General features: G+C 56.9%; 2 protein-coding genes, 2 long non-coding RNA genes and 1 pseudogene across 5 annotated transcripts in view; 3 read left to right on the top strand and 2 right to left on the bottom strand.

Annotated features, from left to right (window-relative positions):
- Positions 1–20,291: 20,291 nt before the first annotated feature.
- TGM2 (transglutaminase 2) lies at positions 20,292–49,482 on the bottom strand. The gene is made up of 13 exons (XM_008256006.4): positions 49,265–49,482; positions 46,543–46,722; positions 42,228–42,470; positions 39,043–39,161; positions 36,453–36,581; positions 35,460–35,637; positions 32,275–32,410; positions 31,591–31,694; positions 29,552–29,794; positions 28,039–28,311; positions 23,534–23,694; positions 22,504–22,640; positions 20,292–21,482 (listed from the first exon to the last, which is right to left on the bottom strand). The coding sequence occupies exons 1-13, from the start codon at positions 49,434–49,436 to the stop codon at positions 21,332–21,334; spliced, it is 2,226 nt and encodes a 741-aa protein (XP_008254228.3). The 5' UTR covers positions 49,437–49,482; the 3' UTR covers positions 20,292–21,331.
- LOC138844305 (uncharacterized) lies at positions 42,465–49,282 on the top strand. The gene is made up of 3 exons (XR_011379915.1): positions 42,465–44,429; positions 45,967–46,068; positions 47,174–49,282. It is a non-coding gene; the product is annotated as an uncharacterized lncRNA (long non-coding RNA).
- A 7,452-nt stretch (positions 49,483–56,934) lies between the features above and the next one.
- Positions 56,935–57,876, top strand: LOC100351902 (U2 small nuclear ribonucleoprotein A' pseudogene; annotated as a pseudogene).
- A 30,646-nt stretch (positions 57,877–88,522) lies between these two features.
- Positions 88,523–125,392, bottom strand: KIAA1755 (KIAA1755 ortholog). Its single transcript, XM_008256004.4, has 14 exons — positions 125,157–125,392; positions 116,874–117,071; positions 113,433–114,738; positions 112,746–112,946; positions 106,187–106,310; positions 104,172–104,265; positions 103,401–103,487; positions 102,187–102,303; positions 99,929–100,027; positions 98,960–99,108; positions 96,151–96,289; positions 95,811–95,933; positions 95,008–95,229; positions 88,523–92,538 (listed from the first exon to the last, which is right to left on the bottom strand). Exons 1-14 carry the CDS (start codon positions 125,157–125,159, stop codon positions 91,906–91,908), a joined length of 3,495 nt encoding a protein of 1,164 aa, XP_008254226.3. The 5' UTR covers positions 125,160–125,392; the 3' UTR covers positions 88,523–91,905.
- A 13,262-nt stretch (positions 125,393–138,654) lies between these two features.
- The window catches only part of LOC138844304 (uncharacterized), a 5,557-nt gene continuing 4,836 nt past the window's right edge, over positions 138,655–139,375 (top strand). For both annotated transcript variants that reach the window (XR_011379910.1, XR_011379911.1), the window contains exon 1: positions 138,655–139,207. This is a non-coding gene — a long non-coding RNA (uncharacterized lncRNA). The remainder of the gene's footprint in view (positions 139,208–139,375) is intronic.

The raw sequence follows: 139,375 nt of genomic DNA, 5'->3' as shown, positions 1-139,375 counted from the left end.
CACAACTATGCCATGTGATGTCAGATAGATAATAAGTGCTGTGCCCAGAATTAGATTAGGATGGTGTGACACAGAGTGACTTCCCTTGGTAAGCTGGACAGGGAAGGGCTCTCTGAGCCATCCAAGTGCAGGCACAAATGACGAGAGGAAAGGAGCCACAGCAGATCGTATTTCCCAAGATGGCTGCAGCAATGACCCCCATCCCATGTGCTCTTCTGCAGCACAGGGTGTGCTGTCTCATCAAGAGGTGGAATCTGTTTTTCTGTCCTTCGTTTCTGCATAGGAGCTAGGATGGCTTTGACCAACGGAATATGGCAGAAGTGATGTGTGTCATTTCCAGTCATAAACTAACCACTGTGGTCACTTTTGTTTCTGGTTTCTTAGAACTCTGTCTTTTAGGTCACTCCCTCTTGGAACCCAACTACCATGCGGTAAATGAGAAGGCCAAGCCAATAGAGAGGCCATGTGTGGGCCTTCCAGTCACAGCTCCTGCTGGGCTCCCAGCTGACAGCAAGCATCAGCTTCCAGCCCTTCAAATGCCTGCAGCCTCAGGAAGAACCACCCAGGTGAACCCGGTCAGCCCACAGCAAATTACTGTGCTAACTCGCTGACGTTTAGGATGGTTTGTTATGCAGTTAGAAATAAACGGAACGCCAGTATCCTAGACAAAGCAGCTTTGTACATGGGATCTCAGGAGGCAAAGAACTTGGGATATATGAAAAAATAGTAATAATAAAATTTGGCAAGAGTACTTGGAGGCCGGCGCCACAGCTCACTAGGCTAATCCTCCGCCTGCGGCAGCGACACTCTAGGTTCTAGTCCCAGTTGGGGCGCAGGATTCTGTCCTGGTTGCTCCTCTTCCAGGCCAGCTCTCTCCTGTGGCCTGGAAGTGCAGAGGAGGATGGCCCAAGTGCTTGGGCCCTGCACCCGCATGGGAGACCAGGAGGAAGCACCTGGCTCCTGGCTTCCGATTGGCGCAGCATGCCAGCCGTGGTGGCCATTTGGGGGGTGAACCAACGGAAGGAAGACCTTTCTCTCTGTCTCTCTCTCTCACTGTCTAACTCTGCCTGTCCAAAAAATAAGAGTACATTGGGCAGCTGGGAAAGTGACAGAGAGATAAGCACGTGCAGATCATGGTGAGGACAAGTGGGGACACTGCATGATGCAGACAGGGTGTACGTGATTGTAGTTCTGTCTATAAAAGGCCCCGTCACTGCTGAGAGGGCAGTGTACGTGGGAAGGCACAGCAGGAAACCTTGAGGAGGTCGCTGTGCTGTTTCAGGTGAGAGAGCCTGGGGAGCTGCAGTAGGTTGGTCAGTGTGGTGGTGATGGAGAAGTTCACAGGTTCAGGATATGCTTGGGAGACAAAACCAATAGGGATGGGGGCCGGCTCCGTGCTCACTTGGTTAATCCTCCGCCTGCGGTGCCAGCATCCCATATGGGCACTGGGTTCTAGTCCCGGTTGCTCCTCTTCCAGTCCAGCTCTCTGCTGTGGCCCAGGAGGGCAGTGGAGGATGGCCCAGGTGCTTGAGCCCCTGCACCCACATGGGAGCCCAGGAAGAAGCACCTGGCTCCTGGTTTCGATGGTAATGGCCATTTGGGGAGTGAACCAATGGAAGGAAGACCTTTCTCTCTGTCTCTCTCTCACACTGTCTCTAACTCTACCTGTCAAATAAATAAATAAATAAATAAAAACAGAGATGCATGGATTGGACAGAGGCAACAGAAAGACAGTTGAGGACCATCTGTAGGTTTTTGTCTAGAGCAACTGAGTGAGCAGTGGTGCCGTTTACCAAGACTGGCTAGAGCTAGGAAGGAGGAAGTTGGAAAGGGAAAGGATTCCCGTTCAGCCGTGCTAAGCCCGAGGTCTCAGGAAAGTCTGGTAAGCTGTGAGTAGGCGGTGGGTAGTAAATCTGGTGTTTTGTAAAGGGATCTGGAGTGAATCATTGCTATGTGGAGAGAGGATATTCAAAGTCCTAAAGCCACGTGAGCTCACCTAGAGTGTGCTTGCGAGAAGCAGTCTGAGGAGTGGCCCCTCAGACACTGTCATTTAAAGGTCAGGAAGGGGATGAGGAGCCAGTAAAGAGACTGCAAAGAAGTGGCCAGTGAAGTCTGAAGAGAACCAGAATAGTGCAGCGCCCTGGTGTCCAGGCAGCCAAGTGCAGGGACTATCTCAAGGAAAAACAGTCGATCATGTCTGATGTTCAGCAAGATGAAGATAGTGATCATTGGATTGGGGAACATGGAGGCCACTAGTGAAAAATATTGCTACTCTCTCTGTTAAGTCCATGTTTTCCAGGCCCGTCCCTGCTAGGAACAGACTTCTTGCCCTGTTGATGAGAGGTCAGGCCATATGCCTTGCTTTAGTCAATAGAATACAAGAAAGTTGTACGTCACTCTACCACTGCTTATCCCTCCTGCCCAGGACATGCATGCCACTGGTATGTCCCTCCCAGGGTGCCATTTTTCAGCCTGCATCCCAGAATGAAGAGTGCAGAAGAGGGGCAAGTGACCAAGGTAGCCTTTGTTATTTTAAGCCACCAAGAGTTAGAGGTTGACTGTTACTGCAGCATTAGTTAAGCTGACTGATGCATTACTTACGTGTGTATCCCTAATCAATATATTATCCAGTTTGCCTGTTCAGTAACTATTTAAAATGGAATCATACCCTGTGTGTGTGTGTTCCTTCTTCTTCTTCTTTTTTGATTAATTTGAAAAGCAGATTTACAGAGAGACAGACACAGAAAGAGAGAGATCTTCCATCTGCTGATTCACTCCCTAAATGGCCACAACAGCCAAGGCTGGGCCAAGCTGAAGCCAGCAGCCTGGAAATTCATCTGGGGCTCCCCATATGCATGCAGGGGCCCAAGCACTTGGGCCATCTTCTGCCTTCCCAGGCATATTAGCAGGGAGCCAGATCAAAGTGGAGCAGCCAGGATTCAAACCAGTACTCATGTGGGATGCCATTGTCACAGGTGGTGGCTTACCCTCTCTGCACCACAAAATTGGCCCCTCTTATTGCTTTTATTCTATGTTGTTTTTAGTAATCATTCATGTTGCATATGGCTAGGATTCATCCATTTTCATTGCTTTGTGGCATTCCATTGAAGAAATGCATTTCAATCACTATTCCATTCTGTTGTTAAAGGGAACGTGAATATTACATGCTGCTATGAAGAATACTACTATGACTATTCATTTTTTTTTTTTTGACAGGCAGAGTGGACAGTGAGAGAGACAGAGAGAGAGAGAGAGAGAGAGAGAGAGAAAGGTCTTCCTTTGCTGTTGGTTCACCCTCCAATGGCCGCCATGGCTGGCGCGCTGCAGCCGGCGCACCGCGCTGATCCGAAGGCAGGAGCCAGGTGCTTCTCCTGGTCTCCCATGGGGTGCAGGGCCCAAGCACTTGGGCCATCCTCCACTGCACTCCCTGGCCATAGCAGAGAGCTGGCTTAGAAGAGGGGCAACCAGGACAGAATCCGGTGCCCCGACCGGGACTAGAACCCGGTGTGCTGGCGCCGCAAGGCGGAGGATTAGCCTATTGAGCCGCGGCGCCAGCCTGACTATTCGTTTTTAAAAGGTTCTATTTTTTTGAAAGATTTATTTTATTTATTTGAAAAACAGTTACAGAGAGAGATAGAGAGATAGAGAGATATATATATAGAGAGATCTTCCATCCGCTTGTTCACTCCCCAAGTGGCTGGATCTGAGCTAATCTGAAGCCAGGAACCAGGAGCTTCTTCTGAGTCTCCCATGTGGGTGTAGTGGCCCAAAGACTTGGGCCATCTTCCACTGATTTCCCAGGCACATTAGCAGGAAGTGGATCAGAAGTGGAGCAACCAGGACTTGAACTGGCACCTCGGTGAGATGCAGGCACTGCAGGCCGGGGTTTTAACCCACTGTGCCACAGTGCCAGCCTCTATAAGGTTCTTTTAAAATTATAAAAATTTATTTGAAAGGCAGAGAGAGAGAGATTCCATTTACTGACTTACTCCACAAGGCCCACAACAACCAGAACTGGATCAGGCCAAAGCCAAGAGCAGAAACACCATTCAGGTATCCCATGTAGGTGGTCGGGACCCGCATCACCTGCTATCTCCTAGGTGCACAATAGCTGGAAGCTGCAAGCAGAGCTGAAGTCAGATCCAGGCACTCTGAGAGGGGCTACATCTTAACTGCTTCGCCAGAAGCCCACCTCTGCTCTGAAGGTTCCTGGACATGTATCATGGTGCACACGTCCATGAGTCTCTTCAGGGCACAAGAGTGGGATTCCTCGGCAGAGGTGTGTGTAGCCTAAATTGTACCAAATAGTTTCCCTAAACTGCTGCTCCACAGCCTAAATAATATTTGGCAGTCAGTCTTAAATTTTAGCTAGTTGTTTAGCTAGAATATGTAATATTTTTCTATTGGTATTTGTTGTTATAGCTCATTAAGCTTTAAATTACATTTGTAATATTGAACATCTTTTTGCAAAGTCATTGGACATTTGTATTTCCTCATTTGTGAAGTGCTTGTACCAGAGTTTTTTCCCATCTCATTTTTCTATTCAAGGAATTCTTTATATAATCTGGAAAATTCCTATATCAGTTATTCCTGCTGCCAGTGTCCTCAGCTACTCTCTGACTAGTTTTGTCCTCTGTAAGATCTTTTAATAAATAAAAGTTCTTAGTTATAAAGAAAGCAATATGTAAATATTTATTATAAGCATTCTCTGTGTCTTATTTAAAAAATCTTTCTCTACCCTTAGGTTATGAATATATTCACCTATAAATCACATTATAAAAATTCTCATTTTGATCTCTTGTCTACCTAGACTTGATGTCTAGAATTGATGTGAGGTGGAGCTCAGTTGCATATTTTTGCCTATTTTTCTGGATGCTAAGTTGTCAAACACTGTGTTTCTGAGACTGTTCTTTTCCCATTGATGTGCACTGCTGCATTGGCTGTAGTGTTTGTTCCTGGCCTCTGCTAAGTCTTGATATCAGAGCAAGTCTTACTATCTCATTGCTCTCCAAGCGATTTACGCTCCAAGTAGCTTTTAAAATCAGCTTGTGAAATTCCATGAAATTTGGGATAGGGATTTAGTGCAATCTGGAGACCAATTTGGAAAGAATTTTTCCGTATTAAATCTAATAATCACTGAAGTAGGCATATTACCTTTTTCATTTAGGTTTTCTTTCTTTTTTTTAAATTTTTTTATTTTTTTGGACATGCAGAGTGGACAGTGAGAGAGAGAGACAGAGAGAAAGGTTTTCCTTTTGCCGTTGGTTCACCCTCCAATGGCCGCCGCAGCCGGCACACTGTGGCCAGCGCACCACGCTGATCTGATGGCAGGAGCCAGGTACTTATCCTGGTCTCCCATGGGGTGCAGGGCCCAAGCACTTGGGCCATCCTCCACTGCACTCCCTGGCCACAGCAGAGAGCTGGCCTGGAAGAGGAGCAACCGGGACAGAATCCGGCGCCCCGACCGGGACTAGAGCCCAGTGTGCCAGCGCCGAAAGGCGGAGGATTAGCCTAGTGAGCTGCGGCACCAGCCTTGATTTAGGTTTTCTTTGATACATCTTGGTAAAGTGTTATAATTTTCCCGCTAGAGATATTGCATGGCTTTTTTAAAAAATTTATTTTGGCATTTGATCTCTGTTCATATAATTTTAAATGATATGTTTGTTTCTTAATTTTTTTAATATTTATTTATTTATTTGAAAGGCAGAGTTAGAGAGGAGAGACGGAGAAAGAGAGAGATTTTCCATCTGCTGGTTTACTCCCCAAACTGCCAAAATGGCCAGGAGCGGCCGGCGCCACTGCTCACTAGGCTAATCCTCTGCCTGCGGAATCAGCACCCTGTGTTCTAGTCCTGGTCGGGGCGCCGGATTCTGTCTGGGTTGCCCCTCTTCCAGGCCAGCTCTCTGCTGTGGCCCGGGAGTGCAGTGGAGGATAGCCCAAGTGCTTGGGCCCTGTACCTGCATGGGAGACCAGGAGGAAGCACCTGGCTCCTGGCTTTGGATCGGCGCAGTGCGCCGGCCGTGGTGGCCATTTGGGGGGTGAACCAGTGGAAGGAAGGCCTTTCTGTCTGTCTGTCTCTCTCTAACTCTGCCTGTCAAAAAAAAAAAAAAAAAATGGCCAGGAGCTTTTTCTGGGTCTCCCACGTGGGTGCAGAGGCCCAAGCACGCCCACAGCTTCCCCAGGTGCAGTAGCAGGGAGCTGGATTGGGAGTGGAGGAGCTGGGACTCAAATCTAGGATGCCAGCATTGTAGTCGGCAGCTTAACCTGTTATGCCACCACACCAGCCCCTTAATTTTCTTAATAGTTTGTATTATTTAGAAACACCTTTTTAATATATTTAAGTGGTGCCCAATAAGAATGCTAATGTTCTTATTCATTCTATTGCTATACCAATTGATAAGCTTGACTTTTCTGTGTGTATCAGCTTATCACCTTTGCAAGATGACTATTTTGTTTTTTCACCAAATCTCACATCTTTCATTGCTTTTCCTTGCCTTGCTGTGCTGTGTAATACTCGTGGGTGTCCAATATGAGATTTATTTCTGGTATCAAAAGGAAAAGTTTTCAATATTTTTTCATGAATTATGTTAGCTGCAAACATAATCAAATCAGTGAAATTCCTTTCTGTTCATAATTTCCTAGATTATTTTTAATTTTTAAATTATTAATTTATATTAAATTTTTATCAAATGGTTTTCTGCATCCACTAACGTGACCATAAGGTTTTTGCCTTTTTATCAATTTATATGTTGAATTATATTAATTAATTTTCCAATGTTAAATTAACCTTGTATTCCTGAAACTGATCCACTTTAGTTGGATACTCTTTTATACTCATGTATTGATGGGCTTTTTTGGCTAATATTTGGTTAAGGATTTTGAATTTTTATTTATGAGTAATATGACACACAGTTTTCCTTTTCGCAGCATCCTTGTCCTGTTTTGGTATAAAGGTCCTGTTATCCTCATAAAATGAGTTGAGGATTTTTCACTCTCTGTTCTCTGGAAGAGGTTGTGAAAGACCAGCAGAGTTTCTTCTTTGCATGTTAGAACTTACACTGAAGCTATCTGGGAGTTTCTTTGTGGGGAGAGTTCTAACAAGTGATTCGGTTTCTTTAATTGTTACAAGATTATCTAGGTTTTCTATTTTGTCTTGAATCAAAATTGGCATATGGGGGTGGGCTTAGGTGTTAAGACACTGATTAGGTTGCCTGTATCCCAAATTGGAGTGCCTGTGTTCAAGTTCTATCTCTGCTTCCAATTCCAGCTTCCTGCTAATGTGCACCCTCGGAGGACCTGGTGATGGCTCAAGTCCTTGGGTCATTGCCACAGAGCTGTGGCCATTGCAGATATTTGGGAAGTGACCCAGCAGAGGGGAGTGTGTGCTCATTCTCTCTCTCGCCCTCTCTCTGTCTCTCTCAGTCTGTCTCTATCTGCCTCTCAAACAAATGGAAATAAATACATTTTTTAAAATTATATTGTGTTTATGTCAATGAATTGTTTTAATTTGTTACATGAGAGGTGTTCAAAACACCCAGTTTTCAGTGTGCAGTTCATTGATATTAAACACATTCATCATGCCATGCAGCCATCACTGTTTAGTTCTCCTCGTCTTGAGCACTTTATGTGGTTTTCTCTCCCTGCGGACATCGGCAAGGTCACACTGGTCCTTCCTGCCTTTCTGCACCTGGATGCTGGTCCTCTTACCCCTCCCCATTCCACAAGGAAGTCCCACTGCCTTTCAGAGTCCTTGGGTAGTTGCAGTGACACTGTTACAGGAAACTGGTGAGGTGAGTCTGAGTTCTCGTCCTGTGTCGATGACGATTTACAAAACCGGACCCAAGGGTGGGAGTTAAAGAAGTGAAGTCTTACTGAAGTGAGAAGAGTAGCTCCGAGCAGTGAGATCGGGGCTGGTAGGGAAGGAGAGCCCGAGCCGCTGAGATCTCGCAGTCTCGGGGTATCTGTGCGTCTTTAGCAGGTGATCTCCGGAGAGCGAAGGCAGTGGCTGTCCCCTGGCTGCTGTGAAGGCAGGGCGGTCTTCATGGGGTCTTTTCTAACTAGTTTCAGCTGAACCTAAATCTTGGCGTCTCCTGGTAAATGCTTGTTCAGATGGGCCTCCGTCACGTCTCGTTTAGTGTGTGTGTGCTGGGAAGGGGCTGCAAGACGGAGCCAGTCCAGCCTGCTTCCAACCCGGGCTCCCTCAACACTAACGCCACCTGCATTGCTTAGTCTTTTTGTGTTTACTGAAACGAAGACAAAACCCTGCTAAGTGCCAGGCTGTTCCTACAGGGTCTGCAGTGCTGCTGAATCAGGCCTGGAACCTTCCAGTGAGAACTTGTTTCTCTGGGGGAAGGCTAACAGGAGAAAGAGGACGCTTGGAATGAATCCCTCAAACCTTCTTTGAATCCTTACTGTCTGTGCACCTCAGTGCTGGGTTCTTAGAAGGAAAGGTGACGCAATCTTCTCTCTCCAGAATTTACAGCATGGAGGAAGACGAGGAGGGCGCTTAGAGAATCGCACAAACGCACTAACTGCCAGGCACATGAAGGGTGCCTTTAAGTGACCCTGGAGAGAGTGATGTGAGTTGTCACAGGAATTCAGAGAGATAAATTGCTTCTGATTGCAATGTACTGAGGAATCTTTGTCACGGTGTTTGAGTCAGCCTTAGAAGTCAGCTATTTTTGGCTATTCAGAGAAATAGAAAAGATCGAGACAACCCAGGAAAGGGAACGGCGTGAACGAAGGTGCGGGGATCTTTTCATTTTACGCTGCTTCAGGGAGGTGTAGTGGACGTACCTTAAGGAGCTTGCACTGTGCACAGTTCAGTTGTGTTAAGCATATTTAAAAATTGTGCACCCATTGCCAAAATCTAATATTAGAACATTTTCATCATTCCCCAGTGAAAGTACTCCTTGGCAGTCACTCCCTTTCCTCTTCCCTCCCCCCCATCCTTCCTATCTGTCCATTTATATTTCATATAGATGGAACCGTGTGCTACGTGACTGTTCCTGGCTCCTTTCCCTTAGAAGAGTGTCTTCAGGTTTCAGCCAGGCTGTAGCGTGCATCAATCCTTTATTCCTTTTTGTTGCTGAGTAATATTCCGCTGTGTGGATAGAGTGTTTCATTTACTCAGTCAGCAGTCGATAGACGTGTGTGGCCTCCATGTTCTGGCTGCTATAACTAATGCTGCGACTTTTAGGTGGACATACGTTTTTATTGTTTAATTCCTCTAGGAGAGGAGTCACTGGATCAAATTGCGGTTCCATGTTTTAAAAAGCTGCCAGACTGTTTCCAGAGCAGCTGTACCGCGTGGTGTTTCCAGCAGCAGGGTGTGAAGGTTCCCATCCTCCCACATCCTCGCCCCCACTTGCAATGCTCTGTCTGTCGATCACGGCCACCTGGTGCGCACGAAGTGGCATCTCTGTGCTTCTGCTTTCATCTCCCGGAGGCCAGTGACGCTGAGCGCCTTTTCTCAGGCTCAGTCAGCATTTGTGTATCTTTTCCTGGAGAAATGTCTACGCAGATCCCTGACCCATTTTTTCATTGAGGTTTTTACCTTCTTATTGTGAAATTATAAGAGTTATTTATATGTTTCTAGGTGCTAGATCCATCCGATACATGGTTTGCAAGTGTCCCATTGCATTGTGTTCATTTTCTTCATGGCATCCTTTGAAACACAGAAGTTTAAACTTTTTTCAAGTCCAACGTATTCATCTTCTCTTTGGTTGCCTATACTGCTGGTATTGTATCTTATGTTCTATTTCCTAGCCTGAACGTGGTCCCGTAGCTGGGTTCAGTTTACGGAAAAACTGGGCTGTTTTGATTTACTCAGGCTTTTGCACATGTAAGACTCCAATAAACTATTTTTTTTTTTTTTTTTTGGACAGGCAGAGTGGACAGTGAGAGAGAGAGACAGAGAGAAAGGTCTTCCTTTGCCGTTGGTTTACCCTCCAATGGCCGCCCCGGCCAGCGCACTGCGGTCGGCGCACCTCGCTGATCCGATGGCAGGAGCCAGGAGCCAGGTGCTTTTCCTGGTCTCCCATGGGGTGCAGGGCCCAAGCACCTGGGCCATCCTCCACTGCACTCCCTGGCCACAGCAGAGAGCTGGCCTGGAAGAGGGGCAACCGGGACAGAATCCGGCACCCCAACCAGGACTAGAACCCGGTGTGCCGGCGCCGTTAGGCGGAGGATTAGCCTAGTGAGCCGCGGCGCCAGCCTCCAATAAACTATTTTTAAAGGAGCTGATGCTAATGGCAGGCTCCTCTATAGCAGGGGCGGGGAACTTTTTCTGCCAAGGGCCATTTGGAGATTGATAACATTGTTCATAGGCCATACAAAAGTATCAGCTCAAAAACTAGCTTGCCTTAGATTTACTGAGTCTCGAGTCCCGCCTGCGGTTGCTTGGCAGGGCCAGAGCAAATGATTTCACAGGCCTGGTGCAGCCCGTGGGCTGGACGTTCCCTACCCCTGTGCTGCTGGGCTGTGGTGAGGGCTGAACAGGCAGATGCACCCACTTGGTGCTCACACGTGGTGGCTCTGATCGTGGTGATTGTTAAACCTAGCTCTGCTCCTTGCTGGCTGGGGTGCCAGTCAGCTTTTTGTTACTACTGTGAAATAGCTGGGAAACTAAACTTATACAGGAAAGTGTTCTTGTGGCTCAAAGTCTCGAAGGTTCACAGTCCAAGCCCGGCAGGCCCCTTTGGTTTGGCATCTGGGGATGCTCAGAGTCCCAAGGCGGTGCCAAGTGTCAAAAGGCAAAAGAGAGCATGTGTGTAGAGAGGATGGCACGGTGAGCCGGGAAGCGGAGAGAAGGGCTGGGCCCAACTCTCGGGCTTCTAAGATTAACCCGGTTAGGGGCCGGCATTGTGGTGCAGTGGGTTGAGCCGCCAGCTACAACACCAGCATTTCATATGGAAGTATAGGCTCAAGTCCCAGGTGCTCCACTTTTGATCCAGCTCCCTGCTAATGTGCCTGGGGAGGAAGCAGAAGATGGCCCAAGTGCTTGGGGCCCTGCACCCACATGGGAGACTAAGACTGAGTTCCTGGCTCCTGGCTTCAGACTGGCCCAGCCCTAGCTGTTGCAGTCATTTGGGGAGTGAACCAGCAGAGAGAAGATATTTCTCTCTCTCTCTCTCAGTGTCACTCTGCTTTTCAAATAAATTTAAAAAATAAAGCATAACAAGAACTGCTTTCCAAGGACACACCCTCAGTGACCCGAGGACCAGGCCCACCTCCTAAACAAAATAAGTGCATTCTGCTTCCACAGAAGCAGATTCTGCTTCCTGCTCCCTTTTCCTGTTGCCCAAGCCCTGAAGGTAGCTCCTGTCCTGCCTTCTGACCTCATAGATTAGTTTCAGCTGGTTGTGAACTTCCTGTGAATCAAGTCACCCAGTGCATGAGCCCTGGTGTCTGGCATCTTTTGCGCACTGTGTTTGGAGATTGCAGGTGGCTGGCGTTTGTTCTTTCACAAGCTCGTAGCGTGACTGAATGACCCTACCACTGCTTAGCACCGTCAGCTTATGACTTTGGGGTTTAAATTTTAAATATCTGCATGAATTTGGGAGCCATATTCTACTCAAACCATAGTAGGTGGCATTCTTGGCCCCAAGCCCCTTTACTTTGTTGGGCTTCATTTTTCTCATCTGTAAAATGGGTTAGCACCACCCACTTCACCAGGGCCACCAGAGACCTCAGCAAGACGAAATATAAAACATCCTCTTTCTTTCTCTGTCCCCCCTTCTCTCTCTCTCTCTGTAACTCTGAGTTTCAAATAAATAAATCTTTTTAAAAAATAATATCCTCAAGTTTCAAGTCTGCCTCAGGAGGGCCCTCTCTAAAGCACAAGTTACTGACACAGGAACGTGGAAAAAGAAAAACCCGGGCCACGATTGCAGGGAGGTAAATTGTCAGAGCCAGGAAGGTTTGGGTGGCTGCCAAGACGTGGGTGTGGGGCAACCCCTTGGAGTTTCCATGAGTGGGGCTGGCCAGGCCTGGGGTGGGATGGAGAGGGAGTTGGCTGAGAAGGAGTTGCCTTCCCGAGGGCGCAGGGCCTGGTGGTGCCAGGTGCTAGGCTTGGGCAGGGCCGATAGATCTGGCTGTGCTGGCGTTGACTGAAGCTCATTGTTGAAGAATTGGCAGCCGTATCTCTGTCTACCCTGCACCCCCTTTTTGGCTGCCCCTGCCCCAATCCAGTCCTCCCATCCTTAGCAAGCAATCCTCTCTCCCCCCCACCTCCTCGATGCCTTTCTGGAAGTTGAAGTCCCACTGAGAAAGACTTCTCTGCCCTTCCCCAACACTGAGTGGCACCTAAGTCCCCACTTCACCTGATCTCTATTGCTCCCTCTCCAAGGCAACTGGAGGGAGGTGCCCAGAGCACCACAGGGGATGCATCACCTACTGCTCTCAACTCTCCAGTGGGAGCGAAACCCCTCTCTGGTCTAAAGAGCAGGTCGAGGCTTAAAGAGCCCTGAAACTTATACCACTGGAGGAGGGAAGTTTTCTTTCTTATTTAAAGATTTGTTTATTTGGAAGGCAAAGTTATAGAGAGAAGGAGACACAGAGAGAGAGAGAGAGAGAGAAAGAGAGAGAGAGAGAGAGAGAGATCTTCCGTCTCCTGGCTTACTCCCTAAATAACTGCAACAGGCCAAAGCCAGGAGCCTGGAAGTCCATCGGAGTCTCCCATGTAAGGGGCAGGAGTCAGGCAGTTGGGCCGTCTTCTGCTCCTTTCTGAGATGCATTAGCGGGGAGGTGGATCAGAAGTAGAGCAGCCAGGACTCGAACCAGCACACATGTGGGATGCTGGTGTCATGGGTAGCAGCTTAAGCCACTGTGCCACAATGCCTGCCCCAGGAGACTTTCTTTGAAGTGGGTTGTGTGCGCAGAAACAGCACAACTCAGTAGACTGCAGCCCGTGGATGTCCCAGACTGAACACAGCCGCGCAAACCAGCATCCGCCTCGGGAATCGGACCATGACTGGCGCCCCAGAAGCCTTCCTGCTCCCTTTTCCTGTTGCCCAAGCCCTGAAGGTAGCTCCTGTTCTGCCTTCTGACCTCATAGATTAGTTTCAGCTGGTTGTGAACTTCCTGTGAATCAAGTCTCCAGTGCATGAGCCCTGGTGTCTGGCATCTTTTGCGCACTGTGTTTGGAGATTGCAGGTGGCTGGCGTTTGTTCTTTCACAAGCTTGTAGCGTGACTGAATGACCCTACCACTGCTTATGTATCTCTCTGATGAGTGTCGGCTTTTGGGCTATTTTTGGCTCTGGAGTATCTGAGGGCAGATACTGTGAGTGTTCCTGCACGTGTCTGTTGCCTGGCACATGGGCTCACATCTGGTGGGTGAGGGGAGGGATGGAAAAGTGTTCTGCTTTCTACAAGTTGTTTTCAGTGTGGTTGTGCTAATTTACACTCTGCCCAGTGTTCTTGTTCCAGGAATACACAAGGGTGCCTCCAAAGGTTTGTGGAAGATGTGTACTATGAAAAAACTCTGCATGCATTTCAAACTCTTTGTGCCAAAATAAACTCACCTTTTATTTCCATTTACCATGAACTTTTATATGAATGTGTTTTTAAATGTTCTATTTATTTTCATTTTATTTGAAAAGAAGAGAGAGAGAGAACGAACACGTATGGCTGAGGCCAGGAGAGCCTGGAACTCAATCTAGGCCTTTTTTTGTGGGTAACAGGGACCCAAGTACTTGAACCATCACCTGCTGCCTCCCCAGGTGTGAACCGGCAGAGCTGGGAATCGAACCCAGGCACTCCAGTTTGGGATGCGGGAGTTCCAAACAGCATTTTTTTTTTTTTTTTTTTGACAGGCAGAATGGACAGTGAGAGAGAGAGAGAGAAAGGTCTTCCTTTTCCCCCCAATGGCCGTTGTGGCCAGTGCACCGCACTGATCCTAAGCCAGGAGCCAGGTGCTTCTCCTGGACTCCCATGCAGGTGCAGGGCCCAAGAATTTGGGCCATCCTCCTTTGCACTCCCAGGACACAGCAGAGGGCTGGACTGGAAGAGGAGCAACCGGGACAGAATCCGGCGCCCCGACCGGGACTAGAACCCGGGGTGCCAGCGCCACAGGCGGAGGATTAGCCTATTGAGCTGCGGCGCCGGCCCGAAACAGCATCTTAACCACTGTGCCAAACTCTTGCCACTCTATGAAATTTTTAAGTACCCTTGTGTGTGACATATACATGTGTATGAATAAATTGTAATTTGCAAAATATATAATTTTTCATCTTAATTATTCTGGTGAGGAGGCTGTGTTATCACCTTGTGGTTTTAATTTTAATCATAAGAAAGAGAATATAAAAGGAAATGGTTGCTATAAAAGTAGGTCCGAGAGTAAGTATTTGGACTGGCACGACAGTGCAGGGATTAAGCAGCCAGCTGGATGCCGGTGTCCTCTGTCACAGTGCTGGTTCATGTCCTGGCCCCCCCGTTTCCAATCCAGCTCCCTATTAGTGCACCTAGGGAGGCAGTGGGTGAGGGCCTAAGTGCTTGGGCTCCTGCCACTCACATGGGAGACTTGGATTCTGTTCCTGTCTCCTGGCTTCAGCCGTGCACACACGCATCCCAGAAGCTTGGACATGGCCTCTGCCTGGCCCTCATCTCCAGCCCTCCCTAGGCTGACTCCTCCTCTTGAGCCTCTCAGCTTCCACAGTAGCTTCCCAGAGAGGCCTCACCGACCTCCTTGTCCAAGACCTGTCATGCTCAAAATCCTCGTCGAGTGACAGGTGACAACACAGCAGGAGGTCAAGAGCAGTCGCTGTGGCCCCAGTCTCCCTGGTGGAGTCCTGGCGCCACCATTTTCTGGCTGTGTGACTTTGAGCCTGTCACATAGCCTCTCTGGGCCTTAGTTACCTCATCTGTGGAGTGGGGTGAGAACACTAGCTCAGCCTCCTAGGGTGTCATGTGGAGCCAGGGCATTCATGCATGCCGGGAATCGAAAGAATGTGTGCTTAGGACGATTGTTGTGATGGCCCCATAGCTGTCAGCTCAGGTGCTTCCTTCCTGGCACATCTGCTTCCTCCCAGAAACCTGTGGGAATGCCCTGTGTGGGAGACAAGCCTGCGTGGTGACCTCTGTACCCCCAAGAGCCTAAATCAGCACCTGTCCAGGTGTCTCCAAGCCACCGTCCCACACTGCTGCAGGCCACCCTACCTCTCACCTGGAGTCAGCAGCTGCCTCCTCCCAGGTCACTTGGTAATAGGCGCTCATGAAGCAAAGGAGCCTGACCTCACCTTCCTCTGACCTGGGCCCTTCGTGGTTTCCAAGACCTGTTCTCTTCTGTAATCATATCCCCGGGTTGGGTAACAGGACAGCAGCAGGTGCTCCAGTGTGGCAGAGGCCTGGAGACTTTGACTTCCTCAAAGTCACACAGTGAGAGACAGGTGAGATGGGGCCCCTGTCCCTTGGTCCAGGGTTTCTCCTCCCTTCCAAGGAGCCCTACAGGGGGCCATGGAGTGGGCACTCAGTTCTGCATGAGATGAGTGGGAAGAAGACGGGCCTGGGCTCAGTCCTTGGCTGGGACTGTGGTGTGCCCCGACTGTTTCCCCATCTGAATGGGATCAGCTCAGCAATTTTCAGTGGTCTGGTTGGCATTTCTGCTTGCGCTCTGTGTCTGTCTCCTCCCTGATGTGCAGCGGGAACCTGGGGTCTGCATGTGTGCCTGTTTCCTCCTTGGCTTGGAGCAGCAGCCGAGGGCAGTGTCTGCAGACCCTTTTAAAGGACCTTGAGGAGGGTGGTCTGCAGTCACCGAGCTCAGGTGACCACAAGGATGCCCGTGGGTGACTGTGGACTTACCAGGGCCCCAGAGGAGCCCCTGGCTTCCCAGGGTGGGCAAGGAGCAGACTCGATCATAGGCAGCTGGCATGAAATCTGGGGTACAAGCCCACGTCAGTGACACTTCCCACTCTTTCCGACGCCATTCAGCTTAGGCAAGGTCGCCAGCCCGTCCAGGAGCCTTCCCGATCCAGAATCCAGCCTGAGATTCCGTGCTCTCCTGGCTTTCTTTCCCCTGCTCCTTACTATTAAAAAACAAACAAACAAACAAACCAGCTTTTCTGAGATATAATTCACATGTTTTTGCAAAGTGTGTGATTCGGTAACTCTCGGGTCTGAGTTGTACGTCTAAAACCATAGTCAATTTTAGATAATTTTCATAACCCCAAAAAGAAATCCTTTAGTTGTCGCCACCCTACCCCACTTCCATCCCTCCACTCCCCAAATCCTAGCCAACATTAAATGACTTCCTGTCCGTACATCTGCCCTATTCCAGACACCTCCTGTAAGTGGAAACATGTACCATGCGGTCTCGTGTGCCTGCTGTTTCCAAGGTATGCCTGTGCGATGGCCATGGCAGGACGTCACTCCTTTTTTTTTTTTTTTAAGATTTTATTTATTTATTTGAGAGTTAGAGTTACAGACAGTGAGAGGGAGAGACAGAGAGAAAGGTCTTCCTTCTGTTGGTTCACTCCCCAAATGGCTGCAATGGCTGGCACTGCACCGATATGAAGCCAGGAGCCAGGAGCTTCTTCCTGGTCTCCCATGTGGGTACAGGGGCCCAAAACACTTGAGCCATCCTCTACTGCTTTCCCAGGCCATAGCAGAGAGCTGGATTGGAAGAGGGGCAGCTGGGATTAGAACCAGCGCCATATGGGATGCCGGCGCTGCAGGTGCTGGCCCCAGGAGTTCACTCCTGCTTATTGCCGAGTGGTAGCCCACTGATCCGGGACACACCGCACAGGACTATGGCACTGCACGGGTTCACCACGTTTTAGTGATCTTTGATTAAGATATAGTCGTTTAGGTGGCTCCGTGTTTTGGCTCCTGTAAATGATGCTGCTGTGACATTCATGTGAAAGTTGTATGAGGACATATGTGTTCCCGTTTCTCATGGGTACAAGCCTAGGAGTGGAACTGCTGGGTCACGTGGCCACTCAGCCTTCATGAGCTTGGCCGTGTAACTCTGACTTTCTCAGGCCCTGGAGGAGCAGCTGGGAGCTGCAGACAGCTGAGAGACTCACTGCTTCCAGGACCCAGGATCTAGGGAAGCGGTGCCGCCCGCCCCACACCTGCCAGCCCCTTCAGGTTGCCATGGGGCGCCAGCCCGAGTCCCCTCCAAATCCTGCTCTGCCACCAGCTGACTGGGGTCTGCAGGTGGGTGCTGTAACCTCCAAGCCTTCTTTTCACACAACCCTGACTCCTAATGGCACCGATCAGCACTGCCTGTGCGTGGACTTGACATGAACAGAATTACAGAGCGCTCCATCCTTTGCACCAGCCCCTTGCTCCATGTCCGGTCTGGGAAATGTGTTGTGCAGCTGTGTGTTGTTAAGAGTCCGTGTCCTCAAGGCCGGGTGTGCTGTCACGTCTCCATCTGCTTCTGCTCAGTCCCTTGAGCTTTCCCTCTTGAAACAACACAGGGCTTTCTGACTCCTGGGGCGTGCACCTACCCAGGCCTGCAGGAGAGGGAGTCCCGGCCCCAAGGTACATGTGCTTCCATGACGCCCCAGCTCCACCCTCCACCCTCAGCCCCTCCTTGGACCTCATCAGCGTTATTATTTTGAATTTGGCTTGACACGGAGGGGTGAGCTGGCGGACATCCTAAGTAAACAAGAGCAGCCGGAGAGGAGAGAGAGCCCATTGGGAGTGGGAGGATGGACCTGATTGGACCCCCAACCCCTCCATGAGGGCTGCTCCGAGAGCCTTGGGATGCGGGGTGGGGGTGGGGGTGGGGAAGTAGGGTGCAGGTGAAGGTTGTGCTGCTCTGGCCTACACCCTCTGCTGGGGAGGGACGGCTGCCTGGGTCAAGTCCCAGCTCTGCAGCTGTGTGACTTTTTGGGCAGATTACTTAAGCTCTCTGTGTCCCAGGTTCCTATCTATAAAACTGGGGATACAACTCAGCTTACAGGAACCCCCAAATGCCAGAAGAGCTTGGAGAAAATCATGTTGAGACACTGGGAACTTTCTGTTCTGCACAGATAAGAAGCCCGAAGGGCACCGGCGTGTGCGCTCTGCGTAAATGCAGCCCTGTTTCTCTGTGCGTCTATGAAAGCGTTGGCGTCCCAAGAGGCAGTAACTGTGCTTTTGAGCCACAAGGAACAAACACAGAAATAAAAGTGTTTGTTTTTCACATTCAAACAAGGAAGGTTTGGAACTACTCAGAAGACGTCTTTATATCTGCCCAGCCTTGGCAGATCTGGCTGGGGCGACCCCGACCGCTTGGACTGGGAGGCAGTCAGGCCCAGGGGCCAGAGTGGGCAGTCTTGAGTCTGGTTGGTGGCCCCCTTGCTAGGGGTGTGCCCTGCCCCCAGGGTGCTCCAGAACATGGGGTAGGCACACATGCGGCTATTCCTAACCTGAACGTCTTCCTGCGGTACACTGAAGGGATCCAGAGGTCGGAGCACAGGGCTGCATGCCAGGAAGGCTTTACAGAGGAGGCCTCCTCAGAGCAGGGTTTTGAGGGCTGAATAGGAATTCCATAGGTGGAGATAGTGGTGAGAGCGTCCTAGCAGAAGGAATGGCAATAGGTGCCACCCACACCAGCCCTGTCCTGCCCTGCCGTCTCTGGTTTTCAGGGGGCTCACAGCTGGAAAATGACTGGATTCTGGGAGGGAGCTGCCGGTCGGTAGAAGGCAGGAGGCTGGGAGATGCCTCTGGCTGTGGCCAGGCTGACTTCTGTAGGCTCCACTGGTTCCCAGGCTCAACACCGCGGAAGGTGGTGAGACTTGGGGTTCGTGGACTTTGAGTTAATTCCCCATTCCTGGGTCCCTTCTCCCACCTGCTCTTCCCACCCTCTGGATACCTTCAGAATCAAATTCCTTTATGAACTTCTTGGCCTGAAATAGCAGGTGCTTTCCAGCTTTTTCCAGCTGGTCACTAATGGGTACAGTGCTCCAGCCACCAAGGCCATCCCCAAAGTGTAGGACTCAGGGGAAAGAGGGATTCAGCACCCAGAAAATGTGATACTGTGTTTTGATTTCTAGTTAAATTTTATTTATTTTCACTTGAGAGGCACAGGGTCATGGGGAGAGGGAGAGAGAGAGAGAGAGAGAAAGAGAGAGAGAAACAATATCTTCTATCCACTGACTCACTTCCCAAATGCCCATAACAGCCAGGGCGGAGTCAGCCAAAGCCAAGAGCCAGGAACTCCATCTGGTCTCCCACATGGGTGGCAGAGACCCAAGTACTTGAGCCATCATCACCTGCTGCCTCCCACAGTGCTCATTAGCAGGAAGCTGGGACTGGAAGCAGAGCTGGGGGACTTGAAGCAAGCACTCTGCTGTGAGAGGAGGCAAGCCGAGCCCCATCTTGAGCGCTGAGCAAAACGCTTGCCCTTATCTTGGTTTATTTTTATGGAAGTACCCTGAGGGCAGAGGCCATGCCCCCTCATCTCCTGATTCAGCAGATATTCATTAGTGCCTCATTGGTGGGGGTGAGAGGAATGCCAAGCCCCTGTACTCATAGACTCATAGGGTCCCAGTGACATCCTATACAGTGGCCCTGGCACGTGGGGATCCTGAGCTGTTGAGACACAGCTGAGAGGAGCTGTCAGTGTAAGATCCACACCGTGTTCCAAAGACTTAGCAGGAAGAGAAGAATGCAAAATGTCTCACTAATATTGTTTATGTTGATTACAAGTTGAAATAATATTTTGGACATCATGGGTTAAATATAGCACATCATTAAGACTGATTTCTTCTGTTCCTTTTTATGCTTTAATGCGGCTGCTAGAAAATTGTTATGCACGAGCATGTGACTTATAGTTGTGGCTCACATTACACTTGGGTTAGAAGTGCTGGTCTGAAACACATTGTTCAAGTCAGCATTTACTCGTGTGTATTTAAGAGACAGTTGGTCCTGCCCTTGAAGACTTCAGATAGGACAGGGAAGGGAGGCAGATATGCCAATGTGTACCTAAAATTCCCTGGAATAAATGTTGGGGTGGATCCATATTTTAGCACTCTGGGGGCTTGAGAAGAAGTCAGGGAGACCTTCATGGAAGAGGTGCTTTTGGTGTTAAGCATTATAGAATGAGTAGAAGTTCGCAAAACAGGCAAGGACAAGGAAGGGCGCTTGTGGCTTGGGGAGCTTCACATTTGGAAGCTAAGAGGTAGACACCTGCACAGGGTGCTCCCGGAATACAGGAAGCTCACTGTTGTCGAAACATGGCTTGTTGGTGGACAGCAAAACAAAGACCTGGTGAGAGGCCGAGGCTCCTTGGCAGGGCACGGCTGGCCCGGGTGTGAGCGAGCCCACCCGCCCCCACAGGCTCATAACCGAGCAGACTCGCTTGAGTGCGGAAGATAAGCTCTTTTATTTCAGTGCTTGCTCCTTGTGGTTCAAAAGCACATCCACTGCCTGCTTGGAACCCCAAAGCTTGCAAAACCATAGAGAACCAGAGCTACGTCTACACAGAACATGCGCACAGTGGCTCATTTTGTGATTCTTCCCCGTGCGAAACAGAAACTATTCCAAGTGCACCAGTGCGGTTTTCCCCAAGTTCCTCTCTGGGATTCTGGGGACCCTGGTGACTGTGACCTCATCTCTCCCACACCCCCTTCCAGCCTGAGGGAGGCCCAGTCACACAGAGCAGGAGATAGAGCCGGAGATGACAACTTAGGGGCAAGGGCTGCGCCCAAAGCACCGCCTCACTGGGCAGTGACCAGCATACACAGCTAAGGCTCCTGGGAGTCCAAGCACCCAGGGCTCTTCCCTAGTACTGAGATCTGAAGGGCAGCACCTGGGCTCAGGGCTCATTGTTTCACTCTCAGGAGCACTGTGGGCCCAGGGCCCAAGGCTTGCAGGTGCAGGGAACGGACCCTGGGGTTATTTACAAGGCTGGGCGACACAGCATCAGGCACTTGGAGATAAGCAGTTCCATCACATGCAAAGGGTAGCTGAGGACCACAGAGGGAAGGCAGTGCCACCCAGCAGGCACACTTTTGCCCCTTTTGTGCCCACTCCAGGGGGGCTGGCAGTAGATCCAACAAATGTGGCAGCCATCGCGGGCTTCCCAGGTGCTACCTGGGCTGGGTAGGGAGGTATGGCTCCCTCCTCCCCAACCCCAGCCGTGGCCAGTCAAGGTTCAAGATTCCTATTGTGATGGCATGGAACAGTCCTCATGGTTAAGGGGCATGGGTGGGGGACTAGGCTGGCAGAGGTGGACAGGACAGCTGTCAGGGTACATCCCATTCCGAAGGGTCCCCCTGGCAGCCCACCCCTGCCCTAGGCTGTGGGCCCAAGAAGGGGCAAAAGTCGCTTGTTAACTTGGGGTAAGGATTAGTATCAAACTGGGGGCTCTCCGCAGGCTGGGGGCAGTGCGCAGGCCCCTTAGGAGGGGCCGATGATGATGTTCCGGAAGCCCTTCACGGACTTGAGCTTGTCGCTCTCGAAGTTCACCACCAGCTTGCTCAGGCCCACGTGCAGCGGCAGCAGGTCCACCCTCACCTTGACCACCTCCTCTGGCTCCACGGGGTCCGGGCTGCAGAGAGACAGGAAGAAGGTGAGGAGCGAGCCCAGGCTTGGCTGGTGCCGAGGACTGAGCACAGAGCTGCTGCAAATGTAGAGCTGGCATCAGCAAGAGTGCAGTGGGCCCTGGACAGTCTCCCTCCCAGAGAGCCTAGTGTGTGCCCGTGTGGGCAGGGGTGTGGGGAGTGCACTTGGGGCACAGGTGGCCCCATGTGTGCAAGTGCGTTGGGCTGCACACACATGGTCTGTGCCCTTTACTGCACAGGTATGGAAGTAGAAGAGCAAAAAATAAGAAGTGGGGGTGAGCGTTTGGTAAAGTGATTAGACGCCGCTCCGGATGCCTGCATCCCACTTTGCGGTGCTTGTGTCAAGTCCTGGCTCCACTCCCAATTCCAGCCGCCTGCTGATGCACACCCTGGGGAGGTAGCAGGGGATGGCTCAAGTATTTGGGCCCCTGCGGCCCAGTTTACAACTCCTAGCATCAGCCTGGCCCAGCCCTGGCCACTGTAGGCATTTGGGGAGATGGAGCTCTGTTTTTCTGTTTCTGTCTCTTTGTCTCCTTCTCTGTTTCATATAAACAAAATAAATGAAAATTTAAAAAGTAGAAGTGTACCCTTACATATACATATGTGTGTAGATATGTGTGATACATGCACATGTATGTAGAGTGCAGAGATCTGTGTTCATGTGAGCACTCACGTACTGAGTTAGGTGCTTGGAGACCAAATACAAGGGGACTTCAACAAGTTCATGGAAAATGGAACTAAAAGAGAGGCTTATTTGGGTGCAAAAAATTGAAATCCATGCATTTTTTTCATAATTTGCATTTTCCTTGAGCTTGTTTAAGACCCCTTATGAGTCACTGTTCCTGTTTGTGAAGACACACAGCACACAGCTCACGTGGTGTGAGTGCTGAGAGGGGAAATGAGATAGGAGCTCCAGCCCGCAGGGGTTTGGGAGTGGACAGCGATGGGGGGAGGCAGCCCCACGCCCTCGGGCTCTCCCAGGCTCGCAGCTGGAGCACTCGCACTCACATCTCCACCGTCTTCTGCTCCCTGAGCAGGCCGGCCCCCTCCACCGTGAAGGAGCAGCCTGTCAGGGGCACCGTGAGCGGGTTCCTCATGGACACCTCGGCCACCAGCTTGCGGTTCTGCTTGGGCTCTCCCAGCACCTGGAAGGAGGCAGGGATGAAGCAGACGTCAGGGCAGGCAGGGTCCAGCCTGGGCCACCTCTGTAAAGGCTGCCGTTGGGCCCAGTGTTGGCTGAACAAAGCCATACCCAGCTCTGTCACTGTCACCCCCTGCTCTGTGCCTGTTTCCTCTCCTGGAAAACACCCACGGTGGTGACGTCGGCGCAGGTCTCCTCTGGGGATCTGCAGTGAGGCTCCGTGTGCCTGAGGGGATGCACGAAGTGCCCCCGTGTTCTAGGTAAAAGGTCACAGACTGTGTGACTTCAGGCACTTACTGCCTTCTCTGAGCCTTGGTTTGTGCACGAGAGAGAAAAGCCCTTTGTGAGAAGTGACTGGGCTCCCGCGTGCCAGTCTGAGCAGGCGACCACTTACGGGGGACTGGGGCTGTGACTCCTCCGAGTAAATCACTATGATGGTGACGGTGGTGGTGGAAGGAGCAGCTTTTATCCTGTGCTGGGCAGGGCTCGGGATGCTTCCTGTGCCTGCACTTACGACATGTGAGGCCTTACAACACCCCTAGGTGCCAGCAGGTGAACGAACGGAGGCACAGAGGCTCAGTAACACGGCCAGGGCCACCCAGTCACAAGCCCAGGTGGTCAAGCGCCAGAGTCTGTGCCCCTCACCTCCAGCCTCGCTCTGCCCCAGCAGCGTCACCAAGGCCCTGGGGCCAGGGGTCGAGCCTGAGCGTGACCCTGAGATCTCTGCATCTCAGGACCCTAGCTCCAGTCCCCGGCGCTACAAGCCCCAAATTCTTCCGGCTTCTGGATGCTTTCCCCTGATGCGGCTAGGAGTTGGGGACCCCCGAGGCACCAAAGACCATCTTGAGGTTGCAAGGAAGCAGGTACATCCCACCCCCCGCCCCGCCTGGCCCTTACCCGGATCTTGATTTCGGGATTCTCCAGGTAGATGTCCCTCTGGGCCAGCACGTAGCTGTTGGCAGCTGGCTCGATGAGGAGGCCCTGCACCTTGATAAGGTTGGACTGTGTCAGGCTGTCCCGGTACTTCTCGTACAGGATGCGCAGGGGGATGCTCTTTTCTGCACGGGAGGGAGGGGGGGGGAGCTCGTGACTGCGCCACGACACTGCTCTCACCCCTCCTCTCCCAACCCCACCAGGCACAGAGAGGGGAAGGAGGCTGCTGGAGGTCTCAGCTGCAAGTGCCTGGACAGACCAGGCCTGCCCCAGCCTGTCCTGGCTCCAGGGCCCCCAGGGAGGAGCTGGGGCGGGAGGCAGGGCGGCTGGTGAGGGAAGTGCCCAGGCTCCGACACGCTTGGGTTGTAATCCTGCTTCTGGTGCTGCTAACGGGTGACCTTGATCAAGGCCCTCCATGCCCAGGTCCTCAGTGTTCACCCTGGTGCAGGAGGGTGTGGGAAGGCTTAACTGGGCGGGGGCAGGGAAGACCCTCCCCTCTCCACACACCCTGGGTGCTGGTGCCGCATCATGGGGCAGGGGGAGGGGATCAGAGCTGACCCGTGGCACGACGCTACCTCCCACCACCTTCTCCTCCTCCAAAAGGCTGTACGTTTGTCATCACACGACTTAACAGGTGAAGAAACAGAGGCCCAGAAGGTGCAGTCTCATTGCCCGGGTGGGCAGCCGGGATGAGCCGTGCGCGCGTTTGTGGGACAGTCTAGAGCCCAGCGGCACAGTCGGCCCTCTCTGGACTGGGGCTCACCTTGACGGGACTGTGCCCATTCTACAGATGAAGACACACGTCTGCCACTAGACGCTCCCACTAGGAGACCTGGCTGCTGGCTCTGGCCACTGCCTGAGCCTGGGGACACAACTTCCACCCTCACATAGTGACAGCGGGTGACAAAGAAGCTGGCAGGGCCAAGCCCTCCCACCCCAGACTAGTGAAGTGTGATTTTGAGCCCCATTTTCCTGACAAGAACACTGAGGCCCGAGGGCACCAGGGTCCAGGAGGCAGACAAGAGCGTGGGCCTGAGAATCCACAGGCCTTGTCCAGGCCCTGCTTGTTCCCCTCCTCCTCCCAGAGACCCCTGGGCAGATCCCTTTTACCCCTTGGGCTTCCCTGGCAAGCAGGAGCCTGGGGGTGCTCTTTGGGCTCCCTGGTGCTGGGAGCAGAACCAGAGCCAGGTCGGCAGAGAGGCTGCTGCCTCCTTTCTCTGCCTTTTGCCCTCCTCCTCCCCTCCCCAGGCCAGCACTCCCCAAACTTTGGCCGTTGGTGCCTTGTCCACGCAGCCATGTGCACCCCCGTCATTACCCTGCCTGGCCGTACTGCGTAGGGCAACTTCTCATCAGTACCTGCTGCAGACTGGCCATGCTGGAGGCTGGCCAGCAAGGTCATGCAGTGGTACCGTGAACCGCTGGGCATTCTGAGGCCAGGGCCTGAGTGTCCAGTCACAGAGCGACAAGCGGGGCCCAGATGCCGGGGATCGGCTGGCACCCGAGCTCAGCTGGAGGCCTGAGAGCCGAGAGACGGCCCCTCTCTCAGTGCACGCGGGTGGGCCGTGTTGCGATGGCGTCTCCGGCCCTTTGGATCCCAGCACGGGTCTGCTCCCACCTCTGACCAAATGACGCGAACCAGGGGGCAAAACCCAACTTCTGTGCCAGGAAGGACAGAGTGAAAATGACCGCGCAGGACCTGGCGGAGCCGAATGGAAAGTCTGAGCGGCTCCGCAGGAAAGAAGGCAAACGCTGTCCTCCAGGAGCCTGCAGACGGCCCCAGCTGTTGACTTTTCCAGGAGGCGGGGACCAGGGAGGACGGGACTTCTGAGAGCCACGGGCCAAGGCCCTGACTGCAGCCTTGACCTCGGGGCCAGGCCGCTGTGCGGAGGTGCCTGTTCTAGGAGGTGCCTGGGGCCACCTGGGGAGGTATGGGAGGAGAGGAGAAGAGTGAAGCGGGAAGGGAGGAGACAGCAAAGGAGGAGGAGGCAGGGCTGGGGGCTCCTGGATTCCATTCAGCTGCCCCGGGCTTGGCTTCCTGTCCCTGAGCACATGGAAAGCCCCCAGATCTTATCGGCAAAGAATAACAAGCAACTCAGCTGAAATGCAGCCTGGGAGGTGGGAGGGAGGGGGTGGGGCGAGAGAGGCGCCCTCGGGGCGAGCCTGGCTTTGGAGAGCAGACAGCATGGACAGCATGAGCCATGAACGGCCCTCTGCCCAACCGCCCTGCTGTCCCCAGGCGGGGCCCCTATGATGTGGGCACATCGCCAGAACAGACACAAAGCCAGGGCAGAACAATGCCCCCAGTGCTGCCTGATGGTCTCTGGGAGGCCAGGGGTGACTCCCAGAGGCCAAGGAGGGAATCATCTGGCAGCTGTGGCCCAGGCCTGGGTTCAGCTCCTGCCACACATTCCAGGAAAGCCGCTTCCTCTCCTGGGAAGCGCAGAGAAGGAGCTGACAGGTGTGTGTTCAAAGGGGCTGGGGGCCCAGCCAAGGGGGCCTGGGACCTGGCATGGCCAAGAGAATCACCCAGGGCTGCGGCCAGGAGACCGCGGGAAGCCGAACGTCAGTGCCCTGACCACTGCACACACTCGGGGACGGACCCTGCCCCTGACTCTGGGACCTGGAACCAGACGCGAGGGCCAAGTCCTTTCCACACCGGCACCATGGCAGGGACCCAGGAACCACCGAGCTCAGAGCCACCAGCACCACCTGGGACAGCAGGTGTTGAAGAAAGAGCCTTGGGTGGGGCTTCGGGGGCTCCCTGCGCCTCTGCTCCCTGCTCACCCCAGCACCCTTTTGCGCCCTCCAGAAGTTCCCTGAGCACCCCTCTTCTCTCAGCCCTCACGGGTGGGTATGCTGTCGTCCCGTTTCACAGATGGGTATAACCGCAGCTCAGAGAGCATGTTTGCCCAAGGCTGTCATTTTGAAGACGGCAGAGGCAAGACTGAAAGCTTCTAAATAGATCTTTCAACAGCGTGAGTGTCAGGGCCCAGTGCCAAGGGCTCTGCCCCGAGGGTGCGGCTGCAGGAGTGCCACAGCGGGCCCAAGACGGAAAGGGCAGGAGTGGCACTGTCAAGACCACAGAGCGGCTTTCTCAGGGACTCAGAGGCCGTGCCCAGTGCGCCAGCCCGTGGCGGTCAAGGACGGAGGCAGAGGTGACCACAGCAATGAGAGGGACTAGTACTGGCTCTGCAGGCGGGACGGGGTAGGGGGTAGGCGGTGGAGGCCATAAGCACAGAACCTGTCCCACCTGGGTTCCTAGCGGGTCCCGCGTGTTGAATGCCTACTGTGTGCACAACCTCTTACCCCTGCAATGTTCTGCACTGTCGTGTAGGTGCAGGGAAGTGGCCATCGGCCCTGGTGACAGAGAGGGCCCCCAGGAGTGATGCTCTGCTTGGTCAGGGTGCCCCGCAGAGGACAGCCACATGCTCCCCCGGCCCCAGGACCCCGCTGCCAGCTTGTGGGAGAGGAGGGGGCTTGGGCTGCTGGCAGGGTGGGGGGACACTGCTCTGCACTGCCTCACTGCGTGACCTGAGGGCCTCCAAACAATGGTAGGACGATCACCGGGCACTGTGACAAAGCCTGCAGCCACAGCAGAGGGACCAGGGGCTTGAGCTACAGGGCTCTTGGCAGGGCTGAGGGCTGGCTCATCTGTCTCCAGGATTTCCCTGGGAAGGGATCTGCCTGGCAGGGCAGCCAGGCCAGGGAGAAGACACCCCCACATAGGCCTGGACACCCCCCTGCTGTTGCCGTCTGAGCTCTTTGGTCCAACACGGCAGCTTCTGGCCACCAATGGCTACCTTGCCTCAGAGCCGACAAAAGTATAACTTTAACTCTGCAGTGGTACTAGTGGGCAATGGGGCTTGGAGCCAGGAGAGCACAGAGCCGGGGGTCCCGCCCTGGACAGCACAGCCAGGAGGATTCCCCTGCCGTGTGAGGAGTTGCACGGGTGATGCCAGCTGCAGCCTTGTCCCCCTGAGGCCCACAGCGTCCAGGCCATAGGACGGTGCAGCAGGGGTGGCGGGCAGAGGCCCCCAAGGAGCGAGGAGCAGCTGGCAGGCCAGCAGAGGGACTGGGGAAGCAGCTGGGGTCACGGAGATGAAAGGAGATGAACTAAGACGGTGCGAGGGCTCTTCCAAGAAAGAGCCTCTGGAAAACGTGTGTTAGGAAAGAATGATTTCAGAAATGTGGGCAGCAGGACAGACGTGGGCTGTGCTTCCGTTCTCCATGAACCTTTGCCCGCAAGGGCAGGTTCAGATCTCGGAACCCGTCACTTCCTGGCGATGTGACCTTGGGAACCATGGCGTCACCTCTCTGCCTCCGTTTCCTCATCTGGCAAACGGGGGCAGTGATGGACCGGCCCTGCCACGTGTGTGATGAGAACAGCACTCAGGACACCGACCCCGAGTCAAGGCCAGGTCAGCATCCCCGGGGGCACCCCGGCAGCGCCCAGGAGCTCGGGGCCTTACCAGAGTAGGGCTCCAGGGCGAGGCCGAGCAGGTCCTTGGTGCCACACTCGGGCCCCAGGACCCCGTTGTAGCTGACGGTGCGGGCACACAACACGAGGCGGCAGGCGCGGTCCTCGGCCGTGTCGTTGGTGATGTGGGCGAAGACGTCGAAGTCGCTGCCCATGCTCATACTCTCGGCCACGCGGATCCTCATGGCCACCCCCGTCTCCTCCTTCTCGGCCAGCTTGTTCAGGTGATTGGCCCTGGTGAAGGCGTCCCTCTCCTCCTGGGACCCTGTGGGGAGAGAAGAGAGCCCCACCCACAGTTGGAATGTGGGCTCCATGGGAAGGGCCAGGTGCTGGCTTCGCAGTCCTGTGACCCGGAGCAGCCCTGAATGAGCTGCTCCCCTCGTTCCTGGGCTGGGAGGAGGACAGAGCGTCAACTTCTAGGCATCCCTCAAAACCCGGCCCCCAGTGACTCCTGCTCCAGGAAGCTTTCTCTGACCACCCCTTCCCCTGGTTATTTTCTGTTTACGTGTTTAGCTCCTTGAGTTGCTCCAGGGCTAAACCTGTGTTTTACCTATTTCTGTCACACCCAGTGCCTGGTGCACCCTTGGTGTGAACACGACGCAGACTTGCTCACTGCCGAGCGCTCGCACAGGAAGCACTTCTGCCCGAAGCCCTTCTCCCCCTTCTCTGCTGGTCCAGCTCTCCAGGGGGCGGGACCTCCCCCCCCCCCCCGTTTACCCCTCTCCTGGGCACCTTTTATTCTCGCCTGCCCCGCAGTGTTATTAGGTACATGTATCTTTTTCTCCTGGCAAACCCCGGCTCGAGCCCTCGCCAAGGCCAGGGAGAGCACCGTTTCCTGCTTTCTCCCTCCCGGCTGAGCACTCAAGCTTCCCTCGGCCCTGCAGCTCCAGGGGGGCTCGGACGGCAGGACAGTGGTCTGTGGGCACCACCACGCGGGGCACACATGGATGCTTGGAAAACATCTACCATAGTGAATTGGCTGTTGGATGGGCTCGAATCCAATTTTTAAAAATAAACTAAAGGGGCCGGCGCTGTGGCATAGCAAGTTAAGCCTCCACCTGCAAAGCCAGCATCCCATCTGGGCACGGGTTCCATCCCAACTGCTCCACTTCTGATCCAGCTCCCTGCTAATGTGCCTGAGAAAGCAGTGGAAGATAGTCCAAGTCCTTGGGCCCCTGCACCCATGTGGGAGGCCTGAAAGCTCCTGGATTCGGCCTGGCCCAGCCCCAGCCGTTGCAGCCGTGTGAGGAGTGAATCAGTGCAGGGGCCCAGGCACTTGGACATCCTCCACTGCTTTCCCAGGCGCATTAGCAGGGAGCTGGGTTGGAAGTGGAGCAGCTGAGACTCAAACCGGTGCCCTTGCGGGATGCTGGTGCTACAGGCTGGGGCTTTACTCTCCCTGGGCTCTGTGAACTTTCTTCAAACAGAATGCATGCACCAGTCATGGCTGCAGAAGTGACATGCGCGTGCCCGCTGGGCTTGTCTGCGGGAGCGCGGGCACCTACCCTCCGGGTACTTGTAGTTGTGGGTGATGTCCTCACGCTCATCGCGGCCTACACTCTTCGTGCTGATCTTCAGCCCCACCACCAGGGAGTGGTTGATGGATTTGTGCATGGACCCATCTTCCTGCTGGATCCAGTCCACCACGTCGGCGTTGACCTCGGCGAAGACAAAAGGTGTGTCGTACTTGGTGCTCAGGTCACCCTCCTTGATGGCGCGAACCGGAACGGGGCCACAGCAGTATGTCCCTGGGCGCAGGGGAGAAGGGGGAAGAGACAAGCTGGGCCGAGGGGAGGCTAGTGTCCTCCAAACCCTGTACAACTCGGCGACAAAAACTGTCTCAAAGCCACGCAACCCTGTGACTGTGGGACCACTGTGGAGTGAGGGATTAGAACAGAGACTGTGAGGTCTGGCTCTTAGGGTTCAAGTCCCAGCTCGGCCCTTATTTGCTGTGGGACTTTGGGGTGATCATTACCTTCCCTGAGCTGCAGCTTCAAGGTGGGGGCAGGGTATATTTGGAACATGAGTTACAGACATAAAGCTCTCTGCACAAACTAAATGTGATGCATGAATTTGATGAATGGAATAGAAGTTTGTCCCCAGGCATCCTAAGGAGCTAACGGAGCAAAGCGGCAGGTAGCCCGATAGGCAAGGGTGCACCTGCCCCAAGTACTGCTCATGCTGGGGACCAAAGGCAGTGTGTGTTGCCAAAGGAACATGACTCCTGGTTTTTATCTTAGGCTGGTTTGCAACCATCTCACACACAGGCTTTGAGGCTAGGGACTCCGGCTGGGAAGGCACGTTTCAACAGCCCGCATGGTGGCACATGGTGACATAAACTGAAACTCAGATCACAGAAAGCCATCCACTGGAGAAATGCTAATGCTGCATGGAGAACGAACCAAGCTGAGGAACAGGGCCGTGTGCAGGGCACCGGGTCCACAGACCACGAAGGCGCTGCCAGCAGAATTTAAGGGACCATGAACTTGGACAGGAAAACAATGCCATTTTTACTTCCACTACACTTTGCTAACACTTTACTGTGATTGCAAAAGCCAGCAACAAACCTCAGTAGCCTTGGGAGTGCCTGTGACTCATCACCCACAAGAACCACACACGGATTGAGGCCAGCACTGTGGCTCAGTGGGTTAAGCTGCCACCATTAGTACTGGCATCCCATATGGGAGCACTGGTTCGAGTCCCAGCTGCTCCGCTTCTGATGCAGCTGCCTGGGAGAACAGCGGAAGATGGCCCCAGCACTTGGGCCCCTGCCACTCTCCGGGAGACCTGGATGGAGTTCCAGGCTCCTGGCTTTGACCTGGCTCAGGCCTGACTATTGCGGCTCTTTGGGGGCGTGAACCAGCAGATGCAAGATCTTTCTCTCCCTCCCTCTCTGTTACTCTGCCTTTCAAATAAATAAAATAAATGTTTTTTTAAAAAAGGCACTATAGATGCTTGCGTGCCACTTGGCAGTGTTCAGAGGTAGCAGGAAACGCCTCTTACGCACCTCTCTCGCTGTGCTAGGAAGTCACCAACCCCCACTAGAGCCGGTCGCGTGAACACGCATAGAGCATACGTTTCTCATTGAGGCCTTGTGATAACTATGCTGGCTTCTCTTTGTGACCCTGTGCATTGCAGTCAATGCATTTTAAAATATTCTGAGCAGGGGGCCGTATGTGTTGCCACATCTTGCCCTGGCGTCCTGGCGTGCTGTCACTCTCGCACACGCGCTCACGCTCACACGGATGTGTGAGCTGAGGTTGCTGGGAGCTGTGTGCGAATGTTAATGATTGTGTTTGGGGGAGAGGAAGGAGACGCTGTGTTTGGTCTTTTCCTCTGTGCTTCTTCAAAGAATGACTTCTCTGAATCACTTCTCCCCAACACAGGCGGTCCCCAGGCTCGGTCCCCAGGCTCGGTCTCCAGGCTCGGTCGGGGGCTCGGGGTCTCTGGGTCAGAATCCGAGCTCTGCCGCTCCCCGGGTGAGCCCCGTGAGCTCGCCAGGCCTCAGTTTCCTCGTCCAGGTGCTGGGACCACGCCTGCCTACCTTCACTCTTCTCCTGGGGCGTCGGGTCGAGGGCCTGCCACCCCTCATAGCCGGGCTGCAGGTCAGGCCTGGTCATCCACGACTCCACCCAGCAGTGGAAGTTCCTGGAGGGGAAACAAAGCAGAACACTGACAGCTCTCACTGTCACCTCCTCCAGGCAGACCACCCACTGTGGGTCCCACTGAATCCAGTGAGTTCTCGACTCCCGCTGATCTTCCCCCATCTCCCACCCCATACTCACTCCTGTCCCTTGGGGCCTTCTCAGCTCATCTCTGCCCCTGCCCGCCCCACCCCCACCTAGCAGCTCCTCCCTTCTTGGCTCCCACCTTCCTTTCTAACCCTCAGGCGCCCCGCTCAGACCTCATCACCACCAGCCTGGACCACAGCCCAGCCTCTGGCCGCATCTCCTACCCCCAACCCTAAGCCCTCCTGGCCCCTGATCAGCACAGCCCTGAGTGACACCTGCGGCCAGCTCCCTAACCTGCCACCCAGACTCCCTGCTGCCTGTGCTAGGACTCTGCCCCTGCTGTCCCGCCCCAGGCCCTGTTTCCCTCGGCCCAAATACCTCTCAATTCCTAAGGCCCAATTCAAATGTGACCCCCTCCAGGCAGCCTCCCCAGGTTTCCTCTCCGTGGGGTCCTCCATCTGCACTGGGCCCTGGCCCCGCCCCGGACCCCACCTCACCAGATCATCTCGCTCTTGTCACCCTGGAGCTCCCCGAACTCATTGCGGAAGTACTCGATGAGCAGGTTGCTGTTCTGGTCATGAGCCGAGTTGTAGTTGGTCACCACGCGGGTGGGGATGCCAAGACACCGCAGCACTGTTGGGGGACCAGGGTCAGGGCCTCTGCATGCCCACCTGTACCCAGGGGACACTGTAGCCCTTGTCTAGGTGGTAAGGTGTGCACCAGCCCCTCTTGCCCGGCCAATGGCACCCACCTCGCTGATAACCCCTTGTCCACCCTGTCCCCTGTACACCCAGCCACCACAGGAGACTCTAAAATGCTACTCTGACATCAACACGTCTCTGATGAGCCTTCAGCGCCCTTGGCCCTGCAGGATCTGAGCCCTAGCCACCTCCTTGCAAGCTTCGCACCAGCCACACTGGCCCCAGCACTCCACGCTCCCGCCTGCCGCAGGCCATCGGCACATGCTGTTGCCTCTGCTGGGAGGCCACTGTGCCAGGCTTGGCTGCCCCATCGTTCGCGCTCATAGCGCAACTGTCGCTGCCGATGCAGGGGACTGCCAAGGACTCTCAAGTTAGTGCTCCAGGCACAGTGAGAGATCTCAGGATATAGTCCTGGCCCAGCCCCAGCCCTGCGCAGACTCTGGTGGAGGGTGAGGAAGGAGGGAATGAATGAATCCCCCCCCCGGGGGGGGAAGGATCCAGGGCGGGGCCTGAACAGCAGAGCAGGTGGAGGGGACAGAGGCCAGGAGTCCTAGCTCCTTCTGGGCCGCCAGGCCCAGCCCCTACTTTCCCCCTCCGTAAAGTCCCGGCACAGCTGGTCGTCTTTGTCATTCCCATTCTAAGTGCCCATGACCCCATCAAACATGGTCAGGCCACAGGTCAAGGACCTCAGCCTCGTGGGGAGGGCCCTGCGTTTGTGCCAACGCTCTGTCTGCTGGGAAAGGGGCTGATGTTGCAACCTGGGGTTAAGCGAGGCGGATACTGGCTGGGTATTCAGTGGCACCGGCACCCCCAGCTCAGCTGCCCAGGCGGGAGAACCTCAGGGATCTTGTGAAAGGGGTGCTGGGGGCTCCTGCGGGGGACTTACGGGGCCTCTAGCTCCCTTATTTTCATTTATTATTATTTTTTTTTTAGCTCTCTTATTTTCATGCATGCTTTTGAAGTCCGTTAGAAAAGTCAGATCCTCAGGGCGGGGTAAAGGACTAGTATCTAAAGGGTGATGTGAAAAAGAAAGCCTGAGAAAACCTAACCAGGGGGACGTGGTTTTACTTTTCCTTTTGAGGAAGGGTGGGGACGTGACTTTCGCCCTGTGCCTGCCACTTCCCGGATGGCGCTGGGGTGGGCTCGGTGGGGGCGGGGGAGGAGGCGCTGTGCCCCTTCACCTCCTGCCTGTTTCCGTGGCCTGAGCCCTGGGCGGGGGCCGGCTCCACTGCTGCCCTCCCCAAGGCTGTGTCCCAACCCAGGTGCGTCCTGCACGCCACAGCTGCAGAGACAGGGAGGCCTGGTCTTGCTGCCCACAGAGCCCCAGGGATGGCGTTTCAGGGTTGGGCCGGAGTGGCCCCAGGACTGAGCGCAGCCGCGCCGCGGTCCAGCTGTGTGACCTTGGGCCAGCCACTTCCCCTCTCGGAGCCCCATCCTCCGCAGTAAGAGGCGCTAATAATAGCAGCATGTCTGGGACACCGTGCTGACTCCACTCCGAGAGAGGCCCTGGGCGGGGCAGGACGAGCACAGAGGAGGCACTTGGGGACAGCAACGCGGGTCACAGGCCCATCGTGCCAAGCACTGCCCAGGGGTCCAGCCGAGGACTTGGGCATCCCAGCTTTCCCTGGAAAATCCCAAACCCAAGCATCATCCAAGCCAGGGTCCCTGCTAAGTGGCATCTCCAGACTCAGACGTCACCTCCCTGGGGCGACAGTTAGCTCAGTCACCATCGTCTCCTCGTACGGGTGAGGACACAGGCGTGGAGACACCTGGTCTCGCCCAGCCGGGCTAGGGGCAGAGCTGGGGTTCAGCCCGGGCAGTGCGGCTCCGGAGCCCGTGGACTTGGCCAAGTCTCCAGCTCCGTCACCTACCACCCACAGGAGGAGACAGCAGGGACCTGGCCGGGCTTGGAGAGCCCAGCCCAGGGCACGGCCCACCGCGGGGCCTCCAGGCAGCCCCAGCTGGGGTGACAAAGACAAAAACCCGCGGCCTCTCTGACCCTCACAGGGAGGGGCTGGGCACAGGGGATTCCCAGAGGGAAGGGGAATTCAGAGGTCACAAGGGACCAGCGGGCAGGCAGGCAAGGGAACAGACGAGGGCAGCCGAGCTGGGAGCCTGTGCTACCTCCACTGGCCCGCTGGCCTGGGGGACACGGCGGGGGGGCTCCCCGGGCCTCTGCCCAGGGGGCTGAGTGCTGCTCATGGCGTCTGGGAGCCTTGGAGGTTTCCTGAGTCCAGGGCTGCACCGGTCTGCTCTGCACCTCCCCCACATTGGCTCAGTTAACCCCCACAGCCATTCGGACACCAAGGCCCCGTCCTGCAGCCCACAGCTGAGGCTCAGAGGAGTGAGGGTTTAGCCCGCACACACGGAGGGCGCGGTCAGGCGGGTGGAGGCACAGCGGGGACTGGCACTCAGCCTGGGCTCCCAGCAGCTCTGAAACAGTCGCCAACACTTTTGGGGTTTAAATTGCCAAGATCCTATTTTTGAGGTTTAATTTTTTTTTGGCTTTACATTGTTTTATCTTCTCCCTCTGCATTTTAAACCATGCCTTCTCTCTCTTGATCTTTGATAGTGGTACCGCCATCAAGTGATTGACAGCTAACCCAGTGCTTGGTTCGGGCCACCCTGGGCTGGCCTCTGCACGAAGCAGAACCCTAGGAGGTAGGGCCTGTTGTTATACCCATTCTACAGAACAGAGAACTGAGGCCCAGAAAGAAGAAGTCACTTGCTTGAGCAAGTGAGTGGGAGAGTGGGCATTTTTAACTCCAGTGCACCTGGCTCCAGAGCCCCCATTCTCATCCCCGAGCCCACACGGCCTCCTCTGTGATACCCCTGATCCTAACAGCCGCCTGAAAAGTAGCTGCTGGACAGAAGACCAGAGAGGGCTGACCACAGACTCGAGGCCACACAGTACATTGGAAGAGGCAGGAGCAGACCTGGGGTCTCCTGAACGCCCCCTCCCAGGGCAGGCCCCAGCTCACCGGTGCAGGCCACGGCAGCGAAGACCCAGCACTGGCCGTACTTGACCTGCTGGCAGCCGTAGTCTCTCCAGCGCCGCAGGATGTCCACGCTGCCGATCCAGAACATGGGGCTGACGCCGTCGCCGTAGTTGTTGTCCCAGCGTCCCTGGAGCACGCCCTGGTCATCGTTGCAGTTGACCTGCAACCAGCGGGGGTCGTGAGGGGCTGAGCCTGGGGTCAGGGTGACCCCCAAGCCGGTGGAGGTGCCAGGCCCACGGTGTGGTGTGGCACACAGCGGTGTGCCGAGGACACAGAAGCGCACCTGCAGGTGTGAGTGTGCCTTGTGAGCTCAGGGTGGCTGGCTCGTGACTCGGTGAGATCCGAGTTTTATCAAGACCCACTGTGGCCCTCACCCAGATTCAGGCATTCCCCCTACACCGCCACAACCAGGAGAATAGAAGCCGCGCCCACAAGGCCCCGCCCACCTCTGCACCTGCTGCTTCTCAGGTACCCCACTCACTCCAGCCACGCCCACCTCTCTCCTGTCCCTCCCTCAACCCTGCCAAAGTCCTTGCCTCCCCAGGACCTTCGCACAAGCTCTACCCTGTGCTGGGAAAACCTCCTCCTCCTGGCTCCACCGGCTCAGCGCTTGCCGGCTTAGGGAGGGTCCTCCGGTGCTCGCTGAGGACAGGCCAGCGGCCATTCTCAGATGCCTGGACCCCTCCAGCGTGTGCAGCGTCTTAATACCAAGTCGTGTGAGGCCTCGGTCAGTACCGGCCGCCCTCCGAATGCAAGCGGATGAAGTTGGGGTCCTGGGATGACGCGTACCCGGCCGTGTCCCCAGCACTAGGACGGAGCTGGGTACGTGGCGAACATTTCCTGAACTGATGACTTACAGACGCACCATGATCTCGGCTTCCCCTCTCCCTGGACCTAGCTCAGGGCACCACCTCTGCACCACGAGGAGGGAGCAGTCTGCTGGGACCCGGGCGGCCCTGCCACTTGCCCACTCACCATGCCGCTCACCACCCGGCCCACGTAGACGGGGCTGCTGCGGCGCGAGCAGTCGCGGCCGGAGTCCTTCAGGAATTTGGGGTTGATGTCCAGGAGCATCAGGCAGGTGTCCAGGATCCCGTCCTCAAACTGCGTCAGAGGAAACCACAGGAGGATGAGGCAGCTGAGGAGCCGCCTCCTCCAGGAAGCCTGCCTGGAAACCCCCAACAGCTACGTCTCCCGGCCCAGGAGGGGGTGGGACAGGACGAGACTTTCAGGACCTGAGTGCAGGGGAGAGGGGACAGGGACCTGGGAACTTGCAGTAGGGCCCACATTGCTTGGGGCTTCCCTTCCCTGAGTCCCCTCAGGCCCTGCCACTGCCCCTTACCCTCCTGTGTTTGCCAGATCTCCATTTCCCTGGAGGCCTGGCTCAGCCTCCAGAGCCCGCCCCCACACACTGCCCGGCCGGGAACCCAGGCAGACGGTGACACTAAATTCCAAGACTCCGGGAATCCTGCCAGGCCCTTGGCACAGCGGAACCTTCACGTCCGCCCCACCCCCTTTGATTTCCTCTCTCGAGCTCGCTGCCTCAGGGCTTTTGCACTTCCTACTTCAGCTCCTTTGAATGCGCTTCCGACCACACTGCCGCCCAGACCTTCTCACCCCTGCAATTCAAGTTACCTCAGCCAAAAGCAGCGCGGCCTCCTTGTCTCCCGCCGTGGAGTTCCCCACCCCCCACACACCTGACATCTCCAGGGACTCCCCTGTCTGCCCTCTGCTCCCCGTCTGGGGTTTGGCACAGGTCTCCCTCCGTGCTGGCTTGAATGCTTTCCTGGCTCCCTACTGCGTCCATCCGGTGCTGTGAGCTGTGGGCTGCTTCCGTCTCACTCCCTGGGGCTCCCTCACACACAAGTCACGCCAAGGCCAGAGGACAAATGTCCCTGCCTTGGGGTTTCTGCTCAGGACGGTCCCTAAAGCAAACTCCTATCTGTTCTTCAAAGCCCAGCTCCAATGTCCCCGCTCCTTTGAGAAGTCCTCAAGCCACTCCCTGCCCCCCAGGGTCTTCTCATCCCGGACGTGCAGGGGCTGTGCCTGCAGCCCAGCACAGGCCTGGACGCGGGACAGGACCTCGCGACGTGGGGAGAGGTCGGACCTGGCTTTGTCCTGCCTCTCGGGAGCGAATGGACAGCCCTGGGGAAGAACGGCCCATTCGCTTCCTCGTGAAATCCTGCATCGTGATCAGCAGTCGTCCCACCCACCGGGGCAGGCACCAGGGTGCTGCTGGGGATGCAGCCTCCCACGCTGGAGCTCCGGTTCGAGTCCCGGCTGCTCCCCTTCCGATCCAGCTCCCTGCCAAGGCGCGGGGGAAGCAGCAGAGGATGGCCTACGTGCTTGGGCCCCTGCCACCGGGCGGGAGACCTGGATGGAGTTCCAGGTTCCTGGTTTTAGCCCGGCCTTACCCAGCTGTTGTAGCCATTTGGGGCGTGAACCAGCAGATGGGAGATTCTCTCTCTGCATCTCTCCCTCTCTCTCATCAGTCTGATTTCCATATAAATAAATAAATCTTTAAAAAAATCCACATCCCACAGTGGGCTCTGGGGTCACTGGGGTGATTTTTTTTTTTTTTTTGACAGGCAGAGTGGACAGTGAGAGAGAGAGAGACAGAGAGAAAGGTCTTCCTTTGCCGTTGGTTCAACCTCCAACGGCCACGGCGGCCAGTGCAATGTGGCCGGTGCACTGTGCTGATCCAAAGCCAGGAGCCAGGTGCTTCTCCTGGTCTCCCATGTGGGTACAGGGCCCAAGCACTTGGACCATCCTCCACTGTACTTCCAGGCCACAGCAGAGAACTGGCCTGGAAGAGGAGCAACCGGGACAGAATCCGGCGCCCTGACTGGGACTAGAATCCGGTGTGCCGGCGCCGCAGGCGGAGGATTAGCCTAGTGAGCTGTGGTACTGGCCATTAGGGTGATATCTTGCCAGATGAGCCCCAGTATGTGGGTGCACAGCATGGAGCTTCCCACTGTGCCAGTCTGGACGGCCCGGCCCCGGCCAACTTAGAGATCTGGGAGGAATCACTGCTCGCTGCCCTTGGCCTTGGCCGCTCTGCCCTGCTGCGCACTCAACAGTGGCTGACCCATACAACCAGAGCAGCGGTCCCTGGGCCAGCAGCGTCGGCATCACCTAGGAACCTGTTAGAAATGGAGGGTCTCAGGCGCCCCCAGTCCTCGGGACTCAGCGACTGGCGGGGGTCAGGGGTGGGGGTGGAGGCAGCAGTTGCTGCCCCGGGGTCTGCAGCCCTGTGCAGGCTGCAGGGCCCCCAGGTGCTGTCACTCACACATGGCCTTGACGGCTCCGCTGCTCCCCTCCCAGCCCCACCCAGAACAGAACACCTTCACGGCTCCCGCGGCCCCGCCCAGCGGAATCCAGGACCCCTGCCTTTGCTGTGTGACCTGAGGCCCAGCTTGGCCCTCTCGGGGCCTTCAGCCCTCTCAATACCCTTGCGCCCTGACAGCCTGGCGTGGGCGACTCTGCTGTCCACATGTACTTCTGCGCCTGTGGCTGTCTCCAACCCCAGGGCCTGGTGCTCGGGACGGGCCGGGGTCGGCCGTACCTGCCCATAGTTCCAAGGGACGCTCTTGATGAACTTGGCAGAGCCCTGGTAGATGAAGCCCTGCTGCGTGAGCACGTACTCCCGCCTCTCCTCCTCCGAGTCCAGGTACACGGCGTCGGCTGTGGGCGGGAAGAGGGGCCTCAGCTCTGGGTCTGGCCAGGCCCATCCGGGTGCCTGCTTCCTGTACCAAGCCAGCACCTCTGGGGTGGCTTCCATCTTTGAACTGGGAAAACCAATCATTAACCAGCAATCCCACATCAGCGAGGGAAGTTATCAGTGGCAACAGAGGCTGCCATTCAGCCAGCACTGCCCCGTGCCAGGGCCGGTGATAAGTGGACGGCACACCTTCGCGCACTCAACTCCGCAAGGCACTCACGACGGACAAAGGGAACCTTGAAAGCTCCATTTCAAGGATGGGAAAACTGAGGCCGGAGAATATTTTACGCCAAATCAAGAGAACGAGAAAAGCGCACTGGACTAGGAGTCCAGAAACCCTTGTCCCTGACCCCCACCTGGCCTTCTCCGTCCACTCTGCACCTCGCTGTGTTAGCCTGAGAGTGGAAGCGGCTGCACTTGGGAAAGTTCTTTGGAACTGCAGCCTTGATCCAGCGGGCGTGAGTCAAGGCCAGTGCCAGACTGGGCAAGACCAAGGAAGGGTCGCTGCAGCTCAGTAGGGGCTGGGTCCTGTCCAGCAGGAAGGCTCAGGGAGGACTCCCTGGAGGAGGTGGCATCTGAATGTCACCGTGAGAAATGGCCAAGGGTGAGGCACTTGGGGCCAGGCAGACGGTGCTCTAAGCAGAGGAGCAGAGGGAGCTAAGGTGTGGCCACTGGTGGACGCAGGACACCAGCCCCCCGAGGGTGGCGAAGGAAGAAAGGTGGGCCCAGGTGGCAGGAGCCCAAGGGTCAGGCCGGCTTCGTTGTCTCCACTTCACATATGGGGAAACCGAGGCTCAGAGGGGGAAGGCCAGGGCCACGCTTCAGCCTTGGTGGGCCCCAGAGGCCCATCATCCGTGGAGCCCCTCCCACAAACATGAATCAACGCCTCCCTCCACTGCGGTGACCACACCACGTGAGGGCACCGCTTGGCAGAACTGTCCAGGTTTCTTCTGACTTTAAAGAAAATGGAAACATTTTCTTGGGTCCCTACAGGTATGGTGGCCCCCAGGCTCTGTGCCCGCCGTGTCTCCTGGAGAACCCAGCCGGGGTCCCGGGGCTCAGCCACGCCCGCCCGCGGTGCCCGCCAGCCCCAGCACCACAGCGAGGGCGGCGAAGGCGATGAGGGCAGACTCTCACAGCTGCTGCTCCGTGGCTCCCGAGACCTCGCCGTGAAAATCCACCTTACACGACCCCGGCTGTGACTCTGCCTGCTGCCTGCTGGCGTAGGAGAGACAGTGGAAGCCTTCGGTGCTTTGACATCAGGGGGAGTGTCGCCTGGGTGGAACTGGCCCCGGGCTGGTGACGCCATCAGCCCTGGCACTTTCTCCTCACCGCTCGCTCGCTCATGACCGCGCTGGAGCCCTGGGACAGGAGGGTCCCCTTTCACAGGCCACCGGCCCTTTCCCACCCATCCGAGCAATTTCCTCCCCCTCCCTCTCCGGACTTCCTGCCTCCTCCCACTCCCGCCCTGGGATGTGGGTCCCTTGAGTCACCGCCCTGCTTGGCTGGTGGCCACCCCACCCTCCTCCGGGCGAGGCAGGGCAGGAGAACGGGACATCCCCTCCAGTCCACGCTCCTGTCCCCGGAGCTCTGCCGCCCGGGCTGGGGCCCATCCCGGGGCAGAAGGGCTGGGTACTAGGTGCAGCCGCCTGCCGACTACCTCAATTCAAAGCCAGCACACAGGGAGTCCTCAGGGCCACTTCTGCCCCCAGAAATTTCTCCCTGTGGGCCAGGGCACTTGCAGCAACACAGGCCCTGCGGCAGGCCACCTGGGGCTCCTACAGAGAGAGCAGGTGCGTGGGAAACCCCGGGAGCTACAGGCAGGCGTATCCTCGGGCCCCAGGATGTCTCGGGGACAGGGAGCCACGACTCCTGCAGGGACAGCTCTGAGCCGAGCGCTGACCTGGGGCCCGCTGCTCAAGTTGGAAAGTGAAAGCCCAAATGGGCAGAAGTGCTCAAGTCAGAATGCCCAAAATAGGAAAAGGAAAAAATACAGCAGTGGCCCAATAAGGAGGTGGCTCCCTAAGGGGGTGGGGTGGCAGGACCCTGCCCAGGCCCAGGCTCGGCGGCAGCGCGGGGGGCACTCCATTGCTAGGCTGGCACCGGCCGGCCGGGGAGACCTCACTCCCAGCCTCAACTGCAGCACAGCAGGAAGGACAGCCGAGGTCCAGGCAGGGGAGGGAGGCCTCAGCGCGGGTGGGGTGGCCCTGCCTCCTCCCTAAGGCTCAGGTCAGTCTCAGCTCCCTCACACTCTGCCCTGTGACTCCCCACTTCTGCCCAGCACCGTCCACTTCCTGGAAGAGCTCTCAAAAGCCACTGAGCCCCGCTGAGCCTGTTTCCCACCTGCGAAACAGGATGCGGGGTTGCTGAGAGGAGCCACTGAGATGGGGCAGAAGCAGGCAGCTGGGTTCCCAGACTGCTCCTCCTCACCTCTGCGGCACCCCTCTCCCTTCCCCTACCAGGCTGGGTGAGATTTGCGACAGGGCCCCCAGGACGTGGGGGCCCTGCCCTGGAGTCAGTGGGCTCCCACTCGAGACATGGGGCCGCCAAACCACTGCTTACCCTGGTGCTGGGAGCAACCCTGTGCCCTGAGGATCCCCAGGCCGCGGCGAGGGGAGGCGACTGGGCCACACAGGCTCCGTGGGCACGAGTGGGTCCACCTGGCATCTGGACAGAGCCCCGCCCCCTCTTGCTCTCTTCCACCCCTGCGCTCTCGCTGCAGGATGCGCAGACGGCAGGCCTGCAGAACCGTGAGCCAAACGAACCCCAGACGTTTATAAATTCCCCACTCGGTGCTGCTCCGGTGTAGCTGCAGGAAACCACGGACAGCGCCACGGGAGTGTGAGGGCCTCACACGTGGCTGGACTCCCTCGGTGGCTGTGTGGCTGCGCCAGGTCACGGACCCCCTGCGTATACTGTCTGCAAGGCTGGCAGAGCCGGCCAGGGGCCGCATTCCATCCAGCCTGGCCCTCCAGCCCCCAGTGGCCTCTGGAGCTGAGCCCCCCGCCCACCCATGGAGCACGGCTCACCTGGGCACCAGGTGTTGAAGAGCAGGGTAAAGTGGCCAAGCACGAAGCTGGAGCCCTGGTAGCCAGTGGAGGCCTCCAGGCTGAGGCGGTACAGGCCGATGGGGGCGGTGGCCGGGGTGCTGAGCTGCAGCGACAGGACGCCGTCCTGCTGGTCCACCACCGAGGCCGTCCAGGCACCCTCCTCCACGGCATCGGACAGCGGGAAGCGAGCCTTGGTCCCCGCCTCCTCGCTGGGGGCTGGGCCTGCGGAGGGAGAAAGAGCAGCCGTGAGCCGTGGAGGGCACATCTGGGGTCCCGCGGCCCGGGTTCGAGGCCTAGTTCTGCCGCTCACCATGGACAGAGTTTGGCAGGGGTTAAATCTCCCTCAGCCTCAGTTTCCTCATCTGTAAAGCGGGCGCCAGAAGCCTCGCCTCGTGCAGTGGGTTTGTGGGAAAGCCATGGGCACACAGTAGGTCTACAACCAGACAGGGTCCCCTGGGAGAGGGGACAGGGCAGCCCGGGGCATAGGGTCTCAGAGATACTGCTCCACCCTGCAGTGATCTGAGCCAAGACCACCCTTTCTCTGGGCAGGAATAGGCAAGATACTCCCCAAGCGTTCTCCCTGCTGCCTGAACCCATCCCTGCTACGTCTGTTTTCTTTTTCAGGCTCCAAGCAGGATGGGTTTTGGTCCTCGGATGCCCTGCCAGGGGCCTGAGAACCCAGCTGCAGGCTGGCAGAGAGCGCTGGCCTCGGGCCTCTTGAGGTCTCCCCAGGGCCACTGTGTTTCCTCCACTGGCGGTGCTGAGATGCGGGTCACAAACACCCCCGTCTCCCTGCGGCCTTTTCTGCCTCCTGCCTCCTCGGAGATCCCTTGCGCAGGTGAGAAAGCTGGCTTAAAGGGAGGGGGAGCTCTTCAGGAGATGCCAGGGGTGGGAGGCAAAGTTGGCATCCGAAGCCAGGTCCTTGGCGGCGCCTCTAGCAACGAGGACACTGTCCCGGGTGTGGCAGGAGCGGTGATGTCCATGCAGAGTGTGTCCCGGACACCGCTGCTTTTCCAGGTGCGGGGGGGCGGGGGCAGGGGCCGGCCCATGGCGGCGGCTCTGAGTCAGAGGGAGGCTGGGGAGGGGCTGGCGGGGCCCCTTCTGAGCTTGGGCAGTGGGGAGGAGCCAGAGAGTACCCTGCCCCGCCCCGGCCCGGCAGGGTTTATTTTTATTCCTCCTCCTCCCTGCCTACAGTGTGCCCCCTGCTGAGGACGATATTGGGGCCCTCCCAGCCCCCGCCCGCTCCTCCCTGCCTGCCAGCCCAAATATAACCATGAGCTAACTAACAAGCATGACACAGGCGGCTGGGGCTCTGCCCGGAGGCCAAAGCCAAGTGGATGCCTTGAAATGCTCTCTGCCTGCCTGCCGAAGCGGGTGCTGGGGAAGCTTCCCGCCTCTACCCTGGAGCGCTGTGTGACCTGGGCCAAGTCACTGGGACTCTCTGATCCACGCTTTGTTCACCAAAGAAAATGGGCTTAGACCACGCGCCCGGGGGGGCCCAATTCTGGGTTTAAAATGCTCTGTGACCTTGGGCAAGTTCTTTGGCCTCTCTGTGCCTTGTTTCTTCAGCTGTGAAACAAGGCCAGTCGCAGCCCCTCCTCACAAGCTTTCTGGGGAGTCTCACCGGGTGCCTGGCATACAGTAAGTGCTCAATAAGTAACAGACACCATTGCCTCTTACTGTCCCCACCACCTCCCAGCGCCATTGAGAGGACTCGGATAGAGGTCACGGCAAGCACTTGGCAGGGAGGCTAAGCTTGGAGTAGCTGCCATCAGCATGAGCTGCCCCAGGCGCGGGAGGACCGCAGTCCCGGCCAACTTGCAGATTCAGGGCCAGGGATGGATGCAGAGCTTGTTTGGTGCAACTGGATACAGATATGGAAACTGAGGCCGAGGGGCTGGAGCCGGGGCGCTGGCTCGGTTTCTGCCCGTGGACCCCGCATCACTACGAATCGCGCCCCTTTCGTTCTCACCCATATTCCTGTTTGGCCCATCAACACTCTGGTCACCATGGTAACGGGCCCGGGCCAGGCCCCGCGGCCACTGGCTCTGTTGACTTAGCGCCCTTGAGACAGGTCAGGGATGGCGCTTCCCCACCCCTGTATACGCGCGCACACACACACCTCTCATCCCCTGGGGGAGGACTGGGGCCAGGCTGGCCCCCGGCGCCACCGCTGCTCACGTAAACTGGCTGTGCAAATTCCCCTGCTCTGGTTCTGCACGACCCTCGGTGGGACTGGAACACCTAAGGGACCACCCTTGGGCCTACATGACCCTACGGACCCAGGGAGTCCCGGCTGCTATCCCAGACCACAGTGGGAGGGCTGGGGCCGGGTGGGCGAGCGAGGCCTTCTCAGACGGGGTCTTTCCACTCCTTCGGGCCGCCTTCACTGCCTCCCCCTGCCCCCCGGCCCCCCTCGGAATGGGGCAGGGCACAGGGCCCAGAACAGAGATGGTGCCTGTCCGCGTGCTCTGTACCCTGCCACAGAGCCTGTCGGGGTGAGAATCCGGGCGTCTGGGTTCAGGCCACGCGCTCCATTTGCCCAGTGACCTTGGCCAGCTGCCTTCTCCCTGGGCCTCAGTTTCCCAGAAGAAGTAGGACGGGCTGGTCCCACGCTGGAATGTTGCAATGCAGGAGCAGAGTCCCCGGGCCAGGCACTGACCCAAACCAGGCCTGGAGGTGGAGGACCTGGCTTCCTGGAATTGTCCCACTGCCTCCCTGGCCCCTGGCAGGGTTTCGCTTGCTTGCACAAGGCAGCCAGTGGAAGTGACCAGGGCACTGGGCTGGGGTTTGAGATAAGTTTATGGAGACTGGAGAGCAGAGATTAGCTGCTGGCGGGGAAGATCACCCACCCAGCCCTGACTTGGAGCCCCGTGACCTAATGCTAAGCCGCCCAGACACGTGGAGAAGCAGACAGATGAACAGGGATGTCTTGAGAGCAAGGGAAGAAGAAAGGAGGTGGAAAGCCATGGGCTGCCCAAGCTGGCGCCCACCTGCGGCCTGGCGGGTAAATGCACCTGCTGGGGTTAGGGTTTGAAACCTGCTGTGTCCTTCACTCACTTGACCCTTCCAAGCCTCAGTCTTCCTATCTGCAAAATGGGGGCCCTTTATGCTTCCCAGCGGGGGGGGGGGGGGTGTCCAGGATGAGCACGTATGCCATAGGCGCTCCATAGATGTGGTTTTCACTGCTCCGAGCCTGACCCTTCTCAAGGCACTGCCATCACAGACTCTAGCACTCCACTTTACAGAGGGGGAAACTGAGGCAAGAAGCTCAAAGACTTGGAAAGGATCCTAAGGTGCCAGCGTGCTCGTGGGGGTGCCTGGGTGGGGGTGTGCGTATCAGCTGGGAGGGGCGGGGCCCAGAGGAAAGGCAGAGAGGGGCATTGGGCCAGCCTGCAGGCCTGGTGATAAGCTTATCAAACAGCCTCCCAGGTGAGCACAGGAACAGCCAGGTGGGTGCAGCTCCCGCCTGCTGCCCTCGCCACCCTGGAGCCTCCGAAAAGCAGGGCTTTTGTACCCAGCGTCCTAGCCAGGCGGCACCTTGCTGACCTTCAGGGAGGGGTGCACACCAGCAGCCAGACCAGCCCTCTTGGCATTCAAGGGCACCTTCCCAGGAACTGCCAACAACAGGAGACTGGGAACTGGGCACCTGCCCCCTCATCCATCCCTAGAGCCCCTGGGGTCCCAGGAGACAGGCTGCCGCCTCTCGCACCCACAGGCCAGCCTCTTCCTACAAGACCACCTGGCCGCGCGAGTGCTCTGCAGACGGGGAGCGCGGGCTCAGAGAGGCTGAGTGATCTGATAGCAACACACAAAGCAGGTAGGAGCCCAGCCCACCCGGTCTCTCTGTCCAGCCACCAAGCCCGAGGCAGGAACCGGTGGGACACACAGCTGCCCACCCTGGAGGGTGTGCGGCAGCTGCACACTTTCCCCACCCCCTGTCCTGACTTGGGTCCAATCCCAGAGTGCTGGCCGGGTTGTATGAATTTCGGGAAGCAGTGCTGGGAAGAGATTAGAGTGCTGTTTTGATGTGCCCTGGATTGCCCTTGAGATAGGACAGAAAGCTGACCCCCGCCTCAGGGGCCTCAGGCTTCCGTGGCCAGGAGCATAGACTCGCGTATCAGACTGTGGCCTGCGGCGACATCTCCCCGCTGTCTGGGCCTCAGTTCTCTCATCTGTGAGATGGGGCTAACGACAGCAGGGACTCTGGCAGGGGGCAGCGATGCGGGCTCATCCATCCTGTCCTCTGCCAGGGGGGAAAATGAAGCCCAGATCTGGGGGTGCAGGTCCTTACCAGTCACGGCACTGAAGGTGAGGGTGTCCACGCCGGCCTCGTAGCTGCGGCCCTCGAAGTGCAGCTTCAGCCAGAAGGGCTGGCCCCGCCGCACCACCAGCCTGTCCTGGCACAGGTCGGCCGTGTGGTGGTCGCGGCCATTGGCCTCCAGCTCCAGGTCGCATCTTTCCAGGATCAGATCTGCAGAGACGGCGGGAGAGGCATGAGCCACGGTGGCAGCCAACAGGCGGCCGTGACCCTGGGGGCTCCCTCTTCGGTCACCAAGCCCAGACCTCCGCCCTCCCCAGAACCCCCACCTCTGCTCGCACAGTTGGCTGGCCGGGGCCAGAGCTCCCTAGCTCTTCATCACCAGGCTGTGCCCGCTCTGCCCCTGGGGAGGTCGACAGCAAGTCCCTTTCCTGGGCTTCAGTGACCCCGACTGTCCACAGTAGGATCTGCCTCGCAGGGAACGCATGTAAAACCCGTAGCACAGGGCCGGGGGCGCCCAGCGCTTCCAAAATGCCGGCCAGGCGACTGCCGTCAGCAAGTCTAGGGGCTTCCCAGGGCAGAATTTGCTGTGGGTTAGCCCCTCGGTTCTTGCTGTGCGTTAGCCCCAGGGGCCTGGCCTCTGGATTCAGCACGCCTTTTACAGGAATGAGGAATTAGTTCAACCCAGAGCCAGGATGCGGGCAGCAGAACTACCAACAAAGGATCTGCCTCCTTCAACAAATAGATTACAAGAAAGAAAATGAAAGAACAGGAAGGCAAAACCGAAGAGAAACTTTAGAGACCTCGCTTGAGTGGATCTTACTTGGATCCTGATTTTTGAAAGCGATGACACGCGTAAGACGCAGGAGACGTAAACACAAATGGAACAAAGCTATCGCGTCACTCTGGTCACATGCTTGCATCGAAAAATGAAAGTCCTGGTCTTTTAAGACCCAAATGGAAGCACTGGCCGACAAGATGACCTGGCCCTGGGACTTGCTTCTAAATGACCGAGCGGCCGTGGTTGGTGATGGCTGGGGCTGGACGGCTGGGGATTTATCATGCTGCTCCCCCAACTCGCACGAATGTTCAGTATTCTTTAGTGAAGGTTCAGATGGACCAGGGTTTGAGTTCTGCTGTGTGCTCCTCCCTCTCTCTGCCTCCTTCCCCAGCGCCTCAGCGGGCTGCTGTGATGCGTGGGAGAGGGTTTGGGATGCCAGCTCCCAGCCCAGGGCAGGAGCTCCACGTGGGCAAGTTTTCTTTACCATTTCAGAGGGAGCCCGGAGCATCCACGTGGACGATCTGAGCACAAACCTCCCAACGACTCCACCACGTGGGTGCTGTGAGGACCCTCGTTCCTGCGCAGACACTGCCAGGCCCACGTCCCCTAGCAAGTGGCCGCTTTGGGACCTGAATCAGGGCTGTGGGGTCTGGAGCCTGCCCTGTCGCCCCTCACCGCGGCTCACAGCTCGGGACAGGGTCTCAGCCGCGCTCCCTCCCCCATGCCCCATGCCCCACGTTGTTCTCCAGCCCGGGGGAGCCTGCGGTGGGGGTCAGTTCTGCTGCGCGAGGCCCCAAGGAAGCACGCCCCCTGTAATGACAGCAGGAGAGACCTCAGCCAGCAGGACTCAGCCTACGGTTCCGGTAAACTTGAACTTCAGGCTGCCCAAGCAGGGAAAAGGCCATGGCTGTCCCGGTGGCAGATCCTGAGAGCTGGCCAGCCCCGGCCTGGGGAGGTGGAGCTGTCTCAGCCTACTGAAGAGTCCACCCCAGCTCCGAAGGCACAGGAGCGCCGGGGTCCAGAGTCGGCGGACTCCTAGGGTTTCGGCACTGAGAAAGGACTCGCGGTCTCCCAGGCCGGTGGGACCCCCGCCGCAGGCGGCTCCCTTGACAAGGGGTGTGCTCATCACAGCTGCACCCCAGGGTGCCTCAGCTCCACTGAGTGCGGCTGCACTGGGGACCGGCTGCCACTTAGGTGACACATCGCAGCGGCCGGGGGAGCTGGCTCCCAGAGCTGGGGTGGCGTCCAGCACACAGGACGTCAGACAGGGCCACGGCTCCCCACGGCCCTTCCTGGAGGTTGCAGTGGCCCATGGCCCTCCCCAGAGGGACTTGAGAGCCAGCTGGGATACCCGGCCCCCGCAGCCTCAGCGCGGCCACACCCTCTTTAGCCACCCCCGCCCCGGGGGGACCTAGGGCAGGATGACCTCTGCGTGCAGGGGTGTGTGTGTTTGTTGGGGGGCAGCTCATCACCACACACGGACCAGGAAGAATTTACAGGAGGGGGAATGAAAACTCTGGAAGTGGCCGAACTGGAGGTTTCTAGAAGCTGGCGTCAGGCAGGGACCTCAGCCTGCCCCCAATGGGATGCTGGAAGCTCTTCCTGCCCGGGGCCTTGGGATGGGCCGGCAGGCACACCCCCTCATGAGAGCAGGGATTAGCTGGAGCTAAGAGCCCTGAGCCCAGGCCAGCGCTTGGCACACAGTAGGGCCCTGCCCCCACTCAGTGGCTGAGGACCAGCGACAGCACCCACCAGGACGGCACTTCACAGTTTACAGCCGGCGCTGAGTTCCATCACCTCATCCGATCCGGGGAGGCGGGGTTCGTGGTTCCCCGGGGGACGGGGACTCTGCGGCTTCTCACCCTGCCCAGCCCACCTGTTGCTGTCCGAATCGCAGAGCTAGCGCTGAGCCCCGGCTGGATCCTGACCCGTTTTACTCCGGGATCACTGGGTCGCCGGCGACCCTGAACTCACCCTCGGCCATGCTCAAAGGCGGCGGCGGCTTCTCAGACGGGCAAGGGAACCCTCCAGCGCGGACCACTGGCGGCGACGCTGCGGACACCGCGCGCCGAGTTAACTTATAGCCCGCGGTGGGGCGGGCCGGGGGCGGGCCGCGCGGGAGGCGGGGCCGGCCAGGGCCACACATAACCCGGTCTTCAGGCCCCTACGGCCCCCGGACGGGAGCCCAAGGGAGGGCGCGGAGGCCGGGCAAGGCCGCCCCCTGGCGGAGCAGGACAGCGCAGGGCTGCAACCCGGTGGACAGGGCCGCACAGACACCTGGGGACACAGCTGCGCTCCCACAGTCAGGGCAGAGGCCGGTCACACACACACTGAGATCCAGAGACAGGGCACGGGGACAGCCAGCTCCACGGTGACAGTCAGCAGGCGCCCGCGGACACAGGATCAGATGGGAATCACACAGCCGCAGCAGGATGCAGACGCCGCTGGTCGCACAAGCACCACCGACAGCGACGCGCACCCCCACACCCACACGAGCAGGCGTCCAGACCCACGCGGCCAGCTTCAGGTGTGGACAGGAAATCAGATGGGCCCACATGGACACATGTGCAGACACGCCCACAGCCCCGCAGGCAGTAACTCAGAAGACCTTGGTCTCATCCCTCCCTCCCTCCCCCCGCCTGAAGGTCCACTGTGTGTCCCAAGGGAACACAGCCAACCTTCCAGGGGCTCAGCCTCGGACCCTTGAACCTGGCTCCCTGGGGGGCCCCTCTCCCACCCCGATGCTCAGCCTCTGAAGCTTGAGCAGAGACGGTCTCCGGGGCGATGCAGACCCCTGGGTCTGCCCAGCCCTCTGCTGGGTGGGTCCCACCTCCACCGATGGCCCTGGGCTGCCAGGCTGGGCTCAGCCTTTCCTGGGACACACGCCCAGGAAATGCTCCTGTGTGGCTCTGACGGGCATCCGGCCCTGGTGGAGTGGACTCTGCCTGGATTCTTCACAGGTAAACCCATCAGCACCAGCGGCCCTGCCGCCCTGCCGGGCCGGGGATTGCTCATTCCACAGACAGCGCGGAAGCGGCTCCTGCTGAGTGGAGGAGCTGGGAAATCCGGCCTGATCGCCCATCGCTGGGAAGGCAGGCATTGAGGAAGGCCGTTCTCCTGGGGCCCAGGGAGGGCAAGCCTGGGCTCGGGGCCCCCAGGCAATGCCAGACTGGGCCCTTTACCATACCACATGGGGGAACCTCTGTGCAATGGTTAGGGCAGGGGGGCTGTGAGGTCCCCTTGGCTGTGTGACCCAGGCAGGTCACCCGGGCCCCAGAGTGCCCCTGCACCAAATGGGCATAGTAAGAGTCTCCAGCTCTGGGCTTCAGACTCGATGTATGCACAGGGCTGGTCACAAAGCAGGTGCTCAGTAAGTACCGCCTACAACTCCTCTACAATGATATCATCGAGTCAGGACTCCCCTTCCCGCAAAGGGCGGCTCCCATGGGCAGGGAAAGCAGGTGCAGCCTACGGCCAGACCCGCCATTACAGAATCAGTTCCTTCTTCCCCAAGGCTGTGCAGGGCTCCAGGTGGGGGCTCCAGGGACATTTTGAGATGTGTGCACATCTCCCACTGTGATTTTCATCATTTGTCAGATGCGGACACCACAGCCCAGAGAGGCAGAGTGACTTAGCCAAGGCCACACAGCCGGGAGGGGAGAAGGCAGAGGCTGGCTGACTCCAGCACCTGCGCTCACTCCTCCCTGAGTTAAAGGTCTGTCCTGTCTCCACTCGCCCATGGGGGCCTCAGGGGACTGGGTCGTGTCCAGTCCCGAAGGACTCAGAGAGCTGCGGTCCACACCTCCGGGCCACAGTGTGTGGTGTGCCGCGGCGGCTCAGCAACTGTGGCGGCACCAAGAGGAGAAGGAAGGGAAGGAGGTTTCAAGTTCAGAGAGGTTGGGAAGTTTCCCCAGACCACACAGCACAGCAGAGCGCCCAGTCCCTGGCTCAGCTCTGCCACTCCCAAGGGCGAGGAGCCCCCAGGCCAGGACGCCCTGAACAGCTGGGGTGGGAGGGTGGGGGGCGTGGGCGGGACCCTGAGCAGACATTTGGAGGCCTCGGCTTTTCTACAACTGGTGACTAAGGGGTGAGCAGCGTCTGGGTGAGGAGGCTTCCCCGGGGGTGGGATGGGATGAGGTGTGGCTGTGGGGGCAGGGACTTGGGGCAGCGTCCTGGGGCAGGCGGGAGCTCCGGGGCTGTCTATGGTGGTGGTTGGGGGGTGGGGTGGAGGCTGCCTCCTGGGGCAGGGTCTGGACTTCCCAGGCTGTGGGAGCAGAGAACAGGTGACCACTCTCAGTGTGTCCATTTTACAGATGGACACACTGACGTGGCTTTCTTGTCCTCAGCACTCCCCTCAATGCGTCACCCACTGAAAGCCGCCCGCGCTCCTCCCCCTACACCCAGCCCCAGCCGTGCCACGGTCGCTCTGTGGGCCCGAGGTGGGCACTTCTATCCCCGCTCTGGAGCACCTCTTTCTGGTTCTGCAGGAGTGGGCATCACATCCCAGACTTCCGGGGGCACTGGAGGCCCTGCCCCCTGCTCACACTCGCTCACACTCACTCACACTCGTAAGGAAGGTCCCTCTGCCCCTCCCTTCTCAGCCGGCTGCTTCCAGGTGTTGGCTGAGAGCCAGTGATTAGGAGGGCAGGGCCCACAGCCAGCAGAGGTGGGCTTGCGACCATGCAGCGCCAACAGAGGGACTCCACTGTCACAGCAAAACCCGAAACTGCCTCATGGCCAGTAGGGCTGGGCTCACCGCGCTCGCCCTCGGCTGCAGCTACCCTTCCCTTTAAAAGCCCTGCTCACCTCCTCAGACCCTCCCCAGCTCCAAACACCCACCCCCAGGCCTGTGCGCCAGCTGAGCCCTCTACCTGCGGGGCCCGGCCCCTTTTCCCATCAGCGTCCCAGGTGTAAGCCCTGCTCCCAGCCCGCAGCCCGCAGCCCGCAGCCCGCAGCCCGCTCCCTGCTCCCCGGCCCAGCAGGTTTCCCTCTCACTCCCTCGGGCCCAGCACCCGCAGAAAGTCATTCCACTCTGATTTATCTGAGGACGAGTGTTTGTGTGGCTCCATCTTCCTCCGCCTACCTGGCTCCTCGGGGCTGCTCAATGTTTGTTGAATGCGTAAATGACCTGTGGAGGCAGAGGCAGAGGCTGACCCAAGCCCAGGTCAGGTTCTGAGGATCAGCCTAGGGACCTGGTAGTTCAGGATTTGGGGGCCAGTTGCCCCTGGCAGGACCAAGAGCCAAGGAGTGGGGCTGGGACCTCCATCACCCATGTGGTCCTCGCTGGAGATGAGAACTCGGGGCCCAGGTACCCCCAGGTCCCCTCTCCTACAGTTGCAGCCTGGTCCCTAGGGGACAAAGCAGGGGCAGGGCTAAGCCTGGACGGCACAGGCAGCAGAGCACGAGCCCCACTGCTGAGCCTCAGAGAGGGCAAACAGCCTTCCCCAGGCCACACAGCAAGTCCAGGCAGAGTCAGGCATGGCAGGACCAGGGTCCTGGCCCTGTGGTGCCACCTGCCATCTTGAAATTGGAGGAACTGGGCCGGCGCCGTGGCTCACTAGGCTAATCCTCCGCCTAGCGGCGCCGGCACACCGGGTTCTAGTCCCGGTCGGGGCGCCGGATTCTGTCCCGGTTGCCCCTCTTCCAGGCCAGCCCTCTGCTGTGGCCAGGGAGTGCAGTGGAGGATGGCCCAGGTGCTTGGGCCCTGCACCCCATGGGAGACCAGGAAAAGCACCTGGCTCCTGGCTCCTGCCATCGGATCAGCGCGGTGCGCCGGCCGCAGCGTGCCGGCCGCGGCGGCCATTGGAGGGTGAACCAACGGCAAAAGGAAGACCTTTCTCTCTGTCTCTCTCTCTCTCTCTCACTATCCACTCTGCCTGTCAAAAAAATAAAAAAAAAAAAAATAAAATAAAAAAAAAAAAAAAAGAAATTGGAGGAACTGGACACGGAGTGGAATAGAAGATGAGCTGGGATGGGCGGCCATGGCGATCAGGGTGGTGGGGCTGGCATGTGTCCCACGGCTCCGTGCGCCCACCCTGGCCCCTCTCACTGGCGGGGTGGCCTCAAGCCTTGGTTTCCTCCTCTCAACACTCCCTTCACCTACTCCCACCTGGAGGGCTCCGGGGAAGAGGTTAGAAGGAGAAGGACCAGCCCTAGCGAAGGCGAAGGAGCTGACTGTCATCGTCAGCACTGAGTGGCTCCAGCTCTTTTCTGGAAAAGTGTTCACTGACACACCGTGAGCCCCCCCTCCCAGGTCCTGGTGACATTTCTGTGCACGCGCACCCCGTGGGAGGATCACACCTGGGTAACTGCTGGAGCATCCTTCAACCTGCGTCCACATTTGTCATCTCCTCGTGTTGGGAACCTCCAGAATCCTCTCTAAGCTGCTGGGAAAAGGGCAATTCACTGTCGTCAGCCGCAGCTGCCCTGCTGTGCTCCGGAACCTTGAGTTGCCACCCCTGCCCCCTACCCTCTCTCCTCGCCCCGTGCCTCTGCAGCCCCAGACTGCTAGCTTCTACTCTGTCCTGGGAGATTGCCTTGTTGTTGTTGTTTTTTTGTTTCCTAAGAGATTTATTTATTTATTTATTTATTCAAGATACCAAGTTACACACACACACACACACACAGAGACAGACAGACAGACAGACAGAGAGGTCTTCCATCTGCTGGTTCACTCCCCAAATGGCCGCAACAGCCGTAGCTGGGCCAGTCTGAAGCCAGGAGCCAAGAGCTTCTTCCAGGTCTCCCACGTGGGTGAAGGGGCCCAAAGACTTGGGCCATCCTCCACTGCTTTCCCAAGGCAGGGATCTGGATTGGAAGTGGAGCCGCTGAGACTCGAGCTGGCGCCCAGACCGGACGCTGGCAGTGCAGGTCAGGGTGTTAACCCACTGTGCCACCTTCTAAAGCTCCAGGGATTAATACGCCACACAGCCCAGGCAATGGGGAGTTTCAGAGTTTTGGGAGAGCAGAGTACAGACCCTTGGTCACACTCAGCACTAACTGACCGTCTGGCAAAAGCCAGGAGAGAAACGCTGGGGTGGGAGGTGCCCCTAGTGGGGAAGAGAGCGCTTGTGGGCGGGAAATACCGCACAGGCAGGGCTGGAGCGCCCGGGGCGGCAGCGTCTGGGACCAGGCGAGGCTGGAATGAATGGAGTCCTGGCGGCTCAGTGCAGCCGCCCAGGGCAGCTGGCCGCGGTGATGACAAGACGCCTCCAATTCCGCTAGAATATCAAGCGAAGGGAGTTAAACCTGGGCCACAGGGAGGCACCGGCCCCTCTGCTGCGTCCCTGCACCCCCTCCCCTCGGGCTGAGTCACTGGCTGTGTCTGCCCGGCACACCCAGCTCAGTCAATAAGAGCCAAAGCCCTGAGAAATGAAGCTCCCGGGCCGTGGCCAGGCCCGCCGGGCTGCCCCGCGCACGTGGCCGGCTGCACAGCCCGCCGCTTCTCTGCCTGTGTGATGACCGCCGGCCTGAACCCGAGCCTGGCGGGTCTGGAGCAACCAGACCCAGTGACTGACACTTGACCTTCACATCCGGGGCGGGGCCGCCCGCACCGCATTCCATCGCTGGCGGTGGGAGGTCTGAGCTCACTCCCGAAAGGCCAGGGCTCAGTCTCCGGGTTAACAAACTCCAGGCCCCGCGGGCTCTGCGGCTGAGGGCGCTCGCTGTGGACCAGTTGGCCCCTGGCTTTGCCGCCGGGCAGCTGTCCTTCTCTACAAGCTCGATGGGGTTGTCAATCTAGCGGCTCTACCCAATCCTAGTAACGGGAGGGCCTGGGGCCCCACCCCCCCGCCAGTCAGGCTCTTTCTTGGAACCCAACACTCACCACTCTGGCCGGAGCCCTAAATCCAGGTTGAAATTCACGGTTTCTTTCCTAGAACTGCTTCAGTCCTTCTTGTCTTTTCTCCATGTAAGCTTTGTAGCCTTCTGCTAGTTTTTTTTTTTTTTTTAAGATTATTTATTTATTTGAAAGGCAGACACAGAGGTAGAGAAGGGAGTGGGGGAGAGATTCAGATTTGCTGGTTCATTCCCCAAGTGGCCGCAGTGGCCGGAGCTAGGCTGACCAGAAGCCAGGAGCTTCCTCTGGGTCTCCCACACGGGCGCAGGGGCCCAAGCACTTGGGCCACCTTCCACTGCTTTCCCAGGTGCATTAGTGCACCTCGGGAGCTGGATTGGAAGTGGAGCAGCCAGGGCTCAAACCAGTGCCGGCCCCTCTGTTAGATTTTTTTTAAGACAATTATTGAGTTAGAGTTGCATCCAATTTGCTTCGTAGGCCGGTTCCTCCCCTGAGCAGCATGCGGCTGCCTTCCCGCGGGCAGCGGCAGGCACCCCGCAGCCACGCCTGCTTTGTGCTCCACTCTGGACTTGGAGAAGCCTAAACCGAAGGCTCGCAGGTGGCTCTGGCGCCCTGAATGGCACTGCTCTGACCCCCAGCGCCGCTCGTCCCAGGGCAGTTTGGGGATGCTCACTGGGCTCCATCTGCGCGTTCACACACTCAGACCGAGTGGCCAGACACAGCTGCGCTCAGCGGATCCTCCCAGACGCTGTGGGGGTTGTCGTGGGCGTCTTACCCAGAAAGAGGAAGTCCAGACGGCCTGAATAACCGGCGTCAGACCAGGCCCCAGGGACGCGAATCCATAGCCAGGGCACAAGGGCACAAGGGCACAAGGGAGCCACAGCGTCTCTCATGCCCACTCGCCTGGGGGGAGGAGCAAGGTTTATTGGCTCATGGGATTGAGCGAATCATGCTCCACTCTGTCTCTGGGCCTCAGTTTCCCATTTGTGAGCCCACAATGTTGGATAATACGGACCTGCAGATGCCCCAGAACTGGCCGCCTCAACAGCTGTCGCCAGGGTCCCGTCCAGGGGAATGGAGTGGTGGGGGAGGGGCCCCACCAGCCCCATGGGCACCTGGGCCCACAGAGCCCACGGAACAGCAATTTGCATTCCTTGCTTTTCTGTCAAAACAAAAAACCAAAAAGGCCACCACTGTCACCTTGCATTAGCATCACTCTTTCTGCCAAGAACCTTCTAAGGGACGCAGCCCCTCTCTTGGCCAATATTTGCGAAGTGTTCTGGTTTCTAAACAAGACCTGACAGGTTGGGTCTTTTTTTTTTTTTTTTTTTTTTTTTTTTTTAATAAAGCGAATTGCCCTGTGCAGGATCTGAGGTCTCAGATCACACTGACCCCAAGGCTTCCTAAGCAGCTGGGCAGTGGCATGGCTGGAAGGCTGAGAGGTGGGTGGGAGAGCTGACAGGTGCGTCTCTGATGGGTTCAGCCTAGCGGCGCCGCCACCTTCTTCTGTCACATCCTCCCCCACGCTCAACAGGAAGCTCAGAGCACAGAAGGCAGAGGCTTGGGGCCCACAGCTCCCAGCCTTGTGCAAATTTCCTTCTGTCTCTGCACCTTGATCGCCTCACCCAAACAGCAGGGTTCACAGAGCTCACAGAAGTAGTTGTTAAGGATGCCTTGGCTCAGGGCCAGTAGTGCTGTGGCATAGTGGATTAAGCCAGCAGCTGTGATGCCAGCATCTCATATGGGTGCCAGTTTGAGTCCTGGCTGGTCCATTTCCATTTCAGCTCCCTGCTAATGCACCTGAGAAAGCAGCAGAGAATACTGTACCCATGTGGGGGACCTGGGAGAAGTCCCTGGCTCCCAGGCGGGCGGCGGCGGTGGCAGCATGGTGAAGCTGATGGCGGCGCAGTACACCGACGCCATGCGGGACCGCGAGCTGGACCTCTGCAGGTATAAAATTCCTGTCATTGAAAACCTGGTTGCTACCTTGGACCAGTTTGATGCTATTGACTTTTCTGACAATGAGATCAGGAAGCTGGATGGGTTTCCTTTATTGAGAAGATTGAAAACGTTATTAGTGAACAACAGAATATGCCGTATAGGTGAGGGGCTTGCTCAGGCTCTGCCCTGTCTCACAGAACTCATTCTCACTCACAACAGTCTTGGGGAACTGGGCGACCTGGACCCCTTGGCCTCCCTCAGATCGCTGACTTACCTAAGTATTCTACGAAATCCTGTAACAGACAAGAAGCATTACAGACTACGTAATTTACAAAGTTCCACAAGTCAGAGTACTGGATTTCCAGCAAGTAAAACTAAAAGAGCGTCAGGAAGCAGAGCAAGTGTTCAAGGGCAAACGGGGTGCACAGCTTGCAAAGGAAACTGCCAGGAGAAGCAAAACTTTTAATCCAGGGGCTGGTTTGCCAACTGACAAAAAGAAAGGTGGGCCGGCTCCAGGGGAGGGGATGTCGAGGCAATCAAGAATGCTATAGCAAACGCGTCAGCCCTGGCTGAAGTGGAGAGGCTGGAAGGGCTACTTCAGTACGGGCAGATCCCCGGCAGAGAACACAGATCAGGGCCCGCTGGTGATGCTGAAGAAGAGACGGAAGAGGACACGGTCACAAACAGATCCCGAGCAGTGCGGCGTGGGGATGACGATAAGGCCTTCTTCGGCCAGGTCTTGCTTTGTGAACGTGGAATAAGAATAACCTTGTTTGTCGGCAGAGTGGAATCTGTCAGCGTTGTTGAGATACTTGAAACTGCTGCTGATAATTTTGTAATTAAATTTTGAAATCTAAATGTCGGTTTTCTACAAATCATAAAAATAGAGGCTACTGACTGTGGGGAAAAAAAAAAGGGAAAAAGAAAAAGAAGTCCCTGGCTCCTGTATTCAGCCTGGTGCAGCTCTGGCCATTGAAGCCATCTGGGGAGCGAATCAGCAGGTGGAAGACCTCTCTCTCTGTCTCTTCCTCTCTCTGTAACTCTGCCTTTCAAATAAATAAATCAATCTTAACAAAAAAAAAAAAAAAAAAAGAATGCCTGGGATGCACCCACGTGGCCGTTTCCATGACACACCTCACCTCTCAGGGCGCCAAGGACCTCCATTCCATTTGCTCGCTCCAGTGGGTGAGAGAGGCTGGTCACGGTGCACCTACTGTGTGCCAGGCCGTGGGTGCTGGAGGTTTCTGCTCATTGTGGTGTTTCTGCTTGTTTCCAGCCCTCTCTGCCGCCTGCCCAGGAACCTGAGTTGTCCTCCTCCTCTGTGTGATGAGTAGCTCCATCACCCACTTTCCAGATGTGGAGAGTGAGTCTCAGAGAGGCCAAGGAACTTGCCTGTGGCCAGTGGTGGGGGCTGGGGAGCCCAGATAGACGCTGGAGTCTTGTCTCGATGGATCCACACTCAGTCTGGTTACTTCTGCGTGGGTCCTGGCCCCTTGTTCCAGCACATTCTGCTTCTGGCCTCCCCGTATGCCCTCCTGCCCCTCGCCCACCCACTTCCTGCCACTTCCCACCCCCGCTCCCACCCCAGCTCAGCTGCCTTCAAGTTCCCTGGGAAAAGTGATCTTTCTAGACTGCCAGCTCCTAGGAACCCATGAGGAGTGCCTTGCCCAGAAGGGCCATTCCTTGGGGTGCTCCAAGAGGCAGCAGCCAGCAAGACTTTGATCTCTATCCAGGACCCACAGGAAGCCACCAACACCAGCTCAGCCACTTCCAGTGGCTTTTGTCAAGCCTTTCAATGGCCCACACTTTGACAGATGGGGAAACTGAGGCATTTGTCTAGGACCAGGCCTGTCCAGTACACATACCCGTGCTCTTTGTGAAATACCCTTCCCTTTGTCACTGGGGTCAGAGCAGGAAGGAGGCAGGTGTCGGCGTCCAGGTGGGAGAGGATGGGGCTGGACTGGGCAGTGCGGGACCCTGCTCGTCTTCTATGCCTTTGGCCCTGCTGTTTCTTGTGCTGGTTTACTCTTGACAGCTTAACCACAGGCTCACCTGTCCCAAGGACAGCTGCCTCATCAATCCATCACCAACAGCCTCGTGGCTCCAGGTGCTGTCCAGGTGCTGAGCCCCGCATTCGCACCCTCAGCTCTGTCCCCAGTCCTGAAGCCCAGGCCCGGGTCTTCAGTTGCTGCCCCCTCGACTCTCCTGACCTCTGCCAACCGCAGCGTGCTTCCTGCACGGTCTCCCCATCTCGGGGGACAGCAGCATCTGTTCCAGGCTCAGTCGGCCTTGGCTGCCCCCTCCCGGACGCCTCTCCAACGTGTCCGGAGACCCTGGTGGCTCTGCTTTCACCTATCTGTAGATGGTGGCCTCCTCTCCTGTCCCCTCTGCTACCACCCTGGTCCAAGCCACCCGTGTCGTTTACCTGGACTAGGTTTCCCTGCCTCCTCCCTTGTGCTGGTCCTCACTCTGTGCGCTACACAGCAGCCAGAGGGATCTCCTTAAAACCTAAGTCAGTTCTGCTCCTTCACTCCAGAACCTTCCGTGGCTCCCCTTCCACTTGGAGTAAACAGAGCTCTTGCAGGGGCCCCGAGACCTGCATGGTCTGACCACACTGTTCCTTCAGCCCCTCTCTTACTTCCCTGTCCCTGCCCACTTGACTCCAGCCACACTGGCCTCCCTGACTTTCCTATGGCTCAGGGACCTAGCACTGGCTGTTCCCGGTGCCAGGGATGCTCTTCCGGGATGTGTGAGTGCCGGAGATGCGTGTGCTGTGTCTGAGTGGCAGGTTGCATGGTGAGTTCGGAGGAAATGTGATGGCGAGGTGAAGATCTGACCCCCGCACATCAGACATTGCATGACCTTGGAGGCTGCTTGGGTTTTCCGTGTCCCAGTTTCCTCGTTAGCAAAATTAGCTGACAGCATCCCCTGGCTGGTCACAGCTAGGGGGAAGGCAGAGGCTGGGTCCCCAGAATTCCTTTGGTTCCACCTTTCCATTTTACAGATGGGGACACTGAGGCCCAGTGAGGGCTCATGTTGCCCAAAGACCCATTAAGAGTGAATTCAGAACTGAGCAGTCGTCACCGGCCATTGGAGGGTGAACCAACGGAAAAAGGAAGACCTTTCTCTCTGTCTCCCTCTCTCACTGTTCACTCTGCCTGTCAAAAAAAAAAAAAAAAAAAAAAAAAAAAAAAAAAAAAAACTGAGCAGTTGTTTAGACATGAACTTGCTCATTGACTGATTCACCTGTCAAGTGTTTCTTGAGCGCCTTCTGTGTGCTGCACTGTGAATGAGACACTTCTTGCTATCTAGGAACTCTCAGACCCTGGAGGAAGCAGCTAAGTTCCAAGGTGCTCCTTGTGCAAACAGCTCTCCGAACCCGTCTTCAGGGTTGTCGTGGAGCAAGGCTTGGGGCCCGAGGGAGTCCAGGTAGGAGAAGGACTCTCTGGGCAGTAGACCAGGGCGGGCTCCACTGAGGAGGTGACAGTCTGGGTTTTTGCAGTATGAGTAGGAGTTAGGGAGGTCAGGTAAAGAGGAGCAGTGATTTTCATGGTTAAGAGCGATGATACAGGGGAGAGGAGGCAGACTGTGTGACCAGAGCTTTGGAGTGCTGGGAGGGGGCCAAGGCCAGGGAGGCTGGTGGGGCCCAGGCCACCAGGGACTGTCAGGCCACAGGGCGCCACGAGGGAGCCATGGGAAAGCTTTCAAGCAGGCGAGTGGCCCGGCCAGGGCTGCGCTTTGGGGAGATGTAGTGGAGTCACCGACCATGGAGTTCCGGGCTTGAATGTAGTGATTTTCATTAACACATTGAGTCCAGGAAGAAAAGCGGCGCCCACAGAGCCAGGGGCAGGTGTTTCTGCCTCTACAAGCGAGGCTGAGCGGGCCTCTGCACCAGCCCTCGCTTTGCTGAGTCCACGAAGACCTTGGTTGATGGGGAGCCCGCCCCCAAGGGTATGACCTTGGCTATGCCCCTTCCCCCACAGCGCAAGCGTTTGACCCACTGGCTAGTGGCTGTGAGCAGTGCAGTCACGTGCAGCGCCGACCGCCAAGGACGAGGGGTCTCCTCCCACCCTCACGGAGGCCCCAGGGAGGAGGACGGCCGGCCTCGGCCATGTCAGGGCTGTGCCAGAAGCTGGCTGTTGGTGCAATGGGGAAACTGAGGCTAGCCATTCGCCTCACTCTCCCGAGTGTGGCTCTGGGTGGCACAGAGCCAACTGGGACTCCCCCTTTCTCAGGCTGCTCCCCTCCGCCCCCCTTAGCCTCAGCTGTGCCACCAGCCACCCTCTGAGGGACTCCTGGACGGGCCACTCTCTCCTCTGCCTGGCAGGGCACAGCTGTAGCACTGATGGCAGGCCTGGCTTGGCCTCCGATGGGCCCTGATGGGCGCCCAGGAGGGGCAGGGCTGACGCACGCTGGCCACTCAAGGCCGGCACTGGGCCCCTTTCAGACGGGAGATGCTCGGCTGCCTCAGGGTCCTACAGCTCAAGTCCGCCTTCGGGCTCCGGGTGGGGCACCAGGCGGCCCTCAGCAGCCAGCGGGGGCGCACGCACACGTGATCAGCACGCACGGGTGGCGGCCGCCCTGGACCCGGCTCTGCACCAGGCCCTGCGGGAGATGGGAAATCAGGTCAGGATGCTTTCCTTTCCGAGGCTTTAACCAAACATCTGTGGCTTACACTTAATTGGTGCTGAGGCATGTTGGCTGCTCAACATTTGTAAAGTGCAGAGGAGCCAGGAGAGGAAAGTCCCAGTCACTCCAAATAGCAACAACCACCACAGGCACTGAGGTCTGGAACACTGGTTGTCTCTGTTCCGAAGTTGCTACATTGTATCTAACGATTGTGTCTGTATACACTTACTCATGTGGACTTCGTTTCTAAACATGGAAGCCCTCAGTCAGCCGAGAACCGCTCCCTGAGCGCCCACTCGGGGCCAGCAGCAGACAAGACAGCCGTCCTCCTGCTCTCTGCAAATTTGCCAGGAAGCACTTTAAAAAAATAATTATTTTACCTATTTAAAAGGTGTCACAGAGTGACACCGACAGAGAGGGAGGGACAGAGAGACAATGAGATCTTCCATCCACTGCTTCACTCCTCAAATGGCTGCAACAGCCAGGGCTGGGCCAGGCTGAAGCCAGGAGCCAGGAGCTTCATCCAGGTCTCCCACGTGGGTGGCAGGGGCCCCAGCACTTGGGCCATCTTCCACCGCTTTCCCAGGTGCATTAGCTGGGAGCTGAATTGGAAGCAGAGCGTCAGGGACTCCCCGGGGCTCTGATACGGGATCGCAAGCGGCAGTTTAACCCACAACGCCACCCCTGTGAGTACCACATCACTGCCTTTTTTCAATGAGTTCCTAGCATTTTCCAAGTCACCTGTGTTTCTACAGCTTATGAGAGATCTTCAAAACTTTGTGGGAAAATGGGAATTGTGAAAAAAAAATTATGCATGGATTTCAAAATTTTTGTGCCAAAACAAACTTATCTTTATTCCCTTTCCCAGTAACTTTTTGAAGTACGCTTGTACTTATTGATTACCTAGATTTTTATTAAGCGGATGTACTCAAGTTCCTCAAACCCTCTGTATTGTATCCTAGGCTGCTGACCACTTTGTACTACTGCAAACAGTGCCAGGCATGTAGCCAGTATCTCACTATCTTACTCACTATCCATTGCCGCCTTCTCCTAGGTGCTTTCCAGCCGTACAGCTCGAAGAAGATGCCCTTGCAGCTGGAAGTTGGAGACCGATTGGCCTGTGACCATGCAATGTATTGGATTAGTCCATTTTCCATGACTACACCAAAATACGGGAGGCAGGGCCATGTATAAAGTGAGGAGTTTATGTAGCTCAGAGAGCTGGAGGGTCAGGGCACGGCCCAGCATCAGCGCCCATTCCCAACACACGAATCCTTGAGGGATGAGCTCAACCCATACCCAGACCACAGCATGCATTTGTGTAAGATCTCCAAGGCCAAAGTAAGAGGGTGTCGTCTCCTTCCTGCTTTACTGGTTGCAAAGGCGCTGAGGTTTTCTGCCGCTGTGTCTCAGTGCCCCGTCACCGGCTCCTGGGTATCGAGATGGCGCTGGAGCGTCACTAAGGTCGGTCACTGGGTTGAAGTTAGGGGGACAAAGACCTGAGGACAGTAGTTCCCACACTTCTGGTTGCAGCAGTCAGCAGCTTCCCTGGAACGGCCCCCATCAGGCGGTGACATCCTGAATGTCTTTCCTGGGGGCTCACAGTGTTTCTCCAGATCTCTCTTGGATTTTGCAAGAACTCAACTTCCTGTATTAACTCTCGTTCTGTTCCAAGAAGTGAATGTGGTTTCTGTTTCCAGAGCCTGGTGTAAGCTGCATCTTTGAGTCTGCTGGCTCTGACTTCCCCGGGATAGATTTTTAACCATGGGACTTAGAAGTCAAAGATTCACGCCCTGCTTGCTGCAGTAGTTTCATGGAGTTGTAATGAACTTGCCATAAAATTCGAATTAAGGGCCAGCGTTCTGGTGTAGCAGGTAAAGCTGCTGCCTGTGACGCCGGCATCCCATATGGGCGCCGGTTTGGGTCTCAGCTGCTCCACTTTTGATCCAGCTCCCTGCTGATGTGCCTGGGAAAGCAGCAGAGGATGGTCCAAGTGCTTGGGACCCTGCACCCATGGAGGAGGCCCAGAAGAAGCTCTAGGCTCCTGGCTTTGGCCTGGCTCAACCCCGGTCGTTACAGCCCTCTGGGGAGTGAACCATTGGATGGAAGATCTCTCTTTATCTCTTCTCTCCTTCTCTTGCTCTGTGACTGCTTTTAACTAACCAACTAAGTAAATAAAGAAATAAAAGGCATCCAGCTTTGAAGGCAGGGAAATTGTCTCTGTAGATGACACAGTTGTGTGTCTGACAAATGCTAAGGACAAATCAGAAAACTATCGGAACTAATAAACAAGTTGAACAAGATTGCAGAATATGAGATCAACATACAAAACTCAATTGTGGGGCCATTGCTGTGGCGCAGCGGGTAGGGATGCTGCCTGCAATGCCCGCATCCCATATGGGTGCCAGTTCGAGACCCGGCTGCTCCTTTTCCAATCCAGCTCTCTGCTATGGCCTGGGAAAGCAGTGGAAGATGGCCCAAGTCATTGGCCCCTTGCACACCCACGTGGGAGACCCAGAAGAAGCTCCTGGCCAGGAGTTCTGGTGATCTGGGGAATAAACCAGCAGATAGGAGATCTCTCTCTCTCTCTCTCTCTCTCTCTCTCTCTGCCTCTGCCTCTCTGTAACTTTGCCTTTCAAATAAATAAATAAATCTTAAAAAAAAGTAGCTTTAAAAAAATCGTACAGTCGTGTGCCACACAATGGCATTTCAGTCTATACGGGATCCCACGAGGCTACAATGAAGCCAACACACTCGTATTACCGAGGGACGTGGTGGCCCTCACACTGTCACTCAAGTGTCTGCAGGGCAGTGTCCAGTGCATACGGGTGAGGCAGCCCCAGTTACGCTCTGTGCACAACACCTGCTCACGGTAACGAGGGAGTGTGCTCCTGGTTGATGCACTTACCATGCTACTCTTTTTATCATTGTTTTATCATGCATTCCTTCTACTTATAGAAGAGATAGTTTGCCACAAAGTGTGGGCCAGGTGGCACAGGCAGCCTCACATATCTCATGCTGACCGCGTCTCTCAGCTGCCTCCAGAGGCCACCCAGAGTGACTGACAACGCGCCGTCTAGAGTGGGGTAAGCGCCCTCTGTGCCGTTTGTGCAGTGACAAAATCACCTAACGCTGCCTGGCTCAGAAAGCGTCTTCCTTGTGACGCACGCTGAATTGCTACCCACTCGCAGTGAACAAGCTGAATTTAAATTAATAATTCAATTTATGATAGCAAAAAATATTTAGGAATAAATTTAACAAAAGATGTATAATAAAACAAAACATGCGTGAAAGAAATGAAAGATCTGAATACACAGAGAGCCATTGCATGCTCGTGGGTCGAAAGACTTGATTGGGGAGGGCATTTGGCCTGGTGGTTAGGATGCCTGCAGACCATGGCAGAGTGCCTGGGTTCGAGTCCCAGCTCTGGCTCCTGACTCCGGCTCCCTGCTAAAGCAGACCCTGGGGCAGTGGTGAGGGCTGCGGTGATCAGGCTCTGGCCACCCACATGGGAGATCTGGGTTGTGTTCTCGGATTCCAGCTTCAGCTTGGGCTGCGCTGTTGCAAGCATCTGGGGAGTGAACAAGTGGATGGCAGAACACCCTCTCTGTCGCTGTCTCTCTCTCTCTCTCTCTCTCTATCTCTGTCTCGCCCAGTCTCATTCTCTCCGTCCTGTCTTTGTACCTCTCAGGTAAAGAAATAAACTTTTTTTTTTTAAAAAAAGGATTTATTGATTTAGAAAGGTGGAATTACAGAGAGGAGAGAGAAAGAGAGAGAGAGAGAGAGAGAGAGAGAGAGAGAGAGAGAGGTCTTCCATCTGCTGTTCACTCTCCAAATGGCCACAACGGTCAGAGCTGCACTGATCCAAAGCCAGGAGCCTGGAGCTTCTTCCAGATCTCCAACACAGGTGCAGGGGCCCAAGCACTTGGGCCATCTTCTACTGCTTTCCCAGGCTACAACAGAGAGCTGGATTGGAAGTGGAGCAGCCAGGACTTGAACCAGTGCCCAGATTCCCAGGATGCAAGCACTGCAGGTGGTGGCTGTACCAGCTACATCACTGCGCTGGCCCCAAGAAATAAACTCTGAAAATCACATCTGCAAAGGCTCCTTTTCAAAGAAGACTTCAATTGATAAGATGTAGTCCTCTCCATATTGATTCAAAGCAATCTTAGTCAAAAACATTTTTGTAGACATTGACAACATGATCCTACAGTCCATTTGGCATTGCAAGGGACCCCAGGTAGAGCAAATAATCTTGGTGGAGTGGGGGAAGCTGGAAAACTCGCACTTCCCAAGTTCAAAACCAGCTACAAAGCAGACATGTTCAAGGCAGTGTGGAACTGGCGTAAGGACAGACTTACAGACCAAGGCAATCGGATTGAGTTTCCCGAAATAAAACTGCATTTGGTGGTCACTTGACTCATCAGGGCTGCCAAGGCCTCCGGCAGGGAAAAGAGTAGGCTTCCAATGGATCCTGCTGGGAGCACTGGGCAGCTACGCCCACAGACCCAGAAAACCCAACTCAAAATGGGTCACAGTCTAAACTTAAGAGTAAACATGGGAGCTGGCACTGTGGCCTAGTGGGTAAAGCTGCTGCCTGCAGCGCCAGCATCCCATGTGGGCACTGGTTCAAGTCCCAGCTGCTCTACTTCCGATCCAGCTCTCCGCTTATGGCCTGGAAAAGCAATAGAAGATGGCCCAAGTGTTTGAGCCCCTGTGCCAGTGTAGGATTTTGGATCAACACAGCTCCAGCCATTGCGGGCAACTGGGGAGTGAACCAGTGGATGGAAGACCTCTTTCTCTCTCTCTGTCTGTCTGTCTCTCTCTCTCTTTCTCTCTCTCTGCCTCTCTGTAACCCTACCTTTCAAATAAATAAATACATATTTAAAAATAAATAAGAGTTAACACGGCGGAACTCCTGGGGGGACACTGGCACAGCAGGAGAAGTTGTGCTTGGGACGCCTGCACCCCATATCAGACAGGCCATGCGAGTACCAGCACTGCTGATGCACCTGCGAAGCTGCAGATGCTGGCTCAAGTATTTGAGTGCCTGCCACCCACGTGGGAGACCCAGATGGAGTTCCTGGTCCCTGGTTTCAGCCCGGCCTTCTAGAGGAAATACTGCCACAACCAGAGATAAAGAAAATCAGACCCCCTCCTCCCAACACAGACCTGGGAAAGTGGCTGCTCGAGATTAACTAGTGAAGCAGCTGCCCCCTGTCATCTTGTCTAGGGAGGGAAGATGTCCTTAGTTCTGCTTCTGTCAACTCCATAAATCCAATAAATCTGCCCCTGGTATCTCTTTTACAAACATACTGGGCCCGCTGACCATTGGAAGTGTGGTCCTAAGTCACGTAGGCTGCAATTTAAACCCACCAATGCTGTAACAGCTAAGGGATGATGCTGATGAACCTATAAACACTGTAAGAAACTGGGGATTGTGGCTCAGTTCTCAGGAAATGATTCTAGCTGAGCCCATTGGCCTAATAAACCGCTTGGGTCCTCCACTGTCTCTGGTGCCTGTTTGAATGGAGGGAGTTTTCCCACCCCAGGTTTCTGTAACAGCCCATCCTTCTGGGGAGTGAACCTATGGATGGAAGTTCTCTGTCTTTCTGCCTTTCAAATAAATAAATAAATCTGTTTTTAAAAACTATAACATTTGGGGCTAGCGCTCTGGCGCAGCGGGTTAACTCCCTGGCCTGAAGCACTGGCATCCCATGTGGGCACTGGTTCGAGACCTGGCTGCTCCACTTCCAATCCAGCTCTCTGCTTTGGCCTGGGATAGCAGTAGAGGATGGTTCAAGTCCTTGGGGCCCTGCACCCACATGGGAGACCGGGAAGAAGCTCCTGGCTCCTGCCTTCAGATCAGCACAGCTCCGGTCATTGTGGCCAACTAGGGAGTGAACCAGCGAATAGAAGACCTTTCTGACTCTCTCTGCCTCTCCTCTGTGTAACTCTTTCAAATAAGTAAATAAATCTTAAAAAAATAAAACTATAACATTCGTGAAAGAAAATACAGGAGCAAACCTTCACAACCTTGGGTCACTCATAGCCTTCTTAGCTACAACACCAAAAAACCACAAACAGCAAAAGAAAAAATAAATTGAATGCAAATTGTATCATCAAGAAAGTGTAAAGACAGTCACTGAATGAGAGAAAACGTCTTCAAGTCACAAAACTTACTCAGGAATTTGTATTACAACGTATAAGGGACCTCACAACTCACATAAATAATAAAAAGTCATATAACGCAACCCAAAAATGGACAAAGGATCTGAACAGAAATTTCTCCCGAGGTAGATATTGAAATGGGCGATAAGCGCACGAAAAGTTTGGTATCAGTGAATCCCTCGGCATGCACATCAAGATCACAAGACACCACACCCACAAGACCAGCTGTGAAAGAGAACATGAGAGACATTAGGTGCTGGAGAGGATGTGGACCAATCAGAAATTCACACATCGCTCGTGCGACAGCAAAACGGTGCAACCGTTTGGGGAAATGGTTTGGTAGCTGCTCAAAAAGTGAAACCCGGGGTTATCACATAGTCCAGCAAGTCCACGTAAGGCAGAGACCCACGAGAAATGCCCACGTGCACCCACGTGAAAACCTGCACGCGAATGTTTACAGCGGCATTATTCTCAAGAGCCTAACAGTGGAAACAGCGCACGCATTTGTCAACCGACGCGTGATTGGATGAATGAAGCACAGTACGTCTAAGAACGGAAGGGGGTTCCTCGGTGAAAAGGAATGACGTGCTCACCTGGGCCACAACATGAAGGAGTGAAGAAAATGTTCTTTTTTTTTAAAGATTTATTTTATTTATTTGAAAGAGTTACAGAGAGAGGTAGAGACAGAGAGAGAGAGGTCTTCCATCCTCTGGTTCACTCCTCAGATAGCCACAATGGCTGGAGCTTTGCCGATCAGAAGCCAGGAGCCAGGAACTTCTTCCAGCTCTCCCACGTGGGTGCAGGGGCCCAAGGACTTGGGCCATCTTCAGCTGTAGGATTAGCTTGCTGTGCCGCAGCGCAGGACCCTGGGTGCCTGGTTGGAGCCTCCAATACAATGTTGAGTAGAAGCGGCAAGGAAGGACCCATTGTCCCAACTTGCTCTCGGTCTTTTGTGGGTAGCAGGATGGTAACTGTGGTTTTCCTGGAAGCCTTTATCATATCAAGGTTTCCCCATTTCTCCAGCTGTGTGAATCACGCCCCTTTGACGTGCCCATCAGCACCTCTAGGCTTTTCACACTCATGTCATCCCGATGACACGCTGGGTCGGTCTGGGTCGGTTGGTCGGTTGCTGTGAAGGTGTCGCCTCCCGAAATGACTGAGACTCTCTAGGTGACAGCTGATCAACAGTGAGAAAGAGGGAGGAGGATGAGGGAGGCTGGAAGGGAGAGAGCGAGAAAACGTAGTGGTGACCTGGAGCCACGCGGCTCTGACGGGTGTCGGCGACTGGCACAGGGCATCCTTGCACGTGTGCTGGTGACAGTGAACACACTCTAGTTGGATGTGAACCTAAAAGTGTCATCGCCCAAACTTGCTTTAAAAACAAAAGATTTATGTATTTAAAAGCGACACTGATAGAGGAGAGAAAAGAGAAAGAGAGAGGGAAATATCTTCCAGTGTCTGGTTCGTTCTCCAAATGCCCACAACAGCCAGAGCTGGGCCAAGCCAAAGCCAAGAGCCTGGGACTCCATCTGTATCTCCCACGTGGGTGGCAGGGTCCCAAGAACTCAAGCCATCACCTGCTGCCTCCGAGGCACACTGGCAGGGGGCTGGATTGGAAGCACAGCAACAGAACTCTATCGGCGCTCTGATAATGGGACGCCAGCCTTCCAAACAGCAGCTTAACCCACTGCACCACAATACCCGCTCCTAAATCCTCCTCCCCCCTTTTAAAACCACACATTCTTGGGCTTCCTTACATTTTAATATTCTGAGATGGAATTCAAGAATGATAATCTCCACTCACATCAACACAGTGCTCAACCTCTACTACAGGGGAGGTATGAAAGGGAAGTAATTAAAAATGTACATTTCAATGTGTTCTTGGGTGCAACAAACCAAGCAGGCATAATGAAGACATCAGAGCGTAGACCCCCGTGGTGAGAGGTGTGGGGCCGAGATGTAAGCAGATGAGACACCGCCATGCACAAGCGGTGCGGGGAAATGAAACAGCAGGAGGTGCGGGTGGAAATTAAAATAAAAGCTGCTCTTAGGACAAGACATGGCAGCCGCAAGTTGTCTGCGGTGGACACAGAGAGAGGAATAGCCTTCACTGAGGGGGAGGGCACGCAAGACACACCGCGGCCGGCAGCAGGGAGACGAGGAAGGTGGCCTGGGGCGTGGCGGTCATCAGTTCCCTTCCTAGGCAGGGCGGGCTGCAGTCATGCAGGGAGCACATCACACCGGAACAAATCCCAGCCCCCACTGAGCCGGGTTCTGCTTTCAGATCTCTGTTTTTTGTTTGTTTATTTAATATTTATTTATTTACTTGAAAGTCAGAGAGGCAGAAAGAGAGAGAGAGAGAGAGAAAGTCTTCCATTCGCTGGTTCACTCCCCAAATGGCCACAATGGCTCTAGCCAATCAGAAGCCAGGAGATAGGTGGAGTTTCTTTCAGGTCTCTCACATAGGCGCAGGGGCCCAAGCACTTGGGCCATCTTCCACTGCTTTCCCAGGCCACAGCACAGAGCTGAATTGGAAGTGGAGCTGCCGGGACTCGAACCAGCACCCATATGGGATGCTGGCACTGCAGGTGGCTGCTTTACCCGCTACACCACAGCACTGGCTCAATGCCTTTAGATCTTAAAAAGCCCCTTTGGTCAGGTGGAGGTGGTCACCGAAAGCTGGGAGAAGCCACCTGCTGCAGCCATGGGGACCGTGTCTGAGTCACGCTGCAAGACTACAGGTGACCCCGGCATAAGTCGTGCACCTGTCCTTCACACAGCACGAATGCAAAACGGCCATCCTGGAAGGAATTCGGGGAGGCTGCTGGCATCTCTTGTGACTAATTCCGAGGTGGCTCTAAGCCTCTACCCAAGAGCCCCACGTGTCCTCCATTAAATATTTGCCAATGGCTTCACGGCTCTTCAGCCACAGCGTTCACATCCTGGAACGTTTCCCGTAAACACGGACTAGGAGTCGGTCTGATTCCCTGGCCGGCCAGGCTGGGCAGGATGGGGAAATTCTTCAGCCATTGACTCTCTGTCCTGCTCCGTGCCCGCGCCCCGGTCCGCCGCCGCCTTCCCCGAGTTACTGATTCTCCGCGCAGCTTCTATAGAAGCCTTTGGCGTCGCGATGCACTAACGGCCAGCGTATTTGTACTGGCTCCAGGCTTCCACCGTGTGCACACTGGAGGGTCGTGTGGGTGGGGGTGTATTTCTGCCACGTGTGACCGTTCACACGAGTGGGCTGCCCTGGGTCCCCGGTTCTTGCACTCGTAAATGTCCCTCGACACCCAGTTGTTGTGGCAGCCGTGGAGGACACCGTGTGAAATGCTCCTGAGACAGCTGTGGATTCAAAGCCACTTCGTCTCAATCCCACCCTGGTCATCCCCGACTCCATGGTTGGCATCTGAGTCCAGGGCCAGGGGCTGGTTCACGGTCACTTTTCTTACACCTTCAGTGTGTTAGATTCAGCCCATGCGTCCTGCTGGCCAGGTCTGTGGACATCCTGGTCGTGCCTTCTCATGTCTTGCTGCTCCTCTGCCACACTGTAACAGCTAGAGTGGTTGGGCAGGACGGGGCGTGGCCAGAGCCCTGTGACCTCCCACTCCACACCCTTCCAAAGGCTGTCCCAAGACCATCCCCGGCATCTTCTGGTGACCTCAAGATGCTGCCCGTGGTTCATCCACTTGCTCTTTGCTTAAATGTCAGGACTCCGTGGGGTGGGAAGGGTGCCGATCAGAAAGGAGAAGTGGCTCACCCAGGGTCGCCCCGCCAGAGGAGCCAGGGCAACGCGGACTGCCCTGGGGCTGACCCACTCCTTACATTCTTCTGACGGCTACTCAGCAGCCCACAGTGGACCCTGCACTACTCCCATCTGGCCTAAAAAGGGTTGGAATCCGGGGCCTGCGCCAGCCAAGCACACAGCGTCCGCAGCCTATTTCCATGTCTGGAGGGACTCGAGAAGTGGCAGGGAGCCAGCGCTCCATGGAGGCTGGAGTGAGCGGCCTCGTCCGATTCGAGACACCAGCAGCTGCTCACTCAGTCGTCTGAGAGTAGGGCCCAGGGCCCTCAGCAGGTGACCCGGGACGTAATCCCTTGTCAGCTGAGCCTCCATTCTCCCATCTGTAAAGTAGGAGCAGTTCCTCCTCTCCTGCTACCTCCCAAAGGCACTTGTAAAGAGCCAACCCGGAGGACCATTCTAGAACATTCTGAAGACACCGTCTGTGGCTCTCAGTGAGATGGGAGCCTTCAAACTAGTTTGGACAGAGAAGAGAAGCAATCTGCCTGAGATCTATTTATTTACTCGATAGGCAGAGTGACACAGTGATAAAGCTGGTTCACACCTCAAAATGGCCACAACAGCCATGGCTGAGCCAGGCTGAAGCCAAGAACCAGGAACTCCTCTGCTTTCCCAGGTGCATTAGCAGGGAGCTAGATTGGAAGTGGGGCAGCCGGGACTTGAACCAGCGCCCACATGGGATGTGGCATTGCCAGCAGTGGCTTAACCTGCTGCACCACAGCACCAGCCCGTGCTGCAGGTGCCTAAGTGCCCTGGATGCTGATGGGGAAGAAGTCCCATGGGGGAGGCTTGAGGCCATGAGCAGGTGAGGGGCTGCTGCAGAGACTCAGTGAGAGGGTCAGATTCCGGGGGATCCTGCAGCAGTAGTCACAGACTGAGTGTGGGTGTCAAGGATGACCCCAGGGTGTGACCTAAGCAGCGGGGCGGCACCCCTGTCTGGGGTGGGAAGTCGGTGGGAGGAGCGGGTTTGGTGGGGGCCGTGGCGAGCGTGACTTGTCTCAGACATCCCAGTGGGAATATCCAGTGGATCACATCACGTTAAATAAGTTCGCCCTGCTGCCTCCCCACTCCAAGTGCGTGCACTTGGCTTTCTGAGGAGCAGCAGTGTGCTTGGATTTGGGAGCATCCACTCGCTGCCCGCCCCTCGCCCTGGCTGTTTTCACCCAGCTTGGCTTCCAGATGCACCTGCTTGGCTCCCGTCTTCCCCGCCTGGGGCCTCAGCTTCAGCCCCACTCGGTGGCAGCTGCTTTTCCTCTCAGATGTTCTGAGTAGACCTGGAGACCCCAAGGGGGTGCCGGAGATGGGCAGCAGCCTGTGTATCAGATCCGATCACCCCTAACCCCTACTCTGCAGCCCCAGACCCTCCCGGGGTTCCTGTGACGTGGTACTAGAGAATCACTTTCCTTTAGGTGAGTCGTCACGCACGCCTCTGAGAGGTGAGGAATTACCAGTGGGGCGGCCTCTGAGCCAGTGTCCTGGCCTGTGAAATGGGCATGAGGTCCCTGCCTGGGCAGAAGGGAGGCCACAATCAGAGTGACGTCCCCAGCTATGTCCCTGCCACCAGCCCAGAGCTGCTCCGGCCCAGCCTCTGACAAGGAGAGGGACATCGAGGCAGAGACACCGGCAGCTGCTCTCCCGTGGCACGCAGTGGGGAGGGTCTGAGCTGGGGCCAGGGCCCAGGCTCTCCGACCCAAGTCCAGGAACGTCCTCACCCCACCCCATGCACACTCCGGGGGCCTCTAAGAGCAGCACCTCCTCCCAGCCAAGGAAACATCCCCTGCACCCCTCCCAGGCTCAGCTTGCTGCCAATTCTCCCCCTTCTCCTCCCTGCCTCCTGGACACCCTCTCTGCCTGCCTCGCTGCCCAGGCTCCCCGCAGGCCCTGTGAACTATAGACCTCTGGGCTTCCGGCCTCCACAGCTGCATGGACCCACGGGTAACCTGCAGGAGCTTCTCCTACGAGCCTGGTGCTGCCACCAGCCCTCCTCGCCTGCCCAACCCTCTCAGCCCCCTTCAGCCTAGTTCATTTTACAGATGAGAAAATGGAGGCCCACAGGGTTCCCAGGCAGAGCTGGGGTTCAAAAAGGCAGCTAGTAGGCCCTCTGGAGTGTCACCAGGATGAGCTGGGACAGAAGGCGTCCTGGGCAGACTCCCCCTGGGGAGAGGGCAGGAGCGTGGCTGCCCACTGTTGCACGGGATGCTGCAGGGGGCCGTGGGCCACGCACACTGCAAGCTTCCAACTGGTTCTTAAAGGAATGAGTGGAATTCCTGAGACAGTCTCCTTGGAATTCGAATGAGCCCACGGGGCAGGCAGTGTTTGGAACGGGAGGGGCCGGCCAGGTGTGGCTGGGGCCTGTGCGCTGCTCCTCATCCTTTTCGCTGAGATAGAGCCGGATGTCATTCCGGGTGGGGATGGAAAGCGATCCTGTTCCCCCTGCAGTCTGGCCTTCATGCAGATAAGAGAATTCCAGACTCACTGCGTAGGCTTGGTGAGCAGAAGCCACACACACAAATTAGCTTTTCTTTTGGGGCAAGTGCTTAGCAGGCCAAGACACGTATTTTGGGGGTGTCCTTACTGAACCCCAACACCGCCATGCTCTGTTGTCCAGAAATCGGGCCCTTGGTGATTAAGCCCCATGGCTACCGCAGGGGCAGCTCCCTGGGCTCTCAGCACGGTGTCCCAGCTCCACAAGCACCGGGCCTCTGGGGGCAGGCTCTAGGGAAGACGTGCCCCGGGCTAAAAAAGCAGGGAAGGTCAAAGTGGGTCCAGGCTGGCATCAGAGAGGGAGACTGGAGCCAGGATAGGGTCCCCCATCCTGGCTGAGGCTGGCCTGAGCCAGGGGCTGGGCCAAGTCCTATCGGCTAAGGAGGAGCCGCCCCCAGGGAAAGCCAGGCCCTGAAAAACAAGCCTCCTCCCTCTGCCAGCTCAGCCTGGCCAAGACACTGTGACCGGGACACTTAGCTCTGGCCCTGAGCCAGGAGGCCCCCGCCCTGCCCTGAGCCCCAGCCTCCTCTCCTGATAAGAGCCCCTCCTCCTCCCTGCATGTGTATGTGGCCCCCTTATTTCCCCCAGAGTCAAGAAGCAGGGAGAAGGGCCCCAGACTTCCCAGACGTCCACTTAACATCTGGGGAAACTGAGGCCCCAGGCTGGCCGGCAACTTGTCCAAGGTTACTCACATCTGTGCTCCTCTCGAGCCCTGCGCCCCACAGCACTGCAGGGCTGCCAGAGAAGGTGGACAGGGGCAGGCTGCTGGGGACCCCCCAAAGGGCAGCGTGTTGGCCACCGTCCAGTCCCTGCCAGCTGCGCCTGTGATACCGGAGCCCACAGTTTCCTGGTAGTGAGAGGGTTGGCACAGGGCCTTTTAACAGTAAAACCATTTTCCTAGAAAAGGGAAAAAAATAGAATAAAAAAAAGAAAACCAGACAAAGCCACAACGAGACGTAGCCCCTCCCCACGGCCTGCAAGCGGCAGACTCACGGGAAATTTGGGGGCGGCTCGGTTTATTCATTCGCTCATCAGACCTTTGTTTCCACACCATCTGTGTTCCGGGAGGGCAGGTGGGTGGCTGGCCTGGGCCAGTCCCTACTTCCCTGGAAGCACACAAGTCAAGAGACCGTCACAGACACGTACAAACGCGGCCCAACCTGGGGAGGAAGAACTTGGCCAGGGAAGGCTTCCAGGAGGAGGTGACATTGGGCTGTGTAGGAGTCGGCCAGGCAGGCAGGCGGGACCAGCAGGTGCCAAGGCCTGGAGCAGTGAGAGCGCGGGCGGGCTCTTCAGGAGCTGCTGGGCAGCTGGAGGCCAGGGGGAGCAGGACTCAGGGGCCGAGACACGGGGGTCTTCTGCCGGCTGCCCCCAGCCCCTGTGCTCAGCTTTCTGCTCTGACGAGGGTCAAGAGGAGGCTGCAGGATTCCAGAAACTGGGCCGAGGACTCTCTGGAGCCCAGGCAGTTTCTTTGGGAATTCTGGGACAGACCCCTGAGCTCCTGGCATGTCCCTGGCTCAGGCCACTTTCATGAAGTGGGAGACCTTGGGATGTCTGGCGATGGAATGCAACGGCCGTGGCCACAATTATGCACCCTCGTAGAGTACCCACGACACACACAGCCGGGCCGGCTGCCTCACAAGCACTGCTTGCGTTTCCTATGAAACCGATAGCAACAGAGGCCAGGGATGTCCGTGGAGCTTCGCCTGGTCTCACGGAGTTGGACGCAAGTGGAGCTGGCAGTGGAACGGGCTGTGTTTCGTGGGACCCTGCTGACGTGGGGTTTGCGGGTGAGGGGTTTATAAGGGAGTGCTCCCAGGTGGGACAGGGACATGAGGAACGGGAGGAGGCGGAGCGTGGGGGAGCCAGCCAGGCACATCCTCTGCCGGGCGAGTGGTAGGGGCCTCTGCCTCCCACGGCACTCAGGCACCTCTAGCCTCCTGTGCACAGGCACGGGGCTTGCCGCAGCCTGGGGCGGCCCAGGACGGAGACACAGCGCAGCTCCTAGGAATGAGAGCAGAGCAAGGGCCGTCATGCTGGAGTCAGGAAAGGAATCTGGGGGCTTGATGGGTGTCCAGGGAGCCAAGCGCCCCTCCCAGTCCCCGGCCTGGCCCTGCGGTCACCTGCCCCGCCGCCTCCTCACTTCCGCGCGTGCTGTGTGTGCTGTTCCCCCAGCGGATGTTAGGATACTCCAGTGCACCCACTGTGCGCCAGGCTCAGGGACAGGGTGGAGAGTGGAGCAGCCTGGGCCGGCCCCTCCCCATGGGGAGCGTGAGGGCTGGCCGAACAGACACATGTCACACAGTCACTACCAAGAGGTGGCGGCTCTAAAGGAAAAAGAGTTGTGGTTCTCTGACAAGAGGAGCTGGACCTAACCTGGGGGAATCAGGGAGGGCTTCCCTGAGGAAGTGGGTCTGCGCTGAGGTGGGAGGAAGGGGAGGTGCAGCAGCGGTCAGGGGAACCTGCCGGCTCTTCCCCGGCCGGGGCCTCGCAGCCTGGGAGCACCTGGGGAGTCAGGTTCTAGGCAGGAGAGCCAGACACGCCGACTCCCTGCTCCCGCTCAGAGCAGCGTCCACGGAGAAGTGCGTACTCAGCCATCCCAAGAGTCGCGGGCACCTCTGGCCCTGGGGACCCAGAGCCTTCCTGCCTGTGCTCTCAGCCCGGGACCCCTCAGGCTTAGCCGCCTGGCCCCTGACGGCTTCACGAAGCACGAAGGAAGCCCAGGTTGCAACACAGCTCCCTGGTTCTGAAGAACCCTGCCAGCTCAGGCTCCCTTGAGTCGGTGGTGGGGAGGGGCGGGGCCCTTCCTGTCTGCCAAGAATTACCACCCCTTAGGGGAAGCCGACTGGGGTCAGGACTTCGAGGAATATTCCAGACACAGCTCCATTTCTGGGGAAAAACAGGGCCAGGGACGGTGAGACTGGGTGTTGGGCTTGGCTGACAGCACCTGGAGCCATCTTCCGGCAGCCCCGCACCTTGCAGGTGCATCTGCCAGCCAGGCGGGGGCAGAACCTGACCTCGCTGGGCACTGTCCTCAGGCAGGTGGCACCGCCGGCCTCCCAGGCCCTGGAGCGGCTGCTGGTTGGGTCAGTCCCTGTGCCTTCAGCCTGGGCCACTCTGTCAAGCGGTGCTTGCAGCCCCGACTCCTGGGGGAGCCTTTGGGTCTCTGTGGTCTGCGTCCTGTCCCCTGCCCCGCGGGTCTGACCCTGGCAGGTGTTTGTGCTGACTCAGGCGTTCACAGTCACGCTTAGTGACTGCCTGGGCACGAACCATGCATTTCACTGGTTGCATTTTTGTATTTCAATTCAAAGGGAGAAGTCCCATGCCTCTGGCCACCTTCATGCCTGGGCTGACGTGTTCATTAACTCAACACACATTTACTGAGTGCCTACTGTGTGCCAGGCACTGTCCAGGCCCCAGGGAAGTCAGCAGCAGGCAAAGGCGACAGTGAAAATCCTGGCTTCAGGGAGCTTATGTTCTGCTAAAAGGGTCCAGCCACAGACAGATGAGGAAACACGTCCACACCTTGTGTTGGTGGTGATGGTGCTGTGTGTGTCTGTGTGTGCGCGTATGTGTCTGTGTGTGTAGAGGAGGGGGAGGGAGACACAGACAGAGGCTTGGATCCTCAGAGTTTTCTTTCTTTCACCACCACCTCCCATCTTGCCATCATCAAGATTAAGAGAGAGAAAAACACAGATGATTAAACAATTTAAATGTGCAAGTAAAATGACACCTCAGCGAGCACATTATGCAAATCTATTCAATTAACTTCACAAATGCAGTGAAGCCACTGGAGCCAAGGAGCGAATTTCTCGGGGGCTCTGGTGCCTCTCTTGCCCCTCTCTGAATGCCAGAAACTTCTCGGGTGGAAGGGAAAGGGGTGGGCGGGAGCAAGGGCTCAGCTGGGCTGTGGGCGGGACGCGTCCACGTGGCCCCGCGGGGTGGCCTCTGCCTGGGTGGACAAGCCTGGGCTTCCACACCGCATGGTGGCTGGGCTCCAAGGGAACTGAGTGGACATGCATTTGATGACCTGGCCTGGAAGCCCATAGCGTCACTTCCGCCACACTCAGCCATGGAGGGCACACAGACCCCAACCACCCAACAGGAGGAGAGGCAAGGTCACAGAGCAATGAAAAAACAGGTTAATGGGTTTGCCCAGCCCCCAACAGATACAGGAGCAATGCTGGCCCATCGTGTGAAAGGGAAAACTGAGGGTTGGAAGGAGATGAGACTAGAACCCAGGTCTCCTTAGAGCACGCAAAGTTGTCCCCCTGTCCCTCGGGGAGGTTGGAGCTTCTCACAGGCCTGCAGCCCTCCTCGGCCCCCTGAGGCAGAGATGGCCAGTAGGTCTTTGCTGTGAAGGGCCCGAGAGCAGGCCAGGTGGGCCAGACCATGCCCTTGTCATCGCAAGTGGCCACAGACAACGTATAAGCCAATGGGTGTGGCTGCGTCACAATAAAACCTTATTTATTGGGGTCGGCACTGTGGCACGGTGGGTGAAGTCATCATTGCAAGGCCAGAACTCCCCCAGTATCCTGTATCAGTGTCAGTTGGTGTCCCGGCTGCTCCACTTTCCATCCAGCTTCCTGCTAACATTCCTGGAAAATCAGATCATGGTCCTTGTAATTAGGCCCCTGCCACCCACATGGGGACCTGGATGGAGTTCCCAGATCCTGGCTTTGACATGGCCCAGCCCTAGCTGTTGCGGCCATTTGGGGAGTGAGCCAGTGGATAGAAGATCTCTCTGTGTGTAACTCTGCCTTTCAAATGAATACAATGACTCCTTTGAAAACAGCCCTTTATGTATAAACCAGGATTGCACTAAGAGATCTGGTTTAGCCAGAACTCCCCCTGCAGCTGACCAGTAACCATGGTGGCTGTAGCACCCTGGGCAGTTCCTCACCCACTGACCATGCTTCTCCACCTGAAGCATTGTGGAATGTTCTGGAGCAGTTCCGGCAATGAGAGGAGCTTGACTCAGCCCCGGGGGGGTGGGGCTCAGGACATCGGGGCACCCGTCCCCGTGTCCCAGCCCTGTGCTGGGGACTGGCCCTGTGCTCTGCAGGTGGAGAGTTCAGACGTGACACCAGGGAGACAGCTCGTCCTGCTCTGTGATGTCAGCGGCAGAGGCTGACTCAATGGCTGGAGGCTGCGATCATCCAGAAGCATCATCCCCGTAGGTCTGGCTGGGAGCAAGGGCTCAGCTGGGCTGTGGGCAGGACGCGTCCACATGGCCCCGTGGGGTGGCCTCTGCCTGGGTGGACGAGCCTGGGCTTCCACACTGCGTGGTGGCTGGGCTCCAAGAAAACTGAGTGAACATGCATTTGATGACCTGGCCTGGAAGCCCATAGCGTCACTTCCACCACACTCAGCCATGGAGGGCACACAGACCCCAACCACCCAATAGGAGGAGAGGCAAGGTCACATTCTAGGAAACCACGTCGGATGGGCGATCTGCCCCACACATGGCAGGAGAGGCTCCTGGGCTGGGGTCCGGGCCTAGAACTCGGCTGCTCTGGCTCAGGCGGTGGCAGCCTTGTCACTGGGAGCCCAAGCCGTTCCAATCCCAAGCCTTTTGTGGTCAAAGTCGGCCCTGGGCTCGATACTGGCTCTCCTGCAGGGCTCCTCCACTCCTCCTACTGTGGTACCATTTGCAGTCACGCTGTTTCATTTTCTTACAAACAATGAAGGAACAGCTGCAAACAGCCCCCACCCACACAGCAGCCCCGTGACCGCAGCATCACCAGGAGAGTTGGCAGCACCAATGGGAAACGTGGACACCAAAGCAGCCGGGAAAGCCCCCCTCCCCCGGCCCAGGCCAGAGGGTGTGATTATGTCCTGAGGGTTGGGGGGTGGGGCCGAGGTCCTGGCTGACCCAACGGCAGAGACCCTCAGAGAGTGGCAGGTGGGCACAGGGACCACAAGAGGCCAGGTCACCCCAGGGTCACAGGGTCACAGAGCTGCCAGCAGCAGACTGCCGTGTGGGAGGGATGGTTGGGCCGCTGACACCGTGGGGAGATGTGAGTCCTATTAGCACCCTTCTCCCCGCACATGAACGGAACCTCGAAGATCCAGCTCATCAGGGAATTCTGCCTCTGCTGTCGGATCCTCTCCCCAGCAATGGGAGACGGTGGGAGGAGGACCTGGGTGCTCAGCCATGGGGAGGGGCTTGCGTGGGGTCTTAGAGTAAGAGGCTGAGCTGGGACTTTTTTTTTTTTAATATTTATTTTATTTATTTGAAAGACAGAGTTAGAGAGAGAGAGAGAGAGAGAGAGAGAGAGAGTCTTCCATCCTGTGGTTCACTCTTCAAATGGCGACAAAGCCCAGAGCTGGGCCGATCCGACACCAGGAGCCAGGAGCCTCCTCCAGGTCTCCCACACGGATGCAGGAGCCCAAGGATTTGGTTCATCTTCTACCGCTTTCCCAGGCCGCAGCAGAGAGCTGGATCGGAAGTGGAACAGCTGGGACTCGAACTGGCACTATATGGGATGCCAGTGCCGCAGGCCAGGGCTTCAACCCGCTGAGCTGGAGCTTTAACCTGGGTCCCTGCTTCCTTCCTCAGACTCGCTTGAACGGGTCTCATTATGCATCCCCCTGTCACCGCCCACTCGCCAAGTTCCGGGTGCTGGGCATTGCATGCAGCACCTCACTTGACCTCACAGCAGCCTGAGGGCCGGGCTCCTGTTGCCTCTGCATTTCCACAGCAGGGATGCGACTTCTACAGAGAAGAAATGGCTGAGCTTGGACAAGACCCCAAGCCTGACACTTGCTCTCAAAGGCACACTGCGCGATGGCCCTTCTTTGGGGTGCGGGAGATGCTGGGACATTCCCAGCCCTGGCCTAGGCACCTCGGGGCATCCTGCCCCAGGTCATTGCTCCCCTGAGCCCCCAAGAGCCCCAGCTGGGTGTGGCTGTATCAGCAGAAGTGCCTGGGAAGTACAGAGGCAGGCGAGACCTGCAGGCACCCCATTCCAGCCAGCCTGGACGTTAGAGCCAGGATAATTGCCCCATTTTAACTCATGGGCAAACCAAGGCCCAGAAGGGAGCCAGGACACTCCTTTCTGGAGGAGTGGAGGGTGGGGAGCCACAGCCAGACCCTGGCTGACATCCTGCCCGCGGCTCTTTCCCCAGGGTGAGCTGGATGCGTGGGAACAACAGAGAGGCAAGGATGGGCCAGCAGCTCTTTCCCTGCAGACATTAGCTGATCAGCCGTCCCCATGACTCATCCCCACCTCCCAGCGGCCCTGAGGCTGCCCTGGCCTCAGCCTCCGAGCCCCTGCCTTGTTCCCCAGCTCTGAGGAGGGCCCTGGAGCCCACCCCCTCCTCCTCCAAGGCCCGGGGGACGTGGATCATCAGTGAAATGCATCAGATGGGTAGGGGGACAGTGTGATATATTGGGGAGCTATTAAGAATTACTCAAGGTCAGTGGGCATTGTCCAGGCTGCCCAGGGCAAGCAGATGTCTGGTCACCCTGCTGGACGGTCATGGCTAAACTCAGAGTATTAGAAGCACTAATGTCACACACTCGGGTACCACCACAGGTTAGGGCCAGAAGGTTCTGGGGCACGTATATTTTTGAGAACTGCAAGAGATGGGGTACCTTTGGGGGAATTCAAGTCTACATAAAGAGGTTTAGAGGACACACTTGGAAATGAGGCTTCTGGGTCCGCAGCCCGGCTCAACCACTTGGGGGCTGTGTGAGCTCAGGCATCTTACCTAACCTCTCTGACCCTCCTCCTCCTCCCCCATCAGACCAACCTCCCTCCCTTAGGATACTGTGCAACGATGATATGAGATAATTACCCATAATACTTGCACAGGATGGATGCTCAGCCGGGAGAGGGAAGTGGATCTGTGCTAGAACCGGAGCTCAAGTCCCCATTTCTTTTCCGTCGCCTGGGCTTCAGGGTCTAGGGTGCAGGAAGGAGTTGGGGTAGAGAACCAGGGAGAACAAAATCATGAAATAACAGGCTTCACAGCAGCGGTAATGACATTTTAACTTGAAAATTGCAAGGAGATGGGACTGTGGAGGCGTATGCAAATTTCATGTAGATGAGATGCAAATGTGACTGGCTGCTCCTGCCTGGCGCACCTGGATGTGGCTCAGTGACAAATCCTAACGGGCTTGGCGCGGCTGTGTGATTGATTAGCAAGGCCAGCTGGGATGACAACTGCTCTTCCCTCCCGGGGGCCGGGGGAGAGGCAGGACTCTGCTTCCAGGCAGCCCCTAGCGCCCTCTGTCGGGGGACCATGAGACATGGCCCTGCCCAGTTCCAGGATAGCAAATTTGGGACAAATCTTCTACCTGTAGGCCTGCCTGCACCAGGTGGCAGACATTGTTAATCAAAAATAGGATTCTTTGCTACTGAGCCAAGCAGGTGAGTTAGCCAGCCCCTACTAATCAAAAAGAGTTGCCATTAGTTCATCCATTGATTCATTCAACTGACAAATGCTATTGGACGGGAGGCCCAGTTCCCGCTCCTCCAAAATGCACAGTTTCGTAAGGGGTGTGGGTGCTAATAAAATATTGCCAAACAATTGAGACGCATGCCATGGCTTTTATAACAGTGTTTTAAGAAGATGTATTCATTTATTTGAAAGACAAAGAGAGCTCTTCCATCCACTGGTTCACTCCCCAAATGGCTGCAACAACTGGGACTGAGCCAGGCCACAGCCAGGAGCCAGGAACTCCATCTGAGTCGCCCATGTGGGTGGCAGAGGCCCAAGTCCTTGGGTCATCATCTGCTGTTTTCCTAGGTGCACAAGCAGGGGTCTGGATTGGAAGTGGAGCAGCCAGGACTCAAACCAGCACGCTGATACGGGCTGCCAGTGTCACAAGGGGCAGCTTGACCTGCCACTCCACAATGCTGGCCTCATTTTTACTATTTTTCCACGCACAATTCAATGACATTAATTGCATTAGCAATGTGCAGGCATCACTGTTCCTAAGGGAAACTCTGCCCATTAAGTAGCAACTCCCATCTCCCCCAGCCCCACCCTGCCCAGCCACTGGTAACCTGGAGTCTACTTTATGTCTTTATGAATTCGCCAGTTCTAGATAATTCATATAATGGAATTGCAATGTTGGTCCTCCAGCATCTGGCTTATTTCACTCACCAGGATGCTTTCAAGGCTCAGCTACGTAGTTGCCACTATCAGAACTACATGCCTTTTAATGGGTAGTATTCCAGAGTGTGTGTCTGTGTGTGTGTGTGTGCGTGCGTGTGTGTGTAACAAAATGCGATCTGTGTGTACCCGTACTGTGTTGTTTCTGGACATTTGAGCTGTAGCTACAGTGAGGACGCTGCTGCGAGCCTGGGTAGACAGGTGTCTCCCTGCGCTGGGTCCCTTCTTCTTCACCTTCATCGCCAGACTGTTTTACATGGCGGCTGCACCATCTCCCCTCCCCCACCCCCAGCATAGCACACCCACCCCGGCATTGGCTGTGGTCTGCTCTTGTTGTCGCAGCTGCCCTAGTAGCTGTAAGAAGCGTCTCACGTCTCACGGCGGGCTTCACTTGCATTTCTCTAATAACAAACGACAAGTCTTTTCACCTGCTTCCTGGCTGGCCATTTGTCTGTCTCCTTTGGGGAAATTCAAGTTCTTTCCCCATTTTCTAATAGTTTTGTTTGTCTTTCTGTTGTTGAGCTACAGGAATTCTTTATAGATTCTGCATATTAAAGCTTTGTCATACGTATGACTAGCAAATATGCTCTCCCACTCCATATGTTGTCTTTTCGCTTTCTTGATAATATCCTCAGAAGCAAAAAAGTTCTTAACTTTGATGCAGTCTATTTATAAATGTTTGCTTTGGTTGCTTGTGCCTTAGGTGCCGTATCTAGGAATCCATTGCCAAATCCAAACTCATGAAGATTTGCTCCTGTTTCTTTCTGATCATTTTATAGGTTTGGCTCTTACAGTTAGGGTGTTGATCTATTTTTAGTTAATTTTTATAGATGGTGTGAAGCAGGAGTCTGATATGACTTTCTGACTTGTTTATTGCTTTATTTGAAAGGCACAGTGATGGGGCGCAGAGAGAGAGAGACAGAGAGAGAGAGAGGAAAGAATTGTCCATCTAGCGGTTAGCTTCCCAAATGGCTGCAACAGCTGGAGCTGGGCCAGACCGAAGCCAGGAGCCAGGAGCTCTATCCAGGTTTCCCATGTAGGTGGCAGGAACCCAAGTCCCTGGGCCATCATTTGCTGCCTTCCAGGTGCAGTCGTAAGAAGCTGAATCAGAAGCAGAGGCAGGACTTGATCCCAGGCACTCCAATATAGAATGCAGGCTTCCCAGGGGGTGGCTTAGCCCCCTGGGCTGTGACATCTGCCCCCACGTCATTCTTTTTTTAAAAATTAATTAATTAGTTTTTTCCCCAAAGAAATCCTTTTATTTAAGGAATACAGACTTCATGCATTTTATAAGTACAACTTTAGGAACAGTGATTCTTCTCACCATATCCCACCCTCCCAGCCACTCTCTCACCCCTCCTCCTCCTCCCCTCCCATTCCCGGCCTCATTCTCCAATAAGATCCATTTTTGATTAACTTTATACACAGAAAATCAACTCTATACTAAGTAAAGAGTTCAATAATTTGCACAGAAAAAATAAAAACAAAACATTGAGACAAGGGCTGTTCAAAAATCAATGCATCTGGAAGTTAATTCTACTTTTTTTTTTAAGAACTTAATTTACTTTAAAGAAGCACCCAAGAATGATACATCTTAGACATGATTATAATACAACTCTTTGAGGACAAAGGTCCTGCATGGGAAGTTAGTGCACAGTGATTCCTGTTGCCAATTTAACAATTAACACTTTTATGTATGATGTCAGTGATCAGCTGAGGCTCTTGACATGAGCTGCCTAGGCTACGGAAGCCTTTTGAATCCACGGACTCCATTAGTATTTAGACAAGGCCAGAAGCAAAGTGAGAGTTCTCTCCTCCCTTCAGAGAAAAGTACCTCCTTCTTTGATGACCACTTCTTTCCACTGGGTTCTCACCCATCGAGGTCCTTCATGTAGGACATTTTTTTACCACAGTGTCTTGGCTTTCCATGCCTGAAATGCTCTTGTGGGCTTTTCAGCCAGACCAGAATGCCTTAAGGGCTGATTCTGAGGTCAGAGTGCTTTTTTTTTTTTTTTTTTAAAGATTTATTTATTTGAAAGTTGGAGTTACACAGAGAGACAGAGAGGTCTTCCATCCACTGGTTCACTCCCCAATTGGCTGCAACGGCCGGAGCTGCGCCAATCCAAAGCCAGGAGCCAGGAGCTTCTTTTAGGTTTCCCATGTGGGCCGCGTGGGTCTCCCAAGTACTTGGGCCATCTTCTACTGCTTTCCCAGGCCACAACAGTGAGCTGGATGGGAAGTGGAGCAGCCTGGACATGAACCAGTGCCCATATGGGATGCCGGCACTATAGGCATCGGCTTTACCCGCTACACCACAGCGCCGGCCCCCAGAATGCTATTTAAAGCAATTGTCATTCTATGAGTCTGCTCTGTGGACTGCTTCCCATGTTGGAGCATTCACTCCTTTTTAATTCAGACCCTTAACCCTATCCATATGATCATTTTAACACTTAAGATGGTATTTTTACCACTGAGCTTAAGGAGATATGGGGTCCCATGGCAAGTTTTTAAACTGTACCCTTAGAAGTAAGTCCATAGGAATGTATGCAGAACTATACAGCTTTACAATTACAAACTTCCTACACTTCCCACTTACAACTTAGGAAGATGGTGCTTCTTCCCACCATGCCTACCCTCCCACCCATACTCCCAACCCCTCCTCCTCCCTCTCTTATTCCCACTCTTATTTTTTACTGAGATCTATTTTCAATTGACTTTGTACACGTATGTTTAGTTTAACTTGACGTTAAGCAGAGTTCAACAAATAGTATTTTTAAAAAGATATGTTCCTCAATAGTCAAGACAAGGGCTATTCAAGTCATTGCTTCTCAAAGTGTCAATTTCATGTCTACAGATTGCCTTTTAGGTGCTCTATTAGTTATCATAGATCAGGAAGAACACATGGTATTTGTCCCTTTGGGACTGGCTTATTTCACTAAATATGATGTTTTCCAGATTCATCCATTTTGTTGTAAATGACTGGATTTCATTTTTTTTACTGCTGTGTAGTATTCCAAAGTGTACGTATCCCATAATTTCTTTATCCAGTCTTCAGTTGATGGGCATTTGGGTTGGTTCCATGTATTAGCTATTGTGAACTGAGCTGTAATAAACATGGGGGAGCAGGTAACTTTCATATGCTGATTTCATTTGCGTTGGGTAAATTTCCAGGAGTGGAATGGTTGGGTCATACGGGAGGTCTATATTCAGGTTTCTGAGGTTTGCCATGCTGTCTTCCATAGTGGCTTTACCAGTTTACATTCCCATCAACAGTGGATTGGGGTACCTTTTCCCCCACATCCTCGCCAGCATTTGTTGTTTGTTGATTTCTGTATGAAAGCCATTTTAACCAGGGTGAGGTGAAACCTCACTGTGGTTTTGATTTGCATTTCCCTGATGCCTAGTGATTCTGAGCATTTTTTCATGTGTCTGTTGGCCATTTGGATTTCATCTTTTGAAAAATGTCTAAGTCCTTTGCCTATATCTTAACTTGGTTGTTTGTTTTGTTGTGGAGTTTCTTGATCTCTTTGTATATTCTGGTTATTAATCCTTTGTCAGTTACATAGTTTGCAAATAATTTCTCCCATTCCGTTGGTTGCCTCTTCACTTTCCTGAGTGTTTCTTTTGCAGTACAGAAGCACCTCAATTTGAATTAATCCCATTTGTGAATTTTGGCTTTGATTGCTTGTGCCTCTGGGGTCTTTTCCAAGAAGTCTTTGCTATGTCAATGTCTTGCAGGGTTTCCCCAATAATTTGATGGTGTTAGGTTGTAGATTTAGGTCTTTAATCCATTTTGAGTGGATTTTTGTGTAAGGTGTGAGGTAGGGGTCTTGCTCCATACTCCTGCATGTGGAAACCCAGTTTTCCCAGCACCATTTGTTAAAGAGACTGCCATTGCTCCAGGGATTGATTCTAGCTCCTTTGTCAAATATTCATACGGAAAAGTTGGTTGTAGATGCATGGATTGATTTCTGGCATTTCTATTCTGTTCCATTGGTCTATCCACCTGTTTTCGTACCAGTACCAGGCTGTTTTGATTATAACTGCCCTGTAGTATGTCTTGAAATCTGGTATTGTGATGCCTCTGGCTTTGTTTTTGTTAAACTTCCTTTAGCTATTCGGGGTCTCCTGTGTTTCCATATGAATTTCAACATCATATTTTCTATATCTGTAAGAATGTCCTTGGTGTTTTGATTGGTACTGCATCGAATCTGTAAATTGCTTTTGGAAGCATGGACATTTTGATGATATTGATTCTTCCAATCCGTGAACATGGAAGATTTTTCCATTTTTTTGTATCTTCTATTTCTTTCTTTAATGTTTTGCAATTCTCATTATAGAGATCTTTGACATCCTTGATTAAATTTATTCTAGGGTATTTGAATTTTTTTTTTTTTTGTAGCTATTATGAATGGGATTGAAGTTCTTTCTCAACCATGGCATTGTCTGTGTATACACAGGCTGTTGAGTTTTGTGTATTGATTTTTTTTTTGACAGGCAGAGTTAGACAGTGAGTGAGAGAGAGAGAGAGAAAGGTCTTTCTTCCGTTGGTTCACCCCCAAAGTGGCCGCTACGGCCGGCACACTGCGGCCGGCGCACCATGCTGATCGGAAGCCAGGAGCCAGGTGCTTCTCCTGGTCTCCCATGCAGGTGCAGGGCCCAAGGACCTGGGCCATCCTCCACTGCACTCCCGGGCCACAGCAGGGGGCTGGACTGGAAGAGGAGCAACCGGGACTATTACCCAGCACCCCAACTGGGACTAGAACCCGGGGTGCTGGCACTGCAGGTGGAGGATTAGCCAAGTGAGCCGTGGTGCCGGCCTGTATTGATTTTATATCCTGCAATTTTACCACACTCTTCTATGAGTTCCAACAGTCTCTTGGTGGAGTCTTTTGGATCCCCTAGATGTACAATCATGTCAGTTAGGGATAGTTTGACTTCTCCTTCCCAATTTGTATCCCTTTGATTTCTTTTTCTTGCCTGATGGCTCTGGCTAAAACTTCCAGGACTATATTGATTAGCAATGGTGAGAGTGGGCATCCTCGTCTGATTCTGGATTTCAGTGGAAATACTTCCAACGTTTCCCCATTCAATGGATGCTGGCTGTGCGTTTGTCATAAATTCCCTGATTCTATTGAAGAATGGGCCGAGGGAGCTTCCGGAGAGCGGGACACCTGGAGACTCGGGGAGTGGGTGCAGAAGCTTGTGCCCCCCCACCCTCACCCCTTCCCGCAGGCTGTACCTGCACACCTCCCACCTGCTGCTCCTCCAGCTGCTTTGTAATGTGTTTTTATTTATTTATTTTTAAAGATGTATTTATTTGAAAAGCAGAGTTAGAGAGAGACAGATCGATACCCCTCTCCCATCCACTGGTTCAGTCCCCAAATAAAAACAAAATCCCAACAGCCATTTCTGCAGAAAGGAGGAGGTCAGGTCTCAGACTGGGTCTGGAGAGGGGTCCGCATGGAGGCTCACACACCCTCTGCGACTGGATATTGACCGGAACTCGGGCCCGCCCCGAGGCTTCCCCTCCCCAACCTCTGTCCCGGCTGCATGACCTTGGACATCTCCCCCTCTCTAGGCTTCAGTCTCCTCAGCTGTAAAATGGGGACATCCCAGAGGACGACTTCTGGGGCCCTCAAGGTCATAGCAAATGTCAGAGGAGGAAACGACAGACAAGCAGGTGCTTTGTAAACTGTAAAGTGCCCGCGCTTCTGCTTGGGTCTCGGTCCCGCTGCTGCCCCATGTCGCTGTCCAGCAGGCTTTCCAAGCTTTGCTCTTTCCCAAGACCACCACTCCTCTGGAAAGGAAAACATCCTGATGCAGAGCTCAGGGATCCTGAGATGCTATCATCTTCGCCCAGTAGGATTGACAAGCCCATTGAACAGACGGGGAAAACTGAGGGTGGCCATCTACTCGGAGGCACCAGGCATGGAATCCAAGACAGGGCTGATTCCCACGATGAGAAAGATCCTTACCCACCCCATGCCCCCATTGGACAGATGGGGTACACTAAGCACAAGAGAGGAAGTAACCTGCATGGGGTCACAGGGCACACAGGGTCCCTGAGTGCCAGGCTGGGCTCTCTCACACCAACAGCCCTTAGGGTTGCTCCATAGGGGTTCCCCTCACAGGGGGTGGTTCAATGGGGCCATGGGCAGACTTGGGGCTCAGCCCCACTGTCATCCCCTCAGGCCGGGCGGCCACCTCCTCGGAGCAGCCCTGGGGCCAGGGCCTTTGCAGTTTCACAGTTCTGCGGTCCCCCGGGGGGAGCTGCACATGCAGGGGGACTTCCCTGCTGCGACCCCACGCAGTAAGCTGGCCTCTGAGAAAGAGAGGGGATTCGAAAAACAACGCGAGGACGTCACCGGAATCGGAGTGCAAAGCCCCCCGGGATGCAGTGGGGGTTCACTGGTGGTCTCTGGGGAAACCTCTTCCTGGATACCAGGCAACGGAAGCAGGGGCTGGCAGGGCCGGCGCCGCAGAATGAGCCTGGGCGCCATCTGCTGAGCCCACGCCACGTCCCGCGGGATTTCCACGTTGGCTTGTTGTGAAAAAGTCAAAGCCTTTGTAACTCTTAGCACAAAGCGAGGCATGAGGAAGACGCAAAAGGAATGTTAGCTCTTAGAACCGCACTTGTATACTGTAATGATTACAGTGCATTTCTGCGTCCCCTTCTCCGCCAGGGCCTTTGTGAGTACACGGGCAGCACTTTTTGGAGATAGAAGGATGCACAAGATGACCTTGGGGACCCCCCTCCCAAGGGTTCTCAGATCACCCGCCCCCCACCAGCCCTCCTCCTCCCCAGCACTGTCTCTCCAGTGACTTTCCATCCTTGCACCCCAGTCTCCTTGGCTCCCTGCCTGTGGTCCCCACTGGCTGGATGCTGTTGCTATGGCAACAGCATTTTAAGAGCCTGAGGCCCCCCTCCGAGGCGACAGGCATGGATAGAGATGGGCTGATCAAACGGCTTTCCTTACGCATGGCTGGGCTTCTGCATGGCAGGCGGGGAGCAGACCACAGAATTTAGAGCAGGCTTGCGGTGCGGGGCTGGCTCGGGCACCTCTGCTTTGGCTTTGGTGCGTCCCCTGCCCCGTTCACGTATTGGAAACTTCATCTCCAGTGCCACAGTGTTGAGCTCTGGGGCTCCAGGGAGTGAGCAGGTGATGAGGGCTCTGTCTTCAGGAAGGGATCAAGGTGGGCACGGGTCCTTAGGGTGAGCTCTCTGTGCGCCTGACGCCTCCCACTCCCGCCATGTTCTGACACGGCGGGGCGGCCCTTGCTGCATTTGCCCCCCCCCCCCGTTAGTAACTTCCCCAGACCGTGCTCCCACTCTTGCTGGGCTGCATGGGGAGCTCCGCAGAAGGTATTCCGAATGCAGATTCCATCCCCCAGCCCTAAGGGTCCGACTTTAACTCTGGGGATGGGATCCCTACCAAGCTGGAGAAATCTTGAGTGTCACAGAAGATTCCTGGAGGCCCTGGGGCTGGAACGTGTGTGACTCCTGGCTGCGATGACTCCCAGGACACCTGCTGGTCCCCCTGCACAGCCTCACTGCTGGGAGCATGTCTGCTCCTACCTCCTTCTGCAGCCATAAAGACTCCGAGCCCGGCTGCCCGAGGCCATCACAGTCACGAATCCCAAGGCCGAGACGGGGCAGACACTGGGAAAGGTGCTTGGGAGCTGCCAGCAGGGGTACCTCTGCCTGAGACCCTGTACTCGGCCTCAGCGCTAGCCTGCTGGATGGCGATGGTGCTCCCTCCCCTCATCCCGCTACTCCCATGCCTTAGAACCCCAGGTTCCCTGGGCACCAGGGGCTGTGCCCAAGGAGAGGTGGGGGATGGAAGACGCAGAGTCAGAGACACGGTGGGGATAAAGAAGACAGATACCCTGGATGGGATGTTTCTCTCTAGATGGGATGTTTCTGTCTGGATGTGAGACGCTGTAGGGTTCTGTGAATCTGAGGATGGAGGCCCAGGAGCCGAGGGGAGGGGAGAGCAGCAGCCCTGCCCTTGCCCATCCCCTTGCGTGTGCAGGAGGCAGGAGCGGCCTCCAGCCCCATAGGGGGATTCTCTCGGCTGAGGCCCATGGAGCTTTGCCTGCAGCCCACAGGACTGAGCCCTGGGAGTTGGGGATAAGTGCCACACCCCCCAGCAGGATAAATGGGGGCATGTTCCCGCCTTCCAGACATCCCCAGCAGGACTGAGCTGCAGTGGCCCATGTGGGAATTCGCTCCATAACACCTTCTGTCCCCTCCCAGAATCACCTGCCCTACCCTGCCCTGCCCCATCCAGCCCTTCAGTTCCTGGGGTCGCAGCCAAAGTCACAGCCAATCCTTGTCTTGAGAGCTGCTGCCATGAGGCAGGAGGCCACTCCCGAATCTCCCCACCAGTAGGTTCGGCTGCCCTGGCACCTGGAGGGGAAGCCGTGCACCTCCCTGAACTCCGGGTGGCTGCTGGGCCAGTCTATCCCTGGGATCTGAGGTCTGTGGCAATGCGTGTTCCCCCGAGACCCCAGAGTTGTGAAGCCATCATCACACGCTTCACGGCATCTGGGTCCCACTCCCACTCCCAGAGTGCCCCGCGGCTGGGAGCAGGTGCTCGTCTTCCCAGCACAGGTGAAACCAGTGCTCAACAGTCCTGAGCCTGGTGCAGGCGACGGGGCCCCCGGCTAGAGGGACGCAGGGGGGCTTGTCTGGGGTGAGTCCTCCAGGGACGTCTGTGAGTCTGTCCCCTCTGAAGAGAAGCTGCCTCCAGGGGCGCGGGGGGCCCGGCTGTGCCTGGGGAGCCGCTGCCGGGAGAAGAGGGCGGCAAGAAACCGCTCGGGGGCGAGGTCGGGGGGCCCAGCCTGGCCAGCCTCGCAGTTCCTTCCTGGCCTCCCTCTGGTGCCCCGACGAGGCCAGTGGGATTTGGGCGAAGGATCCCTGGCTGGTGAGTCCTGCAGGGGCAGATCCTGCCTCTCCTTGGAAGTGACATCTCCATTCGGCCCGTGGTCCTTGGCTGCCACCCCTCTGTGGGTGGCGGGCACCACTGTGCTAGGACAGTGGGCCAGGGCCTTCTGCAAGAGGGCCTGGGTCTCCTCGTGTCTTGCCTGGGCCTCCTCCCATAGGTCCTGGCCCAGCCCCGCCCGGCTCAGGGAGGCCACCTGCAGCCCCATGGCCGTGAGCTTCTGGGCAGAGAACTCGGACGCCAGGCGCTGCAGGTAGCGCTGGAGGCGGCGCTGGTCCCCGGGGCTGGCCCGTTGGGCCTTACCCAGCCTGAGCTGCGACATCAGGTCCCGACAGTCCATGTGGAACCAGGCCAGCTGGGGACGAGAAGAGAAGAAGGCGGAGGCTCAGGCTGGGAGTGGGACCATGGGGGCTCCTAGAGACAGGCCGTACATGTCGGCAGAGCGGCTCAGGGGCTGGGGATTGCTAGAATGAACCAACGTCCTCGCCCACTCTGCCACAATGGTTTCTCTGCCTTCCCTGGGGCACACACACCTACACCTGGGAACAGCCCCAGCAGCCCTGCGGGCCAGCAAGGACTCACCCACTGATCACCGACAGCTCAGCCCTCATTTCACAGAGAGGGAAACTGAGGCTCAGAGCAGTGACTTCACGTGCCCCAGGTCACACAGCAGGTCAAAGAGAAGCTGGATTCCAACTCGGATCTGAGTGGCCCAGGCAGGGGGTGCGCCCCAGTGGTCGCACAGCAGAAGTCACCCAGGCCAGGCCGCGGGCCCCCTCGCTCCAGCAGGGCTTCTGCCCTGGGCCATGACTCTGCCTGTGCCCACTTCCCCCACAAAAGGCCTTCAGATTCCCAGGGAGCCCGCGTGCTCCCGCAGCTCGTGACAAACGCAATCCCTCTCTCCATTACTTTGGAGGCCGACAGCGAGCTGTTAGCCGATGGGGCTGGGAGGGCCATTTCCTCCGAGGAGGCCATCTTTCCGTGGATTAAGGGAACTTGTCTTTAGATGAATGGCTTCATATTCGCGGCAGCTCACAGAGCTCATGGCTGGCAAAGGGCTCCATAAATCTCCCTGAGCCGCACACTCGGGTTATTATTATTTAGGGCCACGGCGGCGGTGGTGTTCACACTCCCGGCCTGGGGCCAGGCTGGGCTTGGGGCTGCCATGTTGTCCAGTGCGCTGGCCAGGGCTCAGCCGTCCAGGCCAAGCTGGACACACGTGGCTGGCCACCCAGAAATCACCTCGCCCCGCCATGCTGCATGCTTGGAAGGACCGCGCCCAGGACAGCCCAGGACAAACAGCCAGAGTCAGCAGGGTGGGACTCCAAGGCGGGAGCTTCTCCTCCTCGCAGGCTCTCCCCACACTGGTCTTCCCCTCTCCCACCTTCTGCGTGAGCCCCGACTGCGTGCCCTCTGTGGGCCCCCCTGGAGCCGCTGAGACCCAGTCCCTGCCTCAGGGCACTCAGCACATGGGTGCCAGAGCTAGGACGCAGCAAAGAGTCAGTGAGCACCAGGCAGCTGGGAAATAGGTGGTGAGAAGGAGCAGTGCCGGGCGCTGGGTGGCCGGGAGGGCCTCCCGGAGGAGGCGACATGAGCGCATGGAGGAAGAACCAGCTCACCAGAGGGAGGGGCCTCCCAGGCTGAGGGAGAGGCCCCCAGAGCCCAGGAAGGCCAAGGAGGCCACAACCCACGAGCCCAGACACCCTCAACCCTAGATGACATTGCGGTCAGTCACAGCGAAACGGGCGCCGTGCGGCCATGCCCCGGGCGGCCTTTCACTTCCCTCTAGCGCCTGGCAGCCTGGGTTTGAATCTCAGCTCTGCCACTGGGCAGCTGTGTGACCCTGGGTGAGGTCCATGACCTCTCTGGCTCCTACTCCTGTGTGAAACGGGCAAAATCTTCGGCCAGGGTGGAGCGGCTGGGACAGGGCCTGGTGCACACGAGGAACTGCGTATGCACCATCTGTCGTTATCACTGTCGCCTCGGAGGAGCAGGGGCTCCGAGCAGCGCAGCCTGTCACAGAGGGTCCCACAGCCCCCGCAGGCCAGCGCAGCCCCTGGCGCTAAGCCTCCGATTCTGCCTCTACCCCACCCTCTAACTCTGCCCAGCTGGGAGTGGGACGCTGCTCTGAGCCCCGCCACAGGGAGACAGGGCCCGGAGTGCGCCGGGCAGGCCTGCCGGCGCCAAGTCGTGGGGCGTGCTCTTCCTGGGACGCCCTTCGTAGCAAGTGCCAGGAGCAGCCGAGGGCCCTGGGGCTCCCGTCCCAGCTGGGCCCCAGCTCCCCCAGGCCGCCCTCATCCCTGCAGACCTCTGTCTGCCCATGAGAAAAACCAGGGGGTTGGTTGCATGGACTCAGGAGTGGGGAGGGCTCTAGAGTCAAAACCTGCTTGACCCCGACCCTCTGGGCAACCTTGAGCAGGTCACTTCCCTCTCTGTCTCTGTTCTAACCTGAGAAATGGACGGGTTACTGGCAGCCGTCCCTCATAGAGATACAGTGAGCTTTTAAGCAGGCAAGGTATGGGAGGCGGTGTGGGAGGGTCTGGCACAGAGCACACACCCTCCTAACAACCAGATCGCCTTCATCTTCATCATCCTCCTGCTGGCTGGGACAAGGGAATCTGCCTCTGCCCCCTCCTCTCTCTGGACAAGGCACCGGGAGTGTTAACGGGTGGGACACAGCCACGTCCAAGCCCAGTTCTTCCCCGCCCCAGGGCTCCTTCCCCATGGGACTGCAGGAGTACATCACCCAGAGAGCCTGCCGTCGCCCAGGCCACCCCGCTGTGGCCTGCGGGGCTGGGGCTGTGCGGCTGGGCCACGGGCTCACCTTCCTGCAGAAGTGGTGCAGGTGGAGCAGCGTCTCCAGGTCGGTGCGCTGGCGCTCGGCCGCCATGTAGAAGTGGGTCAGCTTAGCCTGGAACGCGCGCTGCGTGGACGCGAAGGCCGCCAGCTCTGGGGCTTCTGCTCCGCCCGCCTCGCCAGGCCCTCCGGCTGCAGCTCCCAGCTGGGCCGCCTGCTTGGACAGCTCAAGGCCTCGGCGGTACTGGGCCTGGGATGGGAGGAGAGGGGGTCTCCCTGGATGTCAGGCACCTCCCATGACCGAGTTGTGAGACTTCCTGGGCCTCAGTTTCCTTATCTATAGAATGGGGACACTATTAGCACTCCAGGCCTCTGCCTTGCCAGACTCTGCTCAGGTGTCTTCCTTCTGGAAAATTCTCTGACCCCAAAGCCTAGGTTGAGGGCTCTCCTTTGTGTCCTCACAGTCCCTGTGTTTCCCGTTGGTCCCCTACCCCCAACTTCCGCTCAATCACTCTGTACTCAAGCCTCAGCACATCGAGGGCCCCGCGTCCCTGTCCCTGTTGTCTGGGGCTGACCGAGTGGGTCCAGGAAGCTGCATTTTAAGAAACCCTCTGGGGCGTCTGCGTGTTCTTCGGACTCGGCAATCTCGAGAGGCTCCCTGGAGGAGGTAACATCGTTGCTGGCCCCTTGGTGACCTGTGCTGGCCTCCTCGCTGTCTCTGGACTTGTTTGCACTTTGCCACCTCCACATCTCGGCCCTGGCAGGGCCACCCCTTGGGTGCCCTCCCCCCTGCCCCAGGACTGCGCCCACTCCCCGCGGTGTGGGACGCACTGCAGCCTGAAGGAAGAAGTCTTCGAACTCCATGTGCGCCTTCTCCACGGCCTCCAGGCTGCCGTCCTCGGGGGCCAGGGCCTGCAGGCACCGGCTGCCCTCCCGCTCCATCCAGTCGCTGACCTGAGGCAGGGGAGGTTGGGGAGGGAGGCTGGCGACACGTCCTGCCCCACACCGGGGCTCCTTGGCGGGACTCCACTGGGGGCCAGGCTAGGACCAGGGTGGAGACCGACACCACCCACCCGAGTCTGCGCCAGGACAAGGCGGCGGGCTGGGCAGGGCCTTCCCTGGGAGGGTGGCTGGGCCCACCCCTCACCCCTCCGCCGGCCTCCCCTCGCACCTGGCGGATGGCGGCTTCCAGGCGGCCCAGGCGGACGCGGAGCTCCAGCCTCCCCAGGAGGTGGTTGGACGCAGTGACCAGGACGTGGAGCTGCTCATCCACGAGGCCGTACAGGGTGGCAGCCTCGGAGAGGTGGCTCCTAGGGGAGGCAGGGGGTGGAGCCGGCCCTCGATGCCCTTCTATCCCCAGCACCCCATCTCTGTGGCCCCAACCTAAGTTTCCAGCTGCTGACTTGCTGTGTGACCTGGGTGGGTCCCTACACCTCTCTGGGCCTGCGGGGACTGGGAAGACCCGAGGACGAAGCAGAGTCAATGAGCCCCTCCCCTTGGAGGACACAGGCAGCTACACCTATCCGGCTCCAAAGCCCAGCCCTGCTACCTTCTAGGACGAGACCTGCGCAAATTCCTCTGTGTTCCTGTGCTCCCGTGTTTGTCTGTGGAGTGGGGATAACAACAGAAGCCGCCTGGCAGAGTGGCTGGGGGGAGGAAATTCTCTAACGCTCTGGCTCTCAGTCCTGGCCACACAGGGGAACCTGCCCCAGGGCCTTTGAGAAAGCTCAGGGCCCAGGGCCCAGCCCAGGACCAACTGAGGCAGCTCCAGCTGCTAGGAGATTCCCAGGACGGCCCTCGGGGACCACACGCAGCAGAGACCTGCACTGTGTGCCTGCACGCGCATCCTACTCCCATCGCAGTGATGGTGAGAAGCTACAGCCCAGGCCCTCCATTTCACAGATGGAAAAACTGAGCTCCCCGAGAGCAGAAAGGACACTCGCCATGGGAACCCAGCCTGGGGCTGTTTCTGCAAATGATCTTTAAAAAACAAAAACAAAAAACAGCCCAAGTTCCGAGGCTTCAAGGAAGGGTGCAGATGGGCTCTCAGGCACAGCCACCCTTGGGCGAAGGAGGAATCTCAATCCCCAGCCCCCTCCCCTTCACCACCAGAGGGTCTGCCTCCAGGAAAAGCAACAAGAAAGCCCACTGTTCCAGAGGGGGCCTCGGGGACCCCGGCTGACCCCCTGCAGCTCCCCAGGGAATGAGAACCCAAGGGAACAGGGCTGCCGGCCTGGAGAGGGAGGGAGAGGGTCAGGCAGGCTGGGGCCACAGGACCCAGCAGTCAACAAACCCATGAGGCAGCTCCTATGGGACCACAGTGCCCCCTGGTGGGGATTCCTGCATCCACGTGTACAGAGGGGCAGGGTACACTGGGAATGCTAGCGTCTCCCCAACCAGGCAGGGCAAGGGGCAAGGAGCTGACCCCATGCCCCACGGTCCATCTGTGAAGACTTGACCCTGAGTCTAGGGATGCACATGGGGTGGTGCGGTCCAGATTCTGGGGCCAGGCTGCCCGGGTTCAAGTCCTAGTCCCACGACATCCCTGCTCTATGACACTGAACTTGCCCCATAACCTCTCTGAGCCTAGGACTCCCCCACTGTAAATTCAGGCTAATGCCAGCGCCTGTCTCAGGGAGTCAAATTGGCCAGCATTTGTAAAGCCCTTAGAACAAGGCTGTACTTGCACTAAGTGCTATTTAAGTGTTGGGTCGATAAACAAATGGTTCTTAGAAGCTTATGCAAACCTCAAATGTGACTCCTGGCGGTAAGCAGCTGTGATCTAATTGAGAGAAAATACCTCCAGCTACTGAGCCAATTTCTATTTTTTAAAAAAGATTTATTTATTTGGAAGGCAGAGTTACAGAGAAAAAGAGAGAGAGAGAACTTCCATCTGTTGGTTCACTCCCCAAATAGCTGCAATGGCCAGGACTGGGCCCGGCTGAAGCCAGGAGCCAGGAGCTCCATCTGGGTCTTACGTAGGTGGCAGGGGCCCAGGCACTTGGGCCATCTTCCGCTGCTTTCCCAGGGAGCTGGGATGAAAGTGGAGGAGCCAGGACTCAAACCAGTGCCCACATGGGATGTGGGCATCACTCAACCAGCTGTGCCACCATGCCCGCCCCCTACTCACCAATTTCATTACCGACTTCCTCTGACTCCCTAAACTCAGCAAAGTGGGTACTTTCCCTGAAAGCCTGTTATTATCCAGGCGCTCTGAAGCCCCTGACAAGGTACTCGGTTCTCCAGGGCAAGCCAAGCAGCTGGGGAAAGAGGGACCAGGTGGGGGTCCAACGGACAAGTGGCCTGGCTGCCACATCACTGAGCCCGTCACCCATGGGCCAAGTGCCAGGAACAGCTGAGATGGCCTTTGAAGGGGTTCAGCCCGGTGTCTGGGTCGCAAAGAATGCTTAGTCAGCGAGGGTGACCAGGAGTGGGCAGGGCTGGCCTCTGGGGCCCACTCCAGGCTCAAGGTGGCCATGGCTAAAGGAGGGAGAGCAGAGGAAGGATGAGGAATTTGCTAAGGGTTCGAGTCCCGGCTGCTCCACTTCTGATCCAGCTCCTGCTAATGCACTTGGAAAAGCAGTGGAAGATGGCCCAAGTGCTTGGGTCCCTGAATCCACGTGGGAGACCTGGATGGAAATCCAGGCTCCTGGCTTTGGTCTGGCCCAGCCCTGGCTATTGTGGCCATCTGGCTATTGTGAACCAGTAGATAGTTGATTTCTCTGTCTCTCTCCTTCTCTCTGTCATGCTGCCTTTCAAATAAATAAAATCAATCTTAAAAAGAAAAAAAAAAAAAAAAGGAATTTGCCAAGGTGTAGAGTGGGGGCCTGGGGCAGGTTTCAGGGCATAGGCCCTGGAGACGTCTGAGCTGGGCTGCACGGGGCCTGCCCTGTGTGTTCCCTCAGGGGCAGCCCCAGCTCTAAGCCCCCACATGGGGAACAGGGTCAGGGGGCAGGGAGAAGAGGGCCAGCCATTCACACCTGATGTCCGGGTTGAAGTCCAGCCTGCTGGCCTCTCGCCGTAGCCTGGCCAGGGTGGCTCCACCATCCCGCTGGAGGTCCAGGAGGCCTGGATCCCGCAGCACAGCCTCCATCAGATCCTTGAACTTGCTCAGGCACCTGTTGGCCTCCTGCAGGCAACGGGAGGCCCCCTCAGACCCAATCCCACTCTCCCTCTGCAACCTGCCAGGGCTCCCCACACCCGCACCAAACCTCACTTCTGTGGTTTGGCATTCAAGTTCCTCTAGAAAGCCTATGGATTTTCCCTCTAAAACACCGCCCCAAGCCACGCCCCCTCTCATTGCCATGGCAACCACTCTGGCCCAAGCGCCAGCATCTCTTGCTGGGACACCCATCCCAGCTTCCTCCTTGATCTCCCTGATGTCCTCTGGCTCCCCCTACAGTCTGTTCTCCACATGGCAGCTACAAGGCTCCCCTGCCTGAAACTCCCCAGCAGCTTCCCGGCTGGCTGGCTGAGACCCGAATCCTGCCCTGTGCGATCTGCAACACCCCCAGTGCCTTCCTCCCTCTCTACTCACTCTGCCTCCTCGCCACTCCTTAGCATCTCAAGCATAAACCTTTCTCAGGGCCTTTGCACAGGTTTGCCCTCCGCCTGGAGCCCAGGCCCCCTGAGGCAGGCTCCTCCTTGGATCCCAGGGCTCCACTCCCTTGCCACCCCTCCCTTCCCCATCACTCGCAATCTTACGTCCATGGCATTTGCCACATTTTGGGACTCCGTATCCTTGCCATGTTTGCTTTTAAATTACCACCATGAGGCCCAGGAGGGCAGGGACCCCTGGGCTGGGTCTCCAGTGTGGCATACGGAGTGGGGGCCCGATAAATACCAGAATAGTGGGGCGATGATGCCCACTCTGCCGGCCCATCCCTGAGCCCTTGGCCCCCGGAATCAGGGGTTTCCTGTGGCTTCCTTGCCCTGTGCCCCAGGCTCACCTGCACGCCTGCAGGGGGCGCCCCCTTCTTGAACTCCTCGATGGATGCCTGTAGCAGGGAGGAGGCCTGATGGAGAGTGGCCAGGAAGGGGTCCAGCCTCTGCGGGGCAGAAGAGGGGTCACCGGGGCGCCCAGGTGGACACAGGGTAGGAAGGGGGCAGCGCTTCTCACACTTGAGCTGCACAGTGTCCTCACGGGTCGGCGACAACAGACTTCAGGGCCCTGCCCTCCGGTCCCTGATTCAGTCCCTTTGGGCGGGGCCTGGGAACGGGCATTTGTAACACGTTCCCAAGGGAGGTTGAAGCTGAGGGCCGGTGGGGGTGTTGAGAATGGGAGGTGGGGAGAAGCTGGGCTGCCGCACAGCTCAGGCCAGTGGGGGCGTTTCAAGGGAGGGGAGGGGCCTGTCCTTGGCTGGGTCCCGCTTCAGCCCAGCTCTGCCATTACTCGCTGTGAGACCTGGGGCAGGTCACTCACCGTCTCTGTGCCTCTGCTTTCTCCTGTGTGAAATGGGCTCACAATGATTCGTATATCCAAGGGCTGTATGAGGAGCCCAGCACACATGGTTAGCCAGCATCATGGTCAGGTTTATTATTATTATTATTATTATATTATATTATTATTGAGGGCTAGAGACAGAGAGCCCTCATCCGCCTGCTCAATCTCCAAATGCCTGCAAAGGCCGGGGCAGGGCCAGGCCGAAACCAGGAGCCGGGAGCTCAGCTCAGGTGTCCCACGTGGATGGCAGGAACCCAGCGCCTTGGGCCATCACTGCTGGAAGCTGGCATCAGGAGCAGATGCGGGTGTCAAACCCAGGGTCCCCAAGGTCTGTGACACAGGACACAGGCACCCTTAGGCAGCTTAACCCTACACCAAACACCTGCCACTGTGGTTGGTTTTACACTCCAGGTCTTTAAGGAAGATTTCATTCACAGGAAAGTTTTTTAAGCTAAAATAAAGTTCAAAGTCACTAGATTGGGGCCAGTGTTGTGATCCGGTGGGTTAAGCCACCGCCTGTGATGCCGGCATCCCCTGTGGGAGTGCTAGTTCGAGTTCCAGCTGCCCTGCTGCTGACCCAGCTCCCTGCTAATGCGCCTGGGAAAAGCAGTGGACGAGGTCCCAAGTCCTTGGGCCCCTGCCCCAACGTGGGAGACTGGTGCAGTTCCTGGCTCCTGGCTTCTGCCAGGCCCATCCCTGGCTGTTTAGAGAATGAACTAGCAGGTGGAGGATCTCTCTCTATCTGCCTTTCAAATAAATAAATCATTTTTAAAAGTCACTGGACTAACTGGAGGCATCTGGTACTATTATAAATCTGTAAATCTTCCTCCCCAAAACCAGTCACATTAAAAAAAAAAAAAGACCGCCCACACAGACAGCAAGCAAAGCTGCGGTGAGACTGTCGGTGTAGACCAGCCTGCTCCGCCCCCCGGGGAGACCTGGCGATGCCTGAAGACAGTTTGGGGTGCCCTAGTTTGGGGGTGCCACTGTCATCCAGTGGGCCGAGGCCAGGGCACAGTGAAACATGTGCCAACACCCCAGGCAGCACACAACCAAAACCAACTCCGCGGACAGCACGCAACCCAAACCAACTCCGCGGTCCCCCCGCAGGAGCAGGCCGAAGCTGAGCAGCCTGCTGACAGCGCCCTGGGCGGCCACCCGTGCACACTGGTTTCCGTGTGGTTTAAGCCTGTAACCTTCCGCGTGCCTCCGTGCAGTCACCCCATCCCCTGCGTCCTCATGTGTTAAACTAGGCATGAAATACCCCTGGCGGGGGGCGGGGATGGCAATCATGCAGCGAGGGGGCCCAGTGCTGGCAGCTGGTCTGTCTCCTCCCTTGGGCAGGAGGAAGCTCACCTGCCTCCCCCGTCAGACCCTGGGCTCCTGAGTTGTGTGAGCCCCTGGGCAGGTGCCTGCACGCTGCTTTTCAGTTAACACAGACACAGCTCCTAGCACGTGCCGGGCGCACCTCTAACTCTTTACCTGCGTTAATTCATCCTCACAGAAACCCTGAGGGAGGGCGCCATCTTGCTGACGCGGAAAGCAAGGGCCGGAGAAGGTGAGTACCTTACCCAGTGTCACAGAGCAGAGCCGGGATTGGAACCCAGGCAGTCTGGCCCCAGAGCCTGAGCTCTGAGTCACTGCATGCTGCACCCTCAGTCAGCGTTTGTTGTGAGACTCTGTTTTTTGATGGAGTCATGGGGCAGGATGGGAGAAGGAGGGGAAGGAGTGAGGGTGGGAGCTAAAAGCTGTGATGGCAGACACCTGGAAGAACTGCACCCACTCGCTGTGGCAGTAGGGGAAGGGGCCTTCCAGGGCTGCCGGCAGCTGGCTGGGGTCCACGTGGTGGCCGAGGGCCTTCAGTGAGGTCAGCACTTCCACCTGCAGGCAACGAAGTGGGTCAGTACGACCAGGGCACTCAGCGTGGGGACGGACCTCTGAGATCCCTGCCCCAGCACCCACTCACCCCTCCAGGGTCAACTCCCCCCACCCCCTCCACCCCCAGCTTGAACAGTTGCTTTCATGGTAACCAATCTTTGCTGGAAACCCTGAGAAATCAAAATTCAGAACCAGAGCCTGGTTAAGGCATAGCAGATAAACAGCACTCACGCTGCCATTCTCCCAGGCTGTACCCACAGCAGACCTCATTAATCAATCACAGAACTCATCCCCCCTGCGCTTGGCTCTTTCTCAGCTCAGCGCTCCGGGCAATCACACACAGGCATTGACGCTGGCCCTCCCTCCTGGCACCATGTGTTTGTGATCCTTGTCCTGCTCTCTGGCCACCCCAAGCTGCTATCTCCTTCCAGGAGCTAACGAGAGAGGTCACCAGTTCCTAGCAGTGTCCCCTAAGAGGCGGAGGTGGCACTGGGCAGTGACGTGGGAACAGCTCCAGAGTTGGACCTGTTGTGGATCCATCTGTGATCCCTGTCACTCAAAGTGTCACCCATGGGCCGGGAGCACTTGAGAAATGCAGGACTCCTGGTCCCACCCAGAACCACTGAATCCATAGATGAAGAGTCTGACTAGCTCACACGCGCCTCTTTCCTGGCGGGGAGGGGGAAGAAGGAGATCTCCTACACCCCTGCCCCGTGCAGGGGAGCTGGGCCCCTGCGTTCATGACCTGGCACCAGCCACTAATTAAAGGCAGCCTCAAAGTGTGACATCCCCTCTGCATCTGGGTTAATTAGGGGCAGAAACACAGGAAGGACCGGCCCGGTGTGGAGGAGCCCCCAGCTCAGCTTGGCCTCGTGGCCTCGGGCCTCAGTTTTCCCATCTGATAAGAAAGGGCTGGCCAGATGGACTAGGTGAAGCTTTTCACAGGCTCACGCAGCGTGCCATTCAACCTGCCAGGGTTGCCGGGGAGAAATCGTTCTGAGACCAATGGCATGTAGTGCCCTACGCCAGACCGGGTGCCTTCCACAGCACTGTGCCCCATCCCCTCGGCTCGGTCCGCCGCCTGTTGCTGCCGTCCTCACCTGGACATCACAGGCGGTCTGCAGCGCCAGGGCACCCCGCTTCTCCCCCAGGAACAGGACACTTCGGATGGAGGCCGGGGCCAGCGCCTGTCAGAGAGGACTCAGGGTCGGCTGACCCCTCCCACCCCTCACGCCCCCCACCCCCCACCCCGACACGCAGGCCGGGCCAGGGCTCGGGGGCTGAGACCTTGATGGGATGGGAGGTCAGCGTAGCGTAGGGTTCACTCCTGCCTAAAAGCATGGTTCCGAATCTCTCCCTCCTCCCTTCTCAGCGCATCTAAGCCTAAGCCAATCCATGTGCTGCATTCCCCAGGCCTCAGGGAATGATTGGCTGATGGATGGATAGCTAGACCAATCAGGGCTAGACCTAATTTCTGGCCCTCTGGGAAACAATCTCTCTTTGCTGTTGGATTGAAATTCGAGGCCCTGTGAAGTCACAGCTGCCACAAGAGGAAGGGGTGGTCTGAGGATGGCCCCCCTCCCAGGAGAAAGGGACTGGAAATGGAGTGAGGGGAACCAGGGCCTGCTGATATCATCTGCGTGCCTGGATCCAGCCACACCTGAAGCTGATAAACTCCTAGAAGGCTCAGTTCCATGAACCAGCGAACTTCCCCTATCTTGAGGTGCCTTGCGGCTGGGTTTTCTGTCAGCTGCCATGAACCGTCTCTTCCTGGGCGTCCTGGTTCCAGCCCTGAGTCCCCGGGCCCGGGCCTGTCCGGAGCCCCTTGCTCCCCCAGGCTTGCCGCCCTGAGGCCCTCACCTCCCGCTCACCTGGGTGGCCTGCAGGGCGCTGAGCAGGCCAGGCTGTGGGGGCTGCTTCCTGGCGTCCAGCACAACCACCAGCCCCTTGGCTTTCTCTTCGGGCCTGTGGGTGGGGGGCACAATGGCAGAGACTTGCCAGAGGAAGGACCCCGGGGGAGGCCAGGGGAACCGGCCGTGAGAAGCCTTGAGTTGTGGATGAGATTTCTGTCCTGGAAGCCCTCCCCTCCAGGAAGCCCGCCGCAAGTCCCCGAAGGCCAGCGCTCCCTCCTCAGTGCCCCCGGGAGACCTCACCCTGCCTTCCTTGCAGCCCTGTGAATCATAAACAGCCTAGCCGCCATCCCAGTTGCCGGCACTCCCCAGGAATCCGATTCCCTCCAGTCATGTGCCACCCCCAGGGCCGGTTTTGGATCGGTTGAAGCCAACAGTAGCAATGCAATGTCTCTAGCCAATGATCAGGTTAGATGAGTGTCATGTGATCAATTTCTGGCCAATGAGATGTGAGAAGCTTGGGTGGGGGGGCTTCTGAGAGGCACTCACTCTCTGCTTTAGAAAGCCCCCTGTAAGAGGCTGGCGCTGTGGCATAGCGGGTAAAGCCGCATCGGTTGGAGTCCCAGCTGTTCCACTTCCAATCCAGCTCCCTCCTAATGCACCTGGGAAAGCAGTGGAAGATGGCCCAAGTGCTTGGGCCCCTGCACCCATGTGGGAGACCCGGCGGAAGCTCCTGGCTCCCGGCTTCGGACCATGTGGCCATTTGGGGAGTGAGCCAGAGGATGGAAGATCTGTGCCTCTCTGTAACTCTGCCTTTCAAATAAATATATAAATCTTAAAAGAAAAAAAAAGTTCTTAAGGCACAGAAGGTGAAGTGGTTGAGGCTGTGAGCAGCGCCAGGGGACCCCGACTTCACGTCCCCGCCTCAGCGCCTCCAGCTCTGCCCGCGCTGCTGTCCCGGCCTCGAGCCTGGGGCCCCTCGAGGACAGGGGAGGAGGCTCTGGGTCCCGGGCACTACCCAGCACGAGGCCAGACCCAGGCAGGTGCCCAGCCAGAGTTTGTTCAGAGCGCCCGTGGGAAAGAGCCCAGCACACAGGACTCCACAGCACGCGTGGCACGGGCCACTCTCCTCGTCCTCCATGGACAAGGGGGCCGCGTGGCAAGCTGGTGGCGTCCCAGGGCCCTTTCTGCCACTCCCGCCACTTCTCAGGCCCCACAAAGCGTCCCCTCTGCCCCTCAGACCAGGAAAAGCCACTGCACCCGGGACAGGAGGGAGAGCATTCTCAGTGGCCAGCAGGTGGCAGCGTTGGCGCCCACGGGGAAGAAGGTTCCAAAAGATTTTGTCCTGCCTTCCTCCCCCCCACTCTCCCCCCTCCCTTCCCTGCAGCAGAACCTCTAGGTTGGGCGGGGGCGGGGGGGGGTGTAGTCCAAGGTCCACTCTGAGACTGCCCTGGCTCGGGGCCGTGTCTTAGAGCAGAGAACAGGGCCTTGTCCTCGCTGGTCCAACGCTGAATGTACGTGAGGGCTGGTGGCGAGGAGCATATAGAGATCAGCTTGGGCCACTCTTTCACTCCTCATTCAAATATTTATCACTCGGAGGCCAGCTCAATTACCACCTCCTCAGGGAAGCCTTCCTTGATTTCCCAGTGTTAATTAATATTCCCACGCTTCTCTTGCCCCAAACAGTGGGGCTCAGAGGTAGTCCTCGCTCCAGAGGCATCAGCGCCACCAGGAAACTTAGTGACCTTAAAAGTGCAAATTCACAGGCCCCACCCACCCCAGACCTAGTGAATGGGAAGCTCTGGGGAGGGGCCCAGAAGCCACTGGAACAACCAGGGCAGTCCTGGCGCACAGTGGGCTGAGAGCCATGGCCCCCCCCACCCCTGTTCTCTCCACCCCACCGACACCCTGCAGCTGCTCGTCCGTGGCTGGGGCGGCGCTGAGATCAGACGCCTGGATGGGAGGATGCGGGCCTCTGTGCTAGGTGCCTGGAGGGCCGAGGTGGGGATGGAGGGTGGGGTGGGCCAGGCCCTCACCTGGGGACGGTGCACAGGTAGGAAAGCAGCTGGGTGAGCTCGGAGGCCGTGCACCATGGCTCCTCCCAGGCCCCCTCGGTGGTGGACACCAGAAGCAGGGGTCGGCCCGCCCTGTCCCGGCCGCCTGGAAGAGAGAACACAGGAGCAGGGAGACTCTCGATGGACACCAGGACCTCCCTGCAGCCTCAGGCCTCTGCCCACTCTGCCCCTCCGCCGAAGGCCCTTTCTCTCCTCCTTCCTTGAACTCTGAACTCGTATGCACCCCTCAAGACCCAGCTGGCAAACCCCTCCTAGACCTGTCCTCCCTGACTCCCTCCCCTGCAGAGGTGCGCAGTCTGCCGGGGACTCCCTCTAGAGGGCGCTCTTGGAGCTCTAAGATCACGCAGACGGGGTTGGGGCCCCAGCTCTGCACTGACCCACTGTGTGTCCTTGGGCAAGTCCGTGCATCCCAGTCTCCTCGTCTGTTAAGTGAAGTGAGTACGACACTGAGCTGGCTGGGCTGTTTCGAGGATCACAGGAGAGGTCCCGGGCGCAGTGGCTAAGCTGCCACTCGGGACGCTCCCTTAGCAGAGTGCCAGCGACTCCACTTCCGGTCCAGCTCCCTGCTCATACAGACTCTGGGGGCAGCAGGTGATGGCGCCAGTCCTTGGGTCCCTGCTACACAAGTAGGAGGCTCAGACCGAGCTCTGGGCTTCTGGCTCTGAGCTGGCCCGGCCCAGCCCTGGCTGTTGCAGGCATTTGAGGATTGAACCAGGAGATGGAAGATCTCTCTCTCTCTCTCTCCCTATTCTGTCTTTGTCTCTCTGCCTTTCAAATAAAAATAAAATAAATAAAATGAAAGCTTAAGAAAAAGAAATGACGCAGATCCTGAGACGTACTTAACAGCAAGGCGCAGGGGATGGTGGCTGTTCCGCCGCCCGCCATCACCGCTCTGTCTGTCCAGCCGGAGGTTCTCAGCGGGCCGGCCCTGCTCCAGGAATCTGGGCTGCACGCCTCACTCTCCCCACAGAGCTCCTGAGGCCCAGGCCCTGGAGTCAGCGCTGGACGGTTCCTGTCTGCAGTGGGGGAGGCCCAGGCTCCGAGAGACTCGGCCTGTCCTGCTCTTTGGGCCGGACGCCCTGCACGCCCCTCGCCTCGCTCAGGTCCGCCCTGCAGTGACCGCCACCCGCCGCCTGGGGGCTCTGTCCCGGGAGCCTGAGACCCACTCAGCCGCCTCGGCCCCACTGCTTCCCACGCGTCCAACGTTTCCCCCGGGCCTTACGCCTTGACGTAATCTAAATTGATGATGTCTACGTGTGTGTACAGATACACAGTCGGCCTCCTGGCTCCGAGCGCTCCGCGCCTGCCATCCAACCGGCGGGGCTGGAAAAGACCCCGGGAAACATTGCCTCAGTCCCGAAGAGACTTTCCCTCTTATTCCCTGGACGAGGCAGCGCTGCGGCCATCCGGGGTGTGAACCTGCAGATGGGAGACTCCGCTCGCTCGCTCTGCCTCTGCTTCTGCAACTCCACCTTTCAAATAATAAATAAATCTTAAAAAAAAAATAGTCTCAGAACCCAAATGGATGAGGCAGGCCAAAATGCTGAGTGACTCAATCTGAGCAATGGGTAGATGGTGTTCATATTATTCTCTGCTTTTCTCATGTTCAAAAAATTTCTCTTGAAATTTATCTTGAGATTTACTTTCTTTTTCTTTTTTTTTTTAAGTTTTATTTTCTTTGAAAGGCAGAGTTACAGAGAGGCAGAGGCAAAGAGAGCAGAGAGGGAAAGAGGTCTTCCATCTGCTGGTTCACTCTCCAAATGGCTGCAACAGCCAAAGCTGGGCCGATCTGAAGCCAGGAGCCAGGAGCTTCTTCCAGGTCTCCCAGGGTGCAGGACCTGGGCCATCTTCTACTGCTTTCCCAGGCCATAAAAGAGAGCTGGATTGGAAGTGGAGCAGCCAGGACTCGAACTGGTGCCCATACGGGATGCCAGCACTGCAGGTGGCGGCTTTACCCACTACGCCACAGTGCCAGCCCTTACTTTTTTTTTTTTTAAGATTTAATTTTATTTGAAAGGCACATTACAGAGAGAGAGAGAGTGAGAGTGAGAGCAGGAGTGAGCGAGCGAACAAGAGCGAGAGCGAGAGAGAGAGATTTTCCATTTTCTGGTTAACTCCCCAAATGGCTGCAATAGCCAGGGCCAGGCCAGGCCAAAGCCAGGAGGCTGGCACGCCATCCGGGTCTCCCACATGGGTGCAGGGCCCCAAGCACTTGGGCCATCTTCCACTGCTTTCCCAGGCGCATTAGCAGGGAGCTGGATCAGAAGTGAAGCAGCCAGGACTGGAACCAGTGCCTATATGTGATATCAGCATTGCAGGTGCTGGCTTAACCCACTGAGCCACAATGCCCCCCTCCCCAAATTTCTTAGTAGGAAACATTTTTTAAGTCAAAATAATGAAATTGCAAAAAAAAAATGCTTAACTTGCAAACTGGAGATGCTCATTTGTGTCCCTGCAAAATCCCCTCACAATCAATGGGTCCCTGGAGTTGGGCATTGCTACATCCAGTCCATGGGCCCATTTCTCTGGTAAGGAAACTGAGGCCTGGAGAGAGAAAGCAGTTTCCGCAGGCCCAGGGCCCTGTCTGCCTGCGAGGGTGGGGATCGAACCTGACCCACCGTGACCCTGGCTGTCGTCTGCTGTAGACCTGGTGGCTGGAGCTCAGTCGCAGGTCAGTGGTGCCGCTGTCCTGCTCTGAAACCTTCTGTGGCTCCTCCTGGCCCTGGGGAGAAAGGGCCCGCTCTCCACCTGCCCTGAGGTCAGGATGCCTGCGGGCCTAAGCCCCAGGCCCTGCACCTGTGACTGCTTGGAGCCAGTCAGGAGCCAGGGCCTTTAAAGAGGCAGGTAAGTTACAATGCGGTCCCCATGGTAGGGAGGGGGCTCGGGCAGGAATGACGGGAGACTGTACGAGAAGAGGAGATGGTGACAGAGAGGGAAGACTCAGGGAGAAGCCGGCTGCACCAGCAGCGAGTCACCTGCTGACACCCGGACCTTGACCTTCAGCCTCCAAACTGGGGGAAAATTCATTTCTGCGGTGGGGCTGTGTTCTGGCAGCCACACAATCGGGCACGCCGTGGCTCCCCTTGCCACCAGCGGCCCAGCCGGAGCTGCTCACCTGTCACTCCCCCGGGCACGCCTGGCCCTCTCCCGCCCCTCCCCCTCGTTCACCCCACTCCTTCCACCCAGCCTGCCCTTCCTTCCATCTCCATCTGGTCAGTCCACCTCGCCCCTCAAGGTGCCCACACCCACGGGACACAGCGTGTTGCAGATTTGGGGGTGGGGCTTCAGTGCCTCAGTTAGGGTGCTGCTTGGGACACGCCCACATCCCACAGCAGAGTGCCTGAGCCGGCATCCCGGCTCCAATTCCAGCTTCCTGCGGATGCACACCCTGGGAGGCAGCAGGTGATGGCTCAAGTGCTTGGGTCCCTGAAACCCATGTGGGAGGCCTGGCTGGAGTTCCCAGCGGGTGTAGACAGCAGGAGTCACAGACTTCCTTCTAGAGGCTTCTACTTGCTCAGGGAGACTGGAAGGGAGGGCAGTGCTGGGGGAGGTGGTGTCAAGGTCATTGGGGAGAGAAGGTGTGACATCATCACTCAGGGCAGCGGGCAGCCACGCAGGAGTCTGCAGGTAAAGCCGGATTCACGGGCGCTGTTGAGACCCCGGGGAACTGGTGTTCAGGAATGCAGCTGGTCAGTGGGACCGGGGATTCTTCCAGTGTGGTCCAGGTATGGGGGGTGCGGGGAGGGGGTGGGTGCACAGGTGGGGATTTCTCCAGGTCAGTGTGATGCTGGGAGGGAGAGGAGGGTGTTGGAAAGGAAGTGATTATAACCGGGGGATCCCGGGGAAGGAGGACGGTGCGTACAGGATGGAGAGAGCGAGAGAAAGGCGGCGAGGCAATCAGCTCACGTTCTGGGGGTGGGAAGATGATGAAATCCGGGGTGGCGGCTGAGCTGGAAAGAGACGCGGCAGTAATGCCAAGCGGGAGTCTTGAAGGCGCAGCTTGGCCGGAGGGGAGCAGCTAGCTGGGAGGGAGGGCGGCGGGAGGAGGAGCTCCAGGAGGAAGGCCGAGGTCCCCAGGTCACAGATGGGGGCAGGGATGTAAGGGCGCTCTGGCTGTGACATCTGTCACCCCACTGATCGCCAGGGTTGATTCGGCTGATCTGGCTGGCAGGGTGGGCGTCTCCTTCCTCCCTCACCGCCCCATGTGCGTCCCTCCCGAAGCTGAGCGCTAGGTGGACAGGTTTGCGGTCAAGGGCATATAGGAGCCGGCGCCGCGGCTCACTAGGCTAATCCTCCACCTTGCGGCGCCGGCACACCGGGTTCTAGTCCCGGTTGGGGCGCCGGATTCTGTCCCGGTTGCCCCTCTTCCAGGCCAGCTCTCTGCTGTGGCCTGGGAGTGCAGTGGAGGATGGCCCAAGTGCTTGGGCCCTGCACCCCATGGGATCAGCGCCGGCCGTGGCGGCCATTGGAGGGTGAACCAACGGCAAAGGAAGACCTTTCTCTGTCTCTCTCTCTCACTGTCCACTCTGCCTGTCAAAAAAAAAAAAAAGAAAAGAAAAAGAAAAAAAATAGGGCATATAGGTAGCTGCACTCCCCTGCTGGCACCTCCAAACAAGGTCTCAAAGATGGCAGCAGAAGGAGCAGCCACATGGACCCTGTATGGCTGCCCAAGTACTTAGTACTGGGCACCGACTGTGCGCCAGGCGCTTGGGGCCCGTCGGCGTGTGTGGCGATGCCCAGGAATGGCAAGAGCAATCCCGGAGAGTGAGCTGGTGAGCCCGCCCCCGTCTCCCCGCTCGCCTCTTACCCAAAAGGCAGCCTGAGGCCGGCAGAAGGCAACTGCCTTCTCCCAAGTCACACAAGCAGCTCATGGGGAGCTGGGCCTCGCAAATGGAGCAGGGCCCTTTGGTGGGTGAAATCTGAGCCCTCAGAGGCTCAGTGCAAGTTTGGGTGCAATGGATACAGGAACAAGCGAGAGTGTCTACAAAGATGACCTGGAAGAGGTCAGACAGTACCCCCAGGAGCTGCACAAAGCGGCCAAGGGTCTGCAGAGGTATAGCGGTCTAGCAAGAAAAAGGGAGCTGCAGGGCAGTCAGTGGCCCAGAAGTGCCGTGGTCTCTCTGCCCCCCAGACCTTTGCATATGCCGTTCCCTCTGTCGGGAGCACTGTGCCCAGCTCTTTTCCTGGGTAACTCTTACTCAGACTATAGGACTGTGCTTATGCAACTTCCAACAGGAAGCCCTCCCTGACTTCTCCCCACCCAAGCCTGGACCAGGGGCCCCCTCCATGCTCCCACAGCTCCTGTACTTCCTGGTTGTCACATTTTTTTTTTACACTGGGTTGTAACAATCTGCTGTAAAAGGCTGTTGAGTGTAGGCACGCTGAGAGCAGAGAATGCATGAGATGTGTTCCTGAGCCCAGTGCTAACCCTCGGCTGGACTGGGTCACGGCTCGCCTGTGCCTCCATTCCCGGCGCAGCCTGCAGTTAACAACTCACGTCCAGCTTCAGGCCAGTTCATGACTGGCAGACCAGGTTCTCAAGATGCAGCCCCCTACGCCTGAAGATGGAGCCCATCCCGCGGAGCAGTCCATGCCCAGGGCCAGCCCACAGCCTTGTCCAGATCCTTCCCCTGCCCTGGCCTGCTCCCCCTCCCCTTCTCCTGAGAACCCTCCTCCAATAAACCACTCCCCATGATCCATGTCTCAGGCTCTTTCTAGGGAACCCTACATCCACCTTGGCTGCCTCTCTGAAATTTGGATGGATGGATGGATGGACGGACAGATGGATGGATGGATGGATGGATGGACGGACAGATGGATGGATGGATGGATGGATGAATGATGGGTGGATAGATGGACAGATGGATGGGTGGATGGATGGATGGATGGATAGATGGATGGATGGGTGGATGGATGGATGGATGATGGGTGGATGGGTGGATGGATGGACAGATGGATGGATGGATAGGTGGACGTACGGATGGATGGATGGGTGGATGGATAGGTGGATGGATGGATGGATGGATGGATGGATGGATAGATGGATGGGTGGATGGATGGATGGATGGATGGGTGGGTGGGTGGATGGATGGATAGGTGGATGGATGGATGGGTGGATGGGTGGATGGACGGATGGATAGATGGATGGGTGGATGGATGGATGGGTGGATGGATGGATGGATGGGTGGATGGATAGGTGGATGGGTGGATGGGTGGGTGGATGGATAGATAGATGGATGGATGGATGGGTGAATGGGTAGATGGATGGGTGGATGGAGAGATGGATGGATGCATGGATGACCGGCTAGCTAGATGGATGGATACCTAGAAATTGCTTTCATCTAATCCAGCTCCTTCTTTGGAAAGATGAAGAAACTGAGACCCAGGGAGGCTTCATCCAGAACCTGAGCTTCCGGGGCTTTACAAGCCTTCCCTCCACCCACAGCATCTGAGGATGCTCAGGAACCCCCACCCCCACCCCCAGCTCTCCACCACCCCCTTCCCCTTCAGTCCCCAGAACCTGGCAGGCATGCTATCCTCGAGTGGAGAATCTCGACACTCAGAGCCCCAATCCCCGGTGCAGGCCCTGGGGGCTCCTCCTGCAGGGCGGTGGGGCCTCTCTGTGGGGGGCCGGCTGAGGCTTCTGGGAAGCCAGTCTGCTCCCCAGCCCGGAGGCCTGAGTCAGCGGCTGGGCCAGATGTTTTGGTCTGAGCTGTCCCATCTGGGAAAAGCAACAACAAAGGCGAGGATGTTGAGCAGAAGCTGGATTTCCTGAGGGCACATGCTCTCTCTTCACCCTCTGACTGCGCTAACCGCTCACGACTGTTCCCACTCTCAGCCTCCTACTGTGTGCCAGGCTCCTTACTTCTGGAATCTTCTTGAGCCACGAAGACAACAATGCGAAGTAGGCGAGATCCCACACCACACAGACGGGGAGATCTGGGCTCAGAGAGGTTAAGCCCACGGCCAAGGCCACCCAGCCAGTGCGTGACAAAGCTGGAGATGTGAGCTAGGGCACTTGTAACACAGTGGCAGTGCCTTGTTCCATTCCAGACCCACAAGGCTTCCAGCTCCTTAACACCACACTAACACTAAACCCTGAAACCACCAGCCCAGGGGGGCCCATCCCTTACAACCAGAACCACCCTGAGGCCTGGTGTCAGCCTGACAATTGTCCCCTGGCCCAGCTGGGCACAGGGCACCTTACCTTCCCCCGGGGCTTCAGCTCGGCAGGGTCTGGGGGAGTGCAGTGGGCAGGAGACTTTCTGAGGCTTGTCCTGCTGGAGCGAGGCCCCTGCTGGAGGCGTGGGGGACAGCCTCTGCCCTTCCGAGAAGGAGGACTGGAGCCCAGGAGCAGGGGACGCAGAAGGAGAGGGGTTTCCGCCAGGACAGGTCACGGGCCTGGGGGGTCTCCCGCTGCCCTCTTTGGTCTCCTCTGCCTTTGTTGCAGCGGCTGGAGCCACAGGAGAGGCTGGGGACGGGCAGGGGGATGAAGCCTGTCTGGGTCTGGGCCCGAGCTGGACCCTGGTCTCTGGCTTTCCCAGCAGTCCCTGTGTCTGGGAGATGGCTGGATCTTCTAAGACACCAGCACTGAGGTCAGAGACGCGGCCCAGGTCAGGCTCTCGGGGCTGCTGTTCCAAGTCGCTGGCAGGTGCATCGTGCCCAACCTTTCGCTTCAAGCCCCCAGAGCAGGGCTCCTCCTGGAAGCTTGCTGGCTTTGCAGAAGCCTGCTCCAAGGCAGGTTCCCCACTGTCCCCTGAGAGTGGCAGCAGTCTTTGAGAGGGAGGAGTTTCCTGAGCTCCAGGGAGCTCTGCTAGCGCCCCCAAAGCACCCACACTGTGTGGCTCCACCTCCCTCCCCGGAGACTCTCCTCTGCTCGCTTGGGGAAAACCCAGGAGAGCCACGTAGTCTCCCTCCAAGTCCCGGCTGACCACGCTGTCCATCCTGAAGGCCGCCTCCCCGGGCCTGGCCTGCTCCACCTTGATGAGTCCCGGGTACTTGTTCTCATGCGTCCTGCCCTTGCCCTTGGCCAAACCCTGGGCAAGAAGCACCTGGCTGCTTGGGGAGCCGACCCGGTGCAGCTCTTGGGGGCTGCTCAGCCGGAGGGCCCCGCGAGCTGGGCTGAGGACACTCAGGGCACAAGGCCCGTCATCCACAAACTCTGGGCTGGCGATCTTGGCCCAGGACACAGGTGCAATCCCACTCTCTGAAGCCACCAGGCAATTCTGGAGGGGACTTCCTTCCAGGCCACTGTTGATGGCCTCCAGCCACTCCTGGGTGAAAAGCACAGGGTAGGACGACACGGGGACGGGCTTCTTGTCCACACTGCGGAGGTCTGAGGAGAGGCATTTGATGGTGATGCAGGCGGATTGCTCCTCCTGGGGCTCGACTTGGAGGTAGAAGTCCCCCGGGCGTAACCAGAGGGCGCTGAGCGGTGCCAGGTGGAGCACAACCCCCTCCCGCAGGCAGAGCGGCCAGCCCTGGTGCAGGAAGAGGCGGTGTGCATAGGGGGCCTGCGGAGACAGGGGGTGGCGTCACACAAGCCGACCCTAGAAGACTCCACCCATCCCAGAGAGAATCCTGGACAGGCCAGGGCCAGGCCAGCCACGTGGGTCAAGGCCAGGCCAGCAGAGCACAGTGGATGACAGGCTGGCTCATCTGATTGAACTCTCACGGTAACTCGCTGGCACAGGCAGGGCTGGCTTTGCAATTCTCACTTTAGGTGAGAAACTGCAGCTCAGAGAGGGAAAGCCACTGGCTCGGTCACACGGCAAACGTGGCCGAGGGAGACTGCCATCTGTCCCTGAGCCCTGCTAGACTTCACAGGCAGGTGGCCACCGGTGCGTGGTGACGGGCAGCCCGGGAGGCCGGCCCATTCTGATCTCAGAGGGAGAAGTGAGGAAGTGCGACGACACTAGCAACAGCTCCTGGGCTCCCGCTGTCTGCCAGGCTCTGGCTGAGCCGTGAGGGCCAGCTCTGTGTTCACTGCTGTGTCGCGACCCCCATGTGACACAGATTTTCAGAGAGGTGAAATGCATCCCCCAGGCTGGCTATGAGGGAGCCTGGATTTGAACCTGGGGCCCCTGAGTGCAGAGGACACACGCTGTTAATCCCGCGTGACTGCCTCCTGCTCTGAGCTGGCACGGATTTGCCTGGAAATACAACCCAGCTGCGTTCACCTACAACGAGAAATGAGGCTGCGGGAAAGCTGTGACCCTGTTCCGGAGGAAAACGAGGAGGCGGTCAGTGTTAAGCGTGGTTTCCGTGGCCAAGCAGAGGAAGTGGGCAGTTGAGGAGCTCGTCCTGGAGCAGCGTGGAATGTCAGCGTGGACGTGGGGGCTGGCGGCAGATGCGGCGCCGCAGCTCCAGTCCCTGCGCGCTGCGTAATGTCGACCTGCCAGGCTCTGTGCTCCACACGGGGAACAAGTGACCTCTCTTCCCCTCTGGCTCCAGCCATCTCCAGTTCTGGCCCCTGCCCTCTAATTGCCGCCTGCAATTTCCTTCTCCCGCTGACGCACGCAGCCTGCGTCCTGACACTGTTCTGGGTGACTGCCAGGGAGGCAGCAACGCTGGGCAGGGCCCAGGAACCTCTGTGGGGCCCCAAGGCTGGGGTGGCAGGGGGTGGGTGCTGAATAATAACAGATCAGAAAACAGTGGGCCACGCCTGCGAAGGGTGGGCTGGCTCCTTGGGCCCCTCTCCATGCTTGGCTTTGGAAAGCTCCATCCTGGGCGCTGGCACCCTACGCAGCAGGTGGAGCTCCTGCTTGTGACGCCAGCAGCCCGTATGAGCACCGGTTCGAGTCCTGGCTGCTCTGCTTCTGATCCAGCTCCCTGCTAGTGTGCCCAGAAAAGAAGCAGAAGATGGCCCAAGTACTTGGACCCCTGCCACCCATGTGGGAGACCCGGATAGAGTTCCTGGCTCCTGGCATTGCAGCCATTTGGGAAGTGAACCAGTGGATGGAAGATCTCTCTCTTTATCCCTCTTCTCTTTGTCACTCAGCCTTTCAAATAAATAAGTAAAAAAATATCTCCACCCTCCAACCACAGAGGCAGACTCAAGCCTGGCCAGCCCTGGACCTCGTTCCTCTGGCTCCAGTGATTGGTGTAGGAATGGACAGAGGAGCCAAGCCTGACCAATCAAGATCCTTCCTTGAGATTTTTCTACCTGCTCTGAAGCGCGATCCTCTCTGCTTTGCGGCAGGAGAAGCCCCCGGAGATCTGGGTTGGAAGGCATGTCCAGGGAGAGCTGCAACAGTGCTGGGGCCTCCGGGAAGCTCTGGGCCACTTCCTGCTGTTGCCACTGAGGCTGCCCACTTCAGCTAAGGCAGCCTGGTGATGCCCACAGTGCCAGCCTTGGGGCTGGTTCCTCAGGGCTAGGACACCCAAGGATGCCTCTACCCAGGCTTTCCTCCCTGCTGGTCAAAGTGCGAAGGTCATTGACTTCTCCCATGTGGCTCTCCTGCTCCATCTGGGGTGGGGGAGGGGTGACATCTTGCTTTGGACAAGCAAGCATTCTTGGAAAACCTCTGAATGGCCCCAGTTCTTCCCGGGCAACACATACCAGCCCACCCCGCTCTCTGCTTGCCTCCAGGCCCATGGCTTTCTGGGAGGAGAACTCACCCCCGACCCCACATCCCTCCACACTTACACAGGCTGCCTCGCGCACTTGCTCACACAGGCGCTTGGCAGGGATCAGGAAGTCCAGCAGGAAGCTCAGTCCATCGCCCCCAAAGTCGGAGTCCAGGAGCCGGAACACCTGAGCCAGGACGGTGGGTGCGGTGGCCTCGAAAGGCGGGTAAAGGCCCGCCAGGGCATGCTGGATGGCTGTGTCCAGGGACGGAGGGTCCTGTGTGGGCAGGAGGAGAGGAGGTGGAGTATCAGCAGCAACAGTAGTAGGGGTGTGGCCACTTCCTGTGTCACTCTCTGACCTCCTCTCCATTCCCCTCCTCACCCCTGCATCCACGATGGCCCCTCCTTCCTGCTCCTCAACCCCCCCCCCCCGGGCCCAGTCCCACCCCTGAGCCTTTGCACTGCCCCCCCCCCCCCCCCCCCGCCTACAGTGTTCTTTCCCTCACACCCTGCGGCTCTTCGCTCAAATGTCATTCTTTGGCCCAAGGTCAAGTGGAGGAACAAGGAGAGGATTCAGGACAGGGTCCACTGCCACCACCTGGCTGCCCTACAGGCCTGTAGCTCAAAGCTGAGCCACCAGGCAGATCCAGCCTGGTTCACCCCATCCCAGGGCACAGGCAGATGTGTGGGTGAGGACCGTGATGGGTGTCTTCCGCTGAGTTTGGGGTGCATTGGGCACAGTGCTCATGACAGACACAAAATCCAAGCCCTCGGATGCCTCCCCAGCTGTGTCCCAGGCACAGTCCAGGGAGACATGGAACCCGACTCAGCCACTTCCCAAGCCCCTCCTCCCCATCACTGCTTCAGGGATGGCCCTGCTGCTGCCTCCCGGCCCACCCTCAGATCAGCCAAGTAGTCCGGGTCTGCTGTGCTCTGGAAGCCCACCCCCCTTCCCCGCCCTGCCTTGCTGCTGCACTCCCTGGCCCCCACTGCAACCCAACCCCCTCCCTCTTTTCATGGAATCACCTGTTCTTTGGTTGCAGCCTCTGGTCTTCCTTCCACTAGGACCAGTGACCAGCGTGTCCAGCGCGACCTCCCCTGGCTGACTCAGGCCCACCTTCGCCTCGCAGGGGGTTTCTCTGACTTCTCACCGGCCCTACCCCAGCAAGGTCAGTGCCCCCTTTCCTGGCCTCCTTAGAACCTCTCTCTCTCTCTCTCTCTTTTAATATTTTATTTATTTTTTTAAGAGGCATAGTTATAGACAGAGAGAGGGAGAGACAGAGAGAGGGGTCTTCCATCTGCTGGTTCACTCCCCAGATGGCCGCAATGGCCGGAGCCGAGCTGATCCAAAGTCAGGAGCCAGGAGCTTCTTCCAGGTCTCCCACATGGGTGCAGGGGCCTGCTTTCCCAGGCCATAGCAGAGAGCTGGATCGGAAGAGGAGCAGCTGGGACTAGAACAAGTGCCCATATGGGATGCTGGTGCCAAAGGCAGAGGCGTAGCCCACAACGCCACAGCACCGGCCCCAGTACCCCTCTCATAGCTGTTCCGGCACTGATGTCTGGCTCCCGGAGGGCAGGTGCAGCCAGCAGAACAGACCGCAGGGCTGCCCGGTCTCTGTGCTCCCCCTGCACGGGGGCCGGAGGTGGCGGATCAGCTGACCCCCAGACAGGGCGGTTACGCCAGACTCCACAGTGGGCCCTCTGCACTCACCAGTGTCCGCCGAGAGTTTGGTGCAGCAGTTCAGACACTGCCAGGGACGTCTCCGTTCTCTACAGGTGCCTGGATTCTCTCACCTCCACCTCTCATGCCAGCTTCCAGCTAAGGTACAATCCAGGAGGCAGTTGGTCATAGCTCAAGTACTTAGACCCCTGCCGCCAGGGGAGACTCAGATGGAGTTCCAGGCTCTTGGTTTCCGTCTGACCCCGTCCCTGCTATTGTGGGCATCTGGAGAATAAATGAGTGCGTGGAAGATCTCTCTGTCTCTGTCTCTCTGCCTTTCAAATAAATAAGTGAGAGAGGGTACTGGTGCTGTGGTGTGGCAGGTAAAAGCCACTGCCTATGATGCCAGCATCCCATATGGCACTGGTTCCAGTCCCAGCCTGCTCCACCTCCGATCCAGCTCCCTGCTGATGCACCGGGAAAGCAGTAGAAGATGGCCCAAGTCCTTGGGGCCCTGCACCCACATGGGAGACCCAGAAGAAGCTCCTGGCTCCTGGCTTTGGCCTGGACCAACCCTGGCCATTGCAGTCGTTTGAGGAGTGAACCAGCAGATGGGAGATCTCTCTCTCCCTCTCCCTCTCTCTCTGTCTCTGCCTTTCAAATAAAAGACAAACAATATTTTTTAAATACTCAAATCTTAGAATAAAACAGAGCAGGAGCTCTGGGGGCCTCTGCCCTCCTCCAGAAGGGCGGGGAAGGAGCTCTTTCCTCCTCCCAGAGAGGGAGTGCTGTGCACTACGGAAAGGCACCGGACCGTCTCCTCCCCAGAGGCGGCTCGCTCCTGGGACCCGAGTTCCCGTCTGTGGTACCTCTGTGTGCTGCCCAGCTTTCTCTTCCTTAGTCTCCCCATCGGGAGGTGGGGCTTCCACTTCCCACCCTGCCTCGCTCAGATCATCATTGTTCTGGAGACGGTGGGTGCAGGGGTCTCGGGAGCAGTGCACGGCGCCACAGGCGGTGACTGCTGCTGTCCCTGGTTCTCCCCGGCGCCCCTGCCTGCAGCTGGCCTCCCCTCGAACTCTTGGCTGATCCTCCACTCACAGCCCAGGAACACCAGCAGCTTCCAGGAGCCCACGGCATGCCATGCCCTGCTCACATGCCCTCGCTTGGCACACGTGACGATGCCAGCGGTGAAATCGGGACACCTCATCTGACAAAGAAAGAAACGGAAGCTGATCTTGCCCGGGGTCACAGAGACCAGGAGAAAGGCAGGGCCAGGATCCAGTGCAGGTGTGGAGTGGCCAAGTCCGCCCCTTCCCTAGGATCCTGCTGCCTGCTCCGCTGAGAGTCCCCAGCCTCGGGGGTGGCCTGCCCAGCTGCCCAGCCTTTGCTCTTTTCAGCGGTGCCTAAAGAAACTGTTTACTTCTCACGAGCAAGGCTCGCAAGCTGAGACGCCCTTGGCTCTCACGTGTTGGCTCCGCTCACCACCAGCCATAGCCATTTACAGGGCAGCCAGTTCAAAGGGAGAATGTTCCAAACTCACAGGGCTTTTGGCCAGCGCAGGACCTGCTCCAGGCCTGCACCCCAGGGGCTCATAAGCTGTCCAAGGGCTGGGGGAAGCGCCCGCGAACGGGCCAGCAGCAGGGAATGCTGGCCGCGCCCCCTTCTAAATCCCCCGCCCGGGGCTGCAGGAAGCCCAGCACCATCAGCCAGACGTGGGCCCCTCCACGTGATTTCCGCGACCCTCAATCAACTTGTCTCCATTTCTTCCCAGGGAGTGCATCCCGGCTGGCCCTGCTGACAGCTCCTCCTGGGAGCCCAGGCTGGGTGCGCAGCTGAAAAGGAAGAAGGCGAGACGGTCACAGCCGCTGCCCCACGACCCAGGACAGAAGCCCAGAAAGAGGGGACGGCGGAACCGGGCTCCCGGCTGCTTCTGTGGGATGCACCTGACCTGCCCAGTTGACCTGGAACACAGCAAGGTGCTCGGAACCGTTCTGCCTGGGCGGGGCGGGAGCAAGACTCACCTACATCTATTTTAATGTGTCTTCAATGAGCCTCTGTTCCTAGTGTAATCTAAGTGTTATTTTTATCAGGCAGTACAAAATGTGCAGGCTGATCCGCCTTTACTTATATCCAAACCCTGGGACTCTTCAGTAATTGTCTGAAAAGAAAAATTTCCATGCAGTATGATCCACAGTACATGCACATGCGTGTCTAGACCAAGCCCAAGAGGCTTTAAATAAAGCGTTAACTACAGTCACCCCCGGGGGCTGCGAGAGGCAGGGGCCTCGCAAGGTAGCGTTTTCATTCGCTCCATGGTTCGCTGGATTTTCCAAACGTTCTGTAACCAGCTTGTGAGTGCTTCCACCCCAGAGGAAGAAAAATAAAAGTGTGCTTGTGTGTGCTGTTCAGGCTGGCTCGGTTCTCAAATGGTCTCCCCAGATGTTGCTGGCCGGGCCTTCTCGCCAGTGGGCTGGGCTTTTCCAAAAGGTCCACACTTGGCCGCCAGCTCCAGCAGGCACAGACTGTATCGCTCAGCCCCAGCCACCTCCTCACGTGGGAAGAGAGCAGAGTGAGAAAAGCCCAGGTGGGCAGGGTCCTGGGGCCGCCTGCCACTCTTGCCCGCTGCCGGGGGAAGGTGGGATTCGGCCTCTGGTTCACGGAAGGATGCTGGCCTCAGTTTTCCCATCTGTAAAAGGGAAATGCTGGGCACAGCTATCTCCGAGAGCCCTCCCAGTAAGGGCTTGCTAGAATTCAAAGTATAATCAGGTCCAGGAAGGTCTGGAGCTGGTAGGTAGCTACCAGGTGGGATCAGGCTTGTGGTCACTTGGTGAGAAAGTTTAAATAGACACGTCTTGTGCCTTTCCCTGCCCGGGCCCGGAGAGAGACTAGACCAGCAGCCACAGAAAGAAAAGAACTCCTTCGGGAGATGCCAAATTGGGAGAGGACCAGGTGTGAGAAAGCGGCCCCTAGGGGTGAGACCCCTGACGGCCAGCCTCCGCGTCAGGGCACAGCGGGGCCTGCAGCACACATCCCAGCTCGTCGCCATCAGTCAAGGATTGCTCTGCCTAACACTGCCAGATCCCAGACCTGCAGGGCTTGTAGTAAGAGCTCCAGGTTGTTTTTAAAGGTTTGCCAAACCAAAGACGCCTGTGAGCCAGACCCAGCCCAGCGAGGGTCAGGCGGTCACCTCCAGGCTCGGACTCCTGCAGCCTAATTCTAAAGGCACATCACCCTGCCTGCCAGGAAGTTCTTGCTCACGTCCAGCTACAGCCTCTGCTGCTCCAAGTCCTTTGGGTTTTTGCGGAGGTGGTGGTGGGAGTGAGACCTGGCTTCTGATTAAATGAACCTTTCAGAAACTGGAAATGCAGCTCAGACGCAGCAAGCCGAGGAGCAAGTGGGCATCAGCGTGCCCACAGTGGAGGCCAGCTCTGCCGTGTGTCTCCTGTGTGGCCTGTGTTGTATTGCTGCCTTGCCTCTTCCCTGGGCTCACCACCTCCCACCCCAGCCACATGACCACGACGACACCCAGAGCAAGTCTTCCGCACTCCGCGGCCACTGTTTATCGTCCCAGCAACTCGATGGGCTGAGTATGTATATTCCCATTTCACAGGTTAAGAAACTGAGCCAGTTTTCCCGCTAGTTGGCAGCAGAGCTGGGGGTGAACTTGCTCTCCTGCCTCTTCCCTGGGCCCAGCTCCTCTGCAACACACAGATCAAGCTGCCACCCTCCACTGCTTGGCAAGCCTTAGAGACTCCCTGCTGCTACGCGGCCCTGTGGCCAACTCACAGCTGACCTTGCCTGCTTCTTCCAAACACGTGGTTTTTGCTTCCCAGACATTCTCGTGCCCAGGCAGGGGCTTTATTTTTTGCTGTGTCCACATATCCTGCCTTGTGATATTATCATAATATCATTATTATTTACTTAGCAGGCCTTTTGACAATTCGTCATCAACCTAAGTTTCTTTTCTGTTGATCACGAATCTGTGCCGTTTAAATCGCCCCCTGCTTAGCCATCAGGATGAACACAATAGGGAAGACTCACTGAGCGCCATGGTGAGCCTCCCGGTCTAGCACCCGCGGTGAGGGCCCCGGCGGGGGGAGCACTGCCTCAGTGCTCGTCTCCACGTCCCTGCTCTCGCCACACCCCTACCCGGATGGCACGAGCTCCTCCACACCCTGCGGAGCCCCTGCCCCACCGCCAGCTCTGCTCTGAGCTTTTCACATGTGAGCGCCCAGGCGCCTGCTCCCACTCCCTTCACACAGCCCAGCTCTCAGCACAGACAGCTGCCTCCCCACAGAGCGCGGGCCCCCACGGCTGGGACCAAGCGCTTAGCCAGGGCCCGGCACACAGCAGGGGCTTGAGGTATAGGCTCCATGGCAATGTTGAAGGAAGTGAACTAGACTCAACCAGTGCTTCTCAAAGCTTGGGGTGAGGTCACAGAGGACTCCCACGGCCATCGTGTGAAACCACAGCAAGGAAGTTGTCCCCAGCTCCCCCCGGCCACCCCTTGTCTCCTCTGATGCCCCTGGTGCCAGCAGGCAGGCAGCTTCTCAACAGCTCCTGGGACCTCTGTCACTACTTCTAGCAAAATGAAAGCAGTGCCCAGGCTGGGAGTCGTCCGCCGGAGCCGACCAGCACCGGGGGCCTTCGCTGCTCCTGCTCACCCAGCTGCCTGCCATTTGTGACAACACATTCTGATTTTTCCAGTTGTGAGAGCAAGCTTCCTACTTAGATACATTTTACATGGATGAAGTAAGTTGACTGAAAGAGAAAATGTTGAGCAAACACTGAGTAGTAGGTTTTATTATTTCCTTATAGGATTTTACCCAGCGAGTGGACACATGAAAGCTGGCATTTGGGAAACTTTGACGACACTGGCATTTGGGAAACGCGGGACAGGAATAAATCTCCAATCCCTTTGCCATAAGATTCTCTGAGATGGGCTTCCCCAAACACCAGCCAGCCATTCATCAAGTCATGCCACAAGCTACAACTGTGACAAGTGCCACGACATACAAGAGTGAGAGTTGGGGAAATTCAGGAAGGCTTTCCCGAGGAGGTGACATTTGGTGGAGATTTACAGAATGACTGGAAATTCATTAGGAAGTGAGCCAGCCAGCAGGAGCAGCACCTGCAGGGGCTGGGGAGGGGCGAGTATGAACCACTCACATCTCTAGACCAAGGCCAGAGGGGCTGGAGCACGGAGGTAAGGCCTGCGAGGTGGGCAGGTGATAACCACAACTATTTAAAGCCAGAGAAGGGAAGGACAGCCACCCGTCACTTCCACTCGGGAGAGAGCCGCTCAGCCTTTGACGGAGCAGCCCAGGGCCCGAGCTTGGTTTGAGGAACTGGGGTCCAGTGAGGGGGCTCTGGATTCGAGAATTGGTAACTGGGTCAGATGCAAACCCAGGAGAGGTGTAGCCCACACCTCTTTGTGCAGCACATGGCAGCAGGGTTAGTAGTGACAGCCGAGTGCGGGCTCAGACTCCAAGCTGTGCTAATCTGGACTTCCTGGTGGGGTGCACTTGGGCAGTCGGTGGAGCTCCCAGAGGCTGGGTCCCCCCCATTCGGCGGGCGGAGACACCAGTGGCTCCAGGCAGTGCTCTGTGAGCACCCACATGTAAACCACCTAGCATGGGGCCTGGTCTGCAGGGGGAGGTGGACGACCTCTGGCCCGGGACGACTGTTTCCAGCCGGCACCGGGGCAGTGTGTGCACGGGTTCGGCTGTGTGCGCATGCAGGCACCTGGGTTCACAGCGCAGTGCTGTGCACAGGCGCTGACTGGCCAGGTGTTAGCAGCTCCCACACTGTGGACAAGGCCTGTGTGTAGGAGAGGGCACACGTGTGGGACCGTGCAACTGTGTGCACGAAATCCCTCAGCACAGCCGCCTTCTGCAGGTGGGTGGGCACACTGAAACCCGCACAAAGTCCTCGTGGGGTTAAACTCCCCGCCTGTCTTCCCCGTCCTGTGCAAATCCCCTAGGATTCCGAAAATCGCTCCTGTGTAGCTGCCTGGACTCTTGGGCCCCTCTGGAGCTGGGCTGGGATTCCTTGAAAACACAGGCTACTTTCTTCCCTCGTTCCCAGATGCCTGCCCGGACGTGCAGGCTCAGACACGCACCTGGCGCCCACGCACCCTCTGCATAGAGCGCCCCGGCGGTCTCAGGGGTCGTCCACGAGGCCCAAGGGGAGGCCACCCCCCTCGTCGCCCTGCCGGGGCCACCTCCCCACCGAGTCCCCCAGCCGCCCGCCCTGCAGGCGGGCGAGGCTGAAACAAAACCATCCCAAGTTACGGTTCACTCCTCCCTGCTTGCGCCTCTGCGCTCTTCGCCCGCCCGGCGCTGTCTGGCGAGGCAAAAGGAGGCTTTAACTCGCATCTACCCGGACCCCGCGCGGGATGCTACGCAAACCTGCTCTCCAGCCCCGCCCGCGTCTAGAACGCAGACCCCCGCAGGTCGTGACCGAGCCCCCAGCGCCAGGATTCAGGCCGGGAGCCGCGCTGCGCCTTCGTTGGCCCATCCCGCCCCATCCACCGCACGCACCAGGGGCCCAGCGACGACCTGGCCAGAGAGGAGCCCGTGCATGACCCCGACTCTACCCCTGCTGGGGTGAGGGTGCCGCACAGACTCCTGGCCACGTCGGGAGGATGTGCCCCGCCGACAGGGGGCAGAACGGGGTGGTCCTGGCCTCGGCTAGCGTTACCATGGTGACAAGGGCGGCGGTGGCTCCTCTGCTGGGCGCCTGGTTCGTGGGTCCGCGGGTCCTTACGTCCGGCGCAGCCCCCGACCCCGTCTAGCCCCGGAGCGTGCGAAGCGGAGCGAATGGGCCCCAGGCGCCGACCCCGGCCTCGTCTCCGAGGGAGCGGCCGGGAGCCGAGGGGAGAGCGCGAGAGCGAGGAGCGGGGACAAGGGGCGGCCACCAGCCGAGGGGCGGCCGCAGGGGCGGGCCGGGCTCGGCGCGACAGCGGCCCCTTTGTGCTGCGCCCGGGCCCCGGCCCCGCCCGCCGCCGCCGCCGCCGCGGGTGATGAGAACCAGGCGCCCCCGCCCGGCCCCGGCCCGCGGCTGCCAGGAGGAACTCGAGCCGGTCCCGCCGCGTTTGCTTCCCGCGGCGCCCGCGTCCCCGCCCCGCAGCCCCGCCGGGCAGCGCGCCGCTGGGGCCAGCGCCCGCGGGCCTCGGGTCGCCTGGCTGCCCTCTCTTCATCCGCTCCCCAACAACTCGCAGGGTCCCCGGGCCTCCGCGTCCTCCTGTGTGCCCTAGGATGGTGACCTGCCACTTAGACGTGCTGGGCACCCGCGAGCCTCTGCCCAGCGGGGCCCGACTGTTTGCCACTTCTGTTCTTGTGGGACACCGTGAGGCGCTGTGTGACCTTGGCCAAGTCGTCGGTGGCTCCTGGGCCTCAGTTTCGGAGCGACACTGAGAAAGCAGCTGGTGCTCGCTGTGGTCTGAGTGTTCGTGTCCCAGGAATGTGTGCGAGGCCACCTAACCTGGAGAGCTGCTGTGGGCAGAGCCTGGGCCTGGGGAAGTGGCCCAGTGGGCTGCTGGTCCTGGTTCCCTCCACGGGTGAGCACCCAGCCCGAAGGCACCGCGGGGGAAGCAGAAATCAGGGCCCCCACCAGACCCTTGATGGTGACTTTGGACTTCACACCTCCAGGACTGGGAGCCCCCATTTTCTAAGTCTCTGGGGAAGGGATTTCATAATAACCACCCAAGCAGACCAAGACGAGGGCTCAGGCTACTTCTTGGTTGGATGACTCAGGGATTCTTTCATTTATTTATCAAACATGGTGCTAAGCTCTGGGCCAGAACAGAGGCCCTGCCCTCAGGTCATGTGCAGTCCAGGGAGGGACACAGACGAGAAACAAACAGAAAAAAGTGACTGAATGAGATCACCACTAAGAAGGCAACGGACAGATGTGATGCTGGGAACTGGGGTGGGGGGGTCAACTTAGGGTGGACGGTGCAGGAAGGGGGTGAGAAGCCTAGATGTGAGATGGGGAGGAATTAGGTGAAGCGCGTGCGTGTCTGTGTGTGTGTGCATGTGCACCTGTCTGTGTGCATGTGTCTGTGTGCATGCATGCATGTATTCATGTGTGCGTGTCTGTGGGTATTTGTGTTTGGGTCTGTATGGGGGGTGCAAACAGAGTTCCACTGGGAGAGGTCAGCATGGGCAAAGGGTCTGAGACAGGTTTAAAGTTAAAGAAATTAAGAATGAGAGAAGTGAAAGGGCCCGGTACAGCAGGTGGCCTCATCCGCAGCCCACCTCCCACCCAACACGGCTGAGCTGGGAGCTGCTCTGTCTGGATGGACAAGCTCCATCCTGCCCCTGGATCTTCACTTGCTCGTCATTAATTTGGTGCTGATAATTCCCCGACCCTGACCGCGACCGTTACACCACACAGCCAGAGGAGCCGCCTGGTGATGTGTATTTGCCGTCAGATAAACCCTCGGCAGCCGGCAGGAGACGTCTGGACGGTCTGGGGGTCACTGCTCAGGAGAGAACAGACGTGATGATGTTGGCAGCAGAGCTCCCCTGGAGTCGAGCAAGTACGGCTCAGAGGTTTCGGGGTCCCAGGCGGCACTGAGACGGGATTAACATGGCTGCCAGCGCTCTGGGGCTGTAGGCGGCAGAAAGTGGTTCTGAGTGAGGGGAAGGGATGAACTGGTAGGGTGTCAGTGCTCCCAGAAATCAGCAAGAAAGCCGAAGGCTCACACTCTGGAAAGAGCTGGAGCAAGCAGTGCTCCAGGGTCTCGCCAGCAGGAGTGACTTGGACCCCCTTGAAGACTGCGGGAACTACATCAGGACAGACACCCCAAGGAGACCTGCATCTGCCAGGTACTCTTTTTTTGGCAGGCAGAGTTAGACCGTGAGAGACAGAGAGAAAGGTCTTCCTTCCATTGGTTTACCCCCCAAATGGCTGCCACGGCCGGCACCCCACACCAATCTGAAGCCAGGAGCCAGGAGCTTCTCCTGGTCTCCCATGCAGGTACAGGGCCCAAGCACTTGGGCCATCCTCCACTGCCTTCCTGGGCCACAGCAGAGAGCTGGCCTGGAAGAGGAGCAACTGGGACAGAATCTGGTGCCCCAACCAGGACTAGAACCCGAGATGCCGACGCTGCAGGTGGAGGATTAGCCTAGTGAGCCACGAGCCAGCTGCCAGGTACTTTTCTGAAGTGGGGACAGTCACAAGGAACATTTTATTGTTGTCCTTTTTTCACAGTTGACAAACCAGGGCACAGAGACTTTACATGACTTGCCCAATGTCAGAGAACCAGTGCGGTGCGGGTGCCAGACTCGGACTAGGCTCTCCAATTCTAGGAATTATGTTATTAATCAGCTGGCTTTCGGGGGCCGGTGCTGTGGCATGGAAGGGTAAGCTGCCACTTGCAGTGCTGTCATCCTGTTTGGGCACTGGTTCGAGTCCCTGCTGCTCCACTTCTGATCCAACTCCCTGCTAACGTGCCTGAGAAAGGAGGATGGCCCAAGTGCTTGGATCCCTGCACCCGCGTGGGACACCTGGAGGACACTCCTGGCTCCTGGCTTCGGCCTGGCCTAGCCCCGACTGTTGCGGCCATTTGGGGAGTGAACCAGCGAATGGCAGATCTCTTTTTCCCTTTCTGTCTCTCTCTCTCTCTCTCTGGATCTCTTCCTTTCAAATAAATAAAAATAAATCTTTAAAAAAATCAACTTGCTTTGCTACTTCAATGAATCCCAAGTATTTTTCCTATTTTATGTCACTCCTTGCTGAACTCTAAGCCTTAAAAGAGAGTGTGTCCAGGGCCCTACAAAAGGCAATCAGGTGGCCCAAGCTAGAGAGGAAATGGATAGAAATGACCCAGAGACGTGCGACCTCACAGTATCCACCCCGACCCCTCGTGACGTCATTTGCACCCTCCCTCCCAGGCCTGGCCTTCGCACTCCACTCTACCAACATGGCCCAACAACACACTCATAGCCCTGTGTGAATGGGGCCCACGGTGTGCGTGCCCACCAGGAGGTCTTCTGTCTGGGCCTCAGAGTCGGCCTCTAAAATGGAGAGAAAAACCCTTCCCCACAGGAAGAGCTCAGGTAAGTGAACGGACACCAAGGGCTTTGCACGGGGCCTGGTGTAGCATGGAGTGGGTGCACAGCCCACGGACGGTGCTGGGTAGGGGTGGGGCCGGAGGCTCTGAGATCAGCCGCCATGCTCCCAGGCCTCGCTGCTGGACTTGGCTGCTTCATTTCTCAGGGACTTTCCAGAAGATTTTCCAAGGACTGATCAAATATTCACTTCCTGTCTCCTTGGCAAATGAATAATTGAATCCTGCTCCAGTGGCTGCACTGGGTTTTGAGAAATAACAGAATCTGCTCCTGGCTTCAAGGAAGGGGGGAGCGAGCTGGGAAGGGCTGCGTCGGATTGGCTGTGTGGTCCTGGGCAGGTCCCTCCCCTCCTGGGGCCAGTGTGTGCTCATCATAAGACGGAGGTTACAAGATGTGCTCATTTGGTGATGAGGCACCACACTGAAGGGCCTTAGCACAAATGCCTGCCATATTTTAGGTCCTCAACAAATGGCAGCTGTACCTGGATTTTGAGAGTCTCAGGGTCAGGGGACGGACTCACTTGGCGAAGGGAGCTGCCTAATTTAAGTAGGATGGCATGGCATTCAGAATTCATTTATTCCATACATGTTTATTTCTTCTTTCTACTACAGGCATGCCCAACGCTTGACACACATGTACACTTACCCCTTCCTTACCCTGGACAGACATCACCAATCAATCATGGATCTTCCTGCTGAGCCTGGTAGCAGGCTCAGAATCCTGAACACAGAGCACAGGCAGCTGCCACCAGGCAGTATATGTTGCCATCTGTAACAGAAAGCAGGCTGGCACTGAAGACACAGGCCCCAGCGGCAGGAGGCTGGGGTTTGAATCTTGCTGTAAGCACCCTTGTAGATTTTCATGATAGTGAGGAGATACTGGGGCAGCGTATCTGTCATGGAGCCACTTGGATCCCCTTTCAGGAGAGAACGTGGGAGCTGTGTGTGCCTGCAGGACCTGCTCTGGCGTTCCAGCTGAGGCTGCACATGCCACTTTCCCATGAGTACTCTGTGCCCAAGGCCCCCGGGGGCCAGCCTTGGCCTTCGCGGGGCTGCACCACAGTCTGAGGCTTTTTCTACCCAGTGCTGTTTCCTTCCCCTTCGCCTTTCACGGGTGTCAGCCCAGCATCGTGGTCCCAGCCTCTGCCCTGCTCCTCCTGCCCCATCTTTCCCGTACCCGTCCCGGGACTCACAGGGAAAGCCCCCAGGATCCTCCCTCGCACGGCTCACCCTGTCTTCGGCATCTGTTTTGCGGATCACCCACCGACACATGCATGCTGTGCCCCTCCTCTGGCCGTCAGCAAAATGGTGGCTCCGAGATCACCAGGAGTGCCAGGGGCCAAGGGTGGCCCAGGACAGGGAGGCCGAGGGCCACGGTCCACTACCTGTCCTCCCTCATCAAGAGCTCTCGGTTGCAAGTGACGAAAACTCAACCTCCCTGAAGTGAAAAGGGACTTCAAATACCTTACAGATGAGCTCTGTTGCCATTCTCCTGCGACCAAGGAAGATGGCCTCCAGACCTACGTGGCTTCTAGTGCAAAGACAACATCTGTGCCCTGACTTCAAAGTAGTAATTCTAGGGAAGATCCTGATTGGTCTTGCTTGGGTCACATGTCAGTTTCTCAACCAATCACCATGGCCAGGGTAGTGAGGCTATTCTGATTGGCTGGAATAGTTTCTATGCCCAGTTCTGGGTGGGAGCACATAGTGGTGGCTATGCCTGGGCTTCCTGGGCGAGCAGGTCATTCTCTCAAGGAGGGGGATGGGAACACAGGTCAAACCTGCTCCACAAGCCTGGGGTGGGGGGAGGTGGTTTCTGCGCGGCATCCTCTTTTCACAGGGGAAAGTATGGCGTTTAAATGAGCGTCTTGGTCAGATCCTGGGAAGGGAGCGGGGGAGGACTTAGGGCACACGGTTCCCTTGGTCACAGTGTCTCCTTCTAAGACGCCCAAAGTCTGCCGGGAGGGAAGCAACGGGAACAGACCATGAGTACAAGGTCCTCAGACCTCCAGAGGAGACTGAAAACTCCCCTTGTTCTGATCCCCAGCAGATAGTGCCGCCTGGGGAGCCACAATGACGTCAGCTACCTGGCCAGGGGAGCTGTCTATCACCTGTGCCTCGGGATGGAGGATCCTGGGTACAGACACAGAGGCCCTGAGTTCAAGTCCCCGGCTGCTCACCGACTCCCCGAGGGCTTCCTAGGCGTCGCTACAGTTTTCCCACCTGCTCGGTGGAGTCAATAACCTCTGCTTTGCCTCCCTCCTCTGCCTGCTGGGAGACAATCGTGTAGGCATCGTTCTGTCCTGCTAAGGCTGCAAGGAGTCTCTGTCCGTGCCCTGTAGCAGTCATAAAATACCTGAGGCCAGGTGACTTCAAAAGTAGAAGTTTATTTGGTCCATAGTGGAAGCTAGGATGCCCAAGTGCAGGCTTCCAGCATGTGGTGACATGGCGGAGAGCGTCCCTTGGCAGGCAGAGCGAGTGTGCCAGCTCGGCTGTCTCATTATTATTATTAAGCCACCTTGGCATTGTAGGGCCAATTAGCAAGGAGCTGGGCTAGGACTTGGTTGGAGAGGAGACTATAGCTGACTTCCTCATGTCATCCTAATGACTCCCCTGAGACCCTGCCTCCAAGTGCCATCAACATGAACTTGGAGATTCTGTTTCGAGCACGAGAACTTCTGATGGACACATTCATGCCACAGCAGAAGTCATGGGTGTGTATACCGCCCCGGAAGCAGTGGCCATTGGAGTGACCGTGACAGCCCCTGCTCCTGGGTAACTCGCAGACTACGAGGGCATTGGATGCAATGAATGCGTCACAGAGAAAAGCCAGTGGGGATCCAGGAGGGCTGCCCTGAGACGCGGGGAGAGAGAGAGAGAGAGAGAGAGAGAGAGAGAGAGAGAGAAGGCAGGAAAAACATTACCGAAGGGGGACGTGCATGCGGCAGCCCTGGAGCAGGGGCCCGTGCTGCAGGCCTGCAGGGCAGAGGGTGTGGCAGGCGGGGTGGGCAAGGCCCTGCGGATCAGGAGCTTGAATTTTCTCCTAGAGCCATGAAAAGCCAAGGGAGGGGGTCAAGAAGGGAGTCATATGACCAGATGAGTTTATTTTATTTATTTATTTTTTTCATAAGACTCCTCCAGCTGCTGGGTGCAGGAGACGGTAGGAAGGGGCGGGACCTGCAGGGGGACCCTCCGGGGAGGGGCTGCCTTGCAGTTGGAGAAGAGTCAGGCTCCAAGGTTGGTGGAGGCCAGGAGCCAGGGCCCCAGGGAGCCTTGGGGCGGGAGGCCCCAGGCAGGGAGATCTAAGGGCCGCTCAGCTCCCGCCCACGCCCCTCTGGGTCCTGCACCCCTGCAGTTTTCTTCTCCTCCCAGCCCAGCCTTGCCTTGTTTCCGTGGGACACATGCCATGAATGACTCACGCAGGAGTTGGGTTTCCTGTCCTAGCCATCTCTGCTCCCTGATGACTCCGGCACTGCCCCTCGCTGTCTGCGGAGCAGCCGCGGGCCCCACCAGCTGGGGGAAGTCACGGGAAAGGACCTCAGGCCCACCAGACTTTCCTGCCTCTGTTTTGCTCATCTTCTGGGAATCCTGCTCCTCCCTCCGGGACCCCCTCCTCCGGGAAGCCCTCCTAGTGGGCCAGGCGTGCTTCCCCTCTGTGCCCAGCAGCACCTGCCTATTCACCCCCACTTCAGATCTCCTAAGGTCTATTGTCTCTCAGGATCTCATCTTCTGGTGAGGGATGCAGGGTTGCCAGGATGGAGCTGTGGAAGAAAGTATGGTAGAAGCCCAGGGGGAAGGAACTGACCACTTCTAGAGGTTGAACCAGAAGAGAGCCCCGAGGAAGGGGCATTTCCAGGGGGGTTTTGAGGGAGGAATAGAAGTTCACTGTGGGGAGAATGAAGAGAAGGCACTCAAGTCAAGGAAATGGTGTGTGTTGGGAGTGATTGCAACTGACTGTAACGTGTGAATATAACGTGGATATAAGTGCTTGTTGAGTGGATAAATGTTTGGTGGGGGCATGGCGAAATTGGATGTGGCTGCACCGTAGCCTTCAAACTGGCCATGGACAGGCCAAAGCAGGCAAACAGAAGAATAAAACAGTGCTCAAGGGGTGGTCGACAGCTGCAGGTTGGGAGGCTTCACCTAAACTCCTGGAGCTGGGCAGCAGCTTCCGTCCCGGCCCAGAGCCCTGCCTGATTCACATCCCAAGGCTCTGTGGACACAGAGTTGCAGCCCCAATCCAGCCGACGGATGTAATCCTCAGGGTTCTGGACTGTGAGTGCAGGGCCAGGAACACAGCAGGTGCTCACCGAGTGTTTGCAGGCTCGATGGGTGGGGTAACAGCTTCCTAACCTCTATTAGATTTCTTTACCACCACCACCCCCTTCCCAGAGGTGGCGGCTCCTTCCATGTGGGCTGGACCTAGAGACTCACCCACGCAGTCTGATTTGGAGGACGGCGCACTGCATGACTTCAGAGACCAGCCCGCAGAGACACTGTGGGCTCTGGCACGCTGCCCGGGGATCCAGTGCTGGACAGGAAGCCGGCCGCCATGTTGGTAGGACACTCCAGCAGCCCTCTGAAATGCTCTCTAGTGGAGAGAGACTCAGGTCTCTCGCCAGCAGCTGGCACCGACTTGCCCATCACGTGAGCAATTCTGTGGCCCAGCCAAGCCTTCATTCAGATGCTGTAGCCCCAGTGTGCAACTTGACCGCAACCCCATGAGACCCCCAGCTAGAACCCCTCAGCAAGGCATGGATGGAATGGGTGGATGAACAGATGGATGGTGGGTGGGTGGGTGGAAGGGTGAATGGATGGAGGGAGGGAGGGACCGAGAGATGGTTGGACGGATTGATGGACTGGTGGGTGGATGGTTATGGAGACTGTCAAGGAGCAGGGAGTTTCTGTTGGGAGGGGTTAGTGCCCAAATGGGTTTTCCACCTTGAAAATGCAGAATGGGGGTCGTTGCTGTGGCGTAGCGGGTAAAACTGCTGCCTGCAGTGCCGCCTGCTCTACTTCTGATCCAGCTCTCTGCTGTGGCCTGGGAGAGCAGTGGAGGATGGCCCAAGTGCTTGGGCCCCTGCACCAGTGTGGGAGACCCGGAAGAAGCTCCAGGCTCTTGGCTTCAGATTGGCCCAGCTCCAGCCATTGCAGCCATTTGGGGAATGAACCAGCAGATAGAAGACCTCTCTCTCTCTCTCTCTCTCTCTCTCTCTCTCTCTCCCCTCCCCTGCCTCTCTGTAGCTCTGCCTTTCAAATAAATAAATAAATCTTAAAAAAAAAAAAAACGAGAAAGAGAGAAAGAAAGAAGGAAAGAAAATGCAGAAGTGTGATTTGGGGATGCCATGGTCAACTAGGAGTCTCAGGTCATTGAGGCAGTCAGGCAGAGAAGCTAAAGCTTAAGGCGAAGAGATCAGCATGGGGCTGAGCCAGTGGTCGTGGGGAGACAGGGTGCTCTGTCTCCAAGTCCAGCTTCGCCCAGCAGCAGTCCTGCCCGGCTTCCTTCCGCCCCACCCCCGTCCTGGTGTCGCCGTGCCCTCCGACTGTGGAGGAGGTCAGAGTTGCAGCATTTCTCGGACGCCAAGTCTCCTCGCCACTCACAGCAGTCTTTGTGTGCAGGGAGAAGTTTCTCCTTCAGCCAGTGGGGGGCTGCTGGCGGGGCCAAGAGAGGGGCAGTGAGGAGCTGTTGGCCCTCCAAGGAGACCTTGCTGTCCCCAAAAGCATGGTGAGGAGTTGCAGCCACCAACCAGGCACAGTGTTAAGTCAACTCCAGGATCCAGCATCCTGTGGTTGTTTGAGATGCCCCAGCAGGTGTCCTGCGGAAACACAGATACCGGCGGGCCGGGTACACAGCAGTTTTACTGCAGATCAAAGTGGCACAGAAAGGCCCTTCCTCATCTGTCGCAGCGGCGGAAGCTCACAAGATTGGTGACACGTGTTGACAAGGCGCTGGGCATGGCGCCATCCTCAGACATGGCTGATGGGAAGGCCAGGTGGTAACCAGCCTCATTGAAGGCAGTTGGGTCATTTCTAACAAAACAGCACCTGGGCTTACCCTCAGCCCCAGGATTTCCAGAACTTACCCTAAAGATAAAAAGCCACAATTAGGAAGAACTTCTGCACAAGGTCATTGAGGTTCTCCGCAGCAGCTCAGTGTTGACGATGCTCAAATGTCCATAGATAGGAAACGGAATGACCTGGGTGCCCGCCGAGGGGCTGTTGTGCAGCTACGAAAGCAAGGCTGGGGGCCAGGATGTGATGTCCAGCACAACACTGAGCTAAAATAAAAATGGGCTGCGAAGGACTGTAAATAATTGCTACTTCTCTGCTAAGAACGGTAAAAATAAAACATTTATTTATTTACACACAAACTCATTTATTTAACTATGCAAAAGAAACCCAGGGAGGGTAAATCAGAAACCTTGTGACACTGCTCACCCACAAGGAGCTGGTGGAAATACAATGGACGAGAGACAGGAGCGAGACATCTCTGAATACATTTGTATATGGTGTGGACGTGTTTACCACGTAAGCATTTGACATTTACAAAAAAAAAAAAAAAATTCAGTAGAAAGGCAAAAAAAAAAAAAAAAAAAAACCCCACGAGCTCTAAATTTGAAAACAAAAAGCGATGATCTCAATTGTGTATCATAGTCATAACAGAACCGCACAAAGAAAACAATCCTTTCAGGACACTGGCTCTGGGTATTGGTGCTATAATTCTGAGATTACTATTTTTTTGTATGACAGAAAAAAATGAGCAAATATTTTGGTATTTGGGGAATCAGGGTTCTCACTATGGAAAAAGGAAGTTTAAAATATGGGAGGGGGCTTGTGTTGTGGCACACCTGGTCAGCTCCCACCCGAGAGGCCGGTGTTCCATGTTGGGGCACTGGTTTGAGTCCTGGCTGCTCTGTCTCTTATCCGGCTTCCTGCTGATGCACCTGGGAAAGCAGCAGAGGACGAGCTAAGTGCTTGAGTCCCTGCCACCCACACGCGAGACATACGTGCGGTTCCTGGCTCCTGGCTTCTGGCTGTTGCAGCCATTTGGGGAGTGAATCAGAGCAAGAAATTATCAAGAAACAAGGGGCTACTCTGATCTGTGTGATAAAGTATTAAAGCTGAGGCAGTCGCCTCATAAAGGAACAGCCATAAAGTGATAGACCAAGAGGTAAAAGTAGAAATATTGATAGGTGTATGTGCATAAATAGTACTGTAGAGACACACACAAGGGTATGTTGGAAAGCTCTGGGAAAATGGAATTAAAAGACAAGCTAGGGCCGGTGCTGTGGCTCAACAGGCTAATCCTCCACCTGCGGCGTCAGCACCCTGGGTTCTAGTCCCGGTTAGGGAGCTGGATTCTGTCCCGGTTGCTCCTCTTCCAGGCCAGCTCTCTGCTGTGGCCCGGGAAGGCAGTGGAGGATGGCCCAAGTGCTTGGGCCCTGCACCCGCATGGGAGACCAGGAGGAAGCACCTGGCTCCTGGCTTCGGATCGGCGCAGCACCGGCCATAGCGGCCACTTGGGGGGTGAACCAACAGAAAAAGGAAGACCTTTCTCTCTGTCTCTCTCTCTCTCTTTCTCTCTCACTGTCTAAACTCTGCTGTCAAAAAAAAAAAAAAAAAAAGCTAATTTTGGTGTAAAAGATATTTATTTTCAAATTTCATAACTTTCACATTTTCCATGAACTTTTTGTACGTATAGGTGGATTTAAACATTTTTTCTGCAGAATAAGCCCATCTTTCAATTCCGCTTTCTGCAAACCTCTTGGAGTGCTCGCACACGCTCTTACTTCCTGTCTTCCTCCGCTGAGAGAGCTTAAATACACCAGCGTCCCAGCAGCGACCCACACACCTCGCGTCCAGACCTTGGTGCCTAAGCCCATGCTGCCATACAAGGAACCAGGGTTCCTGGGGGAAATGGCTGGTCCTGGGGTGGGGCAGCAGATTGCCAAGGCGAGCCCGGAGCCTCTGATGGTGCACGGGGTCAGACGGCGGAGGCAAGCCACAGGGACACAGGGATCCTCGGGCAGAGCGGCTCCCGGCCAACACTGCACGCATCCGAGTGAGGACACGAATCCCTAGCCCGACATTCAGAGAGGAGTGAATACATAGATAAACGGACGAGAGCGGGCACTTTTCCCAGGCAGGAGGGTTGCTCAGCGGCCACTCACGCCCCAGCCTCCAGGAGACGGAGAGCCGGGCGGTGTTAAGGCATGCACAGAATTCTGTCGCCGCGCTCTCGGGACTGATGGGAGCGTCGCCAGGGACCAGATGACCGCACCTCAGCGGCTCGAAGCCGCGCTGAACGTGCACTGTCACTCACAGCTTCTGTGACCTGGCAGCCAGGATGGCCTGGTAGCGCGGTTCTGGCTCAGAGCCGCCGCTGGCGAGGTTCAGGTGCCAGGGCTGCGGGCATCTGAAGGCTGGAGCACGGACATGGCTGACGGATGGACGCTGCCGTGGGCAGGAGGCCTGGGGTCTTCGTCCTGGGGACCTCTGCAGAGGGCTGCCTGGATGCCCCACAGCCCTGGGACAGGCTTGCCCCCAAGCCAGTGACCCCAGAGAGAGCCGGGTGCAACCCAAGGGTCTTAGGACCCCACCTCTGAGGTCAGTGCTGTTACCTGATAGTGCCCCCTGGTGGTCTGCCCCATGGGGGTTTCTCAGGGGCAGCAGAGCATGATGGGAAACAGCCACAGTAGCTCGGTTTGTGGGCGAGGTTTTAAGTGTGGCTGAGGGCCACCCTCTGCCTGCCTGGGCTTTCACATGAAAGGGTGCACTTCTTCCTGCCCCCACCTCCTATCTGTCACGTTTCCCCACTCCTCCAATAAATGTGTGTTTCAAAAATACTGATCGGATGACTGGTGAGTTTGCCTTCATTTATTGAAACCACAAAGACTGCTTGAGTGCCTCCATGGGCCCGGTGCTGTTCTTGGCACCGGAAGTGGTGTCGGGGACGGAGCGAAGGGAGCCCCCTCGCCAGCCGCCTGCACCTCCTGGGGCTGCCAGGGCTCGAGGCCTTCAGCAATGCACAGTTGTGCAGTGCACAAGCCGGGTCAGCGGGGCAGAGCCCTTCTGAGGAGGGAGGGGTGGCCGGGGTGAAACGCGGGTCCTTGTCTCGTACCCGCACCCGCACCACAGTGTCCGCCTGGCCCTTGGTGTGACACTGGCCGTGCTGGGGCAGGGCCGGCCCTCATGGCCTCATCTTCACTTGGGTGCCTTTGTAAAGGCCACTTTTTTTTTTTTTTTTAACAAGGTCACACATTGTGGTGCTAAGGGTGAGGGCATCCAAAGAGGGAGTTTGTGGGACAGCCATGTAACCCATAGCATTGCCCTTCCAGCTTGGGAGGCAGAAGGAGTGGGGGTCAGGCAGGAGGACCAGTGAGGCTAGGGACGGACCCAAGGGTGGGGCTGCAGGGAGACCTGGGGGTAGGCAGCGCCTGCTCAGATCCGTGCTGGACCATCTTGTGAGCTAAGATCAAAAACTCAGAAATAGACGACAGGACTCCAGTTGGAGGCCCAGCCATTTCTGGGGGCTGAGAAGAAGGGCGGAGGGAGAAAAGGCAGGTAGTGTGCATGTGCGAATGTGTGTGTGGTGTGCACATGCATGTGTATGCAGGGGCCAGCACCTGTATGTGCATGTGTGCAAGCAGTGTGTTGTGTTGTGCATGCATGTGGGCACGTGTGTGCACATGTGTGTGTGTCCTGTTGTCCTGGAGGTGAGAGAGTGAAGGAGGGAAGGCAGCAACCTGCTGAGCAGGGAGGAGGTGCACGAGCCAAAGGTGTGAGGAGGGGGCAGGCTCAGGGCTTGGTGAGGGAGCAGGGGACCTGCGGCGGTGGGGGGGCCTCCCGCTCCCGGCTGGCTCAGTTCCCATCCCCCAAGCCCTGCAGCTCTTGTCCTTCTTGCTTCCTCTCAGCTCCCCCAGGGCCCTCATGAGGCCTCCGCATGACGCCTCTGTGGGCCTCCAGCTGTCCTCACTCATCAATGGATTCTGTGTTCTCTCCCTCCCCTGCTCCATGAGTGCCCCCCAACAGGGGCCACAGGGCCTCACCCCTGGACTCCCAGGCCAGTGGCCCAGGCGCTGTAGGAAGTTCTGTCTATGAGGATGACCAGATGCGAAAGCCCTTGGCAGCTGCGCCATCTCATCGCAGCCGGAGACCCTGCCCCATCCTCCAAACCCCACAGCGACACCGGGCTGCCCAGGGAACAGAACCGCAGCCCTGCAGAGTGGCACCCAGGACCCTGCGTGGTTTCTAAAACAGCTTTCAGTTGAATCCATTTTGGATCTGTTAAGGAGCTCCACCTTGCAGCAGCTCCCTTCCTGTTCACATCTCCCTTACGCACAGCCCCGGGGCTTCCATAGTCATTACAAGGAACAGGGATTCTTGTCACTTTTACTGTGAAACACGCCGCGGGACAAAGGCATGCTTTGTGCAGTTGGAGGAATACCAGGGCACCGCACAAGTTTGTGAAGATGGAATTCCAAGTGGGAGCTTTCTCTTGGCTCCAGATCCTGACCCCAGCTCCCTGCTAATGCAGACCCTGGGAGGCAGCGGTGAGGGGTGAAATCCCTGGGCTCCTGCCTCCCGCAGAGGAGACTGGATTGAGAACCCAGCTCTGGGCTTTGGCCCTGGCCCAGCTCTGACCTTCGCAAGCACTTGTGGAGTGAACCAGCAGGTAGAAGTTATCCTTTCTCTCTCTCTCTCTCTCTCTCTCTCTCCTCCTCCTCCTCCTCCTCCTCCTCCTCCTCCTCCTCCTCCTTCTCCTTCTCCTCCCTGCCTCCTTCCTTCCCCACTGCAAACAAATGCTCAAATATATTTTTTAAAGTATGGTTTGATGTCGCTG

Source organism: Oryctolagus cuniculus, chromosome 11 (assembly GCF_964237555.1).
Source record: "Oryctolagus cuniculus chromosome 11, mOryCun1.1, whole genome shotgun sequence".
Lineage (NCBI taxonomy): Eukaryota > Metazoa > Chordata > Mammalia > Lagomorpha > Leporidae > Oryctolagus > Oryctolagus cuniculus.
This window is presented reverse-complemented; position numbering and strand designations above follow the sequence as displayed.

Bases quoted from the DNA above. Each gene is read 5' to 3' on its own strand.
- TGM2 (XM_008256006.4), bottom strand. From the start codon at position 49,436: ATGTGTGGCCCTGGCCGGCCCCGCCTCCCGCGCGGCCCGCCCCCGGCC. The intron at 36,582-39,042 runs GTACGGCCGACC...CCTCTGACGCAG, and splicing joins TCCCTTGGAACTATGGGCAG to TTTGAGGACGGGATCCTGGA. The intron at 21,483-22,503 runs GTGAGTGCGAGT...GTCTCTCTGCAG, and splicing joins GAGCAGAAGACGGTGGAGAT to CCCGGACCCCGTGGAGCCAG.
- KIAA1755 (XM_008256004.4), bottom strand. The intron at 114,739-116,873 runs GTAAGTGTGGAG...CTGTCTCCGCAG, and splicing joins AAGTGCGCGAGGCAGCCTGT to GCCCCCTATGCACACCGCCT. The intron at 103,488-104,171 runs GTGAGCGGGAGG...CCTCTCTGACAG, and splicing joins GCGCCCTGCAGGCCACCCAG to GCGCTGGCCCCGGCCTCCAT.